General features: G+C 32.9%; 20 protein-coding genes and 1 long non-coding RNA gene across 45 annotated transcripts in view; 12 read left to right on the top strand and 9 right to left on the bottom strand.

Annotated features, from left to right (window-relative positions):
• The window catches only part of Mpi (mannose phosphate isomerase), a 2,508-nt gene extending 630 nt beyond the window's left edge, over nucleotides 1-1,878 (top strand). For 4 of the 6 annotated variants that reach the window (XM_072001560.1, XM_072001559.1, XM_072001562.1 and 1 more), the window contains 5 exons: nucleotides 72-402; nucleotides 511-826; nucleotides 893-1,060; nucleotides 1,148-1,350; nucleotides 1,415-1,878. In XM_072001560.1, coding sequence (XP_071857661.1) covers nucleotides 85-402; nucleotides 511-826; nucleotides 893-1,060; nucleotides 1,148-1,350; nucleotides 1,415-1,621 — 1,212 coding nt within the window. In that variant the 5' untranslated portion in view covers nucleotides 72-84 and the 3' untranslated portion in view covers nucleotides 1,622-1,878. Of the gene's footprint in view, nucleotides 1-10; nucleotides 403-510; nucleotides 827-892; nucleotides 1,061-1,147; nucleotides 1,351-1,414 lie in introns of those variants that run through there. The other 2 variants (XM_072001563.1, XM_072001561.1) reach the window with 2 other exon arrangements.
• A 227-nt stretch (nucleotides 1,879-2,105) lies between these two features.
• On the bottom strand, nucleotides 2,106-4,895 carry Tfiifbeta (transcription factor TFIIFbeta). 2 transcript variants are annotated; one of them, XM_072001567.1, is made up of 7 exons: nucleotides 3,916-4,895; nucleotides 3,694-3,845; nucleotides 3,535-3,624; nucleotides 3,337-3,461; nucleotides 3,114-3,257; nucleotides 2,851-3,014; nucleotides 2,106-2,751 (listed from the first exon to the last, which is right to left on the bottom strand). In XM_072001567.1, the coding sequence occupies exons 1-6, from the start codon at nucleotides 4,062-4,064 to the stop codon at nucleotides 2,859-2,861; spliced, it is 816 nt and encodes a 271-aa protein (XP_071857668.1). In that variant the 5' UTR covers nucleotides 4,065-4,895; the 3' UTR covers nucleotides 2,106-2,751; nucleotides 2,851-2,858. The 2 variants fall into 2 exon arrangements, with proteins under 2 accessions (XP_071857668.1, XP_071857666.1); XM_072001565.1 differs by having other exon boundaries at nucleotides 2,106-3,014; nucleotides 3,916-4,894.
• A 627-nt stretch (nucleotides 4,896-5,522) lies between these two features.
• Nucleotides 5,523-7,633, top strand: LOC139986282 (glucose-fructose oxidoreductase domain-containing protein 1). Of its 2 annotated transcripts, none has more exons than XM_072001504.1 (3): nucleotides 5,523-5,880; nucleotides 5,959-6,476; nucleotides 6,548-7,633. In XM_072001504.1, the coding sequence occupies exons 2-3, from the start codon at nucleotides 5,990-5,992 to the stop codon at nucleotides 7,219-7,221; spliced, it is 1,161 nt and encodes a 386-aa protein (XP_071857605.1). In that variant the 5' UTR covers nucleotides 5,523-5,880; nucleotides 5,959-5,989; the 3' UTR covers nucleotides 7,222-7,633. The 2 variants fall into 2 exon arrangements, with proteins under 2 accessions (XP_071857605.1, XP_071857604.1); XM_072001503.1 differs by having other exon boundaries at nucleotides 5,955-6,476.
• Nucleotides 7,634-8,698: 1,065 nt separating this feature from the next.
• On the top strand, nucleotides 8,699-14,652 carry LOC139986280 (FAD synthase). The gene is made up of 6 exons (XM_072001499.1): nucleotides 8,699-8,835; nucleotides 11,752-11,911; nucleotides 12,261-12,513; nucleotides 12,757-13,192; nucleotides 13,303-13,444; nucleotides 13,836-14,652. Exons 2-6 carry the CDS (start codon nucleotides 11,762-11,764, stop codon nucleotides 14,259-14,261), a joined length of 1,407 nt encoding a protein of 468 aa, XP_071857600.1. The 5' UTR covers nucleotides 8,699-8,835; nucleotides 11,752-11,761; the 3' UTR covers nucleotides 14,262-14,652.
• LOC139986296 (uncharacterized) lies at nucleotides 9,479-11,446 on the top strand. The gene is made up of 3 exons (XM_072001522.1): nucleotides 9,479-9,545; nucleotides 10,866-10,991; nucleotides 11,151-11,446. Exons 2-3 carry the CDS (start codon nucleotides 10,872-10,874, stop codon nucleotides 11,361-11,363), a joined length of 333 nt encoding a protein of 110 aa, XP_071857623.1. The 5' UTR covers nucleotides 9,479-9,545; nucleotides 10,866-10,871; the 3' UTR covers nucleotides 11,364-11,446.
• On the top strand, nucleotides 9,575-10,811 carry LOC139986598 (tRNA (guanine(37)-N(1))-methyltransferase). Its single transcript, XM_072002038.1, has 2 exons — nucleotides 9,575-10,732; nucleotides 10,794-10,811. The coding sequence occupies exons 1-2, from the start codon at nucleotides 9,575-9,577 to the stop codon at nucleotides 10,809-10,811; spliced, it is 1,176 nt and encodes a 391-aa protein (XP_071858139.1).
• Nucleotides 14,653-15,213: 561 nt separating the features above from the next.
• Nucleotides 15,214-19,217, top strand: Uvop (ultraviolet-sensitive opsin). The gene is made up of 5 exons (XM_072001505.1): nucleotides 15,214-15,475; nucleotides 16,140-16,355; nucleotides 17,051-17,432; nucleotides 18,514-18,698; nucleotides 18,890-19,217. The coding sequence occupies exons 1-5, from the start codon at nucleotides 15,252-15,254 to the stop codon at nucleotides 18,996-18,998; spliced, it is 1,116 nt and encodes a 371-aa protein (XP_071857606.1). The 5' UTR covers nucleotides 15,214-15,251; the 3' UTR covers nucleotides 18,999-19,217.
• A 4,846-nt stretch (nucleotides 19,218-24,063) lies between these two features.
• Shab (Shaker cognate b) lies at nucleotides 24,064-90,811 on the bottom strand. 10 transcript variants are annotated; one of them, XM_072001489.1, is made up of 12 exons: nucleotides 90,426-90,635; nucleotides 89,994-90,194; nucleotides 77,578-78,942; nucleotides 67,947-68,793; nucleotides 59,561-59,883; nucleotides 46,812-46,895; nucleotides 39,623-39,895; nucleotides 38,210-38,245; nucleotides 37,212-37,439; nucleotides 29,214-29,421; nucleotides 28,362-28,763; nucleotides 24,064-24,473 (listed from the first exon to the last, which is right to left on the bottom strand). In XM_072001489.1, exons 3-12 carry the CDS (start codon nucleotides 78,664-78,666, stop codon nucleotides 24,232-24,234), a joined length of 3,732 nt encoding a protein of 1,243 aa, XP_071857590.1. In that variant the 5' UTR covers nucleotides 78,667-78,942; nucleotides 89,994-90,194; nucleotides 90,426-90,635; the 3' UTR covers nucleotides 24,064-24,231. The 10 variants fall into 10 exon arrangements, 9 of the variants coding, with proteins under 9 accessions (XP_071857590.1, XP_071857588.1, XP_071857591.1 ...); XM_072001487.1 differs by having other exon boundaries at nucleotides 28,362-28,784; nucleotides 90,426-90,627; XM_072001490.1 differs by having other exon boundaries at nucleotides 28,362-28,784; nucleotides 59,561-59,859; nucleotides 90,426-90,619.
• Nucleotides 43,777-114,400, top strand: LOC139986297 (uncharacterized). Of its 3 annotated transcripts, none has more exons than XR_011799611.1 (5): nucleotides 43,777-43,787; nucleotides 107,777-107,848; nucleotides 108,090-108,208; nucleotides 113,276-113,344; nucleotides 114,084-114,400. It is a non-coding gene; the product is annotated as an uncharacterized lncRNA (long non-coding RNA). The 3 variants fall into 3 exon arrangements; XR_011799609.1 differs by having other exon boundaries at nucleotides 113,276-113,356; XR_011799610.1 differs by lacking the exon at nucleotides 43,777-43,787 and adding an exon at nucleotides 106,950-106,973 and having other exon boundaries at nucleotides 113,276-113,356.
• Tcs3 (Probable tRNA N6-adenosine threonylcarbamoyltransferase Tcs3) lies at nucleotides 90,914-92,972 on the bottom strand. Its single transcript, XM_072001506.1, has 4 exons — nucleotides 92,761-92,972; nucleotides 91,714-92,155; nucleotides 91,451-91,629; nucleotides 90,914-91,374 (listed from the first exon to the last, which is right to left on the bottom strand). The coding sequence occupies exons 1-4, from the start codon at nucleotides 92,873-92,875 to the stop codon at nucleotides 91,103-91,105; spliced, it is 1,008 nt and encodes a 335-aa protein (XP_071857607.1). The 5' UTR covers nucleotides 92,876-92,972; the 3' UTR covers nucleotides 90,914-91,102.
• Nucleotides 93,215-97,191, top strand: LOC139986281 (uncharacterized). 3 transcript variants are annotated; one of them, XM_072001502.1, is made up of 6 exons: nucleotides 93,232-94,380; nucleotides 94,546-94,733; nucleotides 95,372-96,132; nucleotides 96,267-96,418; nucleotides 96,535-96,946; nucleotides 97,024-97,191. In XM_072001502.1, exons 3-5 carry the CDS (start codon nucleotides 95,374-95,376, stop codon nucleotides 96,938-96,940), a joined length of 1,317 nt encoding a protein of 438 aa, XP_071857603.1. In that variant the 5' UTR covers nucleotides 93,232-94,380; nucleotides 94,546-94,733; nucleotides 95,372-95,373; the 3' UTR covers nucleotides 96,941-96,946; nucleotides 97,024-97,191. The 3 variants fall into 3 exon arrangements, with proteins under 3 accessions (XP_071857602.1, XP_071857603.1, XP_071857601.1); XM_072001501.1 differs by having other exon boundaries at nucleotides 93,215-93,361; nucleotides 96,535-97,191; XM_072001500.1 differs by having other exon boundaries at nucleotides 93,234-94,380; nucleotides 96,535-97,191.
• Nucleotides 98,602-99,760, top strand: Uk114 (reactive intermediate imine deaminase A homolog UK114). Its single transcript, XM_072001519.1, has 5 exons — nucleotides 98,602-98,727; nucleotides 98,905-99,065; nucleotides 99,233-99,301; nucleotides 99,385-99,440; nucleotides 99,521-99,760. Exons 1-5 carry the CDS (start codon nucleotides 98,657-98,659, stop codon nucleotides 99,575-99,577), a joined length of 414 nt encoding a protein of 137 aa, XP_071857620.1. The 5' UTR covers nucleotides 98,602-98,656; the 3' UTR covers nucleotides 99,578-99,760.
• Rpl12 (ribosomal protein L12) lies at nucleotides 100,799-102,088 on the top strand. The gene is made up of 4 exons (XM_072001518.1): nucleotides 100,799-100,932; nucleotides 101,011-101,084; nucleotides 101,269-101,659; nucleotides 101,972-102,088. Exons 1-3 carry the CDS (start codon nucleotides 100,896-100,898, stop codon nucleotides 101,653-101,655), a joined length of 498 nt encoding a protein of 165 aa, XP_071857619.1. The 5' UTR covers nucleotides 100,799-100,895; the 3' UTR covers nucleotides 101,656-101,659; nucleotides 101,972-102,088.
• Der-1 (derlin 1) lies at nucleotides 102,725-103,743 on the bottom strand. Its single transcript, XM_072001517.1, has 2 exons — nucleotides 103,185-103,743; nucleotides 102,725-103,091 (listed from the first exon to the last, which is right to left on the bottom strand). Exons 1-2 carry the CDS (start codon nucleotides 103,621-103,623, stop codon nucleotides 102,778-102,780), a joined length of 753 nt encoding a protein of 250 aa, XP_071857618.1. The 5' UTR covers nucleotides 103,624-103,743; the 3' UTR covers nucleotides 102,725-102,777.
• Nucleotides 104,110-106,094, bottom strand: L(1)g0320 (signal sequence receptor subunit 1 l(1)G0320). The gene is made up of 5 exons (XM_072001515.1): nucleotides 105,832-106,094; nucleotides 105,363-105,530; nucleotides 105,025-105,284; nucleotides 104,685-104,952; nucleotides 104,110-104,615 (listed from the first exon to the last, which is right to left on the bottom strand). The coding sequence occupies exons 1-5, from the start codon at nucleotides 105,893-105,895 to the stop codon at nucleotides 104,548-104,550; spliced, it is 828 nt and encodes a 275-aa protein (XP_071857616.1). The 5' UTR covers nucleotides 105,896-106,094; the 3' UTR covers nucleotides 104,110-104,547.
• Nucleotides 114,401-114,589: 189 nt separating the features above from the next.
• LOC139986287 (very long chain fatty acid elongase 6-like) lies at nucleotides 114,590-119,673 on the bottom strand. Of its 2 annotated transcripts, none has more exons than XM_072001513.1 (3): nucleotides 119,538-119,673; nucleotides 116,053-116,440; nucleotides 114,590-115,297 (listed from the first exon to the last, which is right to left on the bottom strand). In XM_072001513.1, the coding sequence occupies exons 2-3, from the start codon at nucleotides 116,373-116,375 to the stop codon at nucleotides 114,784-114,786; spliced, it is 837 nt and encodes a 278-aa protein (XP_071857614.1). In that variant the 5' UTR covers nucleotides 116,376-116,440; nucleotides 119,538-119,673; the 3' UTR covers nucleotides 114,590-114,783. The 2 variants fall into 2 exon arrangements, with proteins under 2 accessions (XP_071857614.1, XP_071857615.1); XM_072001514.1 differs by having other exon boundaries at nucleotides 116,053-116,437.
• A 3,384-nt stretch (nucleotides 119,674-123,057) lies between these two features.
• LOC139986289 (dehydrogenase/reductase SDR family member 4) lies at nucleotides 123,058-124,689 on the top strand. The gene is made up of 5 exons (XM_072001516.1): nucleotides 123,058-123,380; nucleotides 123,467-123,644; nucleotides 123,727-123,951; nucleotides 124,045-124,179; nucleotides 124,262-124,689. Exons 1-5 carry the CDS (start codon nucleotides 123,268-123,270, stop codon nucleotides 124,427-124,429), a joined length of 819 nt encoding a protein of 272 aa, XP_071857617.1. The 5' UTR covers nucleotides 123,058-123,267; the 3' UTR covers nucleotides 124,430-124,689.
• Nucleotides 124,690-124,853: 164 nt separating this feature from the next.
• On the bottom strand, nucleotides 124,854-128,179 carry LOC139986295 (uncharacterized). The gene is made up of 4 exons (XM_072001521.1): nucleotides 126,918-128,179; nucleotides 126,164-126,242; nucleotides 125,856-125,979; nucleotides 124,854-125,722 (listed from the first exon to the last, which is right to left on the bottom strand). The coding sequence occupies exons 1-4, from the start codon at nucleotides 127,000-127,002 to the stop codon at nucleotides 125,660-125,662; spliced, it is 351 nt and encodes a 116-aa protein (XP_071857622.1). The 5' UTR covers nucleotides 127,003-128,179; the 3' UTR covers nucleotides 124,854-125,659.
• A 75-nt stretch (nucleotides 128,180-128,254) lies between these two features.
• Nucleotides 128,255-132,383, bottom strand: Lfg (Glutamate NMDA receptor-associated protein 1 lifeguard). Of its 3 annotated transcripts, none has more exons than XM_072001508.1 (6): nucleotides 132,120-132,383; nucleotides 130,657-130,739; nucleotides 130,131-130,220; nucleotides 129,864-130,041; nucleotides 129,518-129,788; nucleotides 128,255-129,398 (listed from the first exon to the last, which is right to left on the bottom strand). In XM_072001508.1, exons 2-6 carry the CDS (start codon nucleotides 130,706-130,708, stop codon nucleotides 129,039-129,041), a joined length of 951 nt encoding a protein of 316 aa, XP_071857609.1. In that variant the 5' UTR covers nucleotides 130,709-130,739; nucleotides 132,120-132,383; the 3' UTR covers nucleotides 128,255-129,038. The 3 variants fall into 3 exon arrangements, with proteins under 3 accessions (XP_071857609.1, XP_071857608.1, XP_071857610.1); XM_072001507.1 differs by having other exon boundaries at nucleotides 130,657-130,727; nucleotides 132,120-132,381; XM_072001509.1 differs by lacking the exon at nucleotides 132,120-132,383 and adding an exon at nucleotides 132,008-132,059 and having other exon boundaries at nucleotides 130,657-130,727.
• A 452-nt stretch (nucleotides 132,384-132,835) lies between these two features.
• On the top strand, nucleotides 132,836-135,562 carry L(3)72dn (UTP4 small subunit processome component l(3)72Dn). The gene is made up of 4 exons (XM_072001497.1): nucleotides 132,836-133,132; nucleotides 133,206-134,745; nucleotides 135,037-135,333; nucleotides 135,402-135,562. Exons 1-4 carry the CDS (start codon nucleotides 133,029-133,031, stop codon nucleotides 135,516-135,518), a joined length of 2,058 nt encoding a protein of 685 aa, XP_071857598.1. The 5' UTR covers nucleotides 132,836-133,028; the 3' UTR covers nucleotides 135,519-135,562.
• A 180-nt stretch (nucleotides 135,563-135,742) lies between these two features.
• Nucleotides 135,743-136,624, bottom strand: LOC139986294 (uncharacterized). Of its 2 annotated transcripts, XM_072001520.1 has the most exons (4): nucleotides 136,301-136,624; nucleotides 136,122-136,206; nucleotides 135,900-136,029; nucleotides 135,743-135,848 (listed from the first exon to the last, which is right to left on the bottom strand). In XM_072001520.1, the coding sequence occupies exons 1-4, from the start codon at nucleotides 136,381-136,383 to the stop codon at nucleotides 135,754-135,756; spliced, it is 393 nt and encodes a 130-aa protein (XP_071857621.1). In that variant the 5' UTR covers nucleotides 136,384-136,624; the 3' UTR covers nucleotides 135,743-135,753. The 2 variants fall into 2 exon arrangements, with proteins under 2 accessions (XP_071857621.1, XP_073967779.1); XM_074111678.1 differs by having other exon boundaries at nucleotides 135,754-136,029.
• Nucleotides 136,625-140,021: the final 3,397 nt, after the last annotated feature.

Genomic DNA, 140,021 nt, shown 5'->3' with positions numbered 1-140,021 from the left:
ATATAACGTGAAGGATGTATGAAAATTTTTTGTAAAAGCTATAGGCAATGAATTTCTATTTTATGTTTCAGAAATATCTTTGGAATGGAGCTTAAATGTAAAGTACAAACTTACGACTGGGGAAGATATGGTATTGATAGTATTGTTGCAACCTTAATAAAATCTTCTAATTCAGATTTTGTACTGGATGAAAAGAGACCATATGCTGAACTATGGATAGGTACTCATCCCAATGGACCTTCATATATGAAAGATTTAAATATATCTTTGGAAGAATACATAAAACAGAATACTAATGTGTTAGGAAATGATGCTCAAAAACTATTTGGTCAACACTTACCATTTCTTTTTAAAGTGTTATCTGTGAATAAAGCATTATCTATCCAAGCGCATCCAGATAAGGTATATATAATAATATATACATGTACATATATAAGTATTATCATACTAGTATATACTATATAAGTACATATACAATTACTAAATTTTAAATATCATATTTCAATACAGGAAAAAGCAAGAAAACTGAATCAACAACATCCCACTATTTACAAAGATGCAAATCATAAACCAGAACTTGCAATAGCATTAACGCCTTTTGAGGCTCTTTGTGGTTTCCGTCCAATCAGAGAGATACAAGAGTTTTTAAAAATTTTACCTGAATTACGTGCTGTAATAGGAGAAGATAAAGTACTTAAATTTATGACAACAGGTGAAGCAGACAATACAGAATCTTTGAAAACATGTTTTCATAGTCTCATGACTTGTGATCCTGGATTAATTGCATTGCAACTTAGAAAATTACTTGACAGACTATCTAATTTGGGTAATTTTTGTTATTTAAAATATTTATAATTACTTCTTCATAAATAAAATTGGTGATTTCCTTTAGATGAATCATTAAGACAAACTTTACATGCTAGTTTACTGGAAAGACTGTATTCAGATTATCCAGGAGATGTAGGATGTTTTGGCATTTATTTTTTTAATTTTATAACTATGCAGCCTGGTGAGGCTATATATCTTGGACCAAATGAACCACATGCATATCTTTCTGGTGGTCAGCATTCTACGTTATGTTTTATATTATGTTATCTTTAAAATTTAAGATGATTTGCATAAACATAATTTGAAACCATATTTATAGATTGTGTGGAATGTATGGCATGTTCTGATAATGTGGTGCGTGCAGGATTGACTCCTAAACTAAAAGATGTGCCAACATTAGTTGAAATGTTGAGGTACATTTGTGAACCAATTTCTGCAAAAAGATTTCAACCTTCTCGGGAGGACGAATGTACCGAAGTATTTCGTCCACCTGTAGTAGATTTTGCTGTTGCTAAAATAACAGTAAGTCCCTCTATACAAGATTATCCATCAATTATTAAATGTATAAAAAGTATTATTTTTTTAGATTCCTCCTGGAAGAGCTTCGTATAATATAATTCCAAGAAGTACAGCGAGCGTTTTAATAATTATAAATGGAAAGGGTGAAATTTCACCGTCGAAGATTCTTTATCGGGGTTCAGTTGTATTTATTCCAGCAGATGAAAAAGTTGGAATTAAAGTTTTATGTGGATGTCATCCAATGTTGATGTTTCAAGCCTTTGTTAATGTTTGAAGAGAATTATCAAATGCTTAGAAAGAAATGTGATGAAAGAAAACGGTAAATTTGCACGCACAAAGTATTAATGCACTTTTGGATGCTTCTTAGTTGAAAACTAAAACTGTTGATCTTCAAATTTTATCAGTAGTTACAGAACAGTCAAAAGATTTAAAAAATTATTGAACATTGTTCTCAATATCATTCTTCTTAATAGAAATATGTTTTTCAGAGTAAAGCATTCCATAGTTTATATTAAATGCTAGAAAATAGAGTTAATGTCTGAATATGATGCTTTCATTGCTATACTATGAGTGCATAAAACTAGGGACATCTTTATTGGAAGCATTTATTATTTATAATTCCTGCCGTGATATGTATTATAATGCATTTTAACTATTAAGTGATATTTTTCGGATTAAGTACTATTTTTATAGATAAAGAAAATTATTACCTCACTTTTTTCGAATTGAAGAAAGGTATACCAATTGATACAGTAACATAGCTAAATATTATTTTTTTATTTTAAAGCACATATTTTATAATTACATTATTTACAACAATATAGTAAATATAACTTTACTATTTATTCCAATAACAGAAGGCCATGTGCAATCAACTCTAGTCAGTTCAAGTCAACTAGTATTTTCTTATCCTTATTACATACATAAGTTCGTTTTGATTGCATACTATGTAAAATACACACATTTAAACAACTAAACCATAAGTGAAATCAGCATTTAATAATTATCATTCTATAATGCCTTATTTATGGAAAAAAATATTTGTTCGTACTTATCATAAATGAAACGATAATAATTAACTATATTATTTTTTAAATATTTTAATGTTCGTATACAATATGTTATCTTTTATGTACAATTTTAGAAATATTTATAAATCTTGTAACAATTACTTATTTAAATAATGCAATGCATTTTTCTTGTATAAAGTATAAATATACGCTCTATAAATTTACAATTTTCTCCTGTTGTAATAAAAAGATTGTAATATTTATTAAAACATGGTTGATTCAATTTTCGACTATTTACATTAAAAAAATAAACGAACAATTAATTTGATATATAGTCTTAAATATGTAATCCCCTATATTGATACAATGGAATAAAGTCATTGTAAATATACATCTAAAAAAATTTGTTCAAATATTGTTAATTTCGCACAGCCTCAGATGTCAAGTAGTGTAAAATACTTTATTTTAAATTTTATTCTAATACATTAAATACCTTTAACTTCAATCGTCATCTGACTCATCAGCTTTTTTCTGACTGCCTTCGGATTTCTCTTCCTCTTTATAATGCCGGTATTCTGGTTTTAATTCCCACATATTTCTATGAGGGTTTTTTAGATTATAATTACAAACTTCATTCAATATTTCCTTTAAATACACCTAATAGAATAAAATAAATGAATAAGTAATTAATATTGATACTGTTACCTATAAATATATATTAATATATTCATGTAATAATATTTAAAAAATATTTACAATTGGTTGCCTTGTAATCTTTACGAGATCTCTTATATTATAATATTGATGTTTTTCAAATGCAGCAAATAACATGTCCAATACCGCATCTTTATCATCTCTCATCTTTTTACCTTCTGCCTTCTTCTTCTCTGCATATTCAATCTATAAAATAATTGATAACAAAGATTGTTTACATAATACATATACAAATACACTCTAAATGCTTCATTAAAGTACTTACGTTGTGCTTGTGATCAGAAACAGGTTTGAAATTCTGGACTACCCTATCTAATTGCTGAACTTGTCTTTGTGGTACAGAAGCTCTTTTAATACTTTGTAATTTTAATTTCATGTAACAATTATCAGCTAAAAATAATACACATAAATATGTAAATTATACAGAGCTTAAAGTATTTGAAATATTTTAAGATATTTTTACCATATGGACGACATTCTAATTTTTGTACAATCCTTCCTTCCATATATAGTTTTTCAGTTTCAGGAACTATAGAATCTGAACTACTTGAAGCTGTCAAAAATATGAATTTATCAACCACATTGATACACATATCTTAAATAATTCTTTGCAATAACTTACGTGTAACATGAGAGAATACACCTAACATTTGTTTCGTTACTGTTGTAACATCTAATCTATGTTGTTTTGGAATTTCTTCTTCTCCAGGTTCTTTTAAAGCTAGCACTGCTTCTGACAATCTAAGTGATACTTCTGCTTTCTGACCAGGATTTCTAATAACACATATAAGATTTAACATATTTGTGAAAGTGAGATTTTGAAATACTATTACTGGAAACATACTTAGTTATCTTTAATTTCCCAACTTCTATATTGCCAGGTGCTTTCTCCCATTTATTTGCTATGTATTTAGGTACTTTGACAAGCCACACGCCTCTTCCAGCATTACTTAAATCTAATTCTTTTTCTGTATGTGACACATTTGTAGACATGATTTCCTTTTTGATGGGATTGTTATATCAAGAATAAAGTACTGTATTGTGAAATAAATAAAATTGTATTTACACAATATCTTGATATTTATAAAATGTACAGTAACACGTTTTAATTACTCTAATTCCTCAATAAACTAAGAAACTAAATGATTATTCGATTTAGAAATACAATGATGGTTACTCCTCTTGTTTTGCCCTTACACGATTCGATTGTTGTAAGATACAAATGCATATAGTGTAAACTGGCTATGAACAGGCAACAATTACAAGGCAGCTCCGTCTAGCGGCTAAGCAGTGGTATTAACAAGTAATAAACCTTTTTAACTGCTAAATGGTGTCGCCATGTCCAAAATCGTAGGAATTCGAAGTAGATGCGAGAGAGGACGTGCAGAACAGAAGGTGAAAATATTTATTTCGTCCATGACTAGGATTGCACACACACGTTTCTCTCACCATATGCAGGAGAAAGAAATGTGCGTATAGTTCGGCAATAATTTGTGGAGCGTATTTTTGGCTGAATTTCTCCTATGTTCATTTTACCACATCCCTTTTCATTTCTACCGTGAATGGTGGTCATGGATGGCCGTGATATCTTCACCACGGGTCACGCATATCATATAAAATACAGAGTATCAATTGACACACGTTCGGTTTTCCTATTCTCGAGGACTTTTGTATAGGCTATCCTATACCTTCTTTGTAATTTTATAGGAAAATTTAGTTCCATTGGTTTCAATTAAAACCACTACTGTACTGAATTGATAACGTTGCATGCGATACGAAAATGATATGGGGGATTAGATAACTCCCAAAACAGGGAGTTCTTCAAGTTGAAGTTCTTCAATTTCTTCAAGTTGATCCAAAATTTTCATTTTCATGCCCAAAGTCATAGATCTTCTCTTTCTTTGTGTTATTGAATGTTCGTTAAACATTCTTGGATTAAAATTACAATATAAATTATAAATTCTAATAGTATAATAAACATGTTGCTTACTTACTGTGTATTGAATAATATACCGTTGTTAAAATCGACTGATTCTAATGTCTGAATGTTTAAATACAATATTACTTTATCGATGTTTTCTTATGTAAGTAAACATATGATGACTATCATAACTTAATGTACTTTTATTCTTATCTCATACAGTATTAACGCGTTTCAATATCACCGAATAAGTTACTATATACATTTGTTACTTTTAAATCTTCTAAGAAAATATATTTTCTGGCCGCGTAAATTAAGATCGTACATAAAATCTACCGCCTAAAAAAGTGCCGCGTAAATTGAGGGACAGGTGTATGTCAGTATGCTATCATGCACGGTGCCACACATGTACAAAATGCTTCATACATCTGTCGCTATGTTGATCTTTTTTGGCTTCATTTGGCAAACGCTTTCCTCTAGCGAATATCCAAGCCTGTTTATATGATTTAACGGGTTTAACAGTGACGGTATCATTGTATCTAATAAAATTTAACAATATTATAAATATTCGTTTGCTATGTAATTATATGTAACTATACAACAACTGTATTGTATGTAACTATACAAGTGAATTTTCTTTAATAATTTAATACCGAACGATTATATCTATCATTTACAGTAATGCAATTTGTATTTTCGCTCTCATCTAGATAAAATTTTTTTAACAATAAAATTTGTAAATTGAACATAGCTACATGAAATACCAACCTTAAAGTACGAAACATACAGTGTGATGTGTGTTTGCATTTTGTTGTAATGGTTGTCAAATTTCTTGTATATGCTAAATTAAGAAATAAAAGATATTATCAAGAAATAACACCTCAAAAAGTTAATAAAGCTACTTTAAAATTACAGTCGAGACCATTAAATATTCTTATTATTACTATTTAATAAAATTTAAGTTAGAAAGACATACAGAGGAGATTAACAATACAGCATGACATTACCTGGGATTGGAGTCTTTGGTACAGGAAGTATTGTTAGAATAATTATTCCCTTTCTAAGAGAGAAAGGCTTTAGAATTGAAGCTATATGGGGACGTACACTAGCAGAAGTGTCAGAAGTTGCAACAGATCTTGAAATACCATTTCATACTAGTCGAATTGATGATGTACTCCTCAGGAAGGATGTTGATTTGATTTTTATCATGTGCTCTCCTAGCTTACACGCACAAATTGCGGTAAAAGCATTAGGGATAGGAAAACATGTTGTGTGTGATAAACCTGCAGGTTTAAGTCAAAGTGAATCATTAAAAATGGTGCGAGCTGCACAATATTATCCTTCTTTAATAAGTATTGTTAATCATAGTTTAAGATTTTTACCAGCATTTGTTCACATGAAGAAAGCTTTAGAAGAAGGATATTTAAATGGTCCTGTAAATGTAATAGAAGTTAGAGTACATATGGGCAGTTTATTACACAATGGTTAGAATATTATATTTTGTATATCAAATTATTAAAATATTTGTAAAATACAGTTTTCTTTCTTATTATAGGATACGATTGGTTGTGTGATGATACAATGGGAGGAGGAATTTTAGCCTTAGTTGGAAGTCATGTAATCGATCTAATTTTTCATTTAATTGGTCAACGTGCTTCAAGAGTACATGCTGTAGTCAGGACTTTCACGCAAACTACAAAACATATAAATGGAATTAGACACGTTACATCACCAGATTTCTGTAGTTTCCAAATGGAATTAAGTGGTGGCACATTGGTAACAGCAACATTGAGTAATCATTTACAAGGGCAGCTTTCTCAAGAAGTATTAATATGTGGAGGTGGTAATCATCTTCTTGCACGTGGTGGAGATTTGCATGGTTGTCGTAATGGACAAGAAGAAATATTGTATCATGATACAGATGATTTACAAGATATATCATTTCCCATTGCTGACTCTATTCCAAGACCATACATCAAAGGATTAAGAAAAATGATCACTGCACTAAGAGAAGCTTTCCAATCTGTTGAAGATAAAAAGGGTTGGATAAAAGAACCAGTATTTTCTGCATCATCTTTTGAAGATGGTTTATATGTACAAGCAGTTATTGATGCGTTAAGACAGAGTAATAAACGAAGAGAATGGGTAAAAGTTAATATTTTAACAGAAGAACCAGACCCAAATCCTCTATTAAGTGCAGCTGTTAGAGCTACAGCTATATCAATATAAAGTGGACATTATCTCAAAATTCTAAAATTAAGTGAAGACTTTTGACACTCAAAAAATCATAAGTTTACTCATGAGTTAACTTATTACTTTATAAATGTATAGTATTACTATTTACAAGGCAGCTCGAAAAATAATTTAAACTAAATTATTGGACTATAAATTTTAATTAAACATCTTATTTAGTACAAAAATTTAAAATATATTTTATAGTGTAAATATGTGCATGACTATGTACAGTATATTTTGAAAATGTTATAGTATTGTTTGTACTTCAGTAGAGATATCTAACTTATGAATAATATTTATTAAGAACTATGTGTAAATCATAACAATATTTATTTATATATTAACGAAAATATTTATATTTGCATAATTAAGCAATATAGAGAAATAAATTTTATTGTAAATAACAGTTTCTCATTTTTAGTAATTTATTGTATTTTTTCATTGCTTATTTTATATTTTATACAATGTGATACATTATGTATGATTAAATTATAAATATATGTAATTTGTAATACAATTATGATTTTTATAAATTTTAATCATTACCTTTTATATATTTATAATATTTATAATATACATATAATTTATATGCAAATTATATGTATGTATATGCAAGATAAAAGCACAGATCGCTCAAAATCGTCGGTCACACAATTATGTATTAACAGATGCAATTTTTAAATAATTTTGAATTAGCTCACTCTACATACGATCGTATACATGTAAAATAGTTATATATACATATTTGTAAATTTAATACGAAGAAGTAACTAAATAATTCTATTTACTATTTCTATTACTCAATAGAATATAAATTTAATCACTGACTAAATTCAGCTTGCTTTTCTTTAATAGAATACGCTCAATTTTGTGAGTAATTAGATGTAAAATTATGCACGTGTATATGCTAATTATATGCTAATTCTAATAATAACTTTAAACTTCGTATATATTTCAAATCTCTTCAAATGTAAATTTAATTTATGTATATAAAAACGAATCTTTCATAGACCAATTATTTAATTTCATTTAATTGTACACACATACATTTATTATTTATATTTGATAAATTATTGTGACTAATAAAAATAAAAAATATATATATATTAGCATAAACATACATATATAACATATGCTGTTAGCAAAGAGTAGGGATTATCCTATTCTTTGCTATTAATACAATGACAATTTAATAACATTAATAGGATACATATATATATTGTTATGTAAAATTATTTAAAAAATTCATCACATAGAATCAAATACAAAATTAATATACCTATTTGTAAATTTTTAATCTTAAAATTGGTGCAATTCCCTAAAAAATATTTGAAAATTAATCAATTAATTTTATTTCCTTTAATTATAATTACATCAATTTCTTATTTTTTAATTAAAATTACAATTTATAATTGCTATAAAATTTATAAGTATATTTAATGTAAATATATTTTCTATTTTTATAAGCCATATGTATATTTTCACATATTATTTGATTCACGTATTGTGCAAATAAAACGTGTAATTGATAACCTCATTTAATGAATGGAATATATTTTTATTTAATTCAAAATACAGTAACTCCACAAGTCAAACAGAGACGTAAAGGTAAATAACAACTTTTTAAAATAATACTTTTATTATTTATATAAAAAATAAATGGTTTTCTACGTTTTCATAAATTATTATAAAATATGTGTTTATCTGATCTTATCCTTTGTAAAGGCAATTATTTACGTGTATAAATACATTGGTATTTTAAAATAATGTAAGCTTATAGAGATAAATTTAAAACTTAATAATATAAAAACGTTGTAAATCTTATAATAATCTTATAATAATCGAATAGTTTATTTAATGTTACTATTTTTATATTTACTCTAATTGATTGTCTCGGATAATGATAGTAATATTTTAGTTTATTGGAATTTTGTATTGTGAAAAAGTTATTTCTATAAAGCATTGTATTATTATATTTATTCATCCCTTATTTAAAAAATCAAAATATTTATATTGTTACTATACATATAGCATAGGTGAAAAACATATGCTATTATAAATAATTATGATAGTGGAAATATATATATAGCAAAATATTTATACATTTTAATAGTTGTCATTATAGTTAGTTGTATTCGATTTTTGGATATATTGATACTTTATTTATATTGCTCTGTATTTTTGGAATATATAAGATAAAGATTAAAACAAATGGGGTAATTAGAAATTCTTTGTAGGACATCATAATATGGTGAGATTACGTATAGTCATATAAATGATTAAACGTCAGTATTTAGCTACATTAGTCAAACAATACAGTTGGATACAATATTGTTTTTATTCTAAAATGTCTTCTTTGCTGGTTCCTCTGGAATCAGTACGAGGAATGAAATGTTTGGACCGTACTGCATTTACAACCACTGTGGAATTACCATTTTTAAAAACTCGTGGTGTAGCACTATCAAAAGTAATACCTATTGTAAAAAAGTATCTGTTTAAAGTAAGAAACTTTAAACCAGTTCAAAGTGCAGATAATGAAACTATTATATATTTGGATCCCAAGTTAATAAAAACAATTGAAGAGTTTGTAGAAAGTGAAAAGAATCAGTTATTAGGAATGTATGAACAGTTTGGAACAACAAAAATAACTTTAAAATATGATAACTGGCAATCCTATCAGATATTAAGGAGTATTTTACCTGAGGAAATTGAGGTTCCAACTTCATATAGCATAGTTGGCCATATTTTGCATTTAAATCTGCGTGATGCACATTTACCATACAAAGCTATTATTGGCCAAGTTTATCTTGATACAGTTCCAAATGTTCAAACTGTTTTGAACAAAATAGATATCATTGATACAACTTTTAGAAATTTTACTATGGAAATTCTTGCAGGCGATAAAAATACTATTACAACATTAAAAGAGAATGGCCATACGTATGAATTAGATTTTTCTAAGGTTTATTGGAATCCTCGATTAAGTACAGAACATCAAAATGTAGTTAAATATATGAAACCTAATGATGTTTTATATGATGTATTTGCTGGAGTTGGACCATTTGCTATTCCTGCTGCTCATAAAGGAATTAAAGTATTTGCGAATGATTTAAATCCAGAATCTTATAAATGGCTACAGAAAAATATCATCATTAATAAAGTTAAAAAAAATATACAATCTTTTAATATAGATGGTAGAGATTTTTTAAAAACCATTTTTAAGGCTGATATTTTAAACAGGCGAGCTACTAGTAAAGTTGGTATGGAACATATAGTAATGAATTTACCAGCACTTGCTGTTGAATTCTTGGATGTATTTTTTGATTCATTTAGTGAAAATGAAATTAAGCAAATTTGTTGTTGTCCACCAACTGTTCACTTATATTGTTTTATAAAAACAAATAAAGGAGAAGATGCTTGTAAACTGGGACAATTATTGGTAGAACAGAAACTTGGTTGTACATTGAGTCCTGATTCTTTAATTGATTTACATTTTGTCAGAAATGTATCTTTAAACAAAGATATGATACGTGTATCATTTTTATTAACTGAAAATATATTAAAAGGCGAGGCGCCAGCAATGAAGAAATTAAAGATGGAAAATAATTTTGATGTACTTGCAAGTGATAATATTACAGAGAATAATGGGAAAGAACAAAGGATTCCAAAAAAAGCAAACAAAGAAAAATGTGTTTAAAGTAGCAACAGTTCGTGGTGATAGGCTGAAGGTGAAAGCACAAAAAGTGTTAACTAATTTAAAAAAGGTAAGTGAATTCTTAGAAAAAATATAAATCATAATATATTTAAATATTGCTAATGAACTACACACACACACACACACACATATATATATATACTTTATGGACAAATATATATATATAATAATATACAGTTTATTATATGAGTTTTCTTCATTTTAATAGTTGGATTTGAAAAAGAATAAAGTAAATAAAGTAAATAAGGATAAAGCAGCACAAATTGATAAACAACTTGAAGAATTACGTAAGGAAGTATATCAGTCCAAACCAAAAATAAAAGTAACTAAAGCAAAGCAGAGTGAAAGGAAGAAAATGCAGAATACAGTGCCAATACAAACTGATGCAACAACTTCCTTGGTGGAGAAAATGCAAATTTGATAAACATACAACTTAGTTGAACATACATATTTAGAACATTCATGTAATATAATGTACTTCATTAATAAAACTGCTCAATAATATTTGTTTGTTTTATACATTGTAGCAAAATTATTGTACATAATATATTATGTAAGATTTTATTGAATAATTTTGTATCAAATAAAAATAATTGAAAATACAAATGTAGTAGTCTAATAGCTTATTTCTTATTACCCAATTTTTATCTCGCTTATCTAAGTATAAATATGTAAAGGAGTGTTATAGCATACTGAAATTTTGTTTATTTAATGATAACAATTTTTGTCTTAATACTAAAAGGAGAACTTCTAAAATCTAGTCGATATTCTTCACAGTTACTTACGTGAATGTATTTTAATGTGCACAGGAAACTATTCATGATGGAGAGTGTCTGTACTGCTGGTTTGATTATAATAGGAGATGAAATTCTACGTGGCCAAATTATAGATACAAATACATCATATCTGGCAAAAAGATTACATGCTTGTGGTATTAAACTTCAAAAAATAACAGTGATTCCTGATGTTGTGTGTATTACTTTACTAGAATCTTTGTATTAAATTTTAGCTATAGTTATTTAGTTGGTTAATTATTTATTATATTTAATTGTCACTTTAAAAATGCTAAAGCATTATAGTTCAATATATTTTGTTTATTTTATTTTCAACTATAATAAAATTAGAAAAGTAATGAATTTTCATTTTATATTTTTTCTATTAAAATATTGAATGTATATTAGTAATAAGATATTAAAATATAGATAATAATAATTTAATTAGTAATAATAAATTTTTGTAAATATGTATTGTGTACATATATCTATATTTTTATTAAAATCTAAATTCTCACTACGTGTAATGTAGCCTTTTGTCTTAGGTAGATGAAATTGCAAAGACCGTACTTGAAGCTTCAGAAGAATATTCTGTCGTATTTACATCTGGTGGTGTTGGACCTACACATGATGATGTAACATACGAAGCAGTAGCCAAAGGTTTAGGATTGAAATTTGAACAAAATGGGGAATTAGTTGATATTTGTTTAAATCTGTTTCCTAACAATAATGATAAAGAAACTCAACGTCTTACTATTGTACCAACACCCTGTGAGCTTATTCATATTTATTCACCAAGTGAGTAAATTCTGTCTAACATAAAAAAATTCTTATGTTATCATCCAAAACAGTAATTAACAAAAAATAATGTTTTTAAATCATTGCAAATATCAAAAAAATTATATTGATCATACGTTAATATATTACATTGTGCTAATTTGTACTATACTTTATGTATTATTCTTGCATTATGCTTTATTTATATATAAATAAAATAACAGAATGTGATTAATAAAATTAATTATATAAAATCATTTTCAGAAAAATATGCTATCATAAAGGCAAAGAATGTATACATGCTGCCAGGTTCTCCAACATATTTTGAGATAGCTGTTGATGTAATCATACCTCAATTAAAAGGAGATACTCCTTTACACTTTGAAGAAATAGATATTAATTTAAATGAATTATCAATAGTAAGAATTTTGGATGAACATGCAGAATATTGGAAAGATAAAGTTAATATTGGTAGTTATCCACAAAGAACACCTGAATGTTTTACAAGAATTACATTAGAGGGAAGAAAAGAAGACGTTCTGGAAGCAAAAGGAAAACTTTTATACTCGTTACCAATACAAAAAATTAGAAATCTAAAAAATGGATTTAGTTATTATCATGCAAAAACTGTACTTGAAGATACTGAAAATGAAGTACATATAAAATATGCCGTGGATATTTTACAACAGTGTTATAAGACGTGAGTATTATAGACTAAGTATTTAATAATGTGATGTACATTGAAAAAAAAGTGTCTATAAGTAAAAGTAAATTTAACATATTCTTATCTCATACACATACATTTTTAAGATATAAGCCAGAAGAAGTTTTTGTAAGCTTTAATGGAGGGAAGGATTGCACAGTAGTTTTACATCTAGCTGCCTGTATTGCAAAATTACAAAATATGTCGTCATTATTGTGCTTATATGTAACAGCAGAACCATTTCCAGAAGTAAGTTTAAATTAGAAATTATTAAATATGATCCTAACTTATTTAAGAATAAGATCATATTATTGAAAGTAAAGATCTAGATTTCCACAAGATTCAAATTAGATTCTAATTCAGTCATAGATAGAAGCAAAAAATATTAAATTCTTATATTCTACCAGACCTTGGCTTTCGAGAAAATCGAGTATGGAATTTCGTCAAGTACGTGATTTTCTCGAAAACGAAGCCTTGTATATGTTATTATTTCTTTAAAAATTATATAGGTTTCTAAAAAATGATTTTGTAATCATAAATCTATAGAAAATATTTTAAACTTCACAATTATATATTCTTACATACCTTTAGTATACATATATATTTTGCAATAATCTAAAACATATTTAAATATTTTAAGGTGGATTCGTTTGTAGAAAGAGCAGCTCAATACTATGGTTTAGAGCTAATAAAGAAGAAATGTCCTTTGCGAGATGCATTATGTTCATTATTAAATGAAAAAACAAATTTAAAAGCAAGCCTTATGGGAATGAGGAGAGGTGATCCTGGTACACAAAATTTAGAGGTCTTTAAGCCAACTGACTCAACTTGGCCAAATCTAATTCGCGTAAATCCGATCTTGAAGTGGTCGTATGATCAAGTGTGGAAATTTTTGTTGAAGCACAATGTACCTTATTGTCCATTATATGATGAAGGATATACGAGTTTAGGTACAAAATCAACAACAGTACCGAATCCACGATTAAAAGATCCTGACAATCCATCATCGTATCTTCCAGCATATACTTTAACTGATGAGTCTGCAGAAAGACAAGGCAGAGTATAGCTATAAAACACGTAGAAAAGCATACACAATTTTACAGTATTTTTGTAAACTTTATGTAGCTTGAAAGGTTATTGTAACTTATTTTAAAAAGACAAACTATCTTTATATCTGGTATAATATAAAGTATTTTAATCTATTAGGACTTTTTATTATATGATTTTAGAAGTGTACAATTTACAAATGAGTATTTAATGTTTTTAATTGTGATCTTTTAATTGCGACACAGCATAATATTTGTACAAAAGTATTAAAATGAATAAATATGTAATTAAATTAATTTAAGATCATTTAACTATAATCATTATATGCTTGATAAAAATGTATTAGTACATACACGCATAAATTTAGGGAATAAAGTGGTTTTAAGGAATAAATTTTAAATCACGAAGAACTGATCTTATTATTTCTAATTAAATCTCCGTCCTAAATCAAGAAAAAGAAATCCATCTTCTTAGGCTTTCGTTTATTCGTTTAAATGGGATAGTAACTTACGGGACACTATAAAATAAGGAAAAAATTTTTTGATTTACTAAATCTCTTATGAAGATAATATAACACCACAAGTGCGCCAAAAGACCGATAAAAATCATCTCAAGCCATCTGAAATAATAAAGAGATTTCCAAAGAACGTATACGAGAGTGATACGAAACGGAGGAGATAGTAAGCTCATAATTCGCTAAAAGAAAAAAAAAAGGGGGAGAGGGCAAAGGCACGATATAAAACGAATAACGTGTTAAGTTCAAAGGAGCATCCACCTATGATAAAATCGAAATTTCGATTGACGATTAGTATGACTAACTTCTATGACGTCGACACACATTCCTGCTGACCCAGAGCAACTAGGGGATAATCCCCGGCTGATCCTCATACGAAGCCAGCAAAGCCAACGGGTTAAGGTTTCGTCGATTCGAGGGGGTAGAAGAAATGGTATAAAACTGCTGTCTGATCAACGGTATCAAGGAGAGGGGCTGGCAGACGGAGTGACCAACATGTCCAACGACACTATTCATTGGGAGGCAAGATACCTACCAGCAGGACCACCACGTTTGCTGGGATGGAATGTTCCTGCCGAAGAATTAGTCCATATACCGGAACATTGGCTGGTCCAACCCGAGCCGAACCCCTCCCTTCATTATCTATTAGCCCTCTTGTATATCCTTTTTACTTTCCTTGCTTTACTTGGCAATGGCTTGGTAATATGGATATTTTGCGCGTAAGTTATTTTCTTTGTCAATAAGACTCATCGCCTCATCGTTATTGTTCTTCTATCATATAACATTTCTTGCCATCGTTACGGTAAAAACATCTAATTATCTAAATATCTAATTATAAAAATCTTATAATATCGCACATGTATTTCATAAGTAGATTACAGATTTTTATGCAATTTCATATTTTTATTAACGATAACTAGAGAAATGGTATCTGTTTATTTCTCTCGTCAAGTGTTATAACAAATACTCCACCTTGAGAATACTTTTTATATTTTTGCATATTATGTTCATTTTGTATATTTCTGTATCCTCAAATATCTCACAAACGGATAAAAATCCATAATTTATTCAGAAGTGTCGCGGTTGAAAATAAGTCAATGTTATGTTAGAAGAGCATGAAAAATGTCAAGTCGAGGGGAAATTTCAAGGGTTGAAAACAAAAGAAGTTACGAAGTTCATTCACATTTGACCATTGTTTCCCAGAGTTTAATCTTTTTAGCAACGTTGTAAATGATACGTAGTTTTGTAAGCTTGCAAATAGTTCTTCGTCTTTCTTGAAAAGCTTGTTCGAGCTGTGTCGCTTTTGAAATACACGCGCGATATTATTTATAATACTGCGATGCGTGAAAATGCGTAAATTAAATCGAGTCTCGTTTTTTCAAGTGCCAAATCATTAAGGACGCCTTCGAACATGTTCGTTGTGAATCTAGCGATTTGCGATTTCTTTATGATGATCAAGACGCCTATCTTCATATACAATTCCTTTAACACTGGTTTTGCTCTGGGACATTTAGGATGTCAAATATTCGCGGTCATCGGCTCCCTAAGCGGAATCGGGGCCGCGATAACGAATGCAGCTATAGCATACGACAGATATAGGTATGTTTCTTCATTTACTTTTAGACGAACAAAATTTGACTGACAAACTTGCTAATGTACGTTAGTTCTATACTGTATACAATTTCATAAGAGAACAAAGAAGTTAGTTAGAAGCTAACAGTGTAAGCATTATTTCTAGACTTTCGACGCTTCTAAAAAGTTTCATATAAGAGAAAAAAAGGAAACTTAGGTGGTGAATTGTTTTGTCTACTAAACGCTATAACGAGTATTATACTTTGAGTATTTTATAAACTTTTGCATATTACGTGCGTTTGTTTCTATTACATAAATTATATATATTTAGCTTTTAGGATGCTCATGACGCTAATAGGAAATATTACGATCCATAAAATTACAATTGAACCTACAGCAAAAGAGACCTAGGAATAAAAAAAGTTATCAAGGTTTTACAGTAATTGCGTAGAAAAGTAATTATTTACAGCCTTGATCAACGTATGTTTTATAAATTACCGTATGCTATGTGACTTCTGCACCAACCCATAACTGTATACATTCCGATTATTCCATACGTTCGTACGAGAATAATCTTATTTTCCATCTCCACCGTTGAACGTTAATTTCCCAATATTTGACACAAATTAGTTAGTTAGAAGATATTACACGTTTGAAGAGAACGACTTCGAGCGTCCTTTTATTCTATTCTGAAATAAATAAATACAAAATTTTCTTTCTAGTACAATTGCAAGACCGTTGGATGGCAAGCTATCTCGTGGACAAGTGATTTTGTTTATCGTCTTAATTTGGACGTACACCATACCATGGGCGTTGATGCCTGTAATGGGAGTATGGGGACGTTTCGTACCGGAAGGCTTCCTTACCAGTTGCTCTTTCGACTATTTGACCGACACTAATGAAATACGAACATTTGTTGCTGTCATATTTACTTTCTCCTACTGCATTCCAATGATGCTTATAATTTACTACTATTCTCAAATTGTTAGCCACGTCGTAAATCACGAGAAAGCGCTTCGAGAACAGGCAAAGAAGATGAACGTGGACAGTTTACGGAGTAACGCGAACACAAATTCTCAAAGCGCCGAGATACGTATAGCAAAGGTATTTAAATAAAGGCATTACGTTGTTCCTCTTTTATTAGCACGTTAACTGCCACGCGAATTTTATGTATTTTGCCCTGAGAGTTTACGTTGTGTTTTTCAATTTTTGCGAAATATTATTATCGTATTTGCACGGTTTTTACTCACAGCGTTATCTAAATTATTCACGATTGTTTACTCCGTGAAGTCTATCTTGCTTTAATTATTCTAAAAAGTTTAGTTACGTGGGTGACACCGATGACCATCGTGGCAGTCAACGTGTCGAACGATATTGCTACAATGTTTATACTCTCTGCCAATTACGTCTGTCAGATATGACATTTTTTTAATAACTTCCTTCGATGCTTTCAACAATTTCAGTTCAGTTCTTTTAACAATTTCGTTGTGACTAGGATTAATCGATCATGGTTGCTGTAAAATTCCATCAAAATAGTTAAATGTTATATGACCATATTACGTAATTGGTTTATAACATAATCGATAGATTCGATGCGACGTGAAACGTAGAAGAAGGAAAAGAGGATTATATTATCACGCGAGGTTTGACTGTCTGAATGAAAAATAACAGGTAGCGGAGACTATGAGCGAACTCCTGTTGTATGAATTCTGATTAATCTAAACTGTTTGTCCCCCGGGGAGCTCAGGGGAATTTTATTGTATCCATTCGAAAAAATATCCTGGAAACAAAATTTCTTCTTTCCTTACTTAAATGGCTTAAACGTACGTATGTACGTAATATGACATACGACGAAAGAAACAATAGAGAAAAGCGAAGACAAGAAAGAGGAAAGGGGACTAGGAAGAGCAAACGTGGTTTTGTTTCATCAATTTTGCAAATCCATAGCGATCGTCCTATTATATACCAATGATCGATATTGATCATATTTAAGAACAAATTCAGAGGAAATATCTTCGTGTTTGAACTATAGTAAACAATCGCTTTGACGAAATAATAGTTACTTTCTGTTTGTTTAGCTGTGTCGTAGACGTTAGGGGGTCGTAACTATTGCTATTTTAATTTTGTACAAACTATACTCGCTTAACGTTTAGTGTATCCGGTTAATTTATGTGTTTGTCCGAAGGCTGCCATTACGATTTGCTTTCTATACGTCCTCTCGTGGACTCCGTATGGCGTGATGGCAATGATCGGTGCGTTTGGCAATAAAGCACTGTTAACACCTGGTGTCACGATGATACCTGCGTGCACATGCAAAGGTGTTGCTTGTTTGGACCCATACGTATACGCTATAAGCCATCCGAGATACAGGTAAACTTTTTTTAGAAACTATGAAAGTAAATATTTCAGATCTAGATATTAACTATAATATAAATTATAATTCATCGATCTTATAATTCTTTTTATACATCTTCTTTTCTAATCTTCCCTCGGTGATTTATTATATTATATTATGTCTCGATGTTAGCTGAAATAAAATATATTCTTTACTGTTTGAATAGATTGGAACTGCAAAAACGACTACCGTGGCTGGAGCTACAAGAGAAGCCGATATCCGACTCGCAAAGCACCACAACCGAGACAGTAAACACACCACCGGCCTCGAGTTAAGTTTCCATCGAGACTCCTCTTCTTCGAGAACAAAAAATAGCAATGTATTCGGCCCTTGCTCGATACTTTGTTCCCACCCTGTTGAACATACGCGGTTCTTGTATAGCGAAAGCAATAAAGTAATTTCCTTGCATAAGTAATAATCGTTCTCAATGTAATTTACATATACGAATGTACATACATATTATATTATATACGCATACATATATGTATATATATTTCTTTTTTCGCAAAAGAAAATGAAAAAAAAAAAGATATAAACTGAGATGGTTTAAAAATGAACAATAAGACGAATAAATAAATTGAAGTAAGGATAGGGATTACGGATTTCTTGTTACGAGCAGAATTTTCACGTTGGTGTTGGTATATGATTAATAAAAAAATACTCCTAAGTAAGGAACAAAAACTGACAAATTACAACTTTATTCATTTTGTTACATACTACTCGCCTTATAGCTACGCGACTCTAGGCCTTAGAGATTCGAAAATAAAAGAATGTACGTGACCAATCGACTAAATCCGATTAACTTTGCGCTCGTCGATGTTTAGGTCGATATTATGATAAAGAATTTTTCATACAACTGCATTGTATAATTGAGAATTGACTGTTATGTGCTGTACAATTGGTATCGTTAGCTGTTTCATGGATCGAATAGACAGACATAAATCTTAATCTGTCGAATATTGTAGCTTGAGGCGTAAACGAAAAATTGTTGTCGATTTAAGAAATGTTTGAAATTTCGGTATTATCCTCTTGTAAATATATATTAATCGAACCTTTATAATTCCTCGATTATTCGATAAAAAAGTGGATAAAAAGTTATCTTGCATTGTTTACGTTTTACAATATCTTATATCAATTTGCGAAAGCGTTACGCCTCGGTCGTCAGACTTATTACATTAAATTAAGCCTTAATACGAAGTATTACAAATTTCGAAACGTGAAACGAAAAGTGAAAAACGGAGTCTTTTTCTTGCCGTACTGCTCTCGTATATCGCTCAAGATCTACGCAACTGTGCAGCCGTTTCAAGTCTCTTTCATACTATATATTTTTTCTTTTTTTTCTCTCTTTTTTGTAATCTGGTCAACTTGTCTCGTTGCCACGCGTGTCTATGATGCGGCCTTCCCTTTTGTACTATATCGATGCTAATTCTTCTAAGATATAATTACAACAATAAATAATAAATCCACGTTCTGTACACCTTTCCTAGGAACTTTCTACTTCCAGCTATGTTAATTCACAGAAGACATTGATTTACTCAGAAACTCCAAGCGATTACAAGGTATCGAGATCCAACTTCGAATAACAAGTACATAAAACAAGTTTGTTTGTAATTCTTAGAAAAAACGAGAAATTTCTTAAAGTCGGATACGATGATCATATCTTTCTCTCTCTCTCTCTCTCTCTCTCTCTCTCTCTCTCTCTCTCTCTCTCTCATAAATAAATATATCGCGGTAACAATGTGGAACGGTAAATGTATTATATATTACACGTACAACGATCATCGTGTAATACAAGTTATTATCGCTAAAGATCACGGTTCGAATAGCTTACGTTATTTCTTAACGAAGACGAAAGTTTCACGTGAAAAAATGTGAAATCAGATGGATCTATTCGGATGGTTTGAAATGCTTCTTTCATGCGAAGCATCTTCATATACGTATTCGAAAACAATTACAAATATATTAAAAAATAGTCGAGGCGTGAACTTCGGACCATCGGCATAACAAAGATCCCCAAATAGACGCGTCTATGGGGAATATTAACCATTCTTTTCTTTTTTCCTTTTCCCCCTCGTTAATTTGCAACTGTACAATTACTTTGTTTCCCTACATCTACGATAACAATGAATAGAAATGCCATTATAGAGATATGTATTTTTACTGACGGCTCGTCTAAAAATCTAAGAGAGAACGTCTTTCTTTCTTTGACCAAATTACAGCGAGATTCGAACGGGAGATTTCTTACTTGTCTCGCTTCTCCCGATTAGAATTAAAGGAAGCGTAAACGAAAAAAAGAAGAAGAAAATAAAAATCGAAACGATCGCTAATTATAGCGAAACAGAGGCGTCCGAATTTTTTTTTTTTTTTTTTTTTTTTTGGAGAGGAGAACGCGTCTTTGTTACTTTGACTAAATTACAGCGAGATTCGAACGGAAGATTTCTTACTTATTTCGCTTCTCCCTGTTAGAACGAAAGACAAAAAAAAGAAGAGAACGATCACCATTAGTAGGAAAAAAGAGGCGATCGAACTTTTTGAGCACGCGTCGTAATTACACTCGTAAATAATGCGCGTTGCAATGTTACATGATGTTCTTCATTTTTCGGCGAAGACAATCGATTTAAAATTTCTTTTCGTCGCGTTCGATGACGATGGTGTAAAAGTTTCTTGGAAAACTTTGATTGTTACCGCGGCTAGACATCGGTACCTGGATATAACACAGACGATACTTGCGCTCTGGCTATTCTCTACATGAGCATGTTAACACGTTTCATCATTTTTATTTCTTTTTTCATTTTTGATTCAACATCTATAACATACGCGTAAAGTACACTTTTTCTTTAACTCTTAAAAACGACCGAACTGAACTCATGGTCGTGCACGTAAGCGCTTCTGGTTCCACTGCGATATTTGCGTTATATAAAGTATATACTTATATATATATGTGTGTGTGTGTGTGTGTTCTACGTGGAAAACGTGGTCAGGTAGATACAACTCTTTGGAAGTGAAGTTCCGTGTCATTTAAACAAGAATGAACATAGGAAAACTTCGGTTGAACCTCGATGCAAGTGGATTTATTTTCAAATGTATCGCAGGATGTTCCAGTAACTTTGGGTTACATGTTATCTTCTAATTATACTATTACTCGAAACTGTACGTTTTCTAAACGAGTACTTTCCTTTTTCAATTTCATTGAATCAGGAGGTCTTGGTGTATACTCTACGCGGTAGAAACGAGAACTCAAGGGAGAAGTAGGTAGAAAGCAGGATTAAAAATGATGGTTTACTGCATAAATATCGTTTGTTCGTTTTTAGCGCATTCGAGAAAACCAATTTTAAAAATTCAATGGCACTTTATCATTAAATAAATACTCTTCGCGTCGTATTTATCTTTATCGATACTATTGTAAGATTGATTGCAAATTGCGCATTGATCATTTTTAGGAACATAAAATGACAGGGGTGGATCTTGAAAGTATCTCTATATACACTAAATACAATAAAGAAAATATTATTTTTGGACATACAGTATTTACGCAGCGAGCCATCGAACTTTTAAATACACCAGTGAGCAAATTTTCATCACTTTTTCGAGTTTGTATACTAACGATATTTTTAATAATAATGCATATTTCAAAAACTACAAAGAGTTGAGCTTTCTCCGATAATTCCATTCATATCAGAAGTGAAATTCATTATAACATACACATAAAATTGAGTTTAATATTAACTCAAGCTCAAAAATTTCATACTGTACTGTCTTACAAAGGAACAGAGTTCTTTTTATTATTATATCCATAAATAGTTTAGTTCAGAAGTTAATAGAAATTATTTTAGATGTTACTTTGGATGTCGAAGAAAATAATACTACAATTAGTATACAATAGCTTCTTTACTTAAACTAGCATTATTCTTTGTGACTTTTAAAGTACCTGTTATTATTAAGTATCATATTTCAAGTAAAACGTGTTCTTTCAAGTGAAACATGGTGGTTCTACTTCAAAATTTGTACCCTGTCCACTACATAATAGATTAGAAGTCTCATATATCACAATTTATAAGAGTCTTTAATGTCGTGAAATTTAAAAATAAATTCACATCTATATCCACAATAATTCTCTAAAATAAAAAAAGAAATACCACACGCTAAAATTAATAGAACACCCTGCAGATATTTTTAACTAATATACATACAGATATACACATACACGCACGTGAATTGATTTATGTAAACTACTATCACAAAGTACTTAAAATACAAATAACAACAATATTCTCGTTAAAAAGATATCATAAGAGAACTTTCAAGAATCGATTCAATAGAAAAGAAACGCGAAAATCGGAACTTTAAAAAGGGCAGTTATTAACGAGTTTTCCGACGATCTACGTTCCCACGTTTTTCCTACTATATCGTGTTTTGATTTCATCGAGGCATGTATCACATCGTGTGTCTAATGCCTCCTATATATTACAACGATATATTATTATCTAATTGTACATAAGACACTCAGCAGATGAACGAACACTCGTGTCATTTCGAGCAACACTGAGAGACTTTAGCGGAGTTTAGTCGAGAACGATTCGTTTCTCAAAAAAAAAAAAAGGAAAAGAAAAAAAAAGACGACGAATCTCCCGACTATCATTATTTGTAGTTCGGTTGCGTGTTTTCTCATTGCTATATGTCATCGAATGCATATACTGTTTGCGCGACACGCAAAGCTGCCCTAATTTAACCATATTAGGCGAAAGGAGGAAATAACAGGATCGTGTGACTATGTAGATTACATGTCTCATTAAATTCTCGTTTTTCTTCAGCGAACAGGGAAAAGCATACGGCCTAAAGATTTGTTATTTGCTATCGTTATTACTATTACCGTTATTATTACTATTATCATTAGAATTATCATCATTGTTTTTGTATCTCTTGTTTTCATCGTATCGTTTAATAAGCTTTGATTAACATCTTCTCCCTCGCTTCTCCTTTTAATTCTATGCAAACTGACATCTTATCTTCTTCGATATTTTATTTTTATTTCAATCATTTTTCCCTTTTTTTTTTTTTTTTTTTTGTCATTTGAATACCATCCTCGGCGCAATTATATTCCTTCACGCGTATATATATATACTTTTCGAAATTGTGTATTCTCTCCCCCTATTTCCCTCTGTTTTTCATTCTTTTTTCTCGAAAATATGTATTTCTTCGTGTTATACATTATCTACGTTAGTCTCTATTTTTCATATTATCGAACGTATATCACTCTCTTAAGATTATTACGCGTTTTCTCTAGACGTATTTACACGACAGGCCAAGTCGATATCATCGGCGAGACGACGTCGACGTCGTCGTCGTCGTATTCGAAACGCAGATGCACGACCGTGCGAATGTTATTACAGAAGTTAATGGCGTTACTAAAAGAGAAACACTGATGTGATCGCAGAGTGATTCAGTTTTTTTTATCTACATATGTATACGCGGCACAGAACGGAGGATGCTACACAAAGGAGAATTACGCTACGACGAGAAACGATGTTCTTGAGGAAGACAATTCGTGTCGGTGCCTTTGCAACTATGACTGGCCGTTTTGGCCTTTCGTTTTTCCTCTATGCTTAACTTCTTCGTTTTATGAGACCGTAATGAGCATATCAACATCGTCTGGCTGTCCTTCGACGGCTCCTCTATCCTCGTTCTCGATTTCTTTCGCTCCTCTTTGTTCTTATTCTCTGCTATTGCCTCGTCCTGCGTGCACTTCTCTTCTGAAAATTTGTTAAATGACAATTACTAAGGAGACAGGTAAACCGCGGATAGTTAAACGCGTTATAGTCTTCGTCGGCGACTTTGGGCGTTTGGGTGCGAAGCGAAATCTCGAAAATAATTTCGAGAAGCTGATTACGTGTTACGCACAGTAGCAAGGACTTCGACAAGCATTCTAGAATTTCTTTCGATTTTCTTGGAAGCTTGAAATAGGAAAAAGAAATATTAGGCGTGGACATAAATGACTCAGAATTATTAGAAACAATTAAATGCAGTGGCTCACGAAAGTATTCAATTATACTTGTCGACACTTTCTATGAACATATTACGTGTGTTACACGAAATATTTTGCGATTTCATCGGCATTATGTCATTCTACTATCATCATGATTATATCGATAAAATTTTAAACAATTCTGAGAATGTACATTTGAGTTACGAGATATCCAGTACAAAGACACGTTATGTATTTTGTGATATTAAATATTATACATAATCATATCAATACATATAATATTATATACTTTGGAGAATATTTATAGACAGGCAATCATCCATAATATTAATAAGTCTCGTTGTCAGCATTCAATGGGATCATCTTTAATACTTATTATAAGCTTGAGGTGATTGTTCACATTGTATATTAACTTTTCACTAGATATATAGTCAATAAATATCTTACAATTTCTATATACACAGCCATATCTTCTATTATGCGAACATTATCAAAACATAATAATAATTCATGATATCAAGATTTACATATATTCTAACGTCATCCTATATCTAACGTCACGCGATATCTTATCGTTATGTCAATCGAGGATCAGTTTATGTCAGTTAATAATCGTCGAGAAGCGTGATATGCGGGAAACGTCATATGCGAAAAGTATTTACAATTCCGAGAACGCAAAATTGCTGATGGAGCGATTTAAAAATCTAATGACCAAACTCGCAATCAGTTAATTGTAATTTCCAATAGAATACAGTGGAATGTAATTATCTAAATATCGTTTGCTAGAGTTCATAGCTTTTTGTATTATTGGAATAATGTTTATTGATTTCAAAGCAAAGTAAAAGCTATATTTTGCAATTACGTAGAATGGAAATTAGCATTTGCCAGTGAATCGATCAATTTAAAGATGATGGGACCTTATAAACAGGCTGTCAATGTTTATGCATTAATAGGCATTATTTTAACATTACATTTAAATATGTAAAGACGGATGGAATAATATTAAAAGATGTAACAAAATATTCAAAGTATTACGATGCTGTTTATAAAATATTTAAAGAACGAAACAAATCTACGTTTAACTTCCATTTCTATATCTGCATTCGTAAAAATATGAATTTCCATGAACATCCGTAGACTACTTACAAGCAACGAGTTTAATTAGTCGCATATTATATTAATAGAGCAAAGACAGTTGCCATTAACAACGAGAAGTATTACGATGCTGTTTATAAAATATTTAAAGAACAAAACAAATCTACGTTTAACTTCCATTTCTTTATCTGCATTCGTAAAAATATGAATTTCCATGAACATCCGTAGACTACTTACAAGCAACGAGTTTAATTAGTCGCATATCATATTAATAGAGCAAAGACAGTTGCCATTAACAACGAGAAGTATTACGATGCTGTTTATAAAATATTTAAAGAACAAAACACATCTACGTTTAACTTCCATTTCTTTATCTGCATTCGTAAAAATATGAATTTCCATGAACATCCGTAGACTACTTACAAGCAACGAGTTTAATTAGTCGCATATTATATTAATAGAGCAAAGACAGTTGCCATTAACAACGAGAAGTATTACGATGCTGTTTATAAAATATTTAAAGAACAAAACAAATCTACGTTTAACTTCCATTTCTTTATCTGCATTCGTAAAAATATGAATTTCCATGAACATCCGCAGACTACTTACAAGCAACGAGTTTAATTAGTCGCATATTATATTAATAGAACAAAGACAGTTGCCATTAACAACGAGAAGTATTACGATGCTGTTTATAAAATATTTAAAGAACAAAACAGATCTACGTTTAACTTCCATTTCTTTATCTGCATTCGTAAAAATATGAATTTCCATGAACATCTACATCAGTCTACTTACAAGCAACGAGTTTAATTAGTCGCATATTATATTAATAGAGCAAAGACAGTTGCCATTAACAACGAGAAGTTACTTTTTTTTTTTAATATATATTAAACGTTAGCAATATTCTTGCGAATATTTAACAGCCAGAGTGTAGGGCGTTAAAGCCATTTGGCAGGCACAGAATATTCGGGATATCCGGAGTTATTGATTAAATAGGAAGAGGAGCAGTCACTTTTGAAACTTTCTATAGGGTGGACGTGTGGAAGCTATTGTCTTAATGGTTCGATTGCGATTTCTTATGGAAATATTCGGGGTTATTGATTAAATAGGAAGAGGAGCAGTCACTTTTGAAAATTTCTATAGGGTAGACGTGTGGAAACTATTGTCTTAATGGTTCGATTGCGATTTCTTATGGAAATATTTAAGTCTTGGAAAATATGACTACGAAAAAAGAAAGTTTATTATTATTAAATATCGCATATGTATTGAATCAAATTCGATGTCGAAGTAACGTTAAAACCAGAAAAAGAAGTTTATTTCCTAAAGCATTTGCTCGCACTGTTAAAAGTAAGAGAGATATCGGTTTTCAACAGAAATCGAGTTACCGAGGAATCCTGTGCATTAAACACTCCTGTTACTTTAAGCGTAATTCGCGTGGAAACAAATTTAGTTTGAATTTTATCTCTCTGATACATACGTACATCTCTTAGGTGTACGTATATTAACATTTCATTTTTCATTCCATTATTACACGTACATTTTTAAGCGCATTCTGTATCCGCGTGAAGAAGATAGCAGATTCCATTAAAGAAAATTCGATTCGAAAATTTAGAGACTCACAGAGTCTATAAAAAGCTCGTTTCACGACTTCGATACGCTCTTCTGAATAAAATATACCTTTTCCGAGACATTCCGTTGCAGTTTTAAAAACTTTTAACCTGTTAGCTACAACGACATTTTTTATAACAGTCTCCGTTACTAGAACGAGTTATAAATATTTTCGTATCCGATTTTCAGTTACATGAAATTGTATGGGAACGAAACAACCGATTTGTCAATCGACATACCGATCTTTAAATATCACTTAATCATCGTTTTGTTAGTTATAGAGCAACTCCTTATTACAATCAGAATATTTTATATTAATCATGAAATTCTTTCGGATATTAATATTTTGTATAATCTTTTAAATTCTTTAAAATAATCAAGTTAAATAATTCATAATATCTTACACTCTACGTATTTATATGTTAACTTTGCTTCTACGATGCGTGATTATAGCAACAATAGAAATTGAAATGTAATTCAGACAGAATGTAATTCAATTATAAAGTCACGAAATTTTGCTCATTATCATTGTTTAAATATCAGAATACAACGTAATGTATACGCAAAATAAAACAGCGGGAGGATTGTGTCTGTATATTGTATATTGTTGTAAATTTCTCCCGTTATAAATTTCCAAAAAAAGAAACAATCTTCAAAAATCTGATGATCCAAAGTTAACAAAGAACGTACGATAAATAAAAGTTACACAACTTTTAGACGAGAAGGCGACCAACGAGTCACCCTGTACTTTCATTCATTGCTTGAAATAACGAAGATCTTTCAGCCGAAGAGGACGCTCTGTACATTCCGTTAAAAATAATCAAGTGTCCGAGATTTACGCTATCTCTGAGGGTTAGTGTAAATCTTGTGGTAGACAATCTCTTGTAATTGATCTGTTATTAGCTTAGCTGAATGGCGAGCTAGTGGCTAGAAAAAGGCAAACAAGTACCTTCGAGGACCTCGTCGAATATCGATCTGCTCATCTTGGAAACACAGTTCCTTTCTTCGCTTTGATCCACTTCGTTCTCCCCCTCGACGTTATTGTTCGTGCGGAAGATCGACTCGAGAACCTGTCTGGAAAACAACGGCGAGACAGGCTGTTTCGTCCTCGTTCCATTCACATTGGCGAAAACGTCGCATGTGCTCGTCTCATTGTCGCACATGCTTATGGTGGACGCGTTATCGGTGATAAGCTTCTCGGTGTCCGAGTCACCGGCGTTGCTGTAGTAATTATTGCTGCTCTCGGACTTCTTGAGTATCGACTTGGAGACCCGGTGCCTGTCTATGAAAGGCACGCCCTCGCTGTCTATCGAATCAGCGGACAGGGAAAGCTTGCTGTCGGTGTTCGTTCCTGAAATTTGCCTTCGATGACCTGCATATACAGTGCTTCCAAGTATTGCGCTGACCCAGAATATAAAGGAAATCAATAGAAGGGTGAATCGACAGGTAGACGCGACTCGAATAATCTTTAAAAGCCAGCGAACGTGAAACGAGCGTGATACGATACGTTCGATACACCCTCGTTTACAAGTGTTGCGATAGTTGTGGGAACTTCGATAGATTCGAAAAATCATTAGGAAATCTTATCTTAAATTTAGAATCTATCCATTTTTTTTTTTTTTTACATTTCACCAATTTGTTCGCGTTTCGTCAGAAAATAATGAAAATATATCTAAATTATCGTATACGTTCGAAGAACGACAAAGAAAAATTTTCTCGGCACGGAATCATGGCATTCGTCGAATAGAATTATTCATGATAGCATTTAGATAAGAACAAGAAGTAAGTTCATACCACTTACCTGTGTAATGCCTGGGTCCAATGGCAGAGCCGAACAAATGATGATTTATAATTCTCGTAGCCGAGGCCAGGCTGCTGTTGGTCGTGGTAAATGGCTTGCCTCCTCGTAGTCCTCCGTAGTAATTGTTCTCCATGGTTTCCTCTTTCGTGATGCTACGAGCCACAATGCTTTCCTGGTCGCTGATAAATTGCGCGCGTGGTCTTACGCTCTGCAATCAGCCGCGCCGGGTAACTAATATGCGACATTACTAGGCAACTAACTTCTTCGTTAATAACACACACACATATAATACACAAATCTCGATCTTTTCATCAGTCAACTATTCGTTGAAGATTATCAACTATGAACAACCAATGAAATTCTACGATGATTAAAAAAAAAAAAAAAAGAAGATACGTGCACCTATGAGAAAAGTAATTGTACGTAAGTTCTTCCTCGACATTGAATCGAGGAATCGAGAGGCGACTGGGCGAAAGCTGGACGGTGATAAATTTCCATTCTTGTATGTGGAAACTTGATGATTTAGGAAGTCAATATATCAGAAACGTCACACGGTTAAACAAAAGCTTCGATGTTACAAACGTTACGGTTTAACGTTTTCAGTCCATTGGAAGTATATCCATTAATTATTCCAATGATATCCATTGGAATCATAATATTGCTAACGGTATCACAAAGTAAAAATCCTTTTCCCCTTCGCACGTCCTTTTTCTCTTTGTCTTTTCTTTTCTTTTTTCTTTCTTTCTATTCCACACTCGTCATTGTCTCCTTATCGCTTTAGACGACTCATCCCAAATTATAGCGAGGTAAAAGACCGATATATAGTACGTACGCTATGTACAAGATTACCTAACTGCAAATTACAAAAGTCAACGACGCTGTCGTACGCTATACCATTGAGCTTCAATGTACTGAAAACTGCGAACACGAGTCGTCTGTCGTTTTTAATGCGCGTTCGTCTACTCCTTACAGGCAACTCCGATAGATACCATTTCGATACTTCGAATGGTTATTCGTGGCAATTGCTTGTAATTGTTGTATGTATGGCACACGCTTAATAAGAGCGACACGTGTAATAAATCGTTAATAGACTCGAGTGCAAGAGGTGCGTTATCATGAATGCAGTTAATCGAGACAGGGTGAGAACGCAAGCAGGTTAATTGTCGGATGAAGGGAATTTTTAGCGATTCGTCTGACAAAATAATACCGGGAATGTTTCCTCGACTGAAAGTGTACGGCAAGTCGGTTACGCTGCAACTGTGGCCTTTTGTAATCGAGATAAATCACGCCTCTGGGTAATCTGCCAGGCCAAACAATAATCTCTCTTTTTCTCACTCTCTTTCTCTTTCTCTCCCTCCCTTTCTCTCTCTCTCTCTCTTTCTTTCTTTCTTTCTTTCTCTGTGTCGTCTGTCTTTTCTTTCGGCACGGCTATTACGTGCAGTATCGTGTGTATTTGTGCAGACCCTTCTCAGACAAGCACCAGGGCACATTCGGTAATGTACGATCGCCCTCGGCTAGTCGTTCAACTGTGCTCCGTTTGCGATCTTGACGGTTCGTGAAACTGAAAAAAGCAGTGATGATACGCTGTCAGAGCTCGTGCAATAATAACCACAGCCTTTTAATTATCACGGTTAGTGCAGGGGCGAGGATCGTTTCGAAACGTAGCGGCGGACTTTTACGGTTTCGACTAACGATAAATGGGAAGAGACGTAACGATCACTGATGGGACCAAGTCTAACACGTACATACAGTACCGTGCACGAATATCTGGCCTTGTAGCTTCCAAGTTACTGCAAATATGTGACATATAGTTTGACAAAATTTCTAGCTTAGTCGAATCCTCGTTTGTGATCTTATCTCAGGTAACCGTGTACAGTTAGTGGATATTGATAGAAACAATAGTCGATATTAATTAGTATAAATACAAAAGCTTGCAGGAGAACACCCAAGTTAAGTGATTCTAAATATACCTATTTAAGGTTGAGATCTTAGAATGATTGGAATACGCGCTTCCAGTTACGTTTCAAAATTATTTGCGTAATTGTTTGCATTTTATAAAGTGTTAGCTATTTATTTCAGATGAATATGAAACTTCTGATTGACGCGGGCGTATTCCTTGTTTCAGTTTCAATTTAGCTGAACATTTGATCCCAGTGACGGCAAGAAGCAGGACAGTAATCAATAGCAGAGAAACGTTCTTCTGTCGTAATATTGAGAATATACTTAAAATATTAACGTTTTCATTGGATTGCATCAAGTGTCCAAATACTTATGCACAGTAACGTAAACACAGTCGGAGATAAAAATAAGCGGATGGGCGATGGAAGTAAATATTACCGCGTCAGATAGCTAAATAGATATGCATGGTAGTGTACATACATATTTATAATCCGAATGAAATCCAGTAATCGCTTTATAGAGTTGGAATACTACTCATAAATAGAATGCAGATTTTTACACTTTCGTAGAAAATTTGAAAGCGCAAAATTGCACGAGATGCACGGTTACGCGAAGAAATAGAACAGATTCTAGGATACTTGATAGATAAATCAATTTGTTCAATTTTATTTTATCAATGTTAATTATATTCTAAAAGAATACGAATTTGCATAAAAATCCGCAATCTACTCGTAAGGTGTACTTGCTAAGTGCATTCGATCTTCTCAAGTTGGTCTCGAACCTCGGAACAAGTATTTCGTAAGTTTCGAAAATCTACTTGTAGCTTCGATATTTAAACGAATCGAACCCTCTTACAGGCAGCGATCGAATCGCGAGATCGAATTGTTATTTTTATTATCTTTCGAATTAAACGTTGAAATAGATTTATAAAGTTGAAGAATTTCTTATGAATTTTAAGAAACACGATTTTAAGAGAGAATCTCCGGCTAAGTGCTCGTGAAGTTTCCAACTTGTTCGACTAATGTTCGATTCTACTTGCGAGTACTTTTTTTTCATTTCTCGAAGTACTTTTTTTTATAGAGCGTTCGAATTTGTCGCGTTTAGGTTCGAAATATTTGATAGTAGCGTTCCTTCTTGTCGAAATAGAATTGTAGAGAGTTCGAATCTATTTGGTGAGTCGGTTCGAACCTACTTGCGACGTGTGTACATTAGTGTACGTACATACTCGAGCTCATCACTAATAACGATAAGCTTTTGAGAGGCGAGTAAAAAATTGATAAAGGGGGAGATTCTATCGGTATCTGATAATACGAAGCTTTGAGGGTTTAATTATTTCCTTCAAGAATAATCAAGTTTTTAATTTTCTTTTTTTTTTTTTTAAGTAAAATGGAAATGCTAACAATACTTAACTATGTGTATTTTGATAATGGCATTTTAACGTAAAAATATTATTAATGATACAGTGGTGTGTAATAAGGTAACATAGCTCGGACGAATAAAATCAAAATGCTATAACGAAAGCGGAAAAATATTATCGATTGCCTTGTAATACTATCAATTACTTGCTCCACCTTTGTTGTCATGGTAAAGATCAAACATTGACGATGAATCTGTTAATCTTTTTTAAGAGCATTGAGCAACGTAAGAGGCTTCTACTTGTGACGAGAAGTATTGGATTGTTCATCGACATTTTCATTATTTGCTTGTAAAATTGATTATTGATTGAGTTCGATTACTCGACAAAAGTATTACAAAAATATTTCGTTTGATTATTTACAACTAATTTTAGCCACGACGAGAAAACTAAATAATTTTTCTATGAATACAATGTATGAAAATTAATCTTATACATTACGTTTGTACTTATCTTTATATTTTATACTACCTTTCATTTTACATTAAAATTTTCCCATCTACATATACGAGATAAATATATGTGTACACACATGTATTTCAATTTATGCTAAAACGAACTGATGCTACAACGAGGAGACGTTTAGAAACGATTACTTCGTTTTAATATATTCCACTGTATATCGTGTATTTTCATTTATCATTTTAATTTTATGACGATCGAAGATCTGAACAAGTTCAGTTTAATTTTAGACAAGTCGAGGTAAGTTTAGTATATTGGTGTGTAACAGCTTGCTAACAAGAAAATTATATTTTGAAGAGTCTGAAGAAACTTTTATAGAAGATGTCAAGTTTTTGCTAAGTCATTATGCTTTACATCAACTTTGAATATATTTGCACAGTTATCACAGCTGATTAATGACACAGTTAGCAGGCATAGATATCTCCTGATAATTAAGTTCTAATATGAAATTCAAAGACCAGGAAATAATTAAACACATCGATTTTGTTAGAGTAACCAAACGCGCAGGCGTGCGGGTAAACGAGGAAAATGTTGAAAATAATGCAAATTAAACAGAAAGAGATGTAAAACCTACAGCAGACGAAATTATATAGATTTATCTGTAGCATATATAAATTTAGTTGTGCGATACAGATTTTATTTTAAGAAAATTTATTTCAAGATTTTATAAGCGAATGATTTTTCTGTAGCATTTCATAATTAAAGAGCTAAATGACACACGAATGATATTGCTTATAACGATGTAATATACTTTTTTGTAGACGTAAAATACTTAATAAAAGAGTAGGATACATATTCATATTTTCAAATAACAACGAAAAATTTGTCAAATTTTAAAGCGCCACTTCATCCTCTATTTCTGTACGATAGTCTCATAAAAGTTTATCACGTGTATAACTTTATATCTTTGATCGTCATTTTATTATATAATGATGACTATAAATATCTAATATATAAATAAATTAACTAATATACGGTATATAAATTATATAAATACATTATATATATAGTATTTATATAATTATACGTATAAATATGTTTAGATCGAAGCAAGCTAAAGCTATAAAGAAACTACATATTTGCCACACTGAACTGACTAAACTACGATAGCAGAATGGATATAGCGATAGCAAAACTAAATGGAAAACTAAGTGTGTGTATACGTATGTTTACGTATAGAGAAATTGTCTATCCTATAAACGTCGTTAGTTTAAAAGAATCGTAAAAAGGGAATAAAATAAAAGAGCTATAGAAAAATAATAAAATCAGAATATTTCGTGCCACCTATGATGTGACTCGAAATCATATAAAAATAACAAAACGAATATCTCTAAAGAAAACTGCCATTGAAACTATAATATAACGGAAATCATGCTGTTTTACAATCGATGGCTGTAAGTGTTCGTATCGAAAATCGTTTGATTATTATTAATACCGTACCGAAAACCTTACACTCGTCTCATTGGTCGAAAATAGAATTTGATGACGCACACAGTGACAGAGAAAGTAAACATTAAACGCAATATTCATCATGCACGATTAGTCAATGGTTAATTAAATTACGCTGAGAAATTTTGCTGAACGTACAACACAGACTTAGGTACACGCGATCGTTTCACTTTAGTAGTTCGTGAGAATAATTGCTCTTAAGAAATTTTCTTAAAAACTTTCCTTCGTACGAATTATTTATGTTTAAAGATATTTCTTTTTCTCCATAATTTTTCTTACGAGCTCTTCTCAACACTTTCAACAAATAGCCACCTAACGCACAAGTCTTCGCACAAGTTAAAAAGGTATTCTAACCCTGGAAGTTACAAAGATCCAAATCTTTTAGCTCCTCGTTTGAGTTGAGAAACCATGAGAACGTATTCTTAGGAGTATGAGAAGAAATTGATAGAACTTTCAGGCTTATGGATATTTAAGGATAATGACAATTGATTCTAGTTCGGGCGATAGCCACAACACTCTCGATGAACTCTCAACTCTTCGATTCAATCGCTTCATTTGCATAACCACCTATAAGGAGTATCTCAATTTATAGATACTGTCGTTCGAATATAACCACCGGATGATTTATTCATAACTGAATAGTTAAAACGCGAAGAAACTCTGTTTGGGTATAAAGACCTCTTACACGAATCACTTGTTTCTCTCGCAGGTTTAAATACGAAATATTAATTAGCCATTAAAGATTTTATGGATCGCTCGTTCTCCTCACAGCTTCGGACATAAAATTTTAATTATCCATTACAAATTTATACAGTCGAAGTCTTCCAGATTTAGAAATTAAATTTCAACCAACTATTGTGAATCTAGCTATAAAATTTTAATTAACTGTCTCAAACTTTAACAACACACTTAAATCTCCTCCAGGTTTAGTTAGATTTCAGACAAATTTTAGTTAGATATTTTAGATCTATACGTAGGTATAATTCACAGGTGAAACTTTCTGTCTAGTTTTAATTTCTTTATGACCGTACAGCCATAGAAAAATGAATTCGTATGAACATTTGCAATCGTTTCATCGCTACTAAGGACAAAAGCATCTTGAAAAAGATTGGATTTAGAAATCTGATATAACGTTCATTTGTTTGCGCCTCACCTTTCGAACGAACGATTATTAACAGAAAATGTGAGTCGACTATTTGTGCAATGTAGTATCAAATAGAAAATGCTTTCCAAGTTCCAAAATTTAAATAGATAATATTAGCGTGTACAAGGGTTGAATTCGAGCATTGTTCCTAATCTACCAAGGCACACGACCATGTCGTAATCTCCAGATTGATAATAGCTTGCACGAAACTCACCAATATCTTCTCAAACAAAGACCCTTTAATCTGTGAAGAGGAGTACATCGTCATTCATCGCAGAAGGCACATCATAAATAGATAACAATTCATCATAAGAGCCGTCTTAAGAGACAATTTAAAGGACAATGGATCGACTGAAAACCTACTACGCTGCCTAAAACATACCAAACTGTACAATAAATGGTAAATGTCGCCCTTGTGTCGCTAATAATTCATACAAGTGATCTATGCGACGTTAAACGATCGAAATAAACAAAAAAGAAAGAAGCTTTCATTTCATTGTCAGTTTAATAATAATATCTTAATAATTGTACTTATAACTATTATATTTTAATATTAGTACGTTCTTAATGACAATTGTATCGTTAATAATCACATCCTTGATAACTACGTTATTAATAATTATATCATTAGAGATCGAGTGAAATACTAGTTATTCGGACTAGAATACCTTTCTAAACTTGTTAGCTGCTAACACATTCACTTTTGGTTCTGCAGTTTTACCAAAATCCAGAGACTTTCTAAATTTTGATACATAGGAGAAAGAAGCTATAAGGAGATGAAAATAACGAGATTGAGTGAAGAAGACACAACGATGGTTACGAAGGAACGACGTCGAATACGTGCGATTAGATATAAATAATTACGAGGATGAGTCAATAATTATCCGCAATAATTACATTCCTCTATGTTGTATTTTAAATTACATTGGATTAAATTTCTGATAGTATCTACTTGCCCTATGTTTGATAATAAATCAGATCGATTGTCGTATTTTATCCTTGTTCAACCAGTATATCAAACGGAAAGCGAATTTGTTTTTGTTTCGCGTTTATGGTACAACCAGACTGTGGATTTATGAGAAATTTGACGGCACAAAAATACACAGAACGCACGTAACAGGCAAAAATATGTAAATAAACTCAAAACATAGTACTCGTTGTAATATTCAACAAATAGAACAATCTTGTACCTATGAAGATAATATAATTTAGCAAAATGGATTTATATTTGATGAGAGTAACGAATAAATTATAATATAAACCATAGAATAGATCAGAATTATCAAAACGATAAGAAACCTTTAGTAGAAAACTTACTAAAATCTATAGTCTATCAATTTAGATAAATTAGAAAAATAATTAAATTTTTAATATTTCAAATAAACCGCACTCTATATCTACATTAAAGTTACAATAAACTTCATATTTTTGATAGTTATTCACTCAGCATCGTATAATTAGGATACAGCTCGTACGCGAAAGTGTTAAGGATTTTTCTCAAAATTCCTTACAGTTAAAGCGTTTTCACACTTTTCAGTGGATAAACAGCGTTTAACGGATGTTCCATAGATACGCGTGCAAAGATGAAGAATTGGAAAGGGATCGATGAAAAGGCAAATAACGAGCATACCTGCTGAATGCGAATTTTTCTATGCTTGGGCACTGTGTCGTTTAACGTAACCCTGCTACCCTCGTTGAAGGGACGAACGTCCTTTAACGATTCAACACTCGGTGACGCGTCGCCGACGTTACGTCCAACTTCACCGGAAGCGGACTTTTTCACTCTATTTCCACACTTCTCCGCAGCTTCCAGTGGATTCACGTACAGATTACTGTCTGCTTCTTCGGTCAAATCGCCCTGTGAAACAGCGCGTTTAGCATAAGATTTTCTCTATAGATTTCTGTAAGATATTCTACATCATTGACAGTGTCAGGCATTTAAAATTGGTATTTTGAAATATTCGTTAATTTATTAAAAAAGTATTTCAAAATAAACAAATTTATTATGCAATAGGTTTCAAATTTACCCAATTGCTCTTTAATCTTTTTGAATGTTTTATTTATAGCAATATTATCATTGATTTAACGCACGTCCAAAGGATGCGTATCAAATATAGAAAGCGTAATAGAATGCTCGCAAAGAGTACCGGCAAATATATAAACATGCCAATAAATATATATTTACTAAAGAAATTAATAATAAGATAACGAAACCAATGACATAATAATTCGAAATGTTGTTTCTTATATCTTCTTAAACAATAAAATACATTCGCAGAACAATTTTCTTCAACTGAATTTTATTGCAAATTTATGTGGCCATTCCATTTTCAAAAGCTCACTCACATATTTCTCTAAAACTAGTCAAATTCTTCTCTAGATTGTAGGCATTTTAGGTTCAGGGAAATCCTAAACTACTCTTGCCTTCATTCGAAGCAAATCTTTAATTCTATCTTTCAAGCTACGTCTAAATAAATTATTTACAATTTTATTCAAAAGTCTTAAAACGTCTACCGTAAGGTAAAAAAAGAAAAGTATTCTAAATCGAAAGTTTCAGCATTGTCCACACTACGATAAGAACTAGCTCGTTCGGCAACTTCTCGAGTTAAGTGATAGTTAGCGTTGTACCTTATTGTTATCCGCCGAATGACCAGCAGAAGAAACCTATGGTAATTAGTATTCGTTCTCGCCGATGAAACAGTCGGTAACGCAACAATATGCGCAAGATGTTACAACAACTTTGCGCGTACTGTACGATAATATACGGAGACAAAGAGGACAGTAACGTTATACGTTAATTACGGTTAGAAATTCAAGTAGAATCGTGTAATAAGAAAAGTATAAAGAAAGTAGCAGAAAAAAAAAAAGAAAAAAGTAGGAAAAAGTGCAAGCATTAATCAACATCTTATTACATACGGGAAAATAAACGAAGAATAAATAAATAAAAAAAAAAAAAAGGTAGAAATAACGTGACACACGGCTGCGGATACGTACAGTTACTCGTATTTCTGACACAGCAGTATTTTTGTATTTGCTGCTTCGTTAATAAAAGCGGATTTAGCTTGAAAATACACAAACATTTTCTTCCTAACGACGTTTGCTTTTTATATTTCCCAACGATATCTGCTACAATCGATACTAATACGATTGAGCAATTTAATCGCGATTCAGTATACCATATGGAAGGAATGTAAAGAATATGCATTTTCTAAAGTGATAAATATAACGAAAGAAGCAATTTACATAGCGGAAGAATAAAACGAAACGGGGAAGAAGAGGAAAGGGAAAGAGAAACGGATAAACCGAGGGGAAAAAGCAAAAGTCACGGAAGTTTACGTGAATTCAGAGAATATAGGAAGATTTACGCTACTTTAAGAGAACAGTCACTTCCTTCTTATTTAATATTTTATACTATTTACGTTAATCGAAGTTATGCGGAACGAAGTTATATAGACGACGAGAAGGGAAACATTATCATTAAATAGAAAAGAAAAGTAACCGTACAATTTCTCCATAACTTTCATTCCTTTCTCTCCGATAAATTACGATAAAATACAGTAAGAAACGAGAATACAATAACAATAAGAAAAAAAGTATTCTTTTCTTTACGTGACACGTTAGGTTTCTTGGTGTATTATAAAAACATCCGCGTTAATTTCACTCGACGTTGATTATACAAGACAATTACGCAAAATAAATCTGTTTTGTAAGAATCGCCAGAGCACGGAACGCGCATAAGTGGTCCGACTATTAGCGTGACACGAACCAGGGTGTTCTGTTAACATTGTTTGTTAAAGATCTAATTAAACGTTATCGTTAGGACAAAACTGTTTACGCGATTTCAAGCCACGATAAATTGTCGATATTCTCGTAGAGCGAGCTACGCTATGTTTGAATCATCCTCTCTATTATTAACGAACCAACAAATACGGGGACAGTAACGTGTCTGAATATTATTAGTACGAGCGACTGTATTTCAGTGAATTGAATTCACGAATTCAATTGGCCAAATTCTCACGGCCAATCGATTCCGTACTATACCTGCGAATGAGACGGATGCGTTTGACAGCTGGCATACGTATCAGAGCTGTCTACGCTTCCTTGCTCGTTGTACGTTCTGCCAAAGCTGGGAACATCCACCGGTTGTGCCGGAGACGGTTTCGTTTCCACGGCGAAGATCTGCTGATGCGCGATCGGCTCCATCGACATGATTCCTCCGGATCGCATCGACTTCATCTCTTGGCAGATGGGATTACGAAAGTCGCTGGTCGCCAGTGGCATTATATCTTCCGCGTCTCTGAACTCTTTGTATTCCTAGAAACACGACCAAGGTGAAAAGTCTCGGTTTGTCGAAGACGAACCGCCGCATAGCCAAGCGTCGTCGCCTTCAACATCGCTGTGATCCTAAAAATTTAACATTAAACGGCGCGTCTCTCGTCGATAAATGGTTGTAACGTGAATAGACTTGGAACTTCGTGCGATCGTTGATTTAACGTTGCTGCGTTCTTTGGATCATCCTCTATTTTCGATAAAAAAAAAAAATTATTAAAGTGCGAGTTGATATTATAATTATTCGCGAAGCAGCTAATTATGGTATTAACATCGTTAATATGTTAGTCATTAGACGATCGATAAGGCGAATATACAATGGTGGTACGCCTCTTTGTATAATTGTTGATTTAACCCTGCTGCGTTCTTTGCATAGTTTTTCATTAAAAAAAAAATGTTTTCCTATCGTCAAAATGCGAGAATGAGTTAATATTATAATTATGTAGCTAATTATAAGATCGAAATTATTTATTACGCTAATCGATAAATAATTACAATGTGAATATACGATGGTAAAATGTTTCTTTGTATGGTCGTTGCGTTCTTCCGACTATTTCCCATTAAAAAGAAAATGATTTTTTATTATTCAAATATGAAAGCGAGCACTTTGCTTCAGAGAACTTTGTTCCAATGAAAATAAGCAATTAAGACAAAGAGTTAGAGTGAATGCGTTTTCTGACGAACCAACATTCCGATAGACCTAGCACAATTTCAGAACAATCAAATATACAGAGAATGATCCATGAAAAAAGAGCTAATTTTGACAATAGCACGAAATGTTGCGAGCAAAATTGGTAATCAATGAAGAATCTATCAATGTAAAAAATCTTAAGCGTTATTTTTTTTTAACAGAAACTAGAATCAATTTATAGTCTTTTAAATGGTACCATTTTCTTTACCATATCCTTAAACTGCAGAAAAAGGATGCAATCAACGATATGGTAACATTGTCATTGTAATTATCCGATACCACAATAATATATTAATTTATTTCTAATCAACGGAATCAATAACCGACCTGATTACACCGATGTGACACATGCGATCGATATAAACATGTTCGTTTGTTGAGAGCGTCAATATTATGTATCAACATTAAGATAGAATTCGCAAATGGTAATTCAGGAATAGATTAAATTATTATTAAATTATCGTAGCATCGGACAATTAAAATAAAACGTATCGTCGTTAAAATCTACATAAAAAAGGGAAAACAAATTCCTCTTTCCGTATAGCTAAAAAATATGTGCTATTTAAAATAGTAAAGTAACCGAAAGTAAACCGCAATAGAACGATATAAATATAATACTTTCGAATCTTTTTATACTAATAAATTCTTCGTTTGATATCGGTCGACCTTCTTTTCGGAACATGTTCCGTGTTAATCTCGCCAGAAATCTTGACTGGTTGCGGTATCCTCTAAGTTTGAGAGGAAAATACGACAGAAACGTTCCATCGAATAGCACAATTTCTCGTTTCGCTTTTATGTAAAAATTCTTTCCGAGGCATTAAAAAGCTCCTCTCGTTATTGAAACAGAGGAGCGAAATCTAGCTGCGAAAATCTAAAGGACTACAGCAGCGTTAAATCGACAACGTAGTCGACGAAAAGGTCTTTCTTTCGTAGGTCTTCGTAATAACGTTTGAAAGTAGCTTGAACAGCCCTTTGCACCGTTTCTCTTCGGCTCCATCAATCTATCGCTCTACCGGCTAAAAAACTAGTTTAAATTGATCAGAGTCTAAGAACGAGTGAAACGAATTGCTCCGGGCTCCGTTTAACGACGATAGTCGCGCTCGTTTAATTGAAAAAGTAGTCTCTTCGTGTGCTGTATGTATATACATGTATTAAAAATTAATGGAGAAAAAGGAAGAAAACTGGTATCGTGTGCTGGCTAAAATAATCGCTATCTATACGTATAACGTGACCTTTCTACTTTCCGTATTATATACTCGCCTGATGCGGTCCAGAATTTTCGCATTTGCACGATCATTAAGTAGATTAGAGGAAGACGGTACATATACAAGTACATATATATGTGGGCCTGTAATAAGGTGCGGAACTTAAGAAAAACAACGTTTGCAATTTAGTTAGTCGTATTCCCAAAGCTTGCCACAACTGTCCTAATGGATGCAACAAGTCGCAATAGTATAGTACATTCAGAGAATCATGGCAAAATCTGTATATGCTGTTATCGTGCTTTGTTAGTCTGAGTAGTTCTGTTTCTAAAAAAAGAAAGAAAAAAAAGAAAAGAAAAAGAACAGCATGCTGAAAAGATGAAAAGTGAAACAAGCGTGTATTGCCGAACCCGTAACACGATATCTTTAAGCTTTCTTTCGTCTTGTACGAAATACTCTGTGTTTCTTCGATGCTTTCTTTCTTTTTTTCTTTCGCCTCGGTTTGTTTTTATATTTTTTGACTGAGATCGTGTAACGGGTTCGAACGATCCATATACAGATCGTTGTTCGTAGAAAGCGTACATTCCATGGTTCAAATTTTCTGTTTGGAAATGATTCACCCGGGTTTACCGCGAAAAGATTGAAAACTGGAAAAATGATCGACTAGAGAAAAAGAGAGAGAGAGAGAGAGAGAGAAATGGAAAAACGTGGTCAATTTGAAGTGGAAACTGTACGCTCTGGAAATTGGAAAGTGACGATTGTATACGTGTAACAGTATCATTTATTGACGAAATTCGAGCATTGCCTTTTATTTGGCCACCAGCTCGCGCAACAATGATCTCGTTTGAAATTAAAGCAATGTCAGAATCGGACCATCGTTAATTAAATCGAAGCTACTGCGGAAATTCATACGCGATTTTCTGTCGCGCGAACTTCGCTTGTTCAAATAAAACTTGGTCGCCGAGATTTTAATAGCATTACGTGACCAAGTGTAGCAGCTGCAGAATCGCATTCGTCGTTGTCACAGCTGTTGCATTTGTTTCACGTGAGATTACTTTCTTTATTCGTATAATTTCGAATCCTATTTTTCGTTAAGTGACACAGAGAATGGGATGCAATCGTTTGAAACAGCGTTTCCCGATTGTTGCTTGATTGTAACGTCGTTGAGCGATTTGCAATAGCTCGCGAAAGCATTCGAACGTTTATGGAGATTCTTTATAACTATAGTGAGTACGTACTTACTCGCGAAAATATTTGAACGCTTACTGTGGGCAAATTTTACGAGTATGTCGCGTGTGTTGCGCGAAATATCTTGAAATTTCATTGACGCTATAATGAGACAAGACCGTCGTAATTATAACCGTGGCAATTTCCTTAATACTTGAAATCAATCTGAAAACGCGTAGAAAAGTTACAAGAAACTAAACATAAAAATATATGTATATTTAGTAAAACTTATTTGGTAAAAAATTAGTATATGGTATGAACAGTTGTTTTAATTTTCCAATTGGTGCTAAACATGGTTCCATTAGATATCGAAGCTTATCAATAGACTACGGATTGCTATACGTTTGTGCAAAATTTGAATACGTAGAAATGTACAGAAAGCGTATAATATGTGTACAAAAATATAATAGAATACTTGTTATAATTTTTAACAAGTAAAACGAATCTCTACTTAACTTGTTCTTCAATTGTATCTATAAAAATATAAATTCATATAAAAAACCGTAGTCCATTTATTAATTATACAGAAAATTTTCTGTTCAAATAATCTTGCGATCTCTGTTAGGTGCATGCTTAGCAAATGAACAGCAAATATTTTTCATATATTCTCAATTGTTTGATTTTATATAAATATATTCTCCAATTTTCAGCTTCCTCTCTATCGATATATAATCATAGCGTTATCTCATTACAGTGCTTGTAAAGCTTCAAGAAGTTTTATTGAATATTCACAAAATATTCATAAAAATGTTCTACAGTATGCGTTCTAAATAATTTCATGCCTCATTCTACACGCTCCGCGTAAATTAATTTTCTTTATTCGATCGATTGTTGGTCGATAGACACTTAACAATATGTAGACATCAGTCTCTTGCAAATTATATTCGACGATCTGTAATCGTTCAACGATTTAAAGATATATCGAAAAATACATATCTGTACAATCAATCAACCACATACACCGTACGTATGGGAATACAATGTATTCAGCGATTGTATCTCACTTCATTGTCACTATGTCGCGTTGTAAAGAACAAAAGAAAAAGCAACAGATTGTAAGTAACATCGTGCGATCCTTGCAAAATATCGTGACTAATAATTTGCTAAATGAAAGTGCAACTCGTCGACAAACACGATCCTACGTGACGTTCGCTAATTAATCAGGTTGTATATACCATTTTAGTTGATCATGCCACGGCACGATGATGAGGTGAATGAAAGTCTATTGTATGCGTGTCTGTTGCTATCTGCAGCCAATGAGCTAATGAAAGGGATCGGTAAGTCGATCAATGTCGTTCGCTTAAGACATCCAGTCGTCGTGTGAGATAAACGTCACTGAAGAAATAATATCCTGCTTCCAGGAGGTGAACATTTCCGAGAAAGTTAGTTGGAATTTCGAACGAGAATGTAGAAACGAAATAGAAGTCTCGTTCGGTTGATCGATACACGTTTCTGTTTAGAAGTAAGGACATTCTCGGGTAAATCAGACAAGTCGAATTTATGTCGATCAATTGTTTTCTCAGTTATCAATTGTTATCTCAGTAAAAGTTAGTAAACGATAGGAATGAATTGAAATAGCGAAAATTACATTTATACCTCAAGACTAGTTGTCCGTCTCATGCGACTCGTAATTAGCTTGAAACAAATTCACAAAAAGTTACATACTTTCATTTTTGTTACGCGAGGATCCTTCCTTAAAATAACAAGAACGTGAATGTCGAACGGAGATACAGCAACGTGGAAATAATTTGTATACATGCTGCATACCGCGTTATTGCTCTCGTTGCGAAATCACCGGAAAATCATGAATAGTACGAAATAATGTATCGTGTAAAGTTGGTACGTCGTAGCGAATATTCGTTACGGAAGTACTCGAAGTGAAATGTGTTCCAGTCGGAGCACGGCGTTTCGTGTCAAGACATTTGTCCGAATCGTTAACAGCCTGCAAGCAAATTGCTTGAACACGAGTAAATTCTCTTTCGTTCTAGCCTACTCGTACGATTGCCAGCGTGATTCATGCACGACACTAGCGTGCAAACTTTATGTTCGTTTGAAACTTGAAAGCAGGAAATTATCCATCGGAGAGAAATAAAGAGAAAGTATAGATCGGTCTAAGTAAATACTATATAGTAGGCATGTGCGAATAATTCGAGGATGCAATTTCAAATGTTTTGCAATTATTCAAATTCTAACAAGAAAGTAAAATTCACGAAAAATACGTTACGAAAAGATGAAGAAAATTCATTGCGGTGTTAATTGGATCGAGTATATCATCGAAGAAGAGATAAAAAGAAGGAAAAAAAGAAATTTTTTGTATAAAAATCTCAGCATTGGTAATCTTAGTAGGACATGTACAATTAGAAATTAATTAAAATTTACGTACAAGGCTTGTTAGCAAGTTATTGCAATAATGATTCCAAGCGTTGTTAGAGAATAATCAAAGAACTGTTAAATCGTTGGAAGAAAATAATATTGGTACTTTTTTATGATGTTTTTCTTTAAGTTTGTTCCTTTTTTTATTTTTGAAACAGAGAAATATTAATTACTTCATAAGGATAATACAAAAAGAAACTTTAATTCGCAGATACCTAGTACTTATAATATGCCCAACGATCAGTGTACCCAGTTTCACGGGCAAAAGTATCGTACGTACGTGTCGTACATGTATCTTAAAATGAGTTTGTGTATGAATCAAATCAAAGACAAATTTCAAATATCCATTTTTAACCCTTTATAAACCTGAATATTGTTCAGGTTTCTACAATTTTAAATATAATTATCGTTCCCAATTATAGCAAAAACTCGTGATATGTATAAGATTACACAGAGACGAATATTCGTTGAATCGAGCTTAAGAAGCTACCTACGCTTAAAAAATATGTCTGCATTTGACATTTCCTCTGGCAAGCTAAAAGTAATTTTAAAATTAATTATTTAACATACATGTACGATCTTAAGAGTCACGTAAATTTCATTTAAAACTGTTGGAAAATAATTTCTATAATAGAAGTAATTTTTATGAAACGTTCGTCGAGATAGGATTTTCTGAAATCATATAAATTTTCTATCCCTTTAATTTTACATCGCTTAAGCTCTTCGATTCGAAGCGATCGCCTAGCATCGCTAAGCAAGCTGTTGCTCGCTGGATAAACTCATTCGTAGGGCAGATTATAATATTTTCTATTTAGGATCAGGTGAAAGGAGTTGGTGTACGGCCAGAACCAAAGGCATCGTGTTTCGTTCAGTGGCGTGATTTCGCCCCCGACGTGAAGCACGATGACGATGCCCGTGCCTTGACCTACAAAATTGCGAGTTTACACGCAAGTCAAATTAGTGCAGGAGCTACGGTTGCGTCTAAAGCTTTTGAATGAACTGGTATCGTGTCAATGGAAAAGTTGTGCTCTGTTGAAGGTGAAAGGGGGGAGGCAGTGCATACACCCAGTGGACTATACATACGTACAAAACCGTGCATCGGCTGTAGTAGAACGTACAGTAGTAGCGGACAGATAAATAAGAAGCCAGGGGACAAACGTATACTACCACCACGCGCGATAGTACGTGTTCTCTATCGATCAGACATCGCTGGCGAAGGCACAAAGCAGCAAAGAGAGATCGTAACATAATACAGATTTCAAGACGAGACGAGAGAAAGAAAAGAAAAAAAAGAAAAAAAATATGAAGAGTGAAAGAAAGAATGTTAGTCCCCTTGGTCCCAATTCTCTCGACAGCCCATTGGTGTATGTAGTGCCGCCTAAGGAAGAACGTTAGTGATCGTAAATACCTTCGTAGTACAAAAGCAACACTCGAATTCGCTAGGTATTTCATCATTTTTCTCGAATTTTCTGCTGTCTTTTTTCTCTTCATCCTACAATGTCACACACACAATTTCCTATTTTACTTTCCGTAACACACGGGGCTCGCCCCGCTCGGACGCGATCGAATCATTTCGCTCTTGCTTCGTCTTGTCCACCGACAAGAAAATTTCATTTACGGCGAATATTATGTCGGTGAAGTAACGTCGTTCTATCGGTTCGATATCCTTCATCCAGAAGCATATTCTTTTAAACAACGTGGAACTAGAAATTTTAGATTGGAAAATGGGATTAGAAAACGGACATTTTAGCAACGTTCTAACTAGAAATTTCATCTGAATTCGTCGTCATCTGAATCATCTGAATATCGTAATGTTTGAAATTATTAAAATTTATCTAAAAAGTCTTAAAGTAGTTTTTCATAACATTTATCTTAATCAATATCTGTTTCTTTCTTTCCTTTTTGTTAAAAGACGTTTTGATACGAAATAATTCGAGCGCATCTCGAACGAGCGAACATGTAATTAATCCTTTGAAGCACGCATTCAAGAAAAAAAAAACTTCTGTGTGATATTAGTTACCTTGTTTCTAAGCGAACAACTGTATCACGAATAAAAGTTTTCGCAAGAAGCGTCGATCATTGAATACAGCCACCGCGCCGGTAATCTCTGTTCCTCGTTATAAACGAAGAGGTCCTTCGATTCTTTTCTTTTCTTTTTCTTTTTTATGGAGCACCCTTCGACAACGATGCTTCAAAGGCTTAAACGAGAACAGGAAACGAGGCAACGTATGATCACGTGGAGCCAGAGAGAGAAATTTTTCGTAGCCGTGGGTGAAAAGGAAAATGTATCACGATTGTATCAATCTGTTAAAGAAAGGATGTTTTGTAATGCGTGAAATCAATTCATGAATCGTGGTATATACGACATTTTTTTCTTTTTGGTTTCTCTTCAATGAAAATAACAGTATGATATTTTTTAAATAGAAGATATAATGATTCTAAATTTTGGGTAAGTTACATGACCTTGCGTTTAAAGCATTCTCTTGTTTGCACATTATTATGAGAATAATAAATATGGAAAGAATAATAGAAGCATCGATTGTCACAAGCTATTAGTTTTATTTATTAGATTTATTTCTAGTAGTTTTAGTCTAATGAGAATACATAAAAACCAAAAAAAAAAAAAAAGAGAGAAATAAAGAAGATAAAATAAAGTCTGAAATTGAGATAGATATATACATATATACAATTTGAGAATGATTTCTACTTATTAGCTCTGTGAGAGACCGCAGCAGAAAACAGAAAGTAATACGATGTTTTTAAACACTCTTCCATAGAGATAATATTTATTCTTTCATTCATAGAATGGTAGCGTTTGAAGTTTGGTAAATGTATTAGCTATTGTACGTTAAAGAACATATTGATCTAGTCGCTTATGTTCACTACTAACAAGACTTCAACAAATATTCATTTCCATATGTATATTTACTGCAGTAACATTAAAAAAGAATTAATTCTATTAATAAGATTTTCAAACGCAATGAAATAAACTTTCAACTCATAGATCCTACTTTGTGTAAAGTGAATCCATAGATAAATATACAGAAAGTCTCCGGTTTTCTACCGGTAAATTGTTAGCGCATAATTTACAAGTTAAAATAAGAAGGAAATACTATACAAAGGTTGAATGTGCAATTGTAGGAAAATGTTCAACACTACTTGAAATCAATACAATTGTGGAATGTGAAAGGTCAATAATCATATCTGAATTCACATTATATTCTCTATCTTGAAATAGATAGCGGATTACATAATATCCTTATCCTTCACATTTCGCGCTGAAAGCTACGTAATTGACGTTGACGCATACGTTGCGTTCCTTTTAACTATCTCGCAATAAAAGGGCAAAAAGACAAAAGCTCGTCGAGGGTCTTTATACATTTTATGGACAATTTGAAGGTGTAGGAATGCGCACAATATAAAAAAAATCACTTGGCTGAGTGAAACAGATCTCTGCATAGATTTCACTTCTTCAGTTGTGTTTCTAAAAATATGAATTTCAATAAATATTCACAATCTAATTATAATAATTATTACCTTACATTATACCTACATATGTTGCCTACATATGACAGTACATGCAACTGTAATTAATCTGTTTTCTCATAAGGAAATAGAAGAGCATTTAAAGAGGGTTAAAATAAAATGAGATAATCAATTTTGAATAATCTTCAATCCAATATCCACGGTCTAATTATAATAATTATCACCTTACATTATACCTACATATGTTGTCTACACACGACAGTACATGAGACTGTGATTAATCTGTTTTCTCATAAGGAAATAGAAGAGCATTTAAAGAGGGTTGAAATAAAATGAGATAATCAATTTTGAATAATCTTCAATACCACTATTTATGAATTGGTGGGCTTGTTTAATGATACATAAAGTGTAATGATGTGTTCATCGAGGTACGTATATACCGAGTGACAGTGAAACGCATCGTAGTGAAAAGAAATTAACATCGTGTGTGGACGGACGTCACAATTGCTTTTCGTTACTTACGCGAGATCAACTGATCGCAATTATACTTTTAAAACGAACCGTCCCTCGAACCTGCTGTCCTGTATGTCTTTACGGAAAGAAGAGCGACATTTAACCCTTTCAGATTCACTGCGTTCGATCGTGTGCCTTGTTAATTGTTAATATACCGATCTGAAAGGGCTGACATGAAATTAATAAACTCGGTTCGTTATCTAGAATAACATAAAGATAAAACGTTATCGATACGTGGTAAATTAAACTGACATGTAAAAAGAACGAATATCACGAAACCTCGAAGTCGACGTAATGCGGTAATTTTTTCGAACAGCAATGTAAAACATTCTCCACGTTCTATTCTTTTTAAAATTGTAATCGAGTTCATATTATTTCAATGAAAAAAAAAAAAAGAGAAAAGAAAAATATGTCTTCCTTTCCACTACAATTTCCTCGAAGTCAATCGAAAATGTATTGCACCGATCTTCCATAATCCGAATAAATAATTCACGGACCAACTTCGAGGTTTCATTCGATAACCAGACAATCGATCGAATTATAACCCTTTGAGTTAATTTTAAAAGTTAATTTTATTCAGTTACAAGAAATTGTTTTATTTGATATAAGAATGGACGTGGAATTGTGTCGTATTACAATGAAATACGAGCTGAAAGTTCGAATATGACAATGGAAATTACAACTGCCCGATAAGTACAACGATTCTGCTTCGATTATTTCATTCTTACAGCCATGTATTATCAATGTATATGTTATTGTTAATTATATGTACAGGCAGTGTTTCAAAGTACCGATTTTCATCAAATATCGAATCGTAATGTCATACCTACGAAATTTTTTAATATATTCGTTATCATACGAGAATTCCTAATGTTCACCTATTTTTTCCAAGAATTATAAATATCAATCCATTTTTTTGTTTTTTTTTTCTTTTTCTTCTATTTCCTATATCACTTGTTAAACGTTAAATTGAGCGTCAATACAATTTTCCTGCGCGCTGTTCATCAACGATAGTAATTAAATACACGCTATTTAGTTATATAGTCTATGGAGAGTCTATCACGGATAAACACGTTGTCTCCGTAAGAAGTAGCGTTTCCTAATGAATTTCGAGGATCGATAAATACGCGTTATAGTTCTGCTTAAGAATATTTAGAACCTCGAGAAACGGCGTTCCAATATACATTGCATAATCGATCGACGTACGCAACTTTATCAACGATTGAATTATAATTGCCCACTTTCGACGATCGGAACTAAACGAGAACACGGGTGTCAGAAGACTAATCGATGCTAAAAGGCGTGATGCGACATTGATGCTATTTAAAAGATCGAGCCAGAGCACGCGTTTCTCTTCGGCGTGTCTCGCTAAATGTATATTGCGTTACAAATTGAAATTAGTATCACCCAACAGATGGTAATAATAGAGCTGAGCAGAATGGCCGCATATGGGGGACGTATGCATATAACGTGCATTTAACTAAATTTCCAGGTGTATCGTGTTTCTAATCGAATAATAAAATATACGTCTATAATCATACAAAGTAATCGTACACGTGGTTAACAAGCACGACCGAGCAACGAAGCAGTCTAATCAGGGTATATACTCTAGTTACAGCTCGTACACCTCGAATGCACCATTGATTTGCAGCATGATTACAGTCGCTACTGCCAAAAAAAGAAACAAGAGAAAATCAATAAACTTTCCGATAACAACTGAAACGGACGAGAAAAAGAAAGAGAAGTAAAAGAGGAAAGAGAGAGCCAAGTTAATTATACGCTACCGTTCACAAGTATTTGGACGTTTAGTGCAACTCAATCCGAACGTTCGGATATTGTTATGTTTTCAAAGATATTTCGATTTTGTTCACAGACTTTGTTATATTTTCAAAGATAGTGATCGAAGAAAGTTTCTTAATAGTTTGTTCTTTACCCGATCTCCTAACTGGGGTCATTTGACAGTGGTTATATAGAAGGTGGTTTAAATATGGACTGGCATTTTTATTTCAGGACTTATTGGCAAATCTGTTGAAGATTTTTAAGAGGTGACACTTCGATGTAATATATAAAACACGTTTGCTTTGTGACACGAAGTTAAAACAAACTGAACGGACGTAATTCATTCATAATTTATAATTAATAACATAAATACGTAATTCAGACTATATAGTTGAAGTAATAGTAAAAATGTCGATTGCTAAAAATTCAACTAGCCCATATTTATACTCGTGCCTGTGTATTCGAGTCATCTGCTCTTATTCCGCTTTTAAATTAAAACAGAAAGTATATCTGCATCGTTCTAGAGTTCCACGTTTGTTCGTGGTAGATATTTAACAGTTTAAAAATCGTATAAACTTCAAGAGTGCGATTAGAAACGTTTCACTCGCTCTGTGATCCCAAAATTTTCAACAGACACGGTCGAAATCACTTAAACTCGGATGTCTGCGCGGGACAAAAATTCATTCACGTTCAAAGATCACGAAGCTTAATATCAACGTGTGACTTAAAAGAACTGAATATTCGTTTACCAAGTAGAATTTTCGTCGTATTATCACGAATTCGTACTCTTTACACCGGTAAGACATACTTTCATTCTTTAATTACGTTCTTTGGAAAAATCGAATCAGGATAGTTAGAAACTAAAACAACGAATTCTTGTTCTTTTATTTATACCGATTAATTATTATTTTTATCTATTAACTTTGCACGATTGCCTGACATAAGATCACAAGCCGAAGTTAGATTAAACGCTTTCTCTTGAAATACAATTTTACATATTTGCGAAAATTCGGAAGTGTCCAAATGAACTTCTAGACGATAGCGTATCCGCATAATTCAAAATGCTGCGAAAAATCAAAAATCCTTCAACGAAGAAACGCGCGTAGGAGAACAGGGCATGAAGCGGCATGACACGATGAAAAATAGAAGAAACAGAACGGAGGGGCGATCGAGCGTTAGAAAGAAGACAGTAAAAACGTATCTCTGAAAAGTGCAATCACAAAAGCGTTCTGCGCTTTTCTCGGATCGAGCACGGCAAGGTCCGACGTCCGAGTACCGCGGCCTCACACCCCCGGATTATCGTCCATCGTCACGCATTTTCTTTCTCGTCTCTCGCACTTCATCGTTTTCATTCTGCCGTTGCCTTTCTCGTGGCTGCCAGTTGCTACGAAAACTTGCAGAGTTTCTATCTTGTCGGACGTTGCCAGGAAAGACCGTTTAGATTTCTCTTGAATGCGCGAAACTGTTTCCCGTGTACATCTTTCGAAAACTTTAAATCCTTCGTTTCTATCTTTTTGTTTTCTTTTTTCTTTATTTTTTCTTTTCCTGTTTTTCGTTAATCTCACTTTCGTTCTTTTTTTTTTTCCCCCATAACTATTTTCATTCGTTAGTTGCTTTTACAGTTCTCTCTGAGAGGATCGAACCCGATTCAAAGATTCAAAGTTTCGTGGATTTTGCTCGATTCTTTTCGACTGAGCGACCGACACACAATGCACATGCAGCGAAAGAGAACGAGATTCGGCAAGGTCCGACAGTAGCAGGTAATTCGTGTGTGTGACGAAAGTTTCGGCGGCTTTGTTCAACGATGGTGGTTCAATGCGCGCTGTCGGACATTGCCTGTAACACACCGACACGAAATCCGTCAGAAAGTTACCGCCAATGGTGAAAGAATGGATCTGAACTCATCATTGGCTCACGAATTGCGGCACGCTGCTGCCTGCAATAATCTTTCTTCCTGCGCACACTGTGGGCCATAAGTATTTCGACGTTTCGTGTTCTCCCGTGTTAACTTAAATCGGATACTTTCCACTGCTTTTGTTTCTTTAGTTATTTTATTATAAATCTGTTAATTCCTTCGTACGTTCCTTACAACTTGAAATATTAAAATTTAAAATAGTACAATTTGCTGCAGTTTCTCGATAATTGCAACGAGCAGGAAGGTCCTGATACTTATGACCGGCACTGTGCTTTCTCAGTTTCCCAATTATGTTATTTTCTTTCTACCTTTATCGGACTTTTCCTCGAGAATCGTTTACCCACCGTTCGTAAACCGTTTCTCTTTTTCGTTTTTTAAAAACAGTTGTCATTGATCGTGCAACCAACAGTTGCATTCCGAAAGATATCCGCGAGCAATCGGCTTGAAAAATGAAAATAGATCGTACTATTGCAGCCAACTGCGTAAAACATAATGGGATTGCGTAATCCAGCGTGAGAAATTAATACTGGGAGTTTAATGAGTATAATAGTTTAGAGCGAAGTCGTTGCTGTCAGATAACGAATTTCCTATTAATAATGAATAACAACGAAGTAATCTTTATGAATATTTAAACGAAACAAACATTTATCCCTTGCAATTGGTCTAGAAAAATTGATCGTTGCAAGTCTACCGTCTTATAGATTCAGTAGTGTAACTACTCCCTTACGTGTAACTGATACGATCGATCGAATTATTTCGTAGTTGCACTGCTGAACGTATTTACGCTAATTATACGCAGTACCGAGGAGAAGTTATCTGACCGCGAGATGCGTCGACGTTTCTCCAACGACTTGTCGAAATTACGGAACGTCGAATGCGCAAATTTTTGTGGATAAAAATTGGTAGAGCGTGCGGAGAACCTAGAACGGACGTAGTTCGATTGAAATTAACATTTCCACGACACGAACTGCGATGGCATTATTCGATTACGTGGTATATTATTTCTGTGTTCCGCAGAGTTAGTTATCGACGGCCGTATGTGATAACGATCAACGAAAGAAAGAAATTCTCAGAGCAACTGATAAGAAACTGAAGGAACATCGAAAGGTCTATTGGCATACCTAGAATCTATGTGAACAGAAAGAAGTGAAACAAGTTAATATCTAATTGAAAGAAACACATCGACGACTACGTTTTAACAGTTTATCCTGCTTTGGTGTGCTTTCAAAACGTGATCGCTGGTGCACTGTATACACGTGACGCACACACGAATCGTGATCGAGAACCTCCATTTACAGAAATTCGTATCGCTGCCTAAGTTTCGGTGCCCTGCGTGTTCTCTGTGTTCTAAAAGAAAAGCACATTCATTCATTCGTTATTGATAAGCGAGCATTCCAGGACTGCAGTGATGTGCGAAAGGAGCACTGCCAGTCGAAGGATAAGATCCGATTCGACGATGCAATCGTTAGACCGGCGCGTTTCCCGACGAAAAAGCACTTGGACGACACGTTATTGCGTTCGATGGAGCCAATTTTCCACTCTACGCGGTCTTATATTATCTTTTTCTTTAATCGATGTCTTCACTGTCCTTTAATCTTCGTGATATCCTCAATCCTCTCATTTATCAACACTCGTCTCTCATTTCAGCTCGTAATTACTTATCTATAGCAAGCTCTATCTTTTTTTCTTTTTTACTCGGCGATTGCTGTGTAATTCACTGGATGGAATTCATTTGCAAAGTTCTTATCGATCTTTCTTTTTGTTAAACAACGTCAGAAAGGATAGAAGCCAATATAATGTAAAAAGATCGTGTTATGATGAGAGGATTAGTGTTCCCAATGACTCTATCGTCTTCGGCTCATCGAACTTCCAATGTTTGTACACTGCTATTTACAAATTACCATTATTACTTATAAATATGTGTTGCTATCAATTACACACACGTGTTATATCGTACGTAGCAACGAACGTTCGACGATAGCTTCCAGAAGAATCGTTAATTCGCGGAGAAATAAAAATTTCAAGAGTTTCAAGTTCGATGAATCGAGAATACGCAATTGTTAAAGGATTATTGAATTCGAATAGCGTGGACGAGTAAAGGGGAAAGCGAGCATCAAGGAAAGTTAATGACGTTTCTTTCGGGCTCCGCAGATCGTCGGTTCACTCGCGAACTAAATGAAAGAAAAAAAAAAAAAATCAATCGCGTAGATTTTATCTGCCGAGAGGCGGTATGAACGGTAAAACTCTCGGAAAGAATTTGTCGGGAAAACACGCGACCAAGTAGAGTTAAAGTCGAAAGTTGCGCAAACCTTTATTCGGAACCTCTATACCTCACAGTATCGAATTATTCTTTTATATCACGATATTTCTCTTACGTGTCGTTATCTTACTATATTTTACACGTAACTAGAAGACATTTAAAAAAAACAATATTCACAGTATTTTATAGAAACTGTATACATATATACATATGTTTATTGGTCTACATAAAGTAATAGATTGCAAAATTGTGCACTTTTTATCCGAATATGTTTACGGTAACTTTATCAGCACTGGTAGGTATAGATGCGTTTGTATAAAGAAGAACTCTGTATTGTACTAGCATTTTTGTTAATTTTGTATGTATCGTACCGAGCAAGGTTGACCATTCTTTCCGTGAACGTACATGTTTCGTACAATTTTGTATTAAAAATATGTATACGGAGAAACCGTTTTTAAGGAGAAAGTTAAAAACGAAGAAAATAAATGGCGACCCAGCTCCGTATTCTAACATACGCGATATCGTTTCAATGTGTTTTCACCGAGTAAATATTATAATTTCGGCAAACGAGGCTATACGAAACATTCGCGAGAAAGATTCGTAAAGGAATGAAATATCCCATCGAAATTTAAACCACATACAAAACTGTTGAGAGGAATATTTACTCGTTTTGTGTTCGTGCCAGACCTGATTTCGAGATTCTAGTAGCAATTTCGCTGACACGGATAAGTAGTTAGACACAACTCTACGGGATATCGGATCAATTTGTCACCGGTATCCCGTAAAAAAAAAAAAAAAAAATAGAAGAAAGAAAAGTCAAGCAGACACACATAGATAAAAAGCTGCACATCGAGCGGATTTGGTCTCTTTTCTTTTCTTTCCTTTCGGCGCTCGACGTGCTTTCTTTTCTCACGAAAGACCAAATAAAAAAAAAAGAAAAAGAAAAATGGAAAAATTGTTTCACACTAGGCGTGCTTGGGTACATCGTGTCATTCTGCCATTGTAGACGTATCGTTGCAAATTTATTATTTCACTAGGGCACGGCGGTGTGAAGAGACAAACTTGTGCCGTGGCTATTCGACACCAACGAGATTACATCGATTCCAAACAAGAACGATATCATTGGATGCACATTCGTTCAAATAGATATTACATCGAGGAAAAAGCAGCGGTTATACTTGATGCATACATGTATAGTAGATAGTAAATGAATAGAAAAAAAGATAAAAAATAAGTCTTGAGATAAGAGGAACGGTGAGTGTGCTCGATATAAATATACAACACCTTTCTTTTTTTTTTTAAATGCTTTCACACACACACACAGGTAACTTTTATATTTGTAGAATATGCGTCAGTCTTGTTGAACGCTTTGCATGTTAACACAATGGCCGTTGTTTTTGCGAAAACGATACTTTACACTAACATTGACTCACGATATTGGTTTATGTTTTATAGCTTATTTACATACACATATATGCATATATACATACAGGGTTTCCTTTTTAACATTTCACATATTATCTGTATTGAGTGATTAACACACAGTGATAATAAATATTTGGAAAATACTTTTTTCATAGTGAATTCCTAAATGTTTCAAATGGAATTATATATTTGATTTTTGCCATTATATCGTTGAACATATTGAGATAAATTCCATAAACATAAAATGTACGTACTTTTGTTTAAAATTAATAAAGTTGATAAACATAGAACGTTGCTTGAACATAATTACTGGAGCAGTAGCTCACGAAAATCAATTAAACTAAAGCTATTAATTGGAATTTCTACAAAAGGACGAAATGTTGCTTGAACATGTATTAAAAAAAAAAAAGTCTTTCAAGTTTAGTACATATAAATTATACTATCGTATATTAATGTGTTTAATCCTCATTGATTTTATTAGACCAGGGATAAAGTGAGAAATGTTTTCAACGTGTTGTGTTTGTACGTATATACACTGTCCAAAAATAAACTGAGCGAAAAAGACAAGTATTATTACTTCCAGTATCATAAACTAGATCACTTTGTGAATAGAAGTATCATTTTCAGTTTGATGAAAAGAAAGTATACAATTTCACTAAATAAAAAAAAAAAAAACAAAGCTACGTTAGCTTCGTAACGCGATAGAAAACGATATTTTCAAAATGTTCATTATCGTCAAACATTGTCCAATCGACATAGATCAATTTCAATTTGTAACTTCTTTCTGTTACATTGATTTCTTGCAAAAGGTTGGAAGAAAATCGTTCGAAATATTAGTATGAACACTCTGTAGGTATACATACATATATTATTTGTTATATGTAAAACAGTATCTCTTCTAAGAAACTATCTGTGAAAAGACTTCGTAACAGTAAACAGAACAGCGAATGGAACGATATATGTATCGAAAGTATAAGATGTACATATCATCCTTGGGTCTGATTAAAATCAGACTCTACTACTAGTTTGCATCCAATGTGACCGCACTGACGTTCTGATAGTCGTGCCTTTAGTAGCCGTGTGCGGATACTAAAAATTTACGAACGATTCTATCCTTACAGACGGGCTCGAATTTCTTTTTTATCGGATTTAACATAGGTGTTATATTTAACTTTTTTCTACGTTAGATACATTGTTTAATTAATGAAATAATTAAACATTACTTAACAACGAGTAAAGACGCATATCATAACGAAAGCGTCATAAACAAACTTTTACGTAGCGATCTATCAACTTCAATTTATAGCAAACAATTAATTTATATTTGTCGATTTATATCGAGGTATAAATTTAGAATTTGCAAATTATTAAAAAGAAAAATTATACGAGTAGGTATACAATTTGATTGTATAAGATTTACCATTTGCTTCCTAACAATTATTGATTATACCTTCATATTCGAGACACATTGGAAAATATATTGGAAAATGTACGAAGTGCAAATATGAAATTCTAAAATCATCAAAGAAGAAGAATTTTCTAAACAGATGTGTACAGTGATTTTATTGCTTTTTTTCTTGCATTTTTTACTTACTCTATCAGCTGCTTATTTTTAAAAGAGAAGTTATTATGATTATATCACACTCGGCGACGCTATGGTTTCAATAAACTACGAAACTCATTTCAAACGTAAATTGCTATCGGAGAGCGATAGGAAGCGAAGAGATTGTGCAAATAAACAGAAACTCATATCCGTTGAGAATAATCGTTAAACACGAAACACATTGTAGATATCTTGAAATGATCATTTGGATTAGGTATATTACGTTCATCTGGTTAAGTTTATCTTATTATTTTCGAATTAATATATCGCATATTTATGCGGGATGTCGCGTTATGTTATCATTCCGACGCAAGTGATAAAATCTTTAATTCGAGAAAACTGTCGCGAAAAATTTGTGGAGAATTTAAAGGCGCAAAAGTGCGCACAGAGTTCATGATACACAAAAATATAAAAATAGAATATGTAAATAAACCACTTAAATTTTTATTTAAAAACAGAGATAAACTATTTAAATTTCATTTCTTTAGAAATTTTCGTAGTAAAATTCTCTACATAAATACAATTTGCTTGTTCAATTTGAAGTGGAGAACGAAATAATACAAATGCTACGTTCTAAAACATTTCTTCCAGCAAAATGTAATTCCACAGATAATTGCGAAACGTAGGAAGATTTATAATGGAGCACGCTGTGTTTTCTCTGCGTGAAACACAACTAGCGAATAAGATTAAAAATTACAAATTCTCAATAAAAGATATTTAAAGATTTCCTTGCTCCATTCGAAACAAGAAACTACACAAAATCGGTTTAAAGCTGTCATAAAATTACACGTTTAAAGTAGTTCGAACATTTTCCCAATACAAAATGTATTAGAGGGATAATTGCGCTGGAAATCTATAGACAGACTTGGCTTCTCCAGATTAACGTACGAATCAAATTTCATCAAAAAAAAATTATCCGTAACCTTACTTACTCCGTTCAAAACGTAACACCAACGATTCGTAAAGAATATGACTGTCAACGAACATGCGTGACACCGTTTTGCTAAGATCCAACGAAAATCGAGCCCAGTCCGATCGCGGTAACATGAAACGCCCGTGCAAGCCTAGTCTTCGGGCGCGCGCGCGCGCACACACACACACAAAATAAAAGGAAACACATAGGAAAATCATACATCATAACGAGGATTGTATAAAAAATGCGACGACGTGACTTACGCTAGGTGTGGTATTGCCTTGGTTCACGTGCTGGGCCGGTACATCGTCGTGAAAGTAATCGTCGTTCTGAGTTCCGGGTACGCTCTGAGCAAAGTCCAGGAGACGACGGTTCGGGCTGTCCGGTGTGGTCGGCAGATCGTTAGGCAAATTTGGGAAGCAGGACGAGGCGCTGCGCCGATGTCGCGAGAGACTGTAATGCTCATAGTTACGATAACAGCCTGGCCCGGTCTGGGCAGGACCGCGTCCGCACGCGGATTCTCCCTCGGTGCTGTTACCATCCACGCCGGACATATTGTGACCTGGAAACAGGTTCCGCGTCCGTTCTGTCTTTCACAACGCCGTAATCGGTAATCAACCTTGACGCAAGAATAGGCGAGGATTCGCTCCAACTTTTGCACTCGTCTTCGACAACGTACTCCAATAGAGAAAAAGAGAGAGAGAAAGAGAGAGAAAAGAAGGGAAAGAGGAGGACAGATAGACAGATAGATATGTATAGAAGGTGAGGAAGAAAAGAGGCATGCAGCGATATTTTTTCGATGAACGACGCTTTTTTTGCTTCAACAAGTAGGCTTGGCTCAATTTTATACGAATAATGGGAATTAAATGTTTCGGCTTGGTCCGGCGTGGTAGGCTGGTCGTTAGGTGGATCAGAAGCATAGCAGGACAAGTATATGGCAAATCATAGATACCAGCGTATTAGCGAGCTTTGCATACCACGATTACGAAGAGAATTTTGTCCCAGTTGCAATTTATGTACAGTATATTCTCTCTGATTGACGTGATTCCTTACGTCGAACGTTTAGGTATTCGTTGATGAGACACGAATTTGACGCGACTTTGAAAACAAAAGTAAGACGATTCTTGACGTGATCTTGTACTTTGATACTCTTCTGTGATTGATACGTCTTGTTTACACGTTGATTTCAATAGAATGAATTTTGAAAGCAAATGTAAGACGATCGTTGGATACCTTGTACTTTCCGATATTCAATTATCAAAATTCAAGTTTCTGTTCTTTTGGGGGAAGTATTACAACGTCTTGATCGATTATTGTGATTAGCTTTCTCGATCGGATGACACATTAACACTGCATGTGACGTGTGGTAATTGTTTTTTGCTTATTACAAGTAATGAACTAGAACATGAGCAGCTTTTCACTTTCATTCACTTTAATTCCATTTTTGTTCGTCACATTAACTGTAGTGCTTATACGTTTCGTTCAGAAGGATATGCTTCTCACCTGAAAAACTGAATTCTGATAATTGTATCACAGCGGTTGGTGAAAATGATCGGTCACTTCGAATAATTTACAAAATTTTCATACTATACTATATGTATAACTTACGAATAAAAGATTGATCTTCGTCTTAATCGATTCCTTACCAAAGATCTCTTTCTAAAAATCATCTTAATTTTGATTCAAAGATTTAACTGCAATTTAAAAAGATCTTTGAGAATATTTTGTACATAAATGTGTTCCATGATATTATCAGCGTTCCGATGTATTTATTCTCAATCGTATCTAAGATCAATATTGTTTCATGAATATAAAACAATTTTAATTACAGAAAGAACAAATAATTAAATAAATATATATATACACTTGTATTTTTTGTTGATGTCAAACGAACATACTTGCTAAAAATAAAATTCTTATCAACGTTCGAAATATAAATCATCGACAAAGGTGATATCGACATAAACGATACCAATAAATTTTAACAGTGTTTGCTCACCATCCACGCCGGACATCTAACGATTTGGCAAGAGGCTCGATGTCCAGTTCGTGCGTTTTCTCGCACCTTGATAAGTTTATCAATTATGGCGCAGGTGCGATAACAAAAAAAGATGACTGATCGTGCTTAGTGTGTCAGGTGTTAGTTATCACTAGAACTCCGAATACGGTCATTTTAATACCTATTTTCATACTTTTTTTGCCACGGAATATTGATGTTCAATAGGTTTGTTAAAATATTGCAGATAGAAAGATTTCGTAACTGCACTACTTAAGAAATTATGCAAGATAATATGATAAAAATAATAAAAAATAATATTATGCAATTGTAAGATGTAACTGTGCAAAAGAAATGATATATATTTTTGAAATTCTGAGTTTCCATGAAATACGATAATATAAAAATAAATTATTTCGTTTACGTAGGGTATCCCAGGCTTTTTCCACGAAACTGTGCCAACATATTTTATGAATATAAATGGGAGAAAAAGTATAAGAGTATAAGTTCATATACAAAGGCTGCGAAAAATATTGCTACACCGTTCTATTTATCACAGCATTTACGTACTAGTTAATTATGTCCAAGTATATTAAATTTCGCATCGTTTGGTGGTACCTTCGTACGACTGTAGAAATTTGATGCTGCGAAAATAAAATATATACAATCTTATAAAAAATCGTTTTCGTCAGCGAATACATTTTATAGCCACCGTAAATACTCCATTAAAAAGTTATAACAAAAATGCAAGATATAACAACGCAATGGTTTCTCATTCGATGGAATATATGAACAGATTGATGTTGTACACATTTCCATTAACACCATTTTAAAACGTTTTCCGTTTTCATAAATACAGGATTGAGATCTGCGAGAAATTGAATATATTATATTATAAATTTCTCGTTAATTTCCTTTGATGCCTTTATTAACCTGTTTCGTAACACATTTTAGAAATAAAAATAAAAAGAAATGTTTCATTAGAGACTTATATAAAAAATATAGATAACGAGAAATTTATTTCGTATTCCATATAACGGTTCAACGAAGATTAATCTTCGACCCTCGAGATCGCTCGAGATCTCATCGCATCATCCCATCGGACCTTCACTCCTGGAGAAGAAAATCCTCTCAACAAGAATTGATACTTATCAGGAATTACTATAAGGCAGAAGTTTTTAATCTTTTCATGAATGCATACCATCAGCAGCAAAATTACAAAATTTCGGTATCTCGCGTGATTACTTTCGATGATAATGACGGTACAATTTTTATAGTGTACATTGCAGAAATACAGTAAAGTCTCGGTTATTCGAGTTTAACCAAAGTTCCGTATTATCCGAGGTGCTTTACTGTAACTTCATCTTTTTCGAAATTTTAACACGAAGAGCTTTTAAGAGCACGAATTTAATATTTCTTAATTAATTAATTAATCCTAGATACATGTACGACATCACGTTATCAAAATGTTTTCTATGATTTTATCATACGATCTGCGAACACTAATAGACTTCTTCGTATTATCCGAGTTTCCGATTACCCGAGGTAGACCCTGTCCACGTCACATCGGATAATCGAGATTCTATAATTCACGTAGCCCTCTCACGTACTACCAGTGGTACGTGTACCATTCATCGAAATTAAAGAGAAGCTGTGAGAAATTTTTAATCTAATAAATTCAATTTCTAATAGATATGAATCCTGTATTTAAGTCTGATAAATATTCGTGGCAATATTCAGTGGATAAAACTAATTTCCACTTAAATTCCATGTGTTTAATAGCGTTGATAAAAATATTCATTTGTATAAGTATCCACAATCAAGCATTTCTGATCTTATATTTAGAGGATATTTTTTTTCTTATTTCTACTCGCAGAATATTCTCGCACCAGTCTTGTGAAAAAACTTGGGATCACCCTATATATTTGATCAATTCAAAGATGGATTTTCTTTATAATCGCATAAGATCACCCTTCATCGTAATTCGATATTCATTCGCGAAGTATAGAATTTTAAATAAAATACACGCGTCGATCGTATCAATCCGAAATATTCCGTGTAAAACGGCTGATTGTTCGTTCCTTGTAATTTCATAATACAATTCAATATTTCGATACGAGATAATCGCTTATAGAAGGAATAAAACCAATTAACACGAGCGCGATTCAACGAAACAATATTTATTTCGTTGAAATTATGAAAACGCTGTGTTTGATGAAAACGATCGCCGTCGGTGTTCTACGTGGATAGGATGATATCTCTCAGGGTTTTAGTGTTAATATAATTGATTAACCTTTCTGGGTGAAGAAGAAGCGAAGTCCTGATTCAGTCCGGCGTGGTAGGCTGCTTTCTTATCTATACGTAGGCCGTATATCGAGAAAGTAGCGGAAGCGAAACCAAAAATATATCGATAAAATAGCTCGTTACCATCCACGTCGGACATGTCGTGAGCTTAGGTAGGTGCAATTAGTTTGTCGGCATCGACCTTGGCATAGAGTCGGTGATGTTCGAATCTCGGGCAAGTGTGCCGGATAGTCGTTCCAAATGCGAGTGAGAAATCATTAGTTTGGAAGTTAAGTTTCGGTCTGTCCGGCGTGGTAGGTTGATCGTTAGGTTGACTGAGGAAGCAGCAGGAAAACGAGGCACCGCAACGACGCCACGAGGGACCGTAATGCTCATAGCTAGGATAACAGCCTGACCTGGTCTGGGCAGGGCTGCGTCCGTACACGGATTCCCCCTCCTTGCTGTTACCATCCACGCCGGACATATCGTGACCTGAAAACAGCCTCGGTATCCATTATGTTTTTCATTATGCCATCAATTCATCAACCTTGACGCAGGATTAGTGGGCTCATTTTCCAACATCTGTATGAGAATCGAGATTACACGAAACGCTAGTAGTCGAGATATGTGAATCGGATGGAATACGATTTAAGATGATTGTGTTTGCCATGTTGGCGTTCTTAGGAATCTACCAAGCAAAATCGATAGAGCAAAGGATTCCCAACCTGTAAGGTCGCGACCTCCAAGGAGTCGTCAAGTTTCCTCCGTGAATCGCTACAGTTATTTTTACTTGCAAATATTTTTCTCCAAAAATTTATTTATTTATGATTTGCGATGTTTTTTTTTATTTTAACGCGGTTATGTTTTAACGGGGTATTTTATCAGTGATCGTAACGTTACTTCTTAAAGTCAATGGAAAAAAGAGATTTAAGATCTCCATGCGGATATTCGGAACATATTAAGGGAGTATTCTACTGTATATTTTCGCTTAGAGAATCGATCTTTTTGTGTTCCTAAGCGTAGAGTAGTCTTGAGTTAAGTTACGGTTAAGTTGAGTTAAGTTAAAGGAAAAAGTGAACCAATGTTGACTTTGTATCTGAAATTGTGTATATCTGGTAAAAGTTGAAAATGTTGAGATTTTTTTAATTACTGACTTTTTTTTCACTTTGTTACTAGCTTCGATATAGACAAACTTATGTCGTTCAAGAATTTTTTTTGGTTTTTCTAATGTACAAGGATCAGCATAATGACCAGGATCATGAAGCTATGAAAAGATCGTTTTTTAAACGAATGTGTTCGAGGATATACAATGCTGTTAATTTTGATTATTTCTCTACAAAAATGTTTTCAAATGTCGCTGAAACATGGGCAAGTATATGTACAAGATAATTATATCGGTAGAACTATTTAATGATTTTTTCTAAAAATACCAAAGAAGGTCTATAAACCGTGTCTTACAGTAGAATACCTCCTTAAAGGTCCGCCCTATTATACGCATAATCTACTGCTCAGAAGTACGTGAACACTTGCTCATTTCTGACCTATATTACTAAAATTGTGAGTTAAAATGTCAAACATTATGAGACAATTTCGTTATTTAAAAAGTTCACTATTCTCAACTCGTCTCGCCGTCAAGTTACAAATACGATAGAGCAGATTTTTCCAAGCTACATACATAAAGAAACTATCGTGATTAATTTCAGCAATAATATTAAAGATCAATTAACATTTCGACAAATCGCGTACTTAATTTTAATATACCATTAATAAAGTTTTAAATAAACAATTTAAATTTCATGTGATACATTGCAATATTTGAGCATTTCAGGATAATTCTTTTACCACCTGATGCCTTCTTTACTAATAAACTCCATGAGAGTCTGTTCTAATTACAAATAAATTAATTAAAATGAAATATGATATATACCTGTTGATTTCACAAGAACATAATAACTATACTACTGATCGTTAGTTTGTCGTTAATTCATATATTTTAGTAGCATTGGTATACCGTTAATAAAAATCGATCAAAGTGTCCACATATTTAAGACCAGAAGGTTTATCAAACACTCTGTGTTATTCTAATTCTGCGCTATGGCAAGACCATAATATTTTTTTTCAATTTCGACCACGGTAGACCTTGACTCACTCCCTGAAAATAACATTATTAACAGTATAAATTCTAATGATTCTAATGAGAAGGGGTCGCGACTCGCAAGAGGTTGAGAAACACTGCGATAGAGAATGAAAATAACACGATCGATGAATGACAATAGTTTTGTTCTGTGTCCTCCCATGATTCATGAATATTTATGAATATGGTGCAGTTTACATTTAATGAGAAAGTCAATAAAGAGGGTGGTCAGTGTTTCTCTAGCAGTGTGGTCTCGCTTTACCTTGCTCCTGCGCCAGAACTGATAAATTCATCATTCTTGCGTCAGGGTTGATAAATTGTTAACGTTTCGTTACGATAAAACTTGCGATTTTCCATTTTTCGGGTATCGCACACGTGCGTTAGTATTAGTATATTTATGATCGGAGTAAAACGAATGAGAAGAACACCGTTAATGGGCGTAGAGAGTGATAAGGTCCCGCTCAGTATCACTCTGGAGTACGATCGCGCCTTGTTAACTGGAATAATGTTGACATCGCTATTTTCCATTCTAAACGGCAGTGAACTGTTTCGAATTAGTTTCCTTTTCGTTAAATCCCTCGACATATTTGAGATTCTTCGCAATAAGAGTTAGCGAAAGATACAAGGAATTCCAGTTAAGCAGGTGAAACTTTTGAGATATACGTGTGCGCAACGAAGGTATGTGACGATGTACAAAGAATACTAGGAAACAATGAGAAAAAAAAAAAAAAAAAAAAACGAAAACCTTTAGTAGCACGAGAGAAAACGATCCGGTTAGACCGTTAATTGGCAAACAGCAAGTCGTAGTCGTAGCCGAGTTTTCCCAACTATAACGCGAAAACGTTGATCTCGTGATGGTGAAGCACATATACTCGAGATATGATACGTTTCAACGATATACCAATCTTCAATGTTTCAATCTGTTGACCTTGCGGTAAAAAATTATATTTTATATACTTATTGTATTATATTGTAAATATTGTATACATCTTATCTTATATATTAATATCTTGTATCATTATATAAGGTTTGATGCACTGAAAGTACAACCAGAAGAGAATGATTTCGTATGAAAAAGAAATTGAAAAAATAGAAAAATATTTTCTACGCGACATTTCGTTCTCGAGAAATAATTAAGTATAAATATTTGTCTAGTACGTTTGCATTCAACTATCTACCTTTTCATACGTGTTTTCATTTCAAATCTTAATTAGTAAATTCTGATAATTGCTTGTAAAAAAAACAAAGTTGTCTGAGGGAAAAACCATCCTTCTTTCGGTAATATTATTTTTAAAAGCTGTGACTAATGAAAGAGGATTTTCCTATTATTTAATTGGTGATTTATCGAAATACATCTAACTACAGTACCTAAAAAAGTGCTAGATAAATTCTTAAAAGCAGAAAGATAAAACTAACAAATTATTTATCAGATTAGTAACTAGCATAGAGTATAATATAGAATATGAGTAGCATTGCATATAAAATCTTAATCTTAATTTTCATTTAACACGCTATATTAAAAAACCTCATCAACAGTATGGAAGTGCATATAAAATTACCAATAAACATAGTGGAAACGTCGAAAACGTAATAGTAGAAATTTCTCTATATTTAATATTTTTGCGATAAAATTTATCATCTCCATTAAACCACCATAATGTTGTGTCTCCAAAAATTTACTTGTACAACACAAATACTCTGCATAAGGTACGTTTATGCTAAAATTCTTCACCTTAAATTTATACGAGTATCGTTTCAAGCGAGTACCAATATAAAACATTAATAAAATACCATTTCCGCGATCGATCATCGTCATCCATATCCTCTCGCAAAATTATTATATCTATTTCCTACAATTTACTTGCCATTACCAACTATTCCTATAAAGCAAATTTATTCTAGTGTTCTTTGCCTTAAAATATATACGAGTATCATATCAAGCGAGTACATATTTATAAAACGCCAACAGAGTAGCATTTCTGCAATCAATCATCCTCATCCGTATCATCTTATTCTGTTTTATTATTGAATATATTATACCTATTCCCTACAATTTACTTATGCAGCAACTATTATTGTCAAGTAAATTTATTCTAATTATTCTAATTTTCTTTATTCCAATATTCTTTACCGTTAGATCGTATCATTCGATTCTCAGAAGATCGGTGTATTTTCAAAGCGTATCATATAACACGAGTAGTAAGTGTGTATATCCTCCTCGTGGTCCGTCGCTTACCAGTATCGACGATGACATCGATGAGATCCATGCTTTTGGCGAAGGCATCCCTCAGGTTGATGTGATGGAACGAAACGATGCTGCCCTCCCTCTTTGCCCTTTCAAGAGCCTCTCGCCTCTTGAGGGCTTTCTCCCGTCTCATCTGGTTCTTGTAGAACTCGGCGAAATTGTTAACGATAATGGGAATGGGCAACGCGATTACCAGGACACCACATATACAACACACACTGCCGATCACCTTGCCGAGCGGGGTCGTGGGGTAGATGTCGCCGTATCCGACGGTGGTCATCGTGATGCCCGCCCACCAAAAGGTTTCTGGAATGCTTATGAATTTGGTCCCGGGCTCCTCCTTCTCAGCGAAGTAGGCAAGACTCGAGAATATAAGGACGCCCATCGCCAGGAAGAGCATCAGCAGGCCCAGCTCCTTGTACGAGTTACGCAAGGTGAAGCCAAGGCTCTGCAGCCCGGTCGAGTGGCGGGCCAGCTTCAGGATCCTCAGGATCCGCATTATACGAAAGATTTGCACTACCCTGCGCACGTCCTGGAACTGGTCGGTCGCGTTCTTGTTCGTCTCGACCAGGAACAGAGATACGTAGTACGGCAGTATTGCCAACAGGTCGATCACATTTAGACCACCCTTGAAGAACTTCCACTTGTCCGGCGAGGCACTGAACCTAAGCATGTACTCGAGGGTAAACCATGTGATGCACACAGCCTCCACCATGGCGAGCTGCGGATTGTCTTGAAAGTTCCCCTTCTCATCATTCACTTGCATACTAGGAATGGTGTTGAGAGTTAGTGCGATCGTCGAAAGCACAATAAAGAGTATTGATATCACAGCTATCACCTGGAAAACCGACGGATCAACCGGTCAAATACCGACATCGTCAGATCGCTTCATCTCCTACTATTCTTGCTGCGATTAAACTAAAATTACCGCACCTTTTCTAGAACTTCCCGTCGACTGGCTATCGTATATATTTCTTTCTTTTCTTTTTTTCTACGATCGAACGTTTCTGTTTCGTGTGATTTATTATATTTTCCATGTGTAATTTGAACGGAACGTAGTGGAATGACAAAATTGAAAATAGTAACAGTTCCTAAATGGTTATCGTACAGGAAATAGCCAATGAAGTAGACTTCGGTAGACGAAAGTGAAGAACGGAAGAAGAAAAACTCCGTGTAGTCTGTAATTGCGTTACCGTGTTTACCATATTTATGATACCTTTTCTTTTTTCTTATTATCGCACGAAAGTCGACAAAAAGCTGGATCAGAAATAAGAATTCCAACTGTCAACCGGAAGTACGTATCTCTTTACGACGTCTAGACTCGGATATAACATGGAAATACTTCTCAACATGTGAGTTATCGGTGAAATACGAAGAAAAATATAATAGTTTTATTTATAGCCTGCTTTTTTTTTATAAGCAACAACAACTACCAAAAAACAGAGTAAATACCAAAAGCTCTCACTGCACGAAAGCGTTCAAAAATATGTACCAAATTATACACCAAATACAATAACAACATATTCTATCACTGACAAAATAGAAGGAAAGCGTAAGTAGTCTGTTTACATGTACGAAAAAATGTACAATACGAAGCAAGCAACAATTTGCGTACGAAAAGAAGCTTATTTTCCCAATACAATGTTACCCTCGTATAGAACAACGACCGACGTGCCGTTACGATAAGAAGCGGGTTTTTATCGTTCGAATCTTCGATTCAACGCCGCTGTTACTTCAATAACGAGTTTTTAAAAGAGACAGTAGTGCAAAAAGGGCCCCATTGTAGACGACTGTACGACCAAGGATAAAAAAGAATACGCTCGAAACGTTTGTCGTGGATCCTCCAAACGACTTCGAAACGATGCGTCGAGAAAATAAGGAAAAAGGATGGGGAAGGATGTAATGTGGACTGCTATAACGTTCTAAAGCATTTCCTGCGAAACTGAGGACTCGAATGAACCCAGTGAACAGAATCGCTGAAAACTGCCATAGAAACGTATAGATACCCAGATGTTTGCACCAAGGAGTATCTTCGTCGTTTGAAGGCAGTCTGCCCGACGTCGCTCGACTTATACAAGTTGTATTTTGTACATTGTTCGGCATGCGTATTTAACACATGTTTCATTTACTCCCTTCAAAACCCCGCTCCCTTTGGTCCACACCCTCGACCAAGCCTCGAAAACGAAAAAAAAAAAAAATAAAAATAAAAGAAGAAGGAGAAGAGTAGATAAAATAAATGCCCGACCAACCGAAGCTAGTTCTCTCGTGTCCTATAATAACCTGCCACGCTAGTGCAATCGCTACAAAGCGAAATCAATTCGTTGCTTCGGGGAAATGTAGCAAAAATTACCGCGAGTCTGTTTAACTGAAATAAATATAGGCGCTCGCTTCGCATATTTATACTACGGGTAACACAAACTCGTACACTCGGAAGTAAAGCTTTACCATCGCGTAAAGGATCGAACTTTTAATCAATTAACCCCTTGCGATCTCTACTTTCGTTTGCTTTTAACGTATAAAATCTGTTGGATCACAGGCTCGGTGGAAATATTTGAGTCGAAAATATGAAAATATAAACAGTCGAATCGCGAACAATCTTCAAAAGTAATTTACCGGGTATAAACCAATTTTTGGAATAAATTATTCAATCTAACTCAGATCGCAAAAGATTAATCTTGTTATTGTTTTGTTATTACTTTATGAATATGTTATCTGGTATTATCTTGAAAATGGTAAAAAAAAAAAGAAAATGTGAAACTTACGTTAGCGTAATTCGAAGAATCTATCGTCGTTTCTGTTTAGTAAAATGTCCGAAGTTGTTTGGCTTCCGAGTGTGTAAGACTTTGGTGCTAGTCGATAAAGCGAAAGGTGAAGAAGAAAAGGAAGTTACGAAAGGGTTGTTGTCACATCGGCAACTTCTCATGCAATCAGCTGCGATGCTTTCCGCGAATACACCGATGAACTTCTGTTAGTCGTGGAGGAATTGGCGTACTCGTGAGTTTAGTCAAAAAGGTACGTAAAGAAATGAAAATAATCGACGAAGCTTGCGTTGGTGCAAGCTTGTGCGGAACACTCCTTGTGCAAGATATCGAAACTCTTTGCAGAAAGCTGTGTTATGCGAATTTTTTACAATATCGTTAAATGGGTTAAATATAGGGAAAAAGGAAGAAAGAGAAGACTCGTAAAGTTGGAAGAAAGAGAAAGCTTACGGCATACATTTGTTGCAAAACTAATGTAATCTTGTAAAGATTTAAGAGAACTGATGCGCGTAAAAAAGCGGTCGATGAGAGATAATAAGCCATCTCTATGTTCTTCTAAGAACAATTATAGGTGGATCATTGCCGAATTACTCACAGCTTTTGCTTATTCTCGCAATCGTGCTACGAAAATAATTCGTTCGAGATGACTATTAGACGCATTGACGAGTTTCTAAATAAGAAATATTTAAACCGTCCATAAATATTTGGACATCTTGTGCAATTTAATCAAAAGATTATTTCGTTATAGTTGTTAAAGTTTGAGCGAAAAATCGTCTCTTTCTTGATAACATTTTACATTTTCACACAATTGCGATTAAAATCTTCGCTGAATTTAAATCAAAACAGCGTGTGTTCCTTTAAAACTTTATGTTTATATATAATAAATGGTTGACACTTCTATGCGACTAGAAACGTATATTTCAATCGCTCTAAAACATCAAATATTAATAGTCACTTAAAGTCATTAAATTCATGTGTCTATATAGCATCGATCTTCGTCTAAGTGCAGTTATTACTTTTTTATATGTACTAATTAACATTATCCATTTTTTCATTAATATATATCAGCTGTATATGGTTGTTAAAGATCATAGGCTAATACTAGATCAACGAATTTTTTTTAAGATATATTTTATAAACTTGTTCAATATGAATGTGCCCAAATATTTGCGAACGGTACCCCGGCTTTCTATAGTCAAACTTTGTCAATGTTTTATAAATCTAATAAAATGAGAAAAATACTATAGTCAAACAAGTAACTATTAAACGTCGACTAATACGTAGCGTTAATATTTCATTGCTGTTAGTTCTGCATTCACAGAAACAGAGAAACGACTAATTAACCACAGATTATGTCGTTATATCTATTCCGGTTTGATATTCCTGTTTGATATTAACCATAAGTCTATTAGTTATTTAACATAATTTAGTCCGAATTACGATTTCTTTAATATTTTTACAGTATTTTAATGAAGCTTCGTACGTTTATTAATTTTACGATTTTTGATTTATATACAAGTTTTTCTTGCTTATACCAACAAAACATACAATGACAAAGTTTGAACTTTGAAATGAAAAATTTCAGCATGATGTTTTACAAATGTTTTGTTTTAACATTTTTCTCCCTAGGGTTATCTCAAATTTTGAATACGTTAGATCAACATTGATATGTTGTACAAATTATTATCATGCACGCGTTGCGGAGTATGTATTTTGTTTTCCAATTTTGGTAGACCCATACTGGTTAACATTTTAAAGCGCGCGTCATTTTCTAGAAGCAAAGCGGGGACAGATAGAAACTATCAGTACTCGATGATACAATTTTTTCTTCTCTTCAAGTTGTACTTCGCTAAAGATACTTAAGCTCAAGTATATATATATAAATGAAGCAATAAACTGTAGCGGTTCGGCGCAAACCATCGTTCGACATGTTATTTTCTTCGAAAAAATAAATAACTGACACTGCACAATTATGTTAAAACAGATGAACTTACGTTTCTTTAAGAAGAGACTGAAGTCTTTGATTGTTGTCTTTGATACTTAATATGCACTCGTGTTATATAAATTAAAGTAATCTTACGTTACGTTTAAACCTTATAAGTGAGGCTGTTTAAAAAATAAAAATCTGTTATTGTAAAAATTGGGTTCCACAGCTTATAATATTAATCAGAATATTATTTAATTAGATAAATATTACGTAATAATATTATTTATAGCTGATTCTTATTTCGCCAGGAAGCACAACCTTAATGAAGTAATTACCGAGCAGTTATTCTTGAATGCTATTTGATTTTATCTCCCTTGCATGCAGAAAATGACCTTCGACTTTACGCGTTAACTAGTACGTGCCCTTTGGATGTTTGTAAAATCAGATCTATGCGAATCTTTTAAAATTCTGTTTAAACATTTTACTCTTTCAATAATTCTACTTCAAATCTTTTAAGTTTCGTTTAAAAATATACAAAATTAACATATATCAATATTGCAATTATTATTGCCGAAATTAAATACATAAATACAGCAAATATTTGTACCTATATCGACTGTTTAATGAATAATCAATAGAATTAAAATAGTAGATATGTTTTAATCGACGAAAATAATTATCAAACATCATACCAACATGTTTCACAAATGTATCAACTTAACAAATTTACTTACTCACACCGTTATATTTTTTTAAATTTTCATTTATAATACATAAAAAGGAAAAGACAAAGTATACTTCAATATATTTCACATTAAGCGATAGAGGGTAAAAATTGCAAAGATTGAAAAGTGAGAAAAGGTATTAACCTGTCCCCATGTCTCCTATTCAGATATAAAGTCATTTTGACTTATAAGTGTATCGGTATATTACGAATAAATAAATAATATCACTAAACAAATCTACGTAAATGAAATACGATTCAACGAAGCTAATAAAATTGCAAAATTCGCATAGACCCGAATACAATGAAATCTCCATATAATCACGTATTTCTTAATCGATTCATAACACGATCGTTACATTGTAAATAAACGACTTCAACGGAACAGATGATCGCATTTTCTATATTTCATCTCGTCCTCGAGTAAATTTGTTCTGCGCGAGACTTGCCTTATACTCGTGTGATTACTCAGTCACGTACAACGTACGTAGAAGCTCATTGAATAGGGAGATTGCACTGTATTATTCAAACGCAAAGGATTCGATATGGAGAAAGAAACTAAGAGTTGTGAGAAGACCCAATGTCTAACGTTGCCGATGACTATAACCATACACTTTCAGAAGTAGCTACAGTTATTGACCAACGGTCCCTTACGTGGTTTAAATATAGTGGAAAATCAATAGTTTCTGTAATATTGACGCATTGAGGAGAAATGTTTGGACGTACGGTAAGGAGTTCTCCAGGGAGTGACTCCTCCGCGGAACTTCTTCGACGAAGAGCGTTTCCGTTTCTTTCCATTAAAGCGGTTAACGTGACGTGCTGGGTACCGATAAGTCGGATAAAAGCAATGAAAATTATCATCGTGTCACATCGAACGTCCACATCTATGTAACTACATGTGAATAGGATAACAGAGAGACACGAAAAATGATGTTACAGGATATAGGTATATATATACATATATGTATTATATATATGTATCGTACGTTTGTGTGAATAGAGAAAATCTTTGGTGACAATCTGGAGTCGGTGATAGGATAAAAGGTGCTATTTCAGTACCCCGCATAATACTGTTTCATCTTGGAGCAACAGTGTGTGCAATGTGTATTGTTTGTGGTGTATATGGCAAGTATTAATATGAGACAACATATTTGTAAAAAAAATTATGTCGCCTAAGTACCTCACAGATTCTCTTGCACAGTTGTTACACGTTATAGTTAGCTCGTTAGTACTACGAATTCAACGTGTACACGAAAAGAAATATCTACACTATGGTCTACGTGGTAACCCGTTTGTGATCTATCTAAAGATTAATTCAGTGTGCGCGCTAGCATGTTATATACTCTTTTGCTAATCCTACGTCGTCTATGTATAACGTACACGTGCTTTTGTAACGAACATTGAAATTATTTTTAATTGATTCTCTTTCTACAGTTATGTGCGAATATATTTCTTTTCGAGCAACGTCAGATTCGTTATGTTAATGCTAGTCCATTCCATTTACGCTGGATGATTATGCATTTACATTAGCGACAATTACGTTCTTTTTCTTTTTATGATAAATATATATATATATACACATATATTATATACGGTATATATATGTATATGTATATTTCAATAAGCACATATCGAATTGAATTCGCTGGTAGCGAAATTGCTATTGACATCTCACAGGGAGCGGTGTCGAGAAAGAATCTACGTGATACCTGGTAATCGCGTATTATGCACTCCCATTATCATCGAAGGGTCAAACATGATGATTCGTTTAAAAGTTTCGTTTTAAAAGACGACAATTTTTAAGACTAAGAGCTAAAATATGCTAGATTATACAAAAAATGAGATTAGTAATGATGCTGTTAACACCACCTAGAAATAAAATACACATTACATACATCGACACAACGACTGTTGAAAAAATTCGATTAATCTCCTCTATATTGCATATTAATTAAAACTCTGTTCTATTTTACATTTCAACCTTATATACGTATGTCTACGACTTATGTACGTATACATATGTGTTTATATACATTTCTATGTACATATGTATTATATATACACATATATACATATACATACACCTTACTGCAATCACATAAAACGTTATTAATATAGATAGCATAATTATAGTATATCGATATGGGAAGGTTCGTCTAATCGATACCTGGTAATTAATGAGTAATGATAATGCTCGATCAACGCACGTGATTTCGATCTGGCTTTGCTAGGGAAAAGCAAAATCGATTTTTCAATTTTTTATATTAGTATATTAGCAAGTGAAACCGATTAACTAATAGTTAGCGACAAAGATTTATCAGTAATCTGTAAATATATACAAGTGTACTGTATACAGCTTGAAACGGCATGAAATTATTATTAATAAAGAACATAACATGCAAAGATTTCTATTTCTATTAGCTGATGTTTAATTGATAATTTCATAGAAGAGGAGAAATGATTTACAAAGTGATCATTAGTTGTTTTCATTCGTACTACGTTTAACGTATCGTCGAAAGAACTAAGAAGGAAAAGTCCGTAACTTCCAGTCGTCCATTTTTATACAACTTTTAGAATATGTATTAGGCATCTTCCTCTTTACAAGTCATGATATTCAAGAGTTTTCATGTTATGCGTTTTTGAAGTTGTTTACGCAACTTAGAGATAAGTCAAAGTTGTTGCAACGTTGAGATTCCTATGGTTTGTAAAGTAAAAGCACACATTTAAATATATCTGTTCCGTACATATTTTCTCGTTCATCTTACACAGCGATACAGTTACCGAGCGTTAAATTCGTTCATTGGTGTAAGACAGTTATGAAAAAAATAAGTAGATTAGTTAATTATTCGTTAACTTTATAATATTTCGAAGAAGTATTTTCTTCGTTTCTCGAGGTAATTGATAACATTGTATAAAAAAAAAAATGAAAATTACAAAAGTGTTTTATATTCTGAAATTTACCTAGGATGCTTATAATATATTTTATATTATCAGATTAATTCTTTTATTTACTATTAACACCAACCACAAAAAGTGGAGAAAAGTATGATCGAGAAAATTATATTTAGTTATAGTTTGCCTATCATTTAACAAACTATGACCGTTTTCATAATGCTATAACAACTATGAGAACTTTAAAAATAAATAGGTCAAAAACTTTTGAGTATCCGTCACTATATGACGTGGAAGAAGCTTACTACATATCTAAGAGTTGGAAAAATCGGTGACTCAAAATCGGGGCTCTGTTTCTGCAGAAAGTCAAACGGAACAACCATCGTCAGTCATTATATCATTATAGCTAGAGCCAGAATCCAAATCCGATCTGTTGATTTTCTATTTTAGTTATAATTCTCTACAGCGATATCGGGTACAAAATCACATACGTCGCAAACGTTCTCACTACTCTTTCGTCTATATGAGAGCTACATCGAATCGATGCTCTACTATCAACTTAATAATACCTTTCTTCAAATTATGGCTCCAGCACAAACTGTAAACGTGGAGACAGTGTAAGTAAATTAGTGAACAAAATGTAAGACTATTCTCACATAATAACAAAGTATCATAACAAATTAATCGATTTTCCAATGTTAATCGAAATAAAGATCGATTTAATTGCTCAAACTGTTTGGCAATTTTTATTTTGCGCAAACAACTGAAAGGAATATAGTATCATTTTATTAGATATCTTGCAATTACGAAAAAAAAAAGATCGATAAATCGTTTAAAACTATAACGATAATCGATAAACTGAAAAGAAGAAAATACCACTGAATCTGAAAATTTGTTCAATTTAAAATATGCCCGGTACACGCGGTGAAAAAACGATCTAATTAACTCTTGCTGCAAACTTCCAATGAAATGCAGAAAGAGAAGTGGAAAATTTTGAATGTCCTATTAAAATTAGATTCATAGAACGAACCCGTAAAAGAATCTAGGACAAGATTACAAAGGACCATCCTCGAATATGGCAGTCCATCAATGCTAAACGACACATTGTTATTACGACAAGATTTTGGCTCAAGTTCAAGATTCTTCTTCTCAGAATTCGATCTTGGAATACCTTCCCAATTTTTCTCCGGCGATTCATTCCGGAAACTTCCTTAACCCGATACACGTACGATTATCGATCCGATTTATCATTTAATAACGGCAATAAGACTCATACTAATACGCAAGAACACTTTTTTGACCATTGACAATATCACTCACCCTTGCAGCGATGGACGTGGTCGGTTTCTCCAATAGATCCCACAGCCACTTCTGATACTGCGCGCACTGTCCTTCACCGAATTCTTCCTCTTCCCTTTGCCTTAGAGACTCTGCCTCTTTTCTCATCTCCTCGTGCACGTGCTCCTTCCTCTGGTGGTACTTGTGTTGGCAACAACTCTCGAGATAGAGCTCGTCGACGCCCCAATACTCGAGATCGTCACTGAACGCCAGTACGCACATCTCGTCGACGAGATGCAGCTTGCCGGTACGATAGAAATTTAAGATGGAACTAAAGGACTTGGGATGGCGATCGAAGAAATACTCGTTGTCGATAAGGGAATAATCATCGCAAAGTTCGGTGATCGCCTCGTGGGTGTTGCAATCCTTCAGTCGGCCTAGACGCGTGTGAGGCAGCCTCTCGAGGGTACGCCATAGCACCTCGTGTTTAACCCCACCGACGTTGATCGAGACCCGTCGGTTAAGGGCCTTCGACCTCATGATCATAAACGGCTCAGGCGGTAGGGACGTCATCGACCTCGAGTAGGCACGCTGCTGCTGCATCTGCAGCGGCAGGGGCGGCGGCGGTGGCGGCGGCGGCGGCGGCGGCGGTGGCGGAGGCGGCGGTAGAGGCAGCGGTGGCAGGTTGACCGGCGCCACCGAACCGGTCGGTCCTACGGACGACGAAAACGGAGCGTACCGAACCTCCTTGTTCATTCCTCCACCTCCTCCTCCACCAGTTTTTCCTCCTCCGACAACAGCAATCCCTCCTCCCGTCACTCCTCCACCCATACTAATCCCTGACCCTACTACCACGTTTACTCCACCGCTTCCTACTGACCCAACGATACCGACTCCTCCAAGGGCTCCTCCTCCGCTACCGGTGCAGCTAGCGATCGACGCACCGGCTGCACCAGCCCGCTGCAACGTCGTCGTGCCGCCACCCTCGAACACGAAACCCTGGTCGGTGCCGATGTAGGGCACCGTGCACGACGACGACGACGATAGCACCGGGCCCGTGACCACGGCGCTTCCATTACGTTCCCCGTCCGCCAGTGTTAAGACGTCTTCGAACCTCTTTTCACTTAGCATCAAATGTACCAGCCGATGATCACACCGACACGTCGGCTAAACGTAACGATCTCTCGCTTCTCTTTCCACGCGAACCTCTTCTTCTTCTTCCTCCTTTGTCCCGTTTGTATTCTTGCTGTTCCTGCTTCTCGTCGTCTTCGATTTCGTCTTCTTCCTCTCCTTCTCCTTCTTCGTCTTCTTCCTCCTCCTCCTCGTCCAGGTTACCTTTTTTGTGCTTCATCCGTACCTACGTCTGTGCCCTTCCGTTGGCTCGGTTAAACCGCGCCACGTCATAATCTGTACAGAAAAATTCGGAATTTTGAATTCATTTGGCGATAAGCTATGATATGATCGGACTGCGGATATCTATGCAAATTTATGTTTTTATAAACGGTACTGGATAAATAGAATTCAAGAACGGTATTCAAAAAGAATTGCTGCAAGCGTTTGCTGCGATTCATTTTACAATGCTGGCAAAATTTCGAAAGCTTTCGTGTAATACATATGAGCCGTTCACGGGCCAAGTTGGCCAGCCCCACTTTTTGAAATTTTTTAAATTTTAGTACCAACTCATTTCGCGTGTTGTATGATTAATATTTATCTTGTACAATTTCTACAATTTTCTCCACTTTTTGCTTCATGACGTTTCGGCAAATGAATAGCCTGTGTAATATATTTATACAAATTTCCGAAGCGTTTGAATATTTTTGTGAGCCACTGTATGTTCCAAATGGAACGGATAAGAAGACAATGTAACTCATCCTAGTATTAGTACGTTTCAGCTACAGTATTTCATAGTACATGCACAGTGTATATACATAGTATATAGTATAGGATGAATCACAACGATAAGAATAGTCACAATTCGTTTTAGATTCCTCTTACGACTGTATTTACTTGACGAAAAATCCGTAATAAGTATGTCGCATTAAAAAAATGATTTTTCAAGATATCAACGTTACGTGACGATAAAAGTACAAAATAAAAATTGCATCTCTAAAATCACTTAAAAATCATACATATTATTAATAAACGTATAATTATCCTTATGTTTTGTTTCTAATTTTGATATATAATTTGATATATTGTATATAATTAATATTTTTTTTTTTTGCCTACTTTATACTATTTTGTTTCTGAAGCAAGCTTATTACAAGAATATTATCTAGTTATAATTTATATTGTAATTATTCTACAAATGCGGCGGATAGTCTGAATATGAAGAAAGATCGCGGTACGGTGTGATAAGTGATAGAGCATGTTAATGTAAAATTCTCGTATACGATTTACTTGATCCATTTTCTAAAATCACCTTCTATTTTGTGTAATTTTATACGATACACGGTATTGTGATTGGTATATACTTATGTATAGATATTACGAAATGTAACCGAATAATAGGAGCTATTTCCAACATTCCTCGAATCGCAGTTCCCCATCCCTTCTTAACGTTTCTGATACTGGGCTGCCTGCCTGTTCTCAGCTAACACGAAAATAATTCATCCACGTTATTTTCTATCTTATTACAGTATTCGGTACCTTGTTCGACACCGTGTTTGGGACAAAATTTCATTGCCATACGAGAAGCACAATATACAAGTGCTGCTTAACCCACTAAGAGTCAAGCAATAATGTAATACATGCGTCCTGTATGTTTAAGTATAAGAACATACGTAGCAATTATACTTACTATTACTACATGTCTTACATTTATGTAGCATACCGTAGGGGGACAAAGATAAGCGAACAGATAGTACAAACAGTTATCAGTGAAATTTTGTTAAATACGACTTGTTCACACCAAAATGTAAATATTAATTTCAATTGTTTACTAAACAATCTATGTAATTAGAGGATACGTAATAAATAAAATGTACGTATATAAAGCTAGTATTAATTCCATTAAATCTCAGTCTTCTCTCTGCTTCTATTAACTGTCCACTTATTTTTGTTTCCGACTGTATTTGCCGTATTAGATTTATAAGTATTTCGACACTTGGTGCATCGAAAGATCGCACATAAAATATAATACCCTGTGTCTTTGAGAAATATCCATCTTGAAGCTTTAAAGAAACTTTTCGTACGCTTGCTCCTTGTTCACAATACAATTCACGTTACATATAACAATGTGATAAACTTGAACCGAAATACTTTAATCCGAAGCACAAACTACTACATCTCACGTCGAAGTAACAACTCCAAGCTGCAGATACACGGTTTAAACTTATTGCATATTAAACCTGACAAATGTAATCAATTTGATGAGATAAATATGTATCTGCGTATTTTCTTACATTTAAATATGCAAGGCACTATGAAGAAAGTACAAAATAAAAAAACACTTTTATCATCTCTTGATGAAAATTTCTATCTACGTTTCGTTTTATTATAATATTAGTTTAATTATAGAGAATCTATATATTCAATGTTGCAGTAACAACGTCAATTTGTTACAACAAAATCAACTTTTTCCCTGCTTATAAATACTTATACAGTGACTCGGAAACGTATTTGAACATTTCGCATAAAAAATTTGTTCGTAAAGTATCATGTGTGTTATGTGAAACTTTTTGAACACAGTTATTGATTTATACTGATAAAGTGTGAAAGCAATCTGAACATGTATATAGAAGTTACAAGTTATTTACTGCATATAATATATACCGTGTACATTAAATATGCATTGTCTATGCATTATGAAGACTCTGCTTAAGTGGAACGAAAAAAAGAAAAATTCGCGTTTGAGTGATCATTCACAGACTGATAATCGCAATATCGAGAAGCAAACTGAATTTACTAACACGAATTGAATGTCACGTCGCAAAAGGTAAGATTGCCCCTTAATGAGTTAACACGCGTACGAACGATCGTTTCGGACGACAGAAACAAGTGCACATCGCGTCTAATGAGGCCAAATTTCAAATCTGATATCATCGTCTGCGTTACTATTTTCGTACGTGTGGCAGAACCTTTCTTTATTGCCGCGCGCGTTCGCAACGAAACGTAGAAACCCGCCCGATCGGAAAAGAGGAACGAAGAGAAACGAGCAGAAAGACGTAAAAACAAAATACTAGAGTAAAGGTGGCTTTCGGAAAGAAACCTAAAAACTGTTTGCCCGAAACACCATGTACTGCTGGTAGTACTATTTATATACGAGGTTAATACACTCTGACCTAGATTCACGGCGAAAAGCACCTGTCTCGATAGTCCTGATTCAATCGTGCACGTGGTTTCGTGCGAAGTCTAGATCAGTATGTAACGAGAGCGATTATTTTGACGAAATGCTACGGAACCACAATAAACAGCTATTAACCATGCACGATAAGAAGGTAGGAACGCTTTGGATTTTCACGCAATGCTTTTGTTACGAGGCAATACCTCGTGTAGAGATGAAACAACGTCTATACATCGTGTGCAGTTTACGTAAGAGTTTTATACATACAGTATCGGTCAAAAGTATCCAGGCGCTTAGCTTATTTTTGACTGTGTAGGATTGTATTTCAATTATAAAATTGAAAATGAGACAGAGAAATGATCTTTGTATTTGCCTGTTTTTCACTGCCTGAGAGTTTACTTCAGTTACAAAAGTATAGATGAAAAGATCTTTGCGCGTGTTTCTTTGTTTTAGCTATATGAACATTTATTTCAATTACAAAGTTATATACACATATATGACAAAGTCTTTGCACTTCCTTATTTTCCATTGTATAAAAATCTACTTCAATTGTAAAATTATAGATAAAAACATGCGAAATTTATTTATTCATTAAAACCACCAATAGATCTATGAGATCTATGAAATAAAATATGTCAAATAAAATATTTTATTTGACACATAATTATTTTGAAATAATTATGCCTTGGTTTACTAGATTTTTTTATTAACTTTTTGATATAAATAAAGTAATTTTTTATTTTATCTTTTGATTTGAATTAATGTTTCCTGAAATAATATTGCTTGTAGTCGTCAAACTGTTAATTCATATTATTAATTTGTACTTTGGTAATATACAAATAATGTTATTATAAATCAACCAAAACACCTTATGAACGATAAAGAAATCTTACGAAGGTCAGTGTATCTGCTACATTTACCTATGTACATATGTTGTTCAAACAAGGACAAACAACTCCAAACAACTGTGCGTTTGGTAACAGTCTCGCTCGCGCGAGTTTATTCAACTTGCAGTATTATCAAAAATATTTTTATTTCCAAAATCCAAAGACTATTTGAACGAATCTTTCATTATTAACAAATTTAATGTGAAATCATTATACAGATGCTTTTATAAACTGAAATAATCAGTTGCGACAAGAATTCATCTATTCTAATATCGAGATAAACTATTTATATAAACTCATCTTCAACTATTTTTACTGCAATTGAGAAGAGCAGTTTTGTTACAAAAAACTATTTCTAGTGTCTTTTCGCTAAAAGGGACGAGGCTAAAACTCATTTCTTGAAAAGTATGCAATTAAATAATATATTATCCAACAATCTATTTAGCTGCAGCATCTGCATTTTTTTAATTATGTCTTCTCGTTAAGAGCTACATTTTATTAATCATCTCTCAGATACGTTATACAGTATTCATTTAACTGCAATATCATTTATGCAGAACATAGTTGAAAAGAGAGATATATATTTCTGATATATTTTAGAAAATACATATTTTTGTGTATTCTAAAAAATTCGTTTTACGCGTATTATGGAATTACGGGAATAGACAATACGGAACATTTTACATGTACGGTGTAGACTTTGTTTAAATAAAATATTTAACTTGACAATATTAAATATTGAGACGAAATATAAAATATTTGATCATTTGAATAATGTATCCTCTTATTTAACCTTTTTAGTTGTTCGAACTCAATTTACTTGGACAAAAAAATAATTTTTAAATGAAATAAATCTTTATTTCGTTCTATACTTTAATAAATATTTTTCAAATAATTCTTTATTCCATTGTGTCAACTTCATCGGATGCACAAACTCTGTCGTATACATAAGCCGATACGCATTGTTCAAATGTAACTGGAATGAGAATAATTCTGAAAGCAAATAACGCTACGTCGTAAAATGATCTGGATTTACTATTTATAACTCGAACATTATGCAAAATACGGTATTTAATGTTCTACGTTACATATTTATTTTTTTGTTCGAACGTGTTAATTACACAAAAATGATTTATTCGATCTTTATATAGAATATTTATTTTTTAAATGGCAATAATAGATCAAGTGAATTGATTGCTTACTTTAATTTATTTTCTTTTTTATTTTTATCATAAATAGACTATGTTCGAGACTGGTTGGCACTTTCTTGTGCTGATTATAAAAAATTCCAATAAAATCTCTCTGAAATAAAGTTAAAGAAACGAAAAAAACACGGACATTAAATTCTACAATAAAACTTCAGAAGTTTGCGTATCTAAGATAAAATAGTAGTATTAAAAAATATCATATTGGATCTATGATAAGAAATGGCATTATATGTACGTTCTATGAAGCTGGTTCAGTCACGAAATAGTACGATCACATCGCATTTAACCTTGAATTATATTTCTAAGACAATAATATCTTATATAGTGGAAACATATTTTTCGTAGAAAATAGTGAAAATGGTACTATTCCAAAATAAACGAAACAGACACTTTCAATTAAATACTTTAGCATAGAAATTATTTTTATAGCAATTAAATATGTTACGAATGAGAAAAAATTTACAATTACAAATCAATAAGAATTTTAGCCTAGATTCATTGAATCATTACGTATTTAATTGTCATAATTGTTCTGTTCTATTGAATATTGTAACGCGTAGGTTACGTCGATTGCAATCATCGCATAAACAAAAATGTTTGTAACGCAAATAAGAATTTTACTCGAAATTCATGAAAAATCTGTTAATTGTTATAGGCACATCTTATTATTTCATTGAACGGTAAATATATTAATTACCTTGACAACGTTCGTCATATGAACAGAAATTATTGTAACAGAAATATAGATCTCGTTCGTGACTAATTTACAATCCTACCAGAGATCACCTACTGGAATTTTCTCTCCTGTATACCTTAAGAGTCCATTGGTAGATGCGAAGTAAACGTACGCAAAGTAAACACATCTGTATAACTCTCTGTCGAGAAATAAATGACTCCACTATACTCCTATAAGCAAAGGAACAAGTAGCGAAGAAGAAAAGCAAGACAAGGGTGAAAAAGAGGAAAAGAAAGCAAATTGGTTCCTACTTCTACGATGATCCAACATCGTCACAAATACGCTTAACGCTAGAAGCTACGAAATTTCCAACTATCTCACGAGATCTCGTCACGATCATTAGCAATTATTTTAACTATATATCCATGATTTTTTAAATGTTTTCTTTTCATACTTTAGACGAATATGATCGTTTCGGGTGAATTATATTCGATGCTTTCTTCCTTCTTTTTTATTAATTGTGATTAATTGTTTATAATTGCGTCAATTGCCATAATATTTACAACTCAGTCCAAATCATAAGTTTAGTTTCATAATCTTCTGGAAACGATTAGTTTATTTTAAGAATTTTAACAGTCGCAATGTCTGATTAAACCTGTGGAAATTATCTTTTCCAGAAAAGAGTTTGTTATACTCTTAATATTATATATATGTTGTACTCTTAACAATATATACTTATAATATTAAAATATGATCTGAACAGCAGAAAATTTGTCACATTTTTTACACGTATCGCATCACGGAATTATGTGTTATTTCCAAATAGAAAATTAATGCGTTGGACGAACGTATTATAGAGGTATAAGTAATGAATTGTTCAAAATTCTATGTACATTAATGCCATACATCATTCGGAACAATCTGATTCTACCTAATGAAATTTTTTTCTATGTTCTATCGTTTCAGGAGTATAGCTTAGCCAGTTGCATGTATCCTGAGTAGTAAACCAATATCAAATTACAAAGAAATAATAATTTTAAATAATTATGAATTTGAAATCTAACTTAGTTTTATCACGTTGCACACGAATTAGACTTTATATACATACGCATCCTAAGTTTTTAAAAATATACAGTGACTCACGGAAGTACTCGAACATTTAGCATAGAACATTTTTATGAATGTATTATGTGCGCTATACGGAACTTGTTGACCTTTCAGTTAGCACTATAATGAGACGCGACTATTGCGATTATAATAGTAAAATTTGGAAGCAATCCAAAAATCTGTATAGAAGTTACACGACATTTATTGCAAACATATACGTTGTGAAAAATTAGCATACAATGTGAATAATTTTAAACATACAATTAATGCTAAAGATGGTCTCATTACATATTCTGGCCTATTAATATAGTGAACAATTGACTGTTCGAATATCTTGGTGATGTTTGCGAAGTGTATGTTTCCAATAAATATATTGCAACTTGTACATACATTTTCAGATCCGTCTCAAATTTTAACAATATAATCATTATAGTCATGTTTTGTTACAGTACTAACGCGATCTCAAAATATTTTCTACAGTATATGTGTAAAAAGCATACCAAATTTGTATAAAAATTTGTATATACGCATGAAAAGTTTCTAAGGGGTGTTCGAATAGTTTCGTGAATCATGGCAAACACAGTTTACGAAATTTTACTGAGCACGATGTTTCAACAAAAATACAAAAGACATTATACATCAATCAATACCTAGTATCAGAATAATGGAACGATAAATAGCGAATATTCAAAATGATCGCATGTAAAATTTTAGTGTCAGAAGTAATTACTAGAGCGTGGATATTTGTGCGTTTATGGGAAATTTAAATGTGCAAGAATCTACAAAACGCGCCAGATATGTAAAAATGTATAACATACTCAAAGTACAATACTTGATACATGATTTAATGGATGAAACAAATTCTTGCTTAGGTTCTATTTCTTTAATTGTATTTATAAAAATATAAATTTGTATAAACATCCGCAGTCTAATGATAAATCGTTGGTAACCCAATGTTAACAATCTAGAATTAAGATCAACCTAACGCTGATAATTTTGTTTCTTGATCCACATTATTCAAATATACTAATGATTACATTGCTTTAAAGTTTAGATGCATACAAAATGTTCAGTTGGTTTTGAAGTATCAAAATAATGAGATAAAAAAAAAAGAAAGACAGTTCCAAAATTCTAAAGTACATAGAATATGTATCTACTGTGGAAAAATCTTAGACTATCTACCGAATAAAAATATTTTATTTTTATAGATATAAATAATATGAAAAGACTTGACACTATTTAATTCAAATCTGTTGCTATTTCTTGAAAAGTATATAATTCGATAATTATTAGTATTTTTCTCAAAATCATTAATTTAATTTAAAATACTAATTAATATTTTGTGATCTTTTTTATTATCTCAATAATAAGATCTCGTTCGAGGATTTTATCAGTTTTTAATAAGCCAAATAATTTTCGAACAGGGCAATGAAAAAAATCATCAATTATGTTCTTTATAGAAGGAATACAAAGAAAGCACACGATTATTACTCACATTTTTCAATCTTTGCATCTATTTCGCACCCTTTAAAAGTATCGTTTGCCATAATATTAAAATAATGGAGATATTGAAATAAAATACCAAAATATTGTTCGCCTTAACAGTTTATACCTCTGGCTTTTTCGAAAACCTCGTCAACCGTATCTTCGAACCTAACAGATTCTTTCCATTATCAATTATCTTCTACTAAAATATTCTTCTTTGGTCGTGGCGACAATTAAAATCAAAAATCTCAACAAGAATTTATAATGTTTCGTCCTGTGATCCTCGTATGTAACATTCTCAAGTTGATTTCAGATTTTTCCGACATAATCGCAACAGTCGTATCTCAGTATAGCGTCAACGAAAAATACCAAAAAGTTTTCTATAGCACAGGTAAGATGATCGTAAAAAATTTCTGCGACAAGCGTTCACATACTTTTATGGATCACTGTATGAACAGCAGCGTATAATACGATCTTTGGAAAAACTAAACGCACGGGTAAACAACATGCTGTTACAATTCCATGGCAATTGTTTGTTGGCTATACTCTAAAAGCTTTTTCGGAGTACACTCCAGTATCTACTTTACGCAGATCGATCCATGTGGGCGGAAACAACTGCGCGAAACGAAATACTCCGATCTCTGAATGATCGTCTGAACGTCTTTAAATCTCCTAGACTATGACGTTCTGTTCTAATGCAAATTAAGTATCGATATACGTAGAACGTCTAATTTAATACGATTACAGCGTCACAGATTATGTAGCGATTTTCAGGATAACTTCTCTTCTGTTCGAAGCGTACTTTAGCATTTCAAAACTTTGCTCTTCGCAGTTGTTTATTATCGCAACGAAACTATGTATTCCGCATCGTCGTGGAACGTTAAAAAAATTGGCAGAAGATTTGATTTCCGTATGGAATCGAACGAATCGATTCTTTATCCATGTGATGCTCTACAAAGAACAACTTTAAATGTCACGACACGGCATTTATTCGTGGCATAATTCCAGACCCAGTCTCCCTCTTACATCCCTGGTTTACTTCGAGAGCTCGTTATGCTCAATGTTCCTCTTATCGATTAAATTATTATTTCTCGCCGTTATTTGGCTCCTATACACATACGTATCCGTAGCATACTGCAGAAATATTCTATGTCCTCTTTTAGCGTTTACGAGAGAAACAGTTTTGAAAACCCAATGATACTTTATAATTAAATAGATACTTTTCGCATTCTACTTATCTTAATCAATGCTACTATAAAATTAGTTGCAAATTGATACAGAAGAATCATGGTGCTTGAAAATATCCCTATATACATTAAATATATTAAACAAAAATATTATTTTTAATAAATCTATGAAATAGATATAAATGTGTTTTTTATACAACACAAAGAAACAATCAAGAATCGTTTGTTACGTGTAAAAACTCAAGTTTCACGAAAAATGGACATAAAGTGCTCGTGCAGCAAGCCATCGATATAACGTCGACGTGCACGTTCATTTCTTCTTTCATTTTCCCCCTCTTATTTCTGTTGTAAATAACCCTGATTTTCCTTCGAAAAATATTTATGTAAGACGTTGATCACAGCCAGCAACCGAATACATAATTCGGGGCCATATTATTTAAATACATGTCCGCGTATTGTTTGGATGCACGGCCTGGATCTTGGCTACGCGTCAATATGATGTTGTATGGCTAGCAAAAATATTCGCGAAGTGTCGTAAGATACGCCAATTTCGAATTCTTTGCTTTTAATAACGTCGCCAGCGATTCAAATTCATAGCGCAATAAAAAAAAAAAGACACACAAAGGCAAACTTACGCACGAAATGTAATGGCAAGTAATTTCAAAAAATCTTGATAAAGTGTAACTAAAGTGATATTAGGAAGTATCGTGTGTTCAGGTTATCTCGGATAACAGTAGTGAAGATGAATGGTAAGCGTTACCGGACAGTAGTAAAGAACGACTATTTACAACCTACACCTATCGATACATTGCAAGCACATTGAAAATGTCGCATGGTTTCTTTATTCCATTATATAGGTCAAAGAAAAGTAATTACTTGCTACGTACCGTGTTGTCAACTGTCATAATTGTAGTATTCGTATCAATGTGAAAATCAAAAATTATATAAATCTAGTATAAAATATAACCAAATTGTGTGCTGGATATGATATGTAAAATTGCTGCAAAAATATGACTATAATTATCTGATTATGCAGTAGTCATGCTTGTTTTATATCATCTTTTTGTGATCATTGAAATGGAATTGTTTGCAGCATATAATATAAAGAATATATATTACAGTCGATACTTCTTTTGCTTTTTTATATATTCTGCGACAAGATATTTCTTACTGGTTTCTGTCTTCTGTTTCTTTTCTAGTTTTTGTAACAATGGCTTGCTTCCATGCTACATATAATATTTTTCGCATCCAGACTTTGATTCTACGTAATTCTGCTAGCAAGTTCTATGTGACAATTTTTCAACTGGATTTAATGACACAAAAATCTGATTCGAAATCACTGTCAAATTCCACGGATAGTAACGATATATGTTGTGTATCCGTGATGATATGACACGACACAATCGAGATCAATGGAGCAATAATAAAACAGTGTGGAAGCAAATGATTTTCGTGACATTCAAGGACGAGCAGCTGAGAAATTCAAGTTATCTGGGTCTGTATTTCGGGGACAGTATTTGACGTGTACCGGTACGATTCTATAACGAAGTAGCTCCTATACGGAAATAGACGTGGAGTGGTAGTAGAAACGAAACCAGAAGTACACTAATTTTTGCGACTCACCTCTGTTTTAAACACGGGCACCATTCGTCCGGAAAGACACATTGCGCACCGTGGTATAGTAACACATCTTGCCGTGAGTAGCACGACGAATAATGCACCGTGACGAGTAGTGACGAACAGTGACGAGCAGTGACGAGTAGTGACGACGGTATCGTACTGCCACTTGTTCCACACTAAGCGCTGCAATCGATGTTCGCGCGTCTATCGATTAGGAAATGGTTAATGTGACATAGCCGCGCTCAGATACAATGAGAAAAAAAAGAAATTTCGCGTTTCTATCCGTTTCATATTCATAAAAAACGATTCTAGAATAAAAACTTTATTGTAGGATCTTTCTATTAAATGATAAAAATATCGAAAGAAAATTGGCAAAATAACTTTCATAGAAATGGAGATTAAGCAAAACGAAACTTAACGTTCATAACTACTAACAGCGTTGGATCGTGTATCCGGTAATGATGACGATACGAATTCTACTAATATTATAACTGCTACTACTACCAACGGAGATATTGTTTGGACTACAGCCAGACGCGCGCCTGCGTCGACGAATATCGTACGCTACCCTGTCTATCGCGCGTGTCATGAAAATTTGACCTCCACCTATGACGCTCGCTTTTCTCTTTTCACAACGATAGCTCGATATCAATTTTGAACCTGTATAATGTTTGTGCATGCGCAGGTATATGCGCGCGCAAGAAATTTATCAAGCTGAGAACAATTACGCGGTACATTTGAATCGATAACAAATTTTGTTAATAAAGTTGATCGATTTATTGAAATAGATAGCTGATTAAAATAACGTCAAGGTATAATAATATTAATAGAAGTTCTGTGATAAAGAAGCAGTAGACAGTGAAATTTCAAAATTAAATATATCTAATAATAAAAGGCAACCAGACTCATCTACGTTCTAGGTCTACGTCTATATCATAACATTTATTTTAACGTTTATTGACATATGTATGATATAAAATGGTAATAAAAATGTTGAATTATTACTGTATACAATATATTCTTTTTGTTCCTATTTTATAACAACAGTAATAATAAATATTTCAGACAATAGCTAAACAAAGTCAAAGAAATAAAATGTATATAAAGTTAGGTTATTCTCTCCAGGAAACATATACATCATCTGTTCTATATCGTTGTACACAAGTTGTTTCTATCCATGGAGTATGCCCTTGGCTTTTGTATTGAAGTAATCCAGCCACAGCGATCATTACACCATTGTCTATACAAAAGCGTTCGTCTGTGGCATGAAGTACTGCATTTCTTTCCTCACACATCACTTTCATCATCTCTTGCAACCTTTCATTACATCCTACACCACCAACGATTAATACTTCTAATGATTTTACATGGGCCATTGCTCTCTCTATAATATTATTAAATATATAATCTCTGTTCCATTTAATACAATTTTGTACTTGTATCAGAAGCAATAACAATACCAGTAATTTCAATAAGCATAGCAAATACTGTTTCTTGTAAAGAAAAACATAAATCTTCTGGAGTAAATTCTTTCGACTCAAGCCAACTGGGAAGATGTTCTTCAATGTAACTTAAAATTCCTGAGAAAGACACATCCATCCCTTTTACTACATAAGGTAATGGAGCTAATTTTGTCCCTCTATGTATATAATATTATATTATGTGTAATAAATGAAATTAATATACATAAACAAATAAACCATACTTTAGTAAAATAACTTACTTCTTTGCTAACTGTTCTATATTATAACCAGGACTAGGATCATTTGATAGCTTTAATAATCTTGCGAAACGATCTAAACAGTTCCCAACAGCAATATCTATTGTTTCACCAAAAATACGATATCTCTGTCGAGAGTATGCAATAATCTGTGTATTTCCACCAGAAACATATAAAACAGTTGGATTTATACTTCCTGTGATCAATCGCCCCATTTCTATATGACCAATACAATGATTTACTGCAACCATTGGTTTATCATATATCTGAGCAACAGTTCTAGCTACTAATGCAGCAACTGTTAACGGTGCACCCATTCCTGGCCCTTTTGTATAACATACTACATCCACATCTTTTAATGTTATTTTAGCTTCATCCAATGCCTTTTGTAAAATATTGAGGATATGTTCTCTGTGATGTTGTGCAGTTTCACGAGGTAGGAATCCTTTTCAAAACAAACTTTAAAACGTTTTATGTATAACATTTTAAATAATAACAAATAATAAATGTCACTTACTTTTGTATGTTGTTGAATTATGTACAATGCATTATGCAAGTATTTAAACACACTTAGAAACTTTCTATGCTTATATTATACAAAACATTTTAGAATTTTATTAACACTAACATTATCATGCTTGGTATTCAAGACTGATCTAAAAATGTATACAAAAGTTACAAGATATTTATTAGAAGCATATCGTTTATAAAAATGGCCAAGGTATTTGAGCAATCAATTATTTTATATATTAGTGAGTCACAACATCTTTAGCATTAATCGTATGTTTAACACTACTATTTGTGTTATATATTACGTCTTAAGTGTATGTTTGTAATAAATATCTTGTAACTTCTATGTACATTTATGAATAGATTTCTAATTTTACTATTATAATTGCGATAGTCGTGTATCATTACAGTGTTAACAAAATTTCAAAAAATTTCGTATAATACACATAATATATTTATAAAAGCTTTTTGTGATAAATGAAATAGTTTCGTGTGCCATTGTATATCATCAAAAGTAATCACATGAAAGGTTAAGTTTACCTTCGCCCGGTGGTGTAATATACGTATGCCGTACATTTGATAAAACATCTTGATCTCGAATAATTCCGATGCCTAACTTATTTGCACTACCTTCAAATCCAATTGCAATTGTCATTTTTATATTTATACGTTTAATTCGAAAAGATACTATACAAATTTACGGCATATAAAACCATTGGCACATGGGTAAATTAATTATCCAATAGAAAGCATAGACAACATGCGCAGTAGAATCATATTCACTTGACTTTTCTCGACGTTTATTTATTTATATCTGTTTCGTGTGGAAAGTAATAAAATATATTCTGGTAAAAATAAAAAATATATAATATTTATTCAATACAAACTTCCAAAAGAATGAATACACATAAATGTAAAAGTAAAAAATCATTTATAAGTAACGAGAGGAATTTACGATTAACCGTATTCCTGCAGCGACATCTGTTACTTATCTCGTTTGGAATGCATCCTCTTGCATTTGGTGCGTCTCTAGAAGGAAAATCTTCTTTAAACAATCTTCATTCGTAAAACGTCACGCGGAAGTGATTCACCGATTCTCGTGCCAGAAAATGCAAGTTTGCAATTTGCCGCGGTGAGAAAAGTGAGTGTCGTTATCTCGAATGGTTCTTGAGCCCGGTGAATGTCGTGAAATTCCTCGGGTAGCGCTCACTGGGTGGGCAATTGATTTTCAAAGTGACCATCGGGTGCGAACGAATGAATGCCACTGACGCTTCGGTACGAAATAGCAGACAACGCTACCAAAAAAAGTTAGAGATCTATTTCAATACTGTCGAGTAAGAGTTTTGTGAAGCTACGTTAAAACAAATATATATATATGTATATATATACATAGTGCAAAGGTGTGTACCAGCAAATGGAAAAAGCGAGAAGAGCCGACCTTCGCTTTTAACGAAAGAAAGGAGCGAAGGAGGCTATACGCGTATATACCGGTTTCGGACACTCTCTTTCTTTTCTTTTTATCTCCTCAAGCCAATACTTGAGGTATCTTCTTGAGTTCTCCGTTACGACACCAGTAAGGTGTTACCCGGGTAATATCTGAAATGGTGTCGCGAAAAATACAGTTTCGCCGGTCGCGAAATCGCGCAGTCGGGCCTTTACGTGACCTTGACGTACCCGTTACTCGAGCCACAAATTCCGTGCTACCGCGTTTCGGTGTGGCTACGAATCGGACGCGACAAGATATCCTCCGATGCGTACCGAGAAGGTGACACGTTCCGCGGATGACATCTTTCACGATGTCAAGAAACGGGCGAAAAAGCCCTACCCGCGACGTTCATTGTATTTTCTCACCTGTGTGTACCATCGGTGTAACGATTGACGCGAGTAATCTTATCGTGTATCGTAATCGGCTACGTGAGTGCCGTCCGGTATGGCATTACCCGGGTAATGCCCGAGATAAACTTCATACCCTATTCGCGGTTCGGTCCGGTTAATAAAACACGAAAATACCTGGACACGATCGACTTGACACGCGCGCGCGACGCCTTTCGAGGGCGATCTCTGAATTTGGTTCGACTCATTGAAAAGTCCACGCGACCAACATTTATGGATCGTGGATCGAAGCGTACTACAATTCTGGACATGCAGAGAGTGGCGATGGTAAGGTCTCGCGACGGGTGATGTCCAGTACCACATATGGATTTTTCGCGAAATTTTTATTCTCAGAGAAAATATACGCTTTTGATCGGGAATATATACTAACTTTTCCACTGCTTCACCACTCCAGATGATACCCATTTGTGACATGTAGAATTTTTTACATAGGCCAGTCGACCCAAAGGACGAATGATACTGGTTCTTCTAACGATCTCATGGCGAATTAGTCCAACGTATTATCATCTTTATGGGCATTCTATCATGTATTGAAAATTAACGTGTTGACTGCTCTCGCAGGAGTTTGGATCACCAGCTTTTCGCTCCTCCTATATCTTTTATTATAACATTTCTATCAGGTATGTGTCTATTTAAGAATAGAAAATTCATGAAATATGCAGAGTGTTCATAAATACATGCTAGTACTTCACGAGATGGATCTACACATCACAATAAATAAAAAACGTCATATGAACATATGTCCTATATCCTTAGTTTTCAAATTATGGTTGATTAAAAAAATGTTCAATATGTTAGCCTCATGGCTTAATACACGTTAATATATGCTTTAGCATTACTATATACATAGCTAAGACATGCCTTGATATTAGTTAAAACTTACAAACAATATTAATCAATATGAATCAGATAGAATTTCAGGCAGTCAATATTTTATTTTCCCTACTTCATTAATGTTTTCTAGAAACAGAAAAATAAAAATTATTTGTAAATTTTACAAAAGCAAAATATACTTCAGCTGTATATATAGACAACATTAAGGCAATAACACGTGTTGAGGCATGAGACAGATACTTTAAACATTTTCTGTAATCATTTATAACTTTCAAACTAAAGTACATAGGTATTACCCTTGAAATATCGATATGAATTTATGAATCACCCTATATAAATAACTATACTTAAAGTAATTGTAAAAATGATAGTTGTTTACATGTGGAGTAATTACAAGTGTCAAATGTAGTACATTTTGTTTGAGGAATGTCACGAGACTATGATAGGCGAAGAGGAGGTAGCGGTAGTGGTAGCAGTTCTAGTAAGTTACGGATGGATACCAATGTATCACAACCCAGACCACATGGCGAAAATCCAGGAAAACGGAGAGAATTAGATAGCGTAATGCGAAAAGCTCGTGAATCTCAGTCAAGTTATTGGAATAAAAAGCTTTTGGAAGTAGAGGAACGCGATCCAAATAGATGGAGACACAGTGGATATAAGGAATTATATGTCGGTGGCACAGCAAGCGGAGAACCTAGTAGAGGACATCCTCGAAGTCCAAGAAGTCCCAGACCTCGAAGTCCCCATATACCAAGACCACGTAGTCCTCGAACTAGAAGCCCACGGTCACCTCGCGATAGATCACATACCAGAGGACGACCTACGCGCAGTCCAAGCACAGGAAGTACTTGTTCTGATCGATCATGCAGTGTCTGTTCACCAAAGGAAAGGCGACGTATCGCTCAACCCTCTCCTTCACGTTCAAGATCACTCACACCAGTTCGAGCTCGAGCACATCCAAAAGAAATAGTACCATCAAGTTCACGAGTAATACCAGCTCGTACTAGACCAAGATCACCTCCTTTACCACGTCCACGTACACCCCCGCCCACACCACAGCCTCCACCACGTCATCAAAAGGACTATAAGACAATTAAAGAAAAAGAAACCAAGGTCCGGCGTAAAGAAAAACATCATACTAGAATCCCAGAAGATCCAAGAGTTCCAGATCCGATTCCATTGGTAAAACATACTTTGTTCATAACTAATTATGAGTTCTGGTTTTAAATTAATATACTTCTGTCTACATTTTTAATCTTTTTCGTTTTTTATACATCTCTCTTATATTTCAATATATAACTATGAAACTTGTACAGATGCGTAAACCTGTAAAGGTAGAAAAAACTCATTCAAGTCATGGAACAACTCAAATGATTAGGCCACCTCCTGAGTCCTCACCTAGTGAAGACAGTGATAGTTCTTCCACAACATCACATGTGGGTCCACCTAAAATGACATTATCAGAGCGGTATGATTTAACTATTAATATGTTGTAAAATTTAAAACATCAGTTTAACAACACAATACATATATTTGAAAAAGATAAAGATCTTATAATAACAAAAAACTGTTCCTTTTTCTTAGATTTGGTAAAATGGCACAATGGAGTGTCGATCGTAGGGACATGGAAAATATGCGCATCACGAAAGATGGAGAAAATGCGATGAAAGTTGTAATAGAGGGTGAAGAAAGAATTGCAAGACTGGGATACGATTCTCCACCACCAGGACATTATCCTGAATCACTTTTAGCACAAGGTCCAAGAGGTCTAGAATGTTGGGATGATGTTCGTGTTAGATATGATTATTATAAAGCAAGAGGATATCTACGAGATCTTACTTTAGATGACTACATAAAGTGGGAAGAATGGTGGTACAAATATCAAGAATGGTTAGAAGCGGAACGTTTTTATGAACAATGGACCTCTTCAAATCGTCCTTCTGGTGGAACTCGAAAGAGACGCGGGCGACGTAATAATACAGCTCATTGAAATTGCGTAAGCCCATTACAAATCATTCTTGATTCATAGACATTATCATTAATAATGTATACTGTAATATTTGTTGTCCTTAGAAAGGAGTGCAAAAAGTGTGTAAACGCTCTATACAGGCATACATCCATTCATATAGAAAACATATGCTGTTAAGACGTATATATAAATATAAATATATTATAATAAAATGACTGTGCTGTAAAAACCTCATTTTCATCAATTTATCAAGTAAAAATTAATTTACAAGATTTTCGCTTTTCATTTTACTACTTTATATGTAATACTTTATATCTATCAAAATATCTAGAAATAAGGATAAACGTGTGTATCGAATTAATAATAATGCCAAGAAAAATTTATTTTTGTTTATATTTTTTTAATTTTGTTTATCACTTTTTTATTTATGATAAACAGGGATCTTATAAAATCATTTTCTATTTAATAAAATTCTAGTTTTTTTTATGGAACTGTTTTATAAATAACTTTGTAATGACATGAGAAGTTACAAAAAAAGTGAAATTAGTTTTTGTATTAAAAAAAGCCTACAATCATAAAATAAATACTTTATCCATCATTTTCTAAAAAATATATATTTTTTTTTTAATATTTCGAAATATATGGAGTGTTTTAGGTTTTTTCAACTAAACTTTGTCAGTATGTTGAATGGGTATAAATAAAAAATTTACATAAATATAGCTCGTTTAAAGATTTATTAAAAGTTATAATAAAAATGCAGCATATAATTTCACATTAAAAAATATATAAAGTAGATGTTAATACAGATAGTGAATTCACACGAACAGTCGATTGATTTATTGAAATGAATCAAAATCAAAATGAACTGTGTAGAACAACGAATGACTGTCAGTTACCTATTGACAGAAATGATGAATATTTTAAAATGAAATATAAGCACTTATTTTTGTCTTGTAAAATGTTCTTTTTGTATTTCATATCTTAAAGTTTGACTAGAAAAACCCAGACAGCTCTGTATTTAACTAATAAATTATTTGACATATAATTTGCAAGATCATATTTAAGCTCATTAAATTATTTATTTATTTCTTTTTTATTAAAAATCTAAACTTATAATAAAGTTATAGCTAGGATAAGAGGTACATTATAAAGTTATATAAATTTATTTTTAGTACTTTCTATTTTTAATTGTGAAATTTTCTTAATAATCCCAATTCTATGTTATTTATCATATAGATTAAGATTACTACATAAAATTATGAAGTAGATCATAATAAATTTAGTAAAATACACTCTTTATCAAGTTACAAAAATTAAATTTGAAATTTCTGTACAATTTATTGTAATTTTATATAAAGGTGTAACTTTTTCTTTTAAGTATACAGGCTATGATTTTATGTACAAAACAAATATGAAAATATATTTAGAAATATGTGTATTATTTTTTGTGTTTTGTATGTATTTATAAAAATTAATTACAGTAGTTATATTCAAAAATATATTATAATAATTTTCTTCTGAAAATTATATATTAAGAAAGAATTGTGTTCTTGAACACAAGATGCGTTATCTCTCGTAATAAGAGGTTAAAAGTTTATCAAAAATCAAATATCTGTAAATAAGAAGTCATATATATATATATATATATGATATATGACTTCTTATTTACAGATATATATACAGTTAAGTTGAGATCAAGTAATGAATGTATTCTAAACTGGGAAAGAGAACACAAAGATGGCATCTCAGAAGATTATAAGAAAAATAATATCATCTTCATTAGGTCCAAAACCTATTGGACCATATAAGTAAGCTATAATAACATATATTCTCAATTATTTAGAATTTTTCAAGTTTTACATTATATACATAATATTTCTTATTTATTTAGATAAAAAATAGAATCTTCCTAATGCAATAGAATATATATGTAATTACAATACATAAAAGTATCTAATTACAATGTAACTAATTTTGTTTAATAGCCAAGCAGTACTTGTAGATCATACTTTATATTTGTCTGGAGCTCTTGGTGTTGATGTTAAAACTGGAAAACTTGTTGCTGGAGGTGCTGCTGCAGAAGCTCGTCAAGCTCTTATAAATATGGGTCATGTCTTAAAGGAAGCTGGATCTAATTATGATAAAGGTTTCATTTATTTAAATTTTTTTTATTTTCCAATTTGTTAATTTATATTTTTCAATTCTGAAACGATCAAGAAATATGATATGATAAACATTATCAGCAGTGATTATAATATTAATAATTAATTTTATTAATCATTAATAATATTTACCCTTTATATTTATTTACAGTCGTTAAAACAACAATTTTCTTACAAGATATTAATGAGTTTAGTGATGTAAATGAAGTCTACAAAGAATGTAAGATTTAATTTATAATTTTACTTATATAAGTGTATGTTATATTTGGTGTTTATATCCACGCACCTTTTTTTTTCATTTAGTTTTTAAGGAAAGCTATCCAGCTAGATCTACATTCCAAGTTGGAAAGTTACCAATGGTAAGAAGTAATACACATATAAATATCTACATATAATTCAAAATCTAACTGTCAACATTAAACATAAAATGTTATTGTAGGGAGCAAAATTTGAAATTGAAGCTATTGCTGTTGTTGGTGAGGTAGAAACAATTTGAATATTATAAGCAAAATTAATTTAAATTTTATATATCAATGAAATATGTTTGCATTTAAGCATTTAAATATTATTTCGAATTTACTATTTTTATGTATGATGCTTTTATGATTATATTAATAAAAATCTGGTTCTTTTACCATATGTATATTTAAATATAAGTTTATTTTTTAAAAACAAATAATAGGTAATAGTAATGGGAAATATCTTTCATAAATTATATCAAATATTTTTGTACTATTGAAAAACCTTAGAAATAAATTTTTGCAAAATTTCCTCTAATATTTTGCTTTATACAGGACATATAAAAAAAAAAATAAAAAACGTAAAATAATGAATTTTAATAGTAACCTGATCAAAGTCACTAAATATTTCATATAACATTAACATAAAAATTAAATTTATAGAAAACACTTTTAGTAGTATTTTATTACAAACAATAATACCTTTTAATAAATATCAGGTGTAGTAAAAGAATTTTTATATGTTGTAAATAAATTAGATTACATTATAAAAAAGAAAGAAAATATTTATGTATTTTCATAAAAATTTATAATGCTATAACAAAAACGTAACGATAAATGTAATTTTTATCTCGTAAAATAAAAGCAAAATCGCGAATATTGTAAAAATATTATATTTAAAATGTTTGTGTTTAATATTTCATTGTAATAAATAAACAAAAACGTATATAATTGTATCCTAACGAACAATATGAATGAATATGAATGATTAAAAAATAAACGTGGACAACAACCAAACATAGTGACAGATATGGATAGCATTGTTTACATAGAGGGTGGTCCGTCATTCATGATACAAATGTGATTAGACAGATTCTATGGCTCAAAATAAGACGAGGATCAAAAATAACAAAACTGCGTTGGGAACTTCGTTTGTGAAAAATCGTGTTTGAAAATTCATGAAGTGTACGTTAATACGAACAACCATTTCATAAAACTGTAAGCGATAATATCTAATTTCTACTACGCTTTGTAGTACCTAAAGCAGTAGACTGTATTCAATATTTGTAGTGTATTAAAATGTTTTAGGAATATTTTAATAAATTGTAAAGGCGCATCCGCATTGTTTTATTACTATGGTGTGTTATTATGTCACAATTAGTGTACGATTACGACTCGAGTGTAAATCTACGTTGAGTTATATAGTTCATGTTACAGCGGTTCTACATACCTCGATATTACAACCTCTTTCACTCTTTTCGAACGAGATTTACCACGTGTAAGCGTCGCTCTTATATTTTTTATTCGATTGTGTTTCGATTTCGTTATTAACTCTTTTACATACAAGTTATCACGATGCCACCTAAATTTGACCCTAATGAAATCAAGATAGGTATATTTTTAATATTTTATTTTAATATGTACTACAAGAATGTACAATTTCCTAACATGTGCTTATTTGTTTCAATAGTCTATCTAAGATGCGTTGGAGGTGAAGTAGGAGCAACTTCATCTCTGGCTCCAAAAATTGGTCCACTTGGCTTAGTAAGATTCTATTTTATAAATTTAAATTATTTATGAATAATATTTCATCTAACTTTTTGAGAAATTATTCTATTTTATAATTGTAAATATTAATCTTCCTCTTTCATTATTTGATTCTATTTTACATTTTATTAATAAATAAAAAACATTTATATAGTGCTTAAATATTGATTTATATTTATAGTCTCCCAAAAAAGTTGGTGACGATATCGCCAAAGCTACCAGTGACTGGAAGGGTTTGAAAATTACTGTCCAGTTAACGATTCAAAACAGGCAAGCTACAATTTCAGTGGTTCCATCTGCAGCATCCTTAATCATTAAACAATTGAAGGAACCACCCAGAGACCGAAAGCGTCAAAAAAATATTAAACACAATGGAAATTTATCATTTGATGATATTGTTTCCATTGCTCGGTCAATGAGACCAAGATCTATGTCCAAATACCTTAGTGGTACTGTCAAAGAAATATTGGGGACTTGTCAGTCAGTTGGCTGCACAGTTGAAGGTAGACCACCACGAGATCTGATTGAAGAAATTAATGGTGGAAAGCTCCAAGTCCCAGATGAGTAATATGGTAAGTTCAGAGCTCCTTGCCAATATTTTCAGCACAATGTTTCATTTTATTAAATATTAGAGTTTATTATACTAAACTGATGGATAACTAAATAAATAAATGACATTTATATTGTTATGTAAATTATTTGCTTCGAGCTCTTGGTAGGGGTTAGCATCCCATCCACCTGATAGCTGTAACAATTTATAATGTTGTTACAGACTATCAGGGATATTGCTATTGAGGAGAAAACCTCAATAAAAAATCATCATTTAATATACCATATATATTTAGTATTTTAATTATAAGAATTTTACATTTCCATTGTTTCAGATTTATCATAAGGAGTAAAAAATAAAACATTTTTAATATGAAGGTGTTGTATTTTTATGTATGTTCCTCCCTCCTTTTAATGAAATAAATAAATTAAAAATGTTTTAATATATCATATACCTTGTACACAATGAATATATACCACACATCCATGTAACATTGTTATTACATTGATTTAATGTTAGATATACTAATTATAATATGTAACAAATATGTTATATAGTTAGAATAATTTGTTTGCAAATAGTATGCTAAAAATGATTTTTAAACATAATGTTACTATTTATTTTCATTCATATAAGATCTATCTTTACTTTAGATTTGACTATATTTCCTTTTATAAATTAATTTTTTACTATTTTTATTGCCCAAATTTAAAGTATACTGAACTACAAGGAAACTTAAAATCATTAAATTCACTTTATTCAATGTATTTACTAGTTAATGTAGATATATATTTCTAAGGGTGTCACGATCAATTAGAAGTTTTTCAAGTATTAATATAATTACTTTGTTATATTACGTATAAAAAAAATATTTATAATTTGTGAAATTCAGATATAAAATTGCAAATGTCAATAATTTTTAAAATGAATAAAACATTATTATTTCATCACTCTTGAAATATATTCTGTACTTTGAGTTAAGTGCATTTATTGTTGAGAAATTTTTTAAAACATTGGAAACCAAAATTACTTGTACATTCTTTACACATGTCTCAATGAAACTGATTAAATTAAAACAGTGGAGAACAATGGAAAAGATTTTAATATCAAAAGACACTTCCCTATAATAGGTTTAACAATTCAGTCTCCTAAAACATATCCTCGTCCCCAATTATGACCACCAAATGTATTTCTAGCTTGTTGTGTTTGTGTTCTTTGTGTAGGGGCAGCTCCAAACCATCTGATATTACCTCTTTGAGATGGAAAATAGGATTCAAGAATTTTTGGAGTATTCAATAATTCAGGTCCACCGAGTTCTTGAGGATATTTGAATTTTAAAAACACATAAAGATGCCCCACTAGAATACCAAAAAGTTCCATCATGCCACCTCCAGAGATAATGAGATTAAATGCAAACAATACCCATGGCAAGTATATTGCTTTAAATTGTGTACCTGTTGATTTATAGAAACATACAATTAATATAAATTACAATAGAATGACTGACAAATTCATAGCCTTATGCTCATAAAAAGAAAAATACATACCAAACCAGAAATTAACAATAGCATCTTTATTCAATTGACACCAAACGTATAATATGCTGAGTACCATAGGATCCATAAGAATATGTAATTCACCAAGAACGCCTATGATAATGCAGCATATCCAGTTGAATAAGAGTAAGAAACAATAATCTGCTGGTCGTCCATCGTATTCTCCACGTTCTAACCTCAACGAATAATTATATAAGAAATAACAGTTAATCAAAAAATGAAATCCCGAACCCCGATTTAAAGGGTAGAAAAACACACTGGTGGCTGCTCTCCAAATTTCAAAATTGTTTATAAACCGATCGTTTATAAGTATTAGTGAAGTCGGATTTATTAACCCGAATCTTCCAACTAATGTGCAAACTATTGTACATAATAGCCAATATCTTGTAAAAATTGGTAAAGAATTAATCCAATTCCTTACGTCTGACATTTTTGTAATTTTTACGTTAATATAATAATTAATATGTATAACACCTAATTCGACACGTACGTGCAACTCAGTATGACAATGTATGACGTGTGATTATTTAGTGACTAAACAACGACACAACGTAGACTAGGTTAGGACACATAATAACAGATATGGTGCTAGTAAGAATTATCTTGATTAACTTTCTATATTTATTCTTTCAATATTTAAAAACAAAAAATGTAAAAGAAAATACAAAATTTTAATTCCATTTCAATTACAAAAAAGAAAAAAATAGTATGAAGAAGATTTTGTAGAATTTTTCATATTTTCATGCTAATTTCTCACAAAATTCTAAAACAAAAAGTAAATGTTCTTAGAATTTACTTATATTAAATTTCGAATATAATTATGAATTTATAAATAATACATAACATATAAATACATATTAAAGCTTCTCCAGTAGTTACATTGTTATTATAAAGTACTACATTACAAATACAAAAATAAATTATATAAAATTGTTTTTATTGATATAACAGCACTTCAAAAATGGTGATCAATAACAAAATTGACAGTGATTATAAAATGTACATGTATTCATATGGTTCATTTCATAGCAGTACTGTATGAAAATTTCGTAATACTATTTATATGAAATTTTTATATTTTAATTTTTGTTGTCCCTTTCTTTTCCACAGCATTATATAACATCAAGAATAAATTATAAAATTTATTTAGAAATGTTCCATTATAAAGTATAATGTAAAACATTTGTTTTGATATTTTAAATGTACAATAACGATGTTGAGAGAGAGAAAGAGAGAGACTTTAATACAGCATGGATTGAAAAATGTGAAAATTTGTTACTAAAGAATTGTTACAGAATATAAAACCATACTTCCTATTTACACACGACAGACATACACACATATATTAACACAACTAATCATCAGCTGTTCTCTTAACTTTTCGTTGCCTAGGACTCTGTCTGGGCGTTTTAGGAGATTTATCTGTAAGAAAGATTTTTATGTAAAATTTTTTACATTTTATTTAAAGTAAATAAAATATGAGATACTTACTAATTCTATTTAATGTTTCTTTTGGCAACCAATCATAGTCTACATTATTAGGGTTCGATGTACCCATTTCGACAGGAGTTTTACGAGTATTAGAAGATCGAGATTTACGACCAAGAGATGAAAGAAGTTGCTGTCCTCCTACGAGTGTCAATATCACACATGCTGCCAGAAATACATATAAGAAAATTGTTTCTCCATCAAGACCATCATCTAATTCTATTATTTGCACTGTTTCGTTATAAACAGCTTCACTAAAGCCAATACCATTCTGCAAAATTATGGACATTTGTCAATTTTTGCATCAATACTTTTAAAATGGAACATTAAATGTGTTACATACAGAATCTTTATAATTTAGATTAATATTAAAACCAAAAGGTCTTCCAGCAAGATTTTCTGATGGAATAAATGAATATGCTAATGTCGCTTCGTGTTTTGGTTTTACGATTTTGTTATATACAACAGTTGAAAAATTTTGGATATAAAAGTTAAAGTCCATTGCATAACGAAAAGAGGCATCCAAAGATTCAAGAATAAAATCAGATTCGCCTTTATTGGTGAAACCAACAAGAAATTCAACCAAATTTCCAGCTGGTAATTCTAGAAAAGTAAATAAATTACTAGTTAATATTAATATTAAAAATATTAATGAGATTCCAAAAGGCTTATTATATATACCCAATGTTGATAATCCATTATAAACTGGTTTAGTAAATAATATAGTTGTATCAGCATCAGATGAAGCAGTGGTTGTTTCATCTTCTGGTTCTTCATCTGTTATCACAGAATTATCTTCTCCTTCAATATCTACGATATCATCTATATTTTCATCTTCTTGAGCATAAACTGTAATAAAAATTTAAAATACAAACAGGACTACTTATACATAAATGGTTGCAAACATATGTAAAATAAAAAACTAATTCGGTCAATATGATTTTAATTTATTATCTAAGATATTAGTTCAAATTTACTAAATGACGTTTGTGATGGTTGCATTAATTATATTTTCAATATAAATTATAGAAAAACTGCAGAAGAAAGGAAAGTAAATTTTTTATATCGATATATATTACATATATGTAATACAAATATAAATCATAACGTATGAAACAGATATTAGTTAACGATTTTTATTATCCATTACCTTTATTCGTTGTGAAAGTAATTGCAGAAATTAAGAGTAATAAAAAAATGCTAAATTTCTCCATTTCGTTGCGTTGTTTTAAAACTAACTTTCCTGTTATGAAAACCGATTTATTCCACTTCTCGAACACTCACTTCAAATCAACACTCGACTACGGTGCTTCGAAATAACACAACCTGCTACCATCTCTGCCTGCGACGTGGAAGCACAGTAACGCAATCGTCAATCCTACAACGTGGAACATTAACGTAACGTTGGCATTAAATAAAGGACATAACAAACGAAAAGTTTCGTGTTGCCAATATACTAAATTGAATTACTAGACTGCAGATTTGTGAATTTAAAGGTGCAAAAATCAACAGAGTAAAGATATAAAATGCAAAAATATATATAATATCCAAAGCAAAATATTCGTTATAATATTTAATAGATAAAACAAATTTCTGCGGAAAATTCAATTTCTTTAATAGCGTCAGAGAGGTCTCTGTAAATATAAAATAACGACGTATAATATTTATAGAAAGATATATTTTCTGGCTACTTAGTTTTAAACCATGTATTTTTATATATTAAGTACTCTTACAATAAATTAGAGGGCGTTTGGGAGCACATTCTACGGAATTGTGAGAGCATTTCATGGAAAATTCGTACATATTCATTTTTTTCAATAAATCTATATTATTCAAATACTTATTCAAAGTCTTTAAGATTTAATTACACAAGAAGTATCCATGCGTCTATTCAAATATCTATCTTTTCAAACAAAAGAAGAATTTCATTTGCATATAGTATCTTCGAGTATATTTAGTAATTTCCTAAGTTGATAATAGTTAATTGTTTGAGAATAATACTTGAATTATAATATATCTTTTGAATTTAATTAAATATATGTATATATTTTTTATTCTTGAAAAATTCAAATGAAAATAAACCAAAATGATTTTTAGAGTCGTTCTTTACTCTTAAGCTGCTATGCTATTGGTTCTTACATGGTATTGGTTGCGCATGGTATAATCCTGCGCAGTAGAAATGAGGAGTAGGAGACTGCCAGCCCCGGTCTAAGAATGTCAGTCAGTCGATTCGTTCGTCATTCGTCGTGTTAGTACTGGATAATAGGGGTTATTCTTTGTTATAACATACTGGTAAAATATTAAATAATATTATAGTAACTTAATTTTCTCTTTTAACAATGTTTATTATACCTTTTAATATATGTATATTACTTTCTTATTACACTACTTACTATATTATTTTTAATATATATTAAATGTATTAATTAAAAAGTATATATTTTTCAGATGAAATTGAAATATTTTTTCTTCTTCTTTCATTCTCTTAACATCATATTTATAAGATATGAATTATTTTTTTGTAACTCATGTTAATTTATTTTAAACATTAAATATAGTAAATTATGTTTAAAATATTTAATTCACGAGTTACTCATAAATATATTTTTGTAACTTATTTGCTATAAATGCTAAAGATAATAAATTAGGCTTTTTATGTTTAAAACTTAATAGTTATTTTGAATATGGTTAAATAATTGATGTCATCAAATGATGAAGTGATAAATTATTATATGAAATAAATTAACTATTTTTTAAACTCTTTGCTTTGGGGGACATAAAATTGTGACTTTTTTGTTGTATTACTCAATAGTTTTTGATGTGTAGATTCTAAAAACAAAAGTTTTAACTTTAGTAATTCCATAGTACAAAAGGTATGCATGTGTAAAGCTAAGCAGTTTTTGTATATTTGACACATTGGTTTCATGGATTCAAAAATAAAGTCTTATTTTAGACATTAATGTTTCAGTTTATTGGAATTTTAATTTGTCTATTATTAAAAAGTTTCATTGGGTTTCATATATCATTATCCAAATTTTTTGGACAATTATGACTGTCTCTTAGAACAAATCATAATAATTCCTATTTTGTTAAAGGTTGGTTTATTCCTTCTTCTTCTTCTTGCTGTTCCCTGGAAAGGACCTAGTTTTATTTCAAAAGTCAAGAATGTAAGTAATTTTGTATTTTGTACTTCATTTAATTTTATTTCTTGTATTTTACATTAATTATCATTAATTAAAAAATAGAATCTTTTTAAAATTTAACAAATTAAAATTTTTTATTTTTCTGAATTGAATATCGCTAAAATTTTGTTTGATACAGATAAAATTCGCATCAATTCACATTTCCCAAATAATTAATACTGTTTTTAGGAATAAATTACGTATAGTATTGTATGCTTTCTTATAGGAGAATCTTCCAGCCTTCACTTCTTCTGTCGAACTCGACGATTCCTATTTGATGGCGCTTTTACGATGGCTTATCTTGGACTCCAGCAGTGTTAGTGACAACGTTCGTCACATCTAATCGTAAGTCGTATGCATTTTTGTTCCTTTGGTCATTCAATCGTGTCGTAGGATGGAAGGTCCGAATCTACACGGAATTTACTGGGTGTATTATATTGAACTTTTAACGAGCATAATGAATAAAGAATATATATTTTACTCGTGAGTAGCAGGACCGAATTAACCCCTTGCCGTGCTATTTAGCTAGACGAAATGCAGGCCCAACGTGTACAGGGTGTAGATCGCTAAAGCAGCCACCGTGATGCGCGAGAAGGTCTCACACGCTTCCTTTCCATATAAATCACTTATTCTTCGTAATTTTCCCCCTTCTTAGCATTACGTAAGGGTTTTAATTAAATTTTACTTCAAAAACCAAAGGGAATATAATTTAGTTATTGACAGTTGAAAATCGGCTAAAATATCTTTGTACTCAAGCAAATTTTACTTTACATCTGCTCGAGTACATTTTACGATTACTTACATATATCGATATATTACGTATAACGTACGTATTACGTACACGTATCGATATATTACGAATAAATAAATACTATTACTAAACAAATCTATGTAAATGAATTACGATTCAACGAAGCTAATAAAATTGCAAAATTTGCATAGACCCGAATACAATGAAATCTCCATATAATCACGTATTTCTTAATCGATTCATAACACGATCGTTACATTGTAAATAAACGACTTCAACGGAACAGATGATCGCATTTTCTATATTTCATCTCGTTCTCGAGTAAATTTGTTCTGCGCGAGACTTGCCTTATACTCGTGTGATTACTCAGTCACGTACAACGTACGTAGAAACTCATTGAATAGGGAGATTGTACTGTATTATTCAAACGCAAAGGATTCGATGTGGACAAAGAAACTAAGAGTTGTGAGAAGACTCAATGTCTAACGTTGCCGATGACTATAACCATACACTTTCAGAAGTAGCTACAATTATTGACCAACGTTCCCTTACGTGATTTAAATATAGTGGAAAATCAATAGTTTCTGTAATATTGACGCATCGAGGAGAAATGTTTGGACGTACGGTAAGGAGTTCTCCAGGGAGTGACTCCTCCGCGGAACTTCTTCGACGAAGAGCGTTTCCGTTTCTTTCCATTAAAGCGGTTAACGTGACGTGCTGGGTACCGATAAGTCGGATAAAAGCAATGAAAATTATCATCGTGTCACATCGAACGTCCACATGTATGTAGCTACATGTGAATAGGATAACAGAGAGACACGAAAAATGATGTTACAGGATGTAGCCTCAAGTCGTAATAACTATATGTATTATAGTTTCAAGTGAGTCCATCGTTCGCAAGAAAATTATCACTGAAATATTACTACTACGATGAAATCCTGTTTATTTATGGGATACTTTTCGTAGCTCAATGTTCGCTCTTATGAGATTTCTATCACAGTTACTGATGATTATTAATCAGTAAGGAAATAACTTTCGGCAATTCCAAAATAGAATAATATAATACAACAACTTGGCATTTAAATAATTCATTGGAGCTATGATTTAAGAATTCTTAGTCTTTGTATTATGTATAAATGGCTAAGAAACACACAAATAACACAACAGATATGTTTCTTACGATCATGTATAACAAATAACTTAAAATATCTTTGCCACAATTAATATTATTAAACAATCTTAGAAGAGATCAAATGCAGAATTTTCCTGCATTAGACAGATCAAATAATTTTAACCAAACTATTGTGGCGTCATGGTTGATCAATTACAATCAATCGCGTGATAATGAAATTATCATATATCGTGTAAGAATACTTGAAACTTTTATCGATTGGAATGGCTGTTTGGTTTCCCAAAGGAGGAAGAGGAAGCAACTCGAAGATGTTACAAATTCGGCTTTTCTTTGAAGAGTCAAAGGAGAAGATCGAAAATGAGTATACAAAGATACTTATTTAAAATTCTACTTCACAGAAAATTGTGATTATTAATTAAGAATATTGTCATTCATTACAACGAAGAAAAGAATGACGAGACAAATAATATTGTTATCGGCTGGAATACTTTTTTTTCGTTCTTCGAAACCATCGAGTTTTCGAGGATTCGAGAAATGATATTGACTCTCAAGATAATACAATACTTACTTACTACAATACCTGACACACTTGATTGTCACCTCTGATCACTCGACCTGTGATGATGTACAATTTATTACATATACATGTACTACGTGAATATTAGTAGAGGAAAGGATTAATAAATAAATTGATAAAAATCCTGCAGGGCACAGAGAAACACAATTTACTCTGAAAAATGAAAGAATAGTTGTGAGAAGGTGAAGATTGAAGACTTAAAAATTATAGCGGAGACATGTGTAAACAACAGCAAAGCTTCCAAATTTTTTCAAGTAGGGGTAGTACGTTCTATGATTCATTGGACACCCCATAGGGAATTCTCATAACACATACACTAGAAATATAGTATTGTCAAAAGTTTGGAATCATTATGTCCTACAGAAGTCATAGAAGTAACAAAAAAAAAAAAAAAAAAATTAAAAGGCTGTTTGATAAAAAATTTGATCGAAAATACTTGATATTTATGATATTAATTTCGAAATAAGAATAAAATTAACAAGTGATTCCAAATTATAAAGACAGCAAATATAAATTAAATACTTTCGCAATCGTTCACGTATATGTTTATATTTATAGTCTCCAAAAAAAGTTAGTGATGATATTGGGAAAGCTACCAGTCACTGATCTAATTTTTGAGCAAAAACTCAATTCGACTTATATATATATTATAACACCAAACACCCAACAGAGTTCAAATCAATTTATTTAAAATATCTCCTGATATTCTGTTTCTTTTTTAGCAACTTTATCCCAATACTTTCTTGTACAAAAATCGATTTAATTTATGCAAACAGAAAGAATGAAAAAATAATAGTTATGAATTTCCATTGAAAAAATAATGTAAATGATAAATGTATTAAATGTTTCCCTGATGAATGCCATACTTTGTAGTCTGATGGTTCTTGGAAGTGACTGAACTTGCTCTGTACATGCAGCTAACGAGCATTGAAGAAAGACAGGTAACTTTGAATGCTGTGTGTTGCGAATTATCGACTAAAGAGCAATCGATCAGGTCAAATCGATCAGCACTGTGTTGAACTATTTGTATAAACGTAACGTGTGATGTGATGCACGGTGGTAGTAAAATCTTGTTGGGAGTGAAGTCTTTCACCCATACGGTACGATGTCTGTTGATGAACTGTCCTCCTACGTTGCTGATTCTCCCTACCAGCCGTTGAATTTCGTCTCTCTATCGTGCCCTTCCGGCTGGTCCTTTCCAGGGGTTTTTTACCTGACCTCGGAATCGTTAGGTTTACAGCTCGAGGAGAACATGCAATTCGGAATTTCCTAAAGAAGGGAATGGGCCTGTCCTTGCCATAAACGGATGGCCATTCAAAATTCCGAACACTGTGTAACTATGTAACTTTGAACGTCTGCGTTCTAATTGCGTGCCAACAGAATTGGTGACTTCGTTAAAGATAAAAGAGAGCAGATTATGACGCATGGCGTTGACGTTGACATTAAAGTACATTACGATGTAATAATATATAACTGCTAAATAAGAAATCTTCCAAGAATCAATCATAATCCGCCTCCATAGGATTATATTGCAGAATACCATGCCAATATCAAAAATCGTAAGCGGTAAAATATTTTTTCTTCTCTTTTTGGTGACGAATGATTTAACGCATTGAGGAAGTCACTTTTTGATTGTCTTGGACTGATTATTACTGATTGTAGGTTAAGAATTTGTTTCTTAAAAAGATAAATAGATGAATGGAAATAGACTAGTCCCATTTGATCTATAAAATAATGATGAACAACGGACCATAGTATTCTTTTTGTTTCACAAATTTTTGCTAGTTCCCTTTTGTTCCCCCGTATAGCACCAATCAATATGATTCCTTTTGATAGTAATTTAAATGCCAGCGAGAAGCTTGTAAAAAATTGTCCGTTGTTATGGCTCTTCCCTTCAGAGTATACGTTTCGATAAATTTCAGTATGACAAATTGACTTAGAGGTTGTGATGTTACTCGTTGCTTCGAGGCGAGGTGCTCCAATGGGATTGCAATAAGCTGGATTGTATGGATGAAGAAATATCGTGAATGGAATAAGGAAATACTGTTTATCAACAATTTATTATACGATACGCACCGTGGTTTGATTCCTTAACACTTGTGTTTCATCTTTTCCTAAATAAGCAAACCCATTTAAAATGTATTTAGTTTGCACATCAAATATGCTTACCATTATTTATATTTTTGCCAGCCAAAATTCAATACCAGATTTGTTGGTTTTATTCGGCAAATATTGAGTAAATTTGCATCATCTGCAGACACTGTGTATGTAAATATGTGTAGAATCCGACAAGAGTTGTTCGTCAATTGTAATATTTGCTTCTGGCTTGTATCAGTTCTGATTATTTTGAATAAACCTGTCGTATAAATTTTTTTCATTAATTTTAGCTGAATTTATTTAACAGGTTTCATTAAAAATTGTGTTTTATAAAAGCAGAAACAGCATCCTACGAATTGCAAACAACTGCAGTTCAAAATTGATTAATAACAAAAGAAAAAGTAAACAAGATAAAACAGCGCTATAGAAGCGTGCCGATTCTTGGTAATCTCGGTACAACAGGTAAATACTTAGAACGACTTAAATGAGATGAACAAGATGAATTGAAAATCTCACTCGCCCATCTATAGCGCGCCGTGATCTTAAATATCACAGTCGGTCATGTTTTTGTTATAATATGTATCGTTAGAATGTACGGACGAGTAGTGCCGACTAGCTTGATAACGCTATTGGCAGATATTCCCATTTTTGGCTTACTTAAAAGTTCTCTTAAAAGGGATAAACGATTCTGATATTTCATTAGCTTATTGTATTTGTTCTTCAGTTTTATTTAATCCAACAAATTTATTCTACTTATTTAATCCTAATAAATTTATTATACATATTCTTCAGTTTGTTTTAATTCAAATACCCCCATAACCAACTCTGAAATGTAATTATCGTCATAATTTATAGGGGAAGATGCTCTTGACGACAGCGGATGGAGTTCTTCAGGACGAGGAGAACCCACGCGTTCGGGAATAGGTGAGTTGGAAGGTGAGAAATTTATTTCTGTAATATTTTTTTTGTCTTGTATCGTCTCTAGTTCCGTAAGAGGAGTTTTCTAAATCAACGTGCCGACAGCTTTCTACTGTTGTGACTCCACACCCACATGTACCATGTACCTTGGTATCCGTGTATAACTATGTCTACCGCCTTAATTTCAATGTAGCTAGAATGTCAATTATGGCTGCAGTAACCGTTTCAAAATTCCATAAATTCATTCCAAAATTTTGTCGCTCCTCGCGCTATAGTGTTTAGAATTACTATTTTCCCTACTGGAAACATGACATGGTTTCTAAAGGTGTCAACGTCCTTTTGCGTATATATCCCACTCGTAGCTAGTGATCTAAGTTGTGGTCATTGTTCACATATCAGGATCTAAGTTGTAATCATTGTTCGCATATCATATTAAAAGAATTAAAAGAATACGACGGTCGAAATGGCCTAACGCAGAAATAGCTTAGAAGCTCTGTACGACTCTGAGTGGTAGGATGGAAGTACTCCGTCCAATGGACCATAAAATTCCTTTTCCTCTACTTGTTTATGATAAGTAACTCACGTTCAATACGTATAAAAGATTTAGATCGTTCGCGTGTTTCTGTAGTCGATGACCTTAATTCGTATGTTCCTCGGTTGATAGCTGCGAACATGAACTAGTTTGTTTGTTTATGTGTATTTTATAATGTGGTTTACATTAAATTTAACATTGTTATTTCTCAAGATATCTAGTACCTTATGGAGATCTGTGTACTAATTTGAAAATTTACCTTTACTGGATCAAGGTGTAGGTCAATCAGAATCAAGCGCGTGTTCATGTGTTTTCATATTTTTCATGCGAATACGTGATCATCCGTGCTTGCATTGTCCAAGGGGAATTCCGTATAGTAGAATCTTGAATACCTTGTATCTAAGAACTTTATGGAATCTTGTTAAGTCTTTCGTATTCCTATTGCTTTCTTCTAAAAGCGGAATTTCCTTCAGACAGATTACATAACACATATATACATTATTACTATATATATACATCATTAATATATATACACATATACAAGCTCAGATAAGAAACTTAAAAAGTGACCTTTATCTTTTTTAATCGCATCATTTGTTTCAAAATTTTTTTACACGTCATCTAGTAACCTGATCCTTCTAAAAAAAAAAAAAAAAAGAAAAATCAAAATCTGGTCCTATTTTTAAAAAGTTATTCTGTTTTAAAGAATGTAAAAAAGATTTAAAGGTAATAAATAAAATCGCAAATCTTTATTAAAATGTTTACAGTTAATAAATAAGTTTTATTTGTTTACTATATATCCAGTTTCATGAATTGCATAGAAGTTTTAACAGATTCGAACAACATGCTTTCAAGGAACGCCACTGTAGGGCATTCTTCGAAAAAGTTTTCCAAAACGTGTCTTTAAGTAGTCTTAAGCATGCTTTGAGCTTTCTTTTATCTTTCTGCAATTCTTGGATAGATAAGCCTGTTGGAAGAATCTGCTAAAGAGAATGAAATAGCTGAAGTATATCAGCAGACCAATTTTCGCGTTGTTGGGTTTAACGTGACAGTCAATTTGATCGTCTTTTATATAGTTGTAAGTCATAATAGTTATAAAACAACCCCACACCATCTGTAGTGTCTGTAGCACAGTGATCAACATAGCAAACCACCTTGGTAGACTGAATTGCATTGCTTTCAGAGTATAATAGGAATACATCAAAGAATGAACAAAGTAATTTATTACGGCATTCCATCTGCTGTATGGTGCATCCTCTATAAAACACAACCATGCATAAAGAAGAACTGTTATATGATGGTACCAATGTAAAAATTGCAATGGCTGTTTCCTTAGCACAATGAAGACTGTGTCACCAAACTCCACGATCTTTGATATAATGAACAATAAGGACCAAAAAGCCAACACGGAATCATATGTCATATGACTGAAAAGAACATAATTACGTTCTTATTACGAATTAATATTTTGTAAATATTGCAATATTGTTTTAATTAATAGTTTATAGCCGAAAATGCAGCAGTATTCTAGCATTAAAATATAAATTAGCTAAATAGGATCAAATTCCAAGCCATTTTCCCAAATCTCTACTTTATCTATTTTAAACGAAACGTGTGTAATGATAGAAAGAATTTGTAAGATCAGCGGTTTCCTGGGAGAAATTTGCCAGGGGAGGTATCAAAATTTTTTAATAAAATATTAATTTTCATGCCATAATATCTATAAATAAATAAAACTTCATATCGTAACGCACATATATGTTACAACAAAACCTAGTTATTATTCTGTTGATTGTAGTTTTCTGTTGTAATAAAGTTTTTATTACTTAAAACATATCTATATTATTATATTTATTAAAAAAATAAAAGGTAAGAGGCGCGGAAAAAAGTTTATTTTTCGGCGAGGCGTAGTAGTATAAAGATTGAAAACGCTGTGTAAGGTCATTTCAAGGTGAGTGGCACTTTTTAACGAAACTAAGCTCTTTGTACATTAGACCGATGTATTTTTTACTCGTATTCTGCATAAAAATATTAAAGTACTTATATCTGTTTTAATATCTTTGAAATTTTAACATAAAAACTATTTTATGCACAATGTTTAAGTAGCAATTAGTTCTGAATTTACTATTCTATTGAAACTATTTTAATAGCTAAAATAAGATATAAATGTGAAATTTCCTACCTGATACAGATACTATGTTGAAATCCATAATGACGTAATACGTGATATAATTCTGATCCCATCCGGAGGAATCCAAAAATGGAGAACACTGCAAGCGATGCATTCCACAAAGCGAGCATTCCTCTCAGCTCGAACTTCGGTCTACTGAACATGAAACATTTTCCGGCAGAAATTAGGATAATATAAAGGAGACAGTAGCAGAAACAATACGGATAGTGGTTCGAAATCCGTGCAACAGTATCCAAATAAGCGAAGCTTTTTTCGAAGTTAAAGGCGTATGAATAATTAGGTACGGTGATCGGCATATAATCCAATTTGTCCATCTTTTTTCTATTGGTCGTCAAAACATTAAAAAGAAGTCACAGCCTTTGCCTATGTCACCAATCTGCTGAAAAGAGAGGAAAGACAATTATTGAGATGCTTTACTATTTTTCATTTCGTTGGTGGTTTCCATCAAATCGAAGTAGATGCAAAAGAAAGATCCAATACAGTTTGTACTACTCCGAGTGCGCACTGCGAATTTTTGCCAATGTCGTTTGGTTTAAAAAAATGTAACAATCCATTTTCCAACAGCTCACGGACCAGGTACTAACCGATGTAACAATTTTATAGATTTATATTAAATATCTCGCGGTTAGTCAGACAGCTAACATGAATATTCTCAATTAATACTTGTGTTATTATTACTAACGCGACGAATGGAAAACTGGTTGCGTCAGTTCGTGTATTAAGCAATAAGTAGCGATGAATAAATTCGTGGTCGAGAATCAATTCAAGTAAAAAATTATTTGACACGTAACACAAGCTGATTTACGGAGATTCTCGCAAGGAGAGATTTATTGCTTGTTAATTCTCGCAAGGAGAGATTTATTGCTTGTTAATTCTCACGCGCTCGATTTTTTAACGATTTTTACATCTTACATCGATATGATATACAAAAACACTGCCGCCTTTTGTAGAATTGCGGCACCTGAACTCACAGACTATGGTAGAACGATATAACTTGATAGCAACACTTGAATACACAAAAAGCAACCCTACGCCGACACATACTAATTCTTGGTCGCCTACAACAACTAAGAAGTCAATTAGATGAAGAATTATAGTTTCTACAATATTTCCGGTGCCAGTAGTTGGCTTTCATTATGCTATTTCCTTTTTAAATCTTATAACATGCGTAACAATCGAGCGATGCCAAAACGATCCTGCGAATTTAAGGGTCGTCCAGAAAGTAATACGCGTTTTGAGATAACAATAATAAAAATGCATTTTAAAAAGATTTATTTATTTATAACTTCGGTACATATGCTAAGTTATTTTGTTTAAACGCTTATCGTAATAATATACAAGTTTATTAACATCTACGTCATACACTTGTACCATTGGTTCATATAATTGCTTTATGCAGTGCTTTAAATCACTGTTTTTTTTTGCGAAGCATTATCGATAGAACGGATCGTTAAGTTTCGCAAAAGAAGTGCTGTGAATATCATTTGCAATAAAATCACGAACATGTTTTTCAGCTCTTTTGTAATCAGAGACATCACTATCTCCTCATTGAATTAGTATTGTAACAGCATTACCGATATAAATAAGTGAAAACACCAGTTTTATTGGAAATCTAACGACACGTTAAGCGGGAACCGAAATTATTCAACTGTATTGTGCTTTGCTGGGAAAATGACTAACGTATGAAACGCAGGTTTGATTAGCTGTTTCATATAGACACAACGCAATCATAAAGATAAACATGCGTATTTGCCGAAAGTGTTACATGTGCAAACAAACTAGCACAGTCCAACACTTGAGGGTGAACGATACAAAACAATACCTATTTATCCCTGACCTCTCGTCCAGTTAATCATTTTTCCAGCAACGCACAGTACAGGCTTATGATGGGGCCTCGCACCAGTAAATTCAATGCACGTTATACTGGATCATACAGGATGTTGAAGTAATTACTTAAAGAAAATCTCCACGCCTTTTCTTTTATATATCCGTGACCTGGAAACCGTTGTTACGAAGAGAATAGAATTTAGTGAAAAAGATTCAAAATAAGGAGAGATCCATATTGTTGTGCAATATAAATTTTGTTTTGGATTACAAGGTCCAGAAACAAAAGAGCTATAAGTAGATTTCTATTGCTGTTTCTTGTAGCTTTTAGTTTGAGCTACGCACCAAGGTTAATTTTTTGGTAATGTCCTTTGCTATAAATATATGAACATGCTCCCTATCATATCTTTTTCCTATTGTATCGTAATACTGTAAGAGCGAGGATCTGGATCAGCATATACTATACCTGTACTTATACGTATTTCAATATATTTTCCTATCACAAATTCGTCCACTCATTCCTCTATCAGTCAACCTCAACACAGAATAATAGACGTAACAGACCTGAATAACTTAGCACTTTGAGTCCATGATAGAACGATAACAAAGTATCAGGACAAATTGAAAGCTGCTTCCTTCTGGGAGAATAATCATGACCCTCATATTTTTACCCCTATCGCATGTGACAATTAATCGACATAGAAGCAGCCCGGAAAGCTGCCGGGAGAATTTTCTAAAAATTTGAAGATAAATCATCGAAGAAAGTGGTTACTTACTGTTATAATCCGAGTTATTTTGAAATAAAATGTCAAGACGCGCCTGCATTTCGAAAATGAAAGATCAGCTTCAGGATTTGAAGTTTTCAAGAATAGGATTGCTCTACCGTTTTGCAGCAATGTATCAGGTGATTACATGATGAAATCAATGCTTATCAATCGATTCTCGTGCTATGAAATGCCAATAAACTAATATTAACGGGCCAATAAACAAGCATGGGTTAGAAGTACGTGTTTGAAAATTGGTTTCTCAAGTGTTTTATATCCGATATAGAAAGTTACAAAAAAAAAAAAAAAAAATATACATAATCGAACATAGATATGTTCCTTCCTTTCGAAAGTCGGTATAAAAAAATAATATCGAGTTTAAAATTCGACCAATTTTATATAACGCATCGAGCCAATCGACAAATTTAAGCTGTCCGCTTTTAAATTATTAAAGTAATCTTTGTGCTGCCTAATATTACTTCATTTATTCGCTACTCGATCCCAGTTAATCGACGTATAGTATACTTGTAAATTTCTAAAACTTTGTAGAATATTAAAATTTATAGAATATAGAAACGTCTAAAATTTCAGGACACAAGATTTCAATAAAGATAAAGTTTACGCACATCATAACACTAATTCAATTATAAATTTTTCTACATATATGAAAGGCTCGCACCGAATAAATTTTTTAATAAACTTATTAACGTTTCGAGGGAATGTTAGCGAAGATTTTTCGTCTCGTATTTACTTTGCTACACAGAAAATTCTGAATCTCAATGCTCGTGCTTATACTCGTATATTTATATTATTATATTGCACTTTCGAAACACGATCGTTAATTTGCTTGTCGAAAAGTAGAATAGGTACTTGAATGTTGCTACTTACAATTCAATAGTCCTTCGATATAATAATCTACTTTGGTGTTCAGTTTCTATGCAAGCGTTTCCCGCATCCAAGTTCCACAAAGTTTTCTCTTCGCGAACGTATCATTCCGCAATGATATGTGCTAGATGCAATTCAGGATCTACCTAGCCATTTCCCACTCTTGATAATATATAAATATGTATAGACACGGGTAGATACATTCGGGAAAGGTATATTTTTTTACCTTTGCATATATTTATGCAAACATGATATTTAAATATGATTACATATCTCTGTTACATGCATAGTACATAATGTATTTATGATACGATATGAGAAGAAAAAATGCGCCCTATGTCTATAAACAAAAAAGAAGAAACGAACAAACAGTAGATAAAACATCGCGTTGGGTATTCGGCTTTTCCACATAATTTCGTTCTACTACATTTAACACATTCATACAACTATATTCGGCGACAAAATTATTAACACAACTTAAAATTTAAACACAAATACTTAACTTAATATAAACATTTAAAACACAAATCTCTTAATTACACTGTTTAGCAGGTGTTTGATTTTACGATCTTCGATGGGATATGCAAATTTGTGTTGCAGTTCCAAAGTTTCAGTGACCGTGGCCGGTAATATTAATATTAATATTAATAATTAATCCATACGCTGGTATGGGAGCACAATTTATAGGCAAAATTTATGAAGCGCGAATATTAGAAAGTAAGATATATAGTCGGTTACGTAAAGAAATAGATTGTTCATAATGTAGACCTTTCCAATATATTTAAAAATTATGGATTTTTATTTTAATTTCAAAATATCTACTCTTATTTTTTATTGCGCCAACAAAAATAACATTTTGTGTAATTTACGATGTTTTGCAATATCATCGCTGCATACGTTCTCGCAGTTCATCTTATTATCGTAGATTAGAAATTTTAATGAAATTTTCTGATATTGTTGAAGCGGTTACCACTTCTAAGAAAACTCTACATCTGGTCTTTTTAGTTATTTCAAGCATCGAAGCCATCGACAGCGTATAGACGAAAGACTGGGACGAAGACAGACCATAAACAGTATACAGGCGACGATGGCTTCGGGGCTTTCAGTCATAGGGTAACACTGCTAGCGTGCGGATCTGGACCAGGTCAAATTATATTCCTATTTGTATCTACACTTCTGTATTAAAATATATTTTCTACCTTACAATTTATTCACGCGTTCCCTTGTTCACACATCTAATAACTTCAACAGATACCAAAATCGATCTCGACGTCGTTGAGTTTATGCGATAATAACGAATAATTTAACGAAAAGCTCAGTAATATTACTATAATCAGTAAAATATAAGTATCTTATAGTTTTGTTTTGAGAAGTAAAATGGTACCTTCCTCGGTAATAAACGCGTATTTGACATGATTAGTTTTGCACCGTAAAATCTAGAAAGAATCGCTTGTCAGATTGAACTTTGTAACTTATCCAAACTTCTGTAATATATTAGATTATATAAGTTTATTTGAGGGTGTGTTTTTTAACCAAAATATTTACATATTTACTGTGCTGCATATAAATTTAAGGTGACTATTCGTCCTTCAGGTGTCTAATGTTTAAGATATTGCACAGATATTTTCTGAATCCAAATTCCACCGAGATCATGTTTTTCTTGCATATAATCATACATGAGCATACTCAAATGGTTTATGTTTAATAAATATTTATTAATTCGAACGTACGTATGCTAAGTACGTATGCTAGAATGTATAAAAAGTAAGTGTAAAAAACTAGCGTAAATTGATCCTAGATAGCTGGATCGGTGGATATTTGCAAAATAAAATTTATATAAAATTGATGTTGATCGTAATCTTCAAAGTCAAATTTCTATTGAACGCATCTTTTCTCAAAAGGTCTCAAAGGAGTCATGGATCGTAACCCAATTGTCTTTTTTCTTTTTTGAAAGAGATGTCAACGTTCTAATTACTCTTAAATTGTATTTAGTTGCCATGTATTTACATCTATACTCATATTTAATGAGAAAGTAGCGTGATATTTATAAAGCAGCAGGAAATTAGCTCGTGAAATGTATCAGAATACAGGAATAATAAGAGAGCCTACGTTCAGAAAGCATTACGTAACAAATTCGTCACGTTCAAGCACTTTAAATGACCATTCCCTTTCGACGAGGATTTTTACTACAAAAGATCACTGATGTTGACGGTCGATGACCGAGAAAAGCTAAAGTTTTTCAGGAACGTTGCTGCGGAAATTTACTTTCTCTTTCATTTCTCTGTAGACATTTGAAATTGGAATTTTTATATCTTCCTCTTGGTGTTGGTACTCCACATTACTTCCTTCGCTCGTGTATCTCCTCTTTCGTTCCCCGCTATATCTTTGTTTGTGGACACCCACGTCAACCTGATGTCTCTCTTCTGTAATTTCCCAGCAACAATCTCTCTGCAATTTTTCTAATCTGTGGGCTGTTTCTTACTTTGTTGCCTAAGAGTTTTAGGCTTCTGTCGCTCCTGTCACCGACAGGTCGCTTGCTGAGTTATGTTGTATTATTGTTCTGTTAGTATTATGACTGAGGAAACTCTTTTTCCAAATATTCAGTTGCTTTGTTTATCGCTAATGCCTCCACAGTGACGATTGATGCTTTGTTTCAAATACTTATGATATTATCTTCTCTCCGTTCATCTTCTTTCTTTATACTAAAGTTAGCTCCGTTCGCAATTCTTTGACCCATCCTAGATCTGTTCGTGTATATTTCTCTGCGTAACTGTCATCTATCATGATTTTCTTTCTCAAGTATCCCTCCTCCGTATTTATCAAGGTTCTCCGATTTTTTCTGGGTTAATATATCATGTATATGAATTATCGCATAAATTTTTCTTATATGTATATCATTTTCTCACGTCTCTCCATGTTTTTCCACACTTGCGTCACTTTGATCTATGCTCTGTGCTCTGATCTTCTACCAATGTCAATTGCGCTTGGTTAGTAAAATTCTGAATCATGTTAACTCTTTTTCGATCGTAGATTAGGAACATACTTTTGTGCTAGCATGTTTAGTCTATCCGACAAATTCGTCATTCCTACCTCTACATGCCTTACGTTGATGGGTGTGGAGATTCTGTATCTCCTCGCTATTCGTAAGCCTATGTTTTGGACTATCTTCAATTTCTTTTAATTCTGTTGTTCCATGATATGTTGGAAGCGAATACTCTTTTGCTTGCCTAATAAAACATTTAATTCAGTTTAATCATAGTACGTGAAACAGCGTCCTTTTGAATTCCAACGATATACAAGCGGTAAACAATTAATTTCTCTTTCTTACGCAACTTACAATTCGTTTAATTATTGCACGATTTTGTTATTCTTATACTTATCTATCTCGAATAGAAAAGTAGATATGAACTTTCTTATAGAACCAATATACTGTTTATAAAGACAATTAAATAAGTTCTTGCCTATGCTAGTGTCCAATCAAACAAGACAGATTCCTAACTTTAAATTAAAATACGTAAGTTTTTGTATATGCTAACATGCAACTGAACAGGGTAGATCCCTAATTTTATAGGTTCTTGTATATGCTAACATGTGCCATCTTCAGGATTTGACCGTATGGTGCAGCACTATCCAGGGAAAAACAGAATTCTGAACGTAAGAACTTTCAACGCAATCAACAACAGGTCAAAGTATCATTTTTGTAAAATTCGTTTAAAGTTTAATTAGAAAAATTATGTTGCGTTCTCCAATAAGTCAAACCATACAGCAAGTTAATCGCAATTTTTCAAAAATGAAATGTAAACGACTAGAAGGAAAAGTAGCTATTGTTACAGCATCAACAGAAGGGTTTGATAACATTTATTGGCATTTTGGAATCCCAATCTTTTTCCATAAATTATATATTCTAATTTATAAAATGTAATTTGTTGTAGTATTGGCTTTGCAATAGTAAAACGTTTAGCTGAAGAAGGTGCTAAAGTAATGATCAGCAGCCGCAAAGAATCAAATGTAAAAAAGGCTGTAGAACAACTTAAATCTGAAGGTTTAAATGTTTGTGGTACCGTATGTCATGTGGGAAAAAGTGAAGATAGAAAAAATCTTCTTAAGAGCGTAACTTTGTTATTTAGTTTAGTTCGTAAATATGAAGATTTTAAAGTATACACAAAAGTACAATTTATTAATAATATTTTAGACTGAACAAGAATTTGGTAGCTTAGATATTCTTGTATCAAATGCTGGCACAAATCCAACACAATCTACATTTTTTGAAACTTCAGAGGAAGTATGGGATAAAATTTTTGATACTAATGTTAAGAGTACATTTCTTTTATTACAAGAAGCTTTGCCACTTTTAAGAAAGAGTAAATCTGCATCGATAATTCTTGTATCTTCAATAGCAGCATATGCGCCATTTAATGTAATTATATTTAAAAAATCATATATCTTATCTTATTTAATATATAGTATGTTTATGTAATTCTTATATTAAAAAATAAAATTAATATTGCAGTTACTAGGTGCATATGGTGTTAGTAAAACTGCATTGTTAGGAATAAATCAAGTAGCTGCTGCTACTCTTGCACCTGAAGGAATTCGTGTCAATTGCATAGCACCTGGTATTATAAAGACTAAATTTTCACAAGTGGTATGAATTTTTATATCCTTTTGTTGCTATCTTACTATATCACTAATAATATATAGTAATATTGTACAATAATATTACACAGCTTTATGAAGGTGAGACAGGAGAAGCTGTGTTATCAACAATACCAATGCAAAGATTTGGTGAACCAGATGATATAGCAAATGTTGCTGCATTTTTGGCAAGTGATGATGCTTCATATATTACTGGCGAAACTATTACTGCTGCTGGTGGGATGCGAAGTAGACTTTAAATATTGTTTATGAAATTATTATAAATTATTAAAATTATAGTCTATTTTATTAAACATTCCATATAGAGTTTTGTAGTTTTGTATAAGATATATATTTGTATATATATAAGAAGATATTGTTATGATATGGTTTAACAATAGGTTACATTTACATATTACTAATATGCAATGTAAAACATGATTTTATATTTTATAAGTATGCGATGTGCATTAATACATGCAACGCTTATACAATAAAAAGCAAAATTATTCATTCCCAATTTGCTAATTTTAGCATTTATTAACTATTATACGCAGGGAAAATAAATAGGGAAAATAAAAATCCGTAGGGAAAAGGTAGGAAAATGAAAAAGATGAAGAAAATAATATTGTAAAAATATATATGATAAAAAAGTTTAGTTTATCAAGTATTTTACATATTTCAATCAAGTATTTTACTTTTTACATATATTGCTATGTACAGAATGCATAGCTTTGTTAATTTAAACGTATGTTTTCTAATTTTTTAATCCAAAGCTATAAATGCTCAACTAGATCAGTGTAATTCAGTTTTGAATAATCTCGTACAAAAAATGATGTTATTCGTGTAGAATCGATTCAACCAGAGAGAAAATGAGAGTGTTTATGCTTATAGTTTTTTCTGGACTAGTGCTGCGCCATGCAGAAAAGATGATCCACGCCAGCATATACAAGAACCTATAAAATGAAGGATCTACCCCTGTTTGGTCGAACACTAACATATACAAAATCCTACGTATTTAAGTTTAAAGGTGTTAAAGTTAAAGGTTTAATAAAATAAATTTCAAACCAGAGTGCTTCGTTATCTGCCAGAGTAAAATGCTTCTGATATCTATTACAAGATTCTTTGAAATAAAGTTGTCTTTTTGATCGCACCGTATTACAATGAAGTTACGATCTTCTACACATTTTCAATAATTAGAGAAATAATAGCAAGTATATAATATTTTTTCGTCATTTTATAAGATTTTCAAAGAATCAATAAAGTTTGATTAATCATAAATCAACGACTTTGATTTTGTTTATATAGGAGGAATAACTTGTATAAAATTTTAATTAAACAGACACATATGGAAGTAAATATGATGCTTATTTTGTAACATACATGATTGTAAATATACATAAGTTATGTTCCAATTAACATTTATAGAATAGATTTACAGAGCTGTAACGATGATTAGTTTATACGTTTCGTCACTTTCTGTATAAAGATTACTTATGATTTAAGTCCCAGTAGTGCTCACCATAGCTGCCATCTATATTTGCCCACTTAACCTGCATAAATATTATTTTATATTTAAAAAAAATAATACCATAGATTACCAATTATAATGTAATTAAATTATAATAATCATTGAGTTCATGTCTTTTTACTAAGAGTAGCTTAAATTTAATATTTTTGCTGTACCTTTCCACGATGTCGATTATTCGGAAGATCTTTTTCTTCGAATCTTTGTTCCCATTGAACTGGGTTTTCGCAAACATAGCCAAATTGCAATTTGTCATCTTTCTGATGTTCTGTAAAAATATCTCTAAACACATTTAATTGTATATATTACACATTAATTTTATATCATTTCAATTTTGGTTAAAAATATCTTTTTTATTCTTAACAACGATTATTTAATAATAATTACGTTAATTAGGATAGCATAATAGAAATTTGTCTGTTTTTATTATAAGAATTTTTATTCAATTTTCTAGTGCTATACTCACTGAAACAGTTGTTTTTTCATAGCAATAATTCCTCCGTGTTCTTCATCAGTTGACTTTTCTCTTAATCTTTCAATTATATCTGTAAATTGACATTGTTTCTATAATTTTCATTAATTAGTGTATATCATTTATTACGTAATTATTTCAAACGAATGTATTTATCGAGCAAGATCGAGTGACCTTCTTCATTTGAATGTTCGTATATTAGATTGTATTACAAAAAATTACTTATTTTGTTTATTTTATTTTAGGGACATTAGTATCAAAATATTTTACGATTTTCTTTGTCAATGCTTTACCGCACACATGTTGAAAATTTCATCGAAATCAGTTGACGTACAAACAACGTATCGGAGAATATAAAGATCTTTAAATAGTAGTTAGATAGTAGTAAAGATAACAGGCTCAAATAAAAGGTTGTAAAAGGTGGCCTTTACTATTTTCTTTACGATTCCGACCAATTGCAATTTTTAAACCAATTTTTTATGCGTCACCTAGTAAATTAATCCTCTAACTTCTCAAAAAAGTTTGCCGTTTGATCTAATTGTAAAAAATTATTCTGTCTTGAATAAAGTCTGAATATTATTAATAAGTGATTGTACTTACATGTACTAATATAGAAGTAATTAATAAATAATTGTAAATAATACTGTAGATAAGGTTATTTGAGATCAATTACATTGAAATTTTTTAATCACGTATAACATAAATATTACAGGTGAATATGTATTGAGAAGAAAAATCAATAAATTACCTGAAAAAATTTTATGTTCCTTTTTTGCAGCGCTTATAATAACCGGAAGGATTATAAAAAAATATAAATAAATAAATTTAAACATAGCGGAATGATTGAAAGTTCCTGTAAATGATTGCAATAGATAAAGTATCACCGATCAAGTTTCAATACGAACTGAGGTGACAAAGTTTTCAGAAATTGTACATCGTCTATGCTCTGATTGCTTTGACACTATTCGATGATGTGAAAGTTAGGACATAGTAACTGGTATTGTTATCTTGTAGTCAAGAAATTGCATAGATTCGTACGTATTGTTATTAATATTAATATTATGAGTTGAATATTGAAGATATAATCGTCAGTGGTACTGTTCGATTAAAAATAACACAGTGATAATTACTACAGCAATAAAATAAAGTTATTATTACAGTAATGAAGTACTATACAATATAATTTAAAATACATATATATATACAGTTCTGTTTTTACATGATTCTGATTTAACACACTTTAAGAAAATGTATAATTCGCTTGTTACACAATTTCACTTAATGTAACAGGATGATTTATGTCTTCGAATGTCATTACCTTCTTTTCGCTACATTACTTTCGCTCATGCAAGTAGGTTTGCTCGCACACAGGATTATTTTGGCTAATTTTTAATTTACAATAATTAAAATACAAAGCAGAAAACTCAATTTTTGTATTTCTGATTTTCATCTTATTTTAGCTTCAAAAATCACCTCTCAAATTTTTTACACCTGTAGCCGAGCACCCTGTATAACGTGGTCAGAAAAATACCAAGTCTTATATATAATGGAGTAAAACAAATAAGATGAATAAACAGGAGCAATATTTTAATTATTTTTCTGTAGCGTTTACCCATTGCGCTGATCCGTTCTTAGACAGAAATTATTTTTACACGATCGATATTTCAGAACATGGGTCATAGGATCCCATAAAATGCAAGATCTATGCTGTATACTTGTCTGTGCTTTAAATTTTAATACATAGATTCTTGTATATGCTAACGTGGAACCAAACAAGCCAGAGATCTCTAATTTTATAAGTTTTTGTATATGCTAGCGTGCGTCGCCTTCAACACTTGGTCGCATGGTGCAGCACTATCCCCGGAACAATTAGAACTACAGGCGTGAACACTTTCATTTCCTCTCTAATTGCTTACATATAAATATTAATTTACATAAACATTTGTAATATAATAATGGAATATAACTAATGAATATAACTTTTCTTTAATGAGAATAGCTATATAATTACTTCGGATTTCACCAAATTAAAAAATTTGTAAAATTATTTCTTTTGCTTGTAGATTTGAGATGAACGTAAATCAGTTATACACGGTCATGAGTTTAATATTCTGTTTTATATATCAGTGCAGAAAGCAAAATAAATTTATACAATAAGAGATAAGAATATTATTTAATACTTTCAAAATTTTATTTTATTATGCAAATATGTTGAAATAATATAACGTATAACATCTATTTTCTAACACATACATAACGAGTAAAGGTATGTATACATTATTAGGATAATTGGAATAATGATATTAACATCTACGTGTTATAATGCTACATCTAATACAGATTTTAACATCGTTAAAACGCATTTGCTGGACATACGGTATTTATTTCTTGATATAATAAAAAAAATTCTTTTTACAAAATAAACTATACTTTTTTAAAAATAAGTTCAATGAAAATAAATACACCTTCTTAATAGAAAAGATGAAATAAAACATCATGATTAATTGTGTTAGCAGAGCATTTGCATTTTTTGTAAACTTTATACTTTTCACTATACATATAACGATTGGCTCATCTGTCCCAGTGAAAATAGGAATTATTTCACTTATAAAACTAGAGTTTGAACTTTAAAATAATTTTGTTCCTCTATAATCTCTGTATTTGATATACTTTGAAAATTATGTAAAAGCTATTACGCTATTATCTTATAGAAATTCATACTTCTCTGCTAATACCTTTTTCTTCAATGCCTTTCATTGCTTTTCTGTGATATACTCTCTATGGGAGAGAGTTAGAATAGAACAATGGTAAGTAAAAGCATTTTGCATTAAAGACTAATTCAGCGACAAAAGAGTGTGTTTTACAATATTTAATCTCGTGAGGCGCCAATAATTGTCAAAATGTATATGAAGATATTGATGATATCTATATAAAGGCTTAGTGCTGCAAAAATATACTCTTCCGCAGAAATCGAATACTTGTGATTACCACCAATCATCATTTGTGTATCATAGATCAAATAAATAGAGAAAAGAAGGGCCCCAATTGATGCATATACTAAGGTCATAACTGGTCCACGCCATATTGTTGCGATTATTCCAAAGAGTACGAAAATGATCAATGCAACGAACAAAATGGTGTTAAGAGCAGTGAAGTCAAATTTCGTTTGGAATGCGAATAATGTTAATGCAAAACAAACAGCTGCAGTAATTCCAATCGCCAATAGTACCTAAAGTATTTAATAAAATGTAGTGTTTTATTTTTTATTTATTATTAGTAATGAGTATAATTATTAAATTCTTAACTAATAAATTAAGAAATCATAAACTACTATCTTTAGGGTCATACCTCTTTAGAGTTGTATGTAGAAGCAGCAGTAGCTAACAGAAAACTTTCTGCTATTGTAAATAGCAACAAAAACACATAATTCATAGGGGCTTTTCGTCTCACACTAGTGCAACAAGCCATACATATAATCAGGACAAGAGTTGCTACAAAGGAGATCCAAAATAGCTCTTGATGAGATCGAACATATTTTCTAGTAGGTTCATGGAAAAGGAAGAGTGCAATCATCGATACTGTAATCAGCAGCTGAATCATTAGTATACTGTACACTTTTCTGAAAGCAGATAAAAGTCAAAATTATTAAAACAAACATTGGAAAATATTATAAACCTTCAGCGAGAATACACACCTGATAAATCCATTTCTAATGGTTTTATCACTGAACTCAAGTCCTTTGATGCCATCAGAGTGCATAGATTCCTCATAATTTGACCCATACATGCTTGCTGGTGGAACTGTACCAAATATTGGGCCACCTGGTGGAATTTGTCCGTAAGGAGGTGCCCCTGGAGGAATAAAACCAGGACCTAAAAACAAATAAAATGTCATAAATATTAATTAGTTAGAAAAAAAGTTAGGGTATTGGTATAAAAAAAAGTAATGACATTAAACAGACCTGGTGGTGGTGGATTTCCTCCGTAAGGAGGTGGATATCCAGGAGGGTACGCTTCTTGAGACGGATAACCAGGATTTTGGGGAGGATAACCTGCACAAGCAAATTTAAAAGAAATAAGATATTACAATGCGATAGAATCTTCATTCTGAGTTAAGCATCACTCTTTGTGAGATTTTGTGATCCATTAACAGTCACTAAATGTTGATGTATGATTTTCTTTAAATATATTGTTTTCCCTTCAATTTGTAATTTTTTCTTTCTGAGGGAATCACACAACATGTTTAAACTATATTAGCTCTTCTTTAACCTCTACCCACATATATAAAAACACTATTACTTTTTCAATACTAGCTAATAACCATAAATTATGATTAATGATTATACAGTTTAATAGGTAATATTCAATGGTGATACCCATTTGAAATAAGCAACATGGTGCTTGTGGTTTACTAACTACTTTATTGCATATTGAAGATGTAATGAATCATAATAAAAAATATGTATAATTTAGAAAGGAGATCAGAACCTTGATGCCCTGCATAAAATCCTGCACCTGGTGTATTCTGCCAAGTTGCCATCTTTTGGTTTTTGTTTTAACTGAAAAAGAATCTATTATTATCATGAGACATTGTTGTGATAACAGAACATCAAAGGAATACCAGCGCACGAATGTACCAACAACCTTAAAATAGAGTTAGTCACAAAATTACTAAGAACATTTGCTTTTCAACATGTTCCAAAATATTTTATTAATTTCTCAAAGCATTTAATATACAAAGTATTACTATGTTAGAAGTATCTGTACTAAATTACATAAAAACAAAACATTAATCAACTAAAGTTATATTATAAAATTGCAGTTCCAAATATGTATATTCATTCTTAAAAATCACAATAGTAATAAGCAATTAATAAATAAAAGTAAAAGTATCAAATTAATAGTTACCTATACATCTCCAAATAACAAAGAAGATTTAAATAATTCTAATATAACATAATGTGTCATGTTGACAAAATTTATAAAAATTACCAAAGAATTTTTTTATATCCTAAATGCAATTATTTTATATGAAACTGATTCATCACAGTATGTATGAGGAGAATCAGATATCAGATATCAGTATATCAGATATAGCTGAAATAAGTTTAAACATTACAAGATATAAATTGCTCACATTTATAAGTATTCTTTATGACACATCGTTTAGCCTTATGAATGTTTATTAACAGGATAATCCTAACAAGACCGTTTTGCATCTAGAGATTCACATTCATCTACGTATAACAAGTATTTAAATACTATAAATATGAGCATAATTAATCTTTATTGATTTTCCCAACGTATTAAGATCAGCTGCAAATAAAATTCACCAACATTAGTTAATAGTTATTATTGTTATACGTTTACGTTATATGTATATATAATAATGTTATATGTATAATGTCATAATCCAATGTGCTGCTAAAAAATATATTTTCGTTAAAAACGTAAGTAACACATACATATACAACGTGTCTTTCAAGAAACGTCAAAGATAAAAAAAGAAAACGGAAGTCGGTAATGTTGCACACGGTAAGCAATCTTACAGATATTATTGCAAATGAATAACGTAAATTTTTAATATACTTTAAATTTTGATGTAAAGCGTATTATTACAAGCGATATATTCGAACATATCAAAATCAAATGATTTTGTTCCGGTAGTGAAACAAATAAACATAATATTACGAAACACAGCAACGATATATCGATACTTTAACGTTTTCCTACGTTAGCACCTGGTACAATGAAACATTGAAGTTTACCAGAATTTGTTCATTTTAAAAAGACATTTTTACAACAAAAATTCTCGAAGAATACGTATTATAATATTAACCTGAGAAGCAAATTGCTGATATTACACGTCAATCTGATGCGTCATGCGCACTTTCTGGGAATGACAATCGATAACAACATTCGTGCGCCGAATATAAGCCAAATTTATTTACCTTTTTCAAAAAACGTTTAAGATCCTTAAACGAGGAAACGATTGACACCGCTTAAAATGATGATTGATTTAACCAGATTATGCAGTCAATTTTGATCGTTTATGCACTATGGTTTCTACCAACACTACCATGTAACGCGTTCTACTTGCCAACTTTTGACCGATCTCACACAAGTATAGCATGCAACTAATTTAATCATACGAGCAACTGATATGAAGTGAGTTGGATATAGAGGGGGAACATTCTAGTAGACTAAGCGCTTGCGTGACACGTTTATCGCTGTATTGTTTACTGTTATATGAGATATATGTTACATTTTCAAGAAGAATATTGCGTAATGCGAATTCCACGAATGTGACATGATCTATTGTAACATAATCATTTCATGTCATTAAACGAACGATAATCTACCTATTTCTTTATAAAGAAGTTAAAATTCCATTATATAATGATGTGATATTATTTTCTATACACATGAAAGTTGAAGAAAAATTTTAATATTATCTGTTGCACAGAAATCACAGAATATACTAAATATGGTTTTCAGTATAAGCCAGTCTTTATAACGAATGAAGAAAGTAATAAAGTTCTAGAATATTTTAGTAATTAATTTCTGTAATGTAATAATACTATGAAAAAGAAATATATATCTTTTCTTTTCACTTATCTTATGCCTATGTTTTTATTGAAAAGTTTAAGATCTGAGAAATAGATATCGCAAAAATTTTCAAAAACAGATTTCCTCCCTGCTGATAGTATCAACTCACAATAGGTACCAACATAACAAAAAGGTCCCTCTAGAATCCACGTGTGTGACAATTGTGGTTATGTTTTCTAACGTGTAGTATAGTTTGTATAATTAGAGTTTAATAATACTACCATAAATGGTAGTAAAGAGTAAAATAAATCATGTCAACTTGTAAAATACATAATATTAGGTTTTATAACCTTGAACCCCGGTCTGTTACTTGTTTATCTTATGAATGTAAGACGAAAAAGCTAGCACTTGCGAGGTTAGTTTCTCAAATTACACTTATTTAGACTTCATAGGTGATTGTAACAATATTTACGATAACATTTTTACAGGAATGATAATTCGATTGAAGTTTGGAATGTTGGGAATGCACCTTTTGTGGAATGTACGATACCTGGTCATCCAGATAATTCCATAGAAAATATTCTGTGGATAGGTCCAAGATTGTTTTCAACCGGTCTTCATGGCATGATAACAGAATATGATTTAACGACATTATCTATCAAAAGCGAAGTTGCAGTGACTGGAGGAGCAGCCTGGTGCATGGATGTTAATCATAAAAAAACATGTTTAGCTGTTGGTACAGAGGATGGATATATCAATACATTTTCTGTTACTCCCCATTCATTGATATACGAAAGGATATTTGATAAACAGAAAGGAAGAATCCTTTGTATTAAATGGGATAACACTGGAGAAATGATCTATACAGGGTCTGTTGACACAATTAGAGTTTGGAATGCCGTATCTGGTCATGCGATTCATAAAATGACGACTTCTAGAAAGGAAGCAAAGAAAGAAACTATTATCTGGTGTTTAGCAGTTACGGATGACAACATCATAATTTCTGGAGACTCACGTGGGTATTTATCATTTTGGGATCCTCACATGGGTACTCTAATAGAATCCCATGAAAGTCATACAGCTGATGTATTAGCTGTTACTTTATCTCATGACATGAATATCGTATATTGTGCTGGTGTTGACCCTGTAGTGAGAAGCTTTTGTAAAATAACTATGAAATCAAGCGGTAGGCCACAATGGGTGAAAGGAATCGAAAGAAGGTTGCATGCTCATGATGTAAGAGCCTTAGTAGAAGCTGATGGAAAATTATATTCAGCTGGTGTAGATGGATATCTAGCCCAGTCTAGTTATCCACCAAAAATTCTGGTTAAATATCCACCATTACTACAGCTTCCATGTGCTACAGTTTGTAGAAAATCTAGATGCATTCTTTTACGATATACAAACTTTCTTGAGCTATGGAGGCTTGGATCATCTACTAAAATATCTTCAGAATCAATACGTCCTGGAATGGTCCACCAGTTAGAAGAGGAGCCTATAAAATTGCTGCAATTAAAAACGAAAAGAGACGAACACATCCTTTCTTGTGCTATCAACAAGGATGCCAAAACAATTGTTTATTCAACCGATGATCATGTTAGAGTTTTCAACTTTGACGTGATCGAGGGAGATGCACAATTATCGAGAAATGATACGGACATTTCTGCAACCAGAATACAAAAAATGTTATTCAGCCCAAATGGAAAATTATTTGTAACAATAAATAACGACGAAAAAAATAGCACTATAACATTATATAAAGTGGAAAAGAAGCATCTGAGACACCTTGGCTTTTTTTACACGAATAAGGAATCTATTATGAGTGTTGGACTTGTGTGTTTTTCTCCCGACAGTAAATTTTTTGTTTGTGCTGATCGTCAGGGTAGGATTGCTGTATATAATGTTAGTGACGCTACAAACAATGATGGACCTGTCGCATGGTTGTTACCCAAATACAGTTGTCCACCAACAGCCATGGCGATCCAACAAGGCACGTTAAATTTAGTTATCGTATATTCTGATCACAAGGTAAGAAAAAAGCGCGAGATGTAACAAAGATTTTCCTGTAGCTCGAGATATTAAAACTTTTAATATCTCTCGTTTAAAACGGTCTAGTATCGTAAAACGATAAGTTACTAAGAATTAGATCAGCTATAAAAACGTATAATCTTTTTATCACCTGCACCTTCTGCCTTCCATGAAACTTGCAGTAAATTATTACTGTAACTTCCAGTATCACACGTAAAATTAAAAGCTCTAAAACTGCACATTTTATGAACAATTATTTTCCATGATTAATCGTTGGTTGTTTAATTTCAGATTGTCGAGTATAACATATTACAAAGACAATACACCAAATTCTCGAACAATTTACAAAGTCGACTTCCCAAGCAATGGTTAGCCCGGCCATTTCCTATAACGAATATTATTTTTGATCCGCGTAACGAGAATATCATAATAATGCACGACGACTCGACAGTTTACGTAATTGATAAATTGAACGAGTTCTCAGAAAAAGAAGCGAAAATTTTAAAGCGCGAGAATGGTGACACCATCGAGGACAATAATTCTGTGATAAATTCTCAGCAAGTTTTTCAAGTTCTTAAAAAATACAAGGTAATTTCATTTATAACATTATATAATTGAAATATACGAAAATCAATATACAACATCGCTGTTTGTAGCACCTTGTATACTTGGATTGGTTGAACGACGAAGAATTAGTGGCAGTCGAAGTAAACCCCATATCCTTGACGGAAAAATTACCGCCGACTCTTAAACAAAAATGGTTTGGAATGTAAATATATGAAGAATGAAATAAATGAAATTCATTTTCTTACTGGAATCGAATGTTGTCTACAAAGCCGTCATCACATTTTTATGAGCATCAAAATGAAGAATTACATATCTATTTCTATGTCAACTACTACATTGTTCATATGAGACTACAACGATTTATTTTTTAATACATTTTCTTATAGTATACAGTCTCTGGTGTATAAAATATATATTCCATAATTTACTAGAATTCTCCACTTAACCGAGAAAAATGAATCTTTGCTGCATGACGCGAAATTCACCAGGTGCAATGGGTGGTTCGATCGTTCGTTTCGGCGAGATATACCAGTGACCTGTAAACTCAAGATTATATTCTGGACGAGATGATCGTAAGCCTACCATACCGGATGCCGTTCTGGGAATGAACGGCGATGGTTTCAGAAGAATTGGTGAACGCTTAATCGCATCTTCCGGTGGTTTGTGTTGGAAAGTGTCCGCCGGAAATCCCTCCTTTCTGCATTCTTCGGCCAGCACCTACGGTCAGTGACACCGGGGAACATTAAAATTCGTGTGGTGCGCATCGCCGATGCTGCACTACGCGTTTTCTTCCAGCTGGTTTGTGGTACCTTGTTAAAAAATTCACCCGACAGGTGTTCATACTTTCTGGACCAGTTGCGCCGAGATAACTTATCTCGTAGCATAATTTCCTTACTGAAATTCACATACCACTCGATATTAATAAAATACATCATATATCACCTGAGACTAAATGGAAGAATTAACTTGTTTTTCTACATGTCTCTACCAAATACTGTCGAAGTTCACCGGATTTCTTCCCTTACTCTTCTCAATTCTACCTTCTACTTTATCTTGCGATTCGTCCGTCATTTCCGAGGAAACAGAAAATTTATATATAATACACGATACGATAGGGAATCGTAGTTTTCACGTGGAACGGATGAACAGTATGTTATTGAAATCACTTATACCCAAGTAGAGCTTTGGTGTAGTTTGTTCGATACGGTATCCGTTGCCATAGTCTCTATCTAATTCCATCTCCATTTCCAATATACAATTTGATATATTTCATACAAAGTTTGACATATTTTCCAGAAAATCATCTTACCAAAAAAAAAAAAAAAAAAAAAAAAAATCGCCAACTTAGTACAGTAAGTAAGTAAGTAAGTAAGCGTGCGAAGATCGTGAAAGCAGAGTATTTTCGAGCATCAAGGCTCGATCAGCGAATTATTGATTTTCAGTAACAGCCATATAAAAGGTAGGAAACGAGGTACCGCGGGAAATCTCGTTGAGCCAAGGTAAACCGAGTCTAAGGACCGGCTACGAGGCCATAAACCAAGAAGTGTTTAATCTTCGGTGCGCGAGTTGTAACCCGCAGCCGTACGAAGGAAGGCGTAGACGTAGCGGCTTAAGCCTGCAGGAAATAATCAAAGCGGCGATACAGTGGCGAATAGGTAGAGAGAGAGAGTTCTGTGTGTCGCAATGTCGAGGTAACGCGATGTACACCTCTGGTGTACGTGAATTTAGGTGCGTCTAACACGTTCGTCTTGGTTCGAGGTAACGGTTTGAAAAGCTTTGTAGTTGTGAGGACTGGAGCAACAGCAACAGGGGGGAAGGGTGTAGGAAGGGGGTTGGAAACGGCTGCAGAGTGCAATGCGCCAAGATTACGACTAATCTGCGCCCGAGACTGGTCGGAAGCGTAGTTTCTGTAACTTACATCGCTTAAAGCGTCAGCTCGTTCAACCCTCAAACTCCTCGTCGCCATTCCCGCCCGCGCACATTTTCCCTCTCCCATAATATCGTCCCCCTTTATACCTGTTTTCTCTCTATCCCTTCCTCTCTTTCTCCGTCTATAACCACTCTTGCATTAGCGAGGACTGATTCCCTTGGGAAAATTGCGTTCTCGAAACTGGAAAGTTTAACGTGCCACGGACTTGCCAGGGACTTTACTATCCACGGGTCTACCAGGAAAACTTTATTCTTTCCGTTACCTGCAGCCTCGAGAAATGAACAACGTCTCTCCTCTCCTCTTTTCTTCTTCCCGACACGGTAAGGCGATTCCATAGGATTTATTATTTAAGCGTCGACGTTGCAACTCTTCTTCGAAAACCGAGATAGTTGGTTCGTGTATTACAGAGAGGGTGCGAGCGAGTGAGAGAGAATGAGAAAGAGAGAGAGAGAGAGAGACGGATAAAGGCAACCGAGCGAGGCTTATATGCGGCCGAACGATGAGATTCAATTGACTGGAGCCTCCTGGTACTAACAGCTGGCATTAATCACCGAGAGATCGTCGATATAATGCACGCGTGTTCCGTGGATAACGTGCACTGGCTGGGGTGGCTCGTACTTTCGGACACGCGAGGGTTTCCCGTTCGTTATCGCGATACCAATATTCGCACTCTCTTCACGCACGTCTCGTGTGTACACCGTGTATACCAATTGACGGCTGCTTCCCTTTTCACGTGGCCGTGATCCCCTCGATCACTCGTACGCCGGTGATGTCTGAAGTGGCGGCATCGCGCACGCGAGCACCATCGGCAGTCCGAGAGAGGAATTCCCGTAGCGATTCGCGTGTCCATCGCTCGAAGTCCTTATAACACGTTACTCTTATCGTTCTTGCATTTCTCCTATCGATCGAATAGTTTTCCAGATGTCTTTTTCTTTCAGACTGGACGATTTGAAACTTGTAATTTACATGGCTATCAATTTACATGACTGTCATTGATGCTTATACATATAAACACTGCCATTACATATACGTACATGAGATTGTGCGGAGAATTGTTAATGAGAATTAGAAAAGATTTAACTAGAATCATCAGACTATCAGCGGGAATGGAATGGAAGGTATAACGATCAATTCTTAAGTTCACAAGTTTTTTCTCGAACAATGTTTCGCTCCTTTTAATAACGAACTCCTTCGAACTCGGCTTCTAGACTATTTAATTTCTCGAATAAGTTTGTAATAAGAGATTACAATAAATATTAACGAGTACAAAGACGTCTATTTTACGAACGAATATTGAATATTTCGTGTTAGTCCTGTTCAAGGTAGTATTTATTCGAACGTTTCATTATTTGATAGAAATTTATACTAAAAATAATACGAATTTCTTGAACAGCCCGATACGATCCCGATATGATCGATTGCTTTACCATCTGCTCGGAGAGCGATTATCGGTACGATCCGATGGGATCGACGTATCCAGGTGCACGCTGGAAGAGTGCAAAGGTCAAGCGGGGGAAAATGTAAAGAAAAGAGAAGAAAGAAAGACAGGTAAAGAGACACGACCGAAGAGAGAAATTTGCGGGATCGTAGATGTAGAGACACGGCGGGGCGCGCTGTAAATTACAAGCGGAGCGCCAAACCGCTATGGTCTTCTCTCGGTGGCGCAGGGGTGTCTAGACGTATAGATAATACCGAGTTTGTGCGGGGGCAGACGCAACCTAGACGGTCCCTGGTTCATCCAGCCACCCGAACCAGCCAACCAACCAGCCAGCCAGCCAGCCAACCAGGCTAGGCTAGACACATCGACCATGCTCCGTTTCCCTCGTTTGCCTCTTACTCTCTCTTCCTCTTCCTATTCTCTGTATACTCGCTCTCTGTCCCATTCTGGTAGCCAGCACCGTCGTTTTCACCTATATACTGTCACGGTCTTCGTCGCACCCGGCCATCTGTGAGCATACCTATATGCCAGCAACCGGATTTCCCATCGTTCTCGTCGCACCGGCTCACGAACGCGAGCTTCCTCTCGCATTCGCCGCGAAAGGCAAGAGATGCAAATACTCAATAGCATCGCCCTGCTGGATCCGAGATCCCATTGGCAGCGATCGTGACGCGGATGACGCACCGAGTCTGTTTCTACGTCTTCGTCTCACCTTCGAGACTTCCTTCGAGACAGCCAGCCGAGGTGTTACCTCGCGACCTCGGAATTGTTTCCGCTCGCGAACGTTCCTCGCGATGTTCCGTGGTACTTGGCTGAAAATTTACCTTGCTTTCGGCTGACAGCCTTCCATTTGCTATTTGATGTGTTGCGGGAATTCTAATGGCTGATGTAGAGGTAGCTGAAGAAATTGCGATTCCAATGGCGGAGGAGATTTAGAGTCTTTGGTTACGACGCTATCGGTGATTTGTGGCCGACGGAGATAAAGATTTGGTTTTCTGCGCTGGGAAAGTGAAACGATAGATATAAATTACGATAACGGTGCTGGTTACGCAATTTTATTCTCACTTTGATACTTTATTTTCATAATTGTTAATAGTCACTTTGCAAACTATATAGCGGGCAAATATTTCTTGATAAAAGAAGTATACAATTAATAGCGTTGACGATTTACCAAAACTAAAGCTATTTTTTCATTTTTGGAATTGTTTCCCTGATACGATACGAAAACTTTGATATATCGAAACTGTTATTTGAAACGACAGTCTATGTACGATCTAATACAGTATAATCTAATACTTTCTGTTTTTATATGACCAACGACGAACGCTAGAAACGTCCGCT

This window comes from Bombus fervidus, chromosome 4 (assembly GCF_041682495.2).
Source record: "Bombus fervidus isolate BK054 chromosome 4, iyBomFerv1, whole genome shotgun sequence".
NCBI classification, from domain to species: Eukaryota; Metazoa; Arthropoda; class Insecta; order Hymenoptera; family Apidae; genus Bombus; species Bombus fervidus.
Note: the sequence above shows the minus strand (reverse complement) of the source record. Positions and strands in the feature narration are given on the sequence as shown.

Excerpts from the sequence above, each read along its gene's own strand:
- Tfiifbeta (XM_072001567.1), bottom strand. The coding sequence starts at position 4,064 with ATGTCTACAAATGTGTCACATACAGAAAAAGAATTAGATTTAAGTAAT. Across the intron at positions 3,846-3,915 it reads GGGAAATTAAAGATAACTAA|AAATCCTGGTCAGAAAGCAG; the intron begins GTATGTTTCCAG and ends ATGTGTTATTAG. Across the intron at positions 3,258-3,336 it reads TTTCTGATCACAAGCACAAC|ATTGAATATGCAGAGAAGAA; the intron begins GTAAGTACTTTA and ends ATTATTTTATAG.
- LOC139986282 (XM_072001504.1), top strand. The coding sequence starts at position 5,990 with ATGACATTACCTGGGATTGGAGTCTTTGGTACAGGAAGTATTGTTAGA. Across the intron at positions 6,477-6,547 it reads GGGCAGTTTATTACACAATG|GATACGATTGGTTGTGTGAT; the intron begins GTTAGAATATTA and ends TTCTTATTATAG.
- LOC139986598 (XM_072002038.1), top strand. The coding sequence starts at position 9,575 with ATGTCTTCTTTGCTGGTTCCTCTGGAATCAGTACGAGGAATGAAATGT.
- LOC139986296 (XM_072001522.1), top strand. The coding sequence starts at position 10,872 with ATGGGAAAGAACAAAGGATTCCAAAAAAAGCAAACAAAGAAAAATGTG. Across the intron at positions 10,992-11,150 it reads TGTTAACTAATTTAAAAAAG|TTGGATTTGAAAAAGAATAA; the intron begins GTAAGTGAATTC and ends TCATTTTAATAG.
- LOC139986280 (XM_072001499.1), top strand. The coding sequence starts at position 11,762 with ATGATGGAGAGTGTCTGTACTGCTGGTTTGATTATAATAGGAGATGAA. Across the intron at positions 12,514-12,756 it reads TATTCATATTTATTCACCAA|AAAAATATGCTATCATAAAG; the intron begins GTGAGTAAATTC and ends AATCATTTTCAG. Across the intron at positions 13,193-13,302 it reads TTACAACAGTGTTATAAGAC|ATATAAGCCAGAAGAAGTTT; the intron begins GTGAGTATTATA and ends TACATTTTTAAG.
- Uvop (XM_072001505.1), top strand. The coding sequence starts at position 15,252 with ATGTCCAACGACACTATTCATTGGGAGGCAAGATACCTACCAGCAGGA. Across the intron at positions 15,476-16,139 it reads GTAATATGGATATTTTGCGC|TGCCAAATCATTAAGGACGC; the intron begins GTAAGTTATTTT and ends CGTTTTTTCAAG. Across the intron at positions 16,356-17,050 it reads ATAGCATACGACAGATATAG|TACAATTGCAAGACCGTTGG; the intron begins GTATGTTTCTTC and ends TTTTCTTTCTAG.
- Shab (XM_072001487.1), bottom strand. The coding sequence starts at position 78,666 with ATGCTAAGTGAAAAGAGGTTCGAAGACGTCTTAACACTGGCGGACGGG. Across the intron at positions 39,896-46,811 it reads GTTGCTTTTGTACTACGAAG|GAATACAAAGAGTTCAGAGA; the intron begins GTATTTACGATC and ends TCGTGTTTCTAG. Across the intron at positions 29,422-37,211 it reads GAAAAATTCGCATTCAGCAG|AGCGTAAGACCACGCGCGCA; the intron begins GTATGCTCGTTA and ends GGCTGATTGCAG.
- Tcs3 (XM_072001506.1), bottom strand. The coding sequence starts at position 92,875 with ATGACAATTGCAATTGGATTTGAAGGTAGTGCAAATAAGTTAGGCATC. Across the intron at positions 92,156-92,760 it reads TATTACACCACCGGGCGAAG|GATTCCTACCTCGTGAAACT; the intron begins GTAAACTTAACC and ends TGTTTTGAAAAG. Across the intron at positions 91,375-91,450 it reads TATGCTTATTGAAATTACTG|AGAGAGCAATGGCCCATGTA; the intron begins GTATTGTTATTG and ends ATAATATTATAG.
- LOC139986281 (XM_072001501.1), top strand. The coding sequence starts at position 95,374 with ATGTCACGAGACTATGATAGGCGAAGAGGAGGTAGCGGTAGTGGTAGC. Across the intron at positions 96,133-96,266 it reads TTCCAGATCCGATTCCATTG|ATGCGTAAACCTGTAAAGGT; the intron begins GTAAAACATACT and ends AAACTTGTACAG. Across the intron at positions 96,419-96,534 it reads AAAATGACATTATCAGAGCG|ATTTGGTAAAATGGCACAAT; the intron begins GTATGATTTAAC and ends CCTTTTTCTTAG.
- Uk114 (XM_072001519.1), top strand. The coding sequence starts at position 98,657 with ATGGCATCTCAGAAGATTATAAGAAAAATAATATCATCTTCATTAGGT. Across the intron at positions 98,728-98,904 it reads AAACCTATTGGACCATATAA|CCAAGCAGTACTTGTAGATC; the intron begins GTAAGCTATAAT and ends TTTGTTTAATAG. Across the intron at positions 99,441-99,520 it reads AAGTTGGAAAGTTACCAATG|GGAGCAAAATTTGAAATTGA; the intron begins GTAAGAAGTAAT and ends ATGTTATTGTAG.
- Rpl12 (XM_072001518.1), top strand. The coding sequence starts at position 100,896 with ATGCCACCTAAATTTGACCCTAATGAAATCAAGATAG. Across the intron at positions 100,933-101,010 it reads CCCTAATGAAATCAAGATAG|TCTATCTAAGATGCGTTGGA; the intron begins GTATATTTTTAA and ends TTGTTTCAATAG. Across the intron at positions 101,085-101,268 it reads AAATTGGTCCACTTGGCTTA|TCTCCCAAAAAAGTTGGTGA; the intron begins GTAAGATTCTAT and ends TTATATTTATAG.
- Der-1 (XM_072001517.1), bottom strand. The coding sequence starts at position 103,623 with ATGTCAGACGTAAGGAATTGGATTAATTCTTTACCAATTTTTACAAGA. Across the intron at positions 103,092-103,184 it reads TATTGTTAATTTCTGGTTTG|GTACACAATTTAAAGCAATA; the intron begins GTATGTATTTTT and ends ATAAATCAACAG.
- LOC139986287 (XM_072001513.1), bottom strand. The coding sequence starts at position 116,375 with ATGGACAAATTGGATTATATGCCGATCACCGTACCTAATTATTCATAC. Across the intron at positions 115,298-116,052 it reads CAACATAGTATCTGTATCAG|TCATATGACATATGATTCCG; the intron begins GTAGGAAATTTC and ends TGTTCTTTTCAG.
- LOC139986289 (XM_072001516.1), top strand. The coding sequence starts at position 123,268 with ATGTTGCGTTCTCCAATAAGTCAAACCATACAGCAAGTTAATCGCAAT. Across the intron at positions 123,645-123,726 it reads GAAAAAATCTTCTTAAGAGC|ACTGAACAAGAATTTGGTAG; the intron begins GTAACTTTGTTA and ends ATAATATTTTAG. Across the intron at positions 124,180-124,261 it reads AGACTAAATTTTCACAAGTG|CTTTATGAAGGTGAGACAGG; the intron begins GTATGAATTTTT and ends AATATTACACAG.
- LOC139986295 (XM_072001521.1), bottom strand. The coding sequence starts at position 127,002 with ATGTTTAAATTTATTTATTTATATTTTTTTATAATCCTTCCGGTTATT. Across the intron at positions 126,243-126,917 it reads GGAACATAAAATTTTTTCAG|ATATAATTGAAAGATTAAGA; the intron begins GTAATTTATTGA and ends GTCAATTTACAG. Across the intron at positions 125,980-126,163 it reads ATGAAAAAACAACTGTTTCA|AGATATTTTTACAGAACATC; the intron begins GTGAGTATAGCA and ends AAATGTGTTTAG.
- Lfg (XM_072001508.1), bottom strand. The coding sequence starts at position 130,708 with ATGGCAACTTGGCAGAATACACCAGGTGCAGGATTTTATGCAGGGCAT. Across the intron at positions 129,789-129,863 it reads ATTAGAAATGGATTTATCAG|AAAAGTGTACAGTATACTAA; the intron begins GTGTGTATTCTC and ends ATCTGCTTTCAG. Across the intron at positions 129,399-129,517 it reads CTACATACAACTCTAAAGAG|GTACTATTGGCGATTGGAAT; the intron begins GTATGACCCTAA and ends TAAATACTTTAG.
- LOC139986294 (XM_074111678.1), bottom strand. The coding sequence starts at position 136,383 with ATGACGGACGAATCGCAAGATAAAGTAGAAGGTAGAATTGAGAAGAGT. Across the intron at positions 136,207-136,300 it reads GTGAACTTCGACAGTATTTG|TAAGGAAATTATGCTACGAG; the intron begins GTAGAGACATGT and ends TGTGAATTTCAG. Across the intron at positions 136,030-136,121 it reads CGGGTGAATTTTTTAACAAG|GTGCTGGCCGAAGAATGCAG; the intron begins GTACCACAAACC and ends CACTGACCGTAG.